We start from the raw sequence: 118,820 nt of genomic DNA on the forward strand, positions 1-118,820 counted from the left end.
GCTTTCAAGAGCAAGATAGCAAGTTTTAACAGAACTTGCAAACTGCAAAGTTCGCTGAAAACAAGTTAGACTGAAAAACAAGAAGCACCAGGCATGCGGTGATGATGCCTGGAAAGGCTGACCTGGAACAGAGACTAGACAGAGCAAAAGGAATAAAATAGGAATTTATTGAAAGGATTCACCTTGGGCAGTGCAAGACCCCGGCCGGGGCTACACCCAGACCAAATCCATGATGGATCCTGGTCACAAGTCTTTACACTTTTATAAGTTTTGGTTCATCTGCATATTTGGGTTAATCATCCAACCACAGCCCCAGGCCATGTACTCTCAACCCCCTGGCTTGCCCCCTTTCCCTCACTGTTGTTTATGATTTTTGGGTACCAGTCGTCCTTGATTCTCCAGCTAGAAAGGAATTGTTTTGTCCAACTCCCCTGTGAAGGGAACTCACTAACACCTAACATGATGTTTCAGAGTTACACACTAAGCAGCAGAGATTCTGAAAAATATAAAAGCCAAAACCCAAGGCATCAGTGAAGATAGAGGTAAAAAGATCAAAGGAGGACTACAGGGGTCTTCTTCAAAGTACCACCAGAAGACTGACAGCCACCACAGAAGGAACTGATGTGTGCGTGAGAGCAACAAACTGTCGTAAAATCATGACACAGCTTTATGCAAATATGAAGGTGCTAACAATATGCTGTAATTGTGACATTGAGTGGAAGTGACGTTTTGAAATGAAACTGTAGGCTGAAGAAGGTTGAGTGAGTTTTTGGCGGAGAGATCCCCCTCACTCCCAGTGCTAAATAAACCAATACCTGCTCTGTAGCTGTTTGACTATAGAGTTTTATTTTCTTGAAGTTTTGGGCTTCATGAACAATGAGAGAAAATCCATGTACCCATTTTCTCCAGGATCTTAAAGTGCCCATTAACTGCAGTAATTATTTCCGAGCTAATCATGATTCCACATGCACGATTCCACCATTCAGACGGAATGAATTCTTAATTCTTCAATTTTGAATTCTTCAGACTGAAGACATTGGTGTGGAGGAGCATCAGGGCTAGACTGGGAGGGCTGTGGAGAGCAGGGAAACCTGGTGCCATAGACGGGGAGCAGCTGCTGCTTTCCCAGCTGTGCTGTGAGGTGGACACGCTCCTCCTCACCCTGGAAGAGCTCCGGGAACAACGGAGCCCCAGGAACTCTCCTCATCTCCTCCCTCTCTGCAATAAACACCAGAGAGCCCCGACTCGGGAGTCCCTGCCCAGCTGCCCCCCTGGCCCAGGGTGTCCTAGGGTAACTTGTATCCCCAGCCGCTTGTTCTGTTTAGGCTAAATATTAACTTCTACAACTTTAATTCTGAGAGTGAAGAGGGAGAGAAGAAATGCAAAATCTGTTACCGGAGACTACACTTACTCCCTCAAATCCTTCTCACAGACAATACTGTTGTCTGCAGTAGACAACAAGAGAGAGCTCTCAGCTTTTCAGTTTGTTTTTTAGGTAGCTGAGGCAAGAAAGTTCCCTAGACCATAGTTTTTTGTTGGAATGTGAAACAGAGGCCTCTCTGAATTCTTCAGAGAGACATCAGAGTGCAGGAATTTAATTAAAACCTTTGGAGGGATTGAAGCACATTAAGCCAATCATATATGAAATAGAGGAGTAAGTTTAAGTTCTAGGTAGGTAAGTAAGTAAGTTTAAGTAAGAATATGCTTTAAGTGGCTTAAAAAGTAAAAGCCCTTGACATCAGTGTAGAAAACAAGACTTGGAAACAAGTCTCAGTGAGAGCTCAAAAACATAGTCCTAGATATCAGTGTAGAAAACAAGTCTCAAAAAGAAGTCTCAGTGTGAGCTCCGAAACATAATTTTAGACAGAATAAAAATATAGCAAGAATATTGCTTATATTTTTCAGATAGAACAGGCAGGCCATGTGTGTAGGTTATATGTATACTTTTGTATTAAAAAAACTAGAAATCTAATAGGTTTAGGAGAAATGCTTCAGATTAATTGGGTAATTTGCAAATAAGAATCCATGTATTGGAGTGAGAGCTCGCTCTCTCTCTCCCCCCCTCCTCCATCATCATCATCATCATCATCATCATCATCATCATCATCATCATCATCATCATCATCATCATTACCACCACATGAGGAGAAGGAGAAGAAGGAGAAGGAGGAGGAGAAGAAGAAGAAGAAGGAGAAGAAGAAAATTCAGAAGAGTACCAAGAGCTCCCACCTATGGCCCACCAAGGCCTGGCCTAGGCCACGACAGTTTCCATGCCAAAAAGACTGATAACAGACTGAGTGAGGCAAGCTGCAACCCAGAGAAGGGACTTTCCTGGATTTGTCATCTCTTCAGAGCAGAGAAAGCTTTTGTGGTTTTGTATTGTTCACTTTTTGTGCTAAAGGGTGCTTTGCCTGTTAAATAAACAATTTTTTTCCACTTCTCTCCAAAAAAAAAATTTTCCCAAACCAGCTGGGGGAGGGACTGCTTCAGTCTACTTTTCTGAAAGTACCCCTTTAGAAGTTTTCTCCCAAATTTACCCCAAACCAAGGCAAAGGTCAAAGGGAGAGGCAGCACAAATTCTGAGAGGACGTGCCCAGGAAGCAGCAGGACAGCAGAGAAGGACAAAAGGGCTGGAAAAGTGGGCAGTGCCGAGGGGGTTCCCCACTGTATTGGGTTTTACGTGGCCTGGTTTTTGGTAGCAGGAGAGACACAGCGGTAGTTTCTGTGAGAAGCTGCTGGAAGCTCCCACCACATCCGGCAGAGCCAGTCTCTGGTGGCTCTGAAGATGGACACACTGCTGGCCCAGTTAGAGAGGTCGGTAATGACTCTGTGATATTTAATGACATATTTAAGAAGAAAATCAAAGTAGCGCAAGTGCAGTTTTCTCCAGGAGTGACGAGCCACCGCCGCTGGGGTCATCCCGGCGCAGCGCTGAGCGATGCATCACTTCTGCTGCCAAAATTTTGGCCTGGACTGCAGCGAGCTTTGTAGTCCTGGCCACTCCTGGCCAGCCACACTGTGGGCAGAAGGGCCGGGGCAGCGCCAGCAGCCGCCACTTCCCATGCAGTGACGGCAGGGAGCACATGGCCAAGTAGAAATACGGTGAGTGATTCCCTGACTCAGAATCTAAATAAAATCAAACCTCTTGGCGCTGTGGGATGCTGTGAGAATCTTTGAATTAGTGGAGCTTGTTGGCAGTGGTACCTATGGGCAGCAGTTTTTCTTTTAGATGGAGAAGAGGAAGAAGTGAGGATGTGTAAGAGAAAACACCACAGTGCCACCAAGGCCAGGGGAGAAGGAGGAGGAGGTGCTCTAAAAGTCAGAGATTAAATTCTTCTGCAAGTTGTAGTAAGGACCGCAGTGAAAAAAACTGTGCCCCCGTAATCCATGAAGCCCACGGGGGATGCAGAGATCCACTTGCAGCCTATAAATAAATGCTCACGTTGGATATCAAAGGAAGCTGTAATCCAGTGGGAGACCCAAAGGGAGAGGGGTCTTGCTTCCAGATGAGAGCAGCCCATCCTTAAAAGACTGCACCCTTGGACTAGTGACCCACGCCGTAGCAGTTCTGGGAAAACTGTGGGAAGTGTCACAGCACAAGCTGGCTTATAGCTAGGCAATTAATACTGCCATGGGTAAGAAATTCACTTTGATTAGCCTGGTTCAATAAAGAGGCCCCTGGGTGAACAGTGGTAGGATATATTCAAACTCAAACAGAGATTTCACCCAGTGATGTTCCATCCTAAGCTGCAGACACCTCACTGGTCAGAGAGCTGAGCAGCCGGAACTCCCAACCAATCATCTGTCATGAGCTGGGAAATTTAAACCCTCTGTTTAAGAAGGGTTCAGAAGAATGAAGAGGCTTTTGTCACACAGATCACAGAGGTTCGTGTCTTTGTCTCCAACCGTGATCCCAGTTAACACCATAGGAAGGACCCCACGGCATGGCAGAGACAAACCTCCTCTCCCTGAGCCAACTGAACAAGGTCTCGAGTAACCACCTGACCGAAAACCCGCCACACCCTGTCTCCCTGTGCTGTCTGTGGGAAAGTGCAGAGGGAGAAGATGGAATTGGGCTACAGGCGGTGGAATGCACCTACGGAACGCCACGGCAGCACAGATCAGCTTGTCTCCACCTGACTGTGAGGGGAAGAAACGTGACCTGGCAGACGCCATGCACATGACGCCTTGTCGTATAAAAAAAATAAACAACAGTGGATTGAGGAGAGCACTCTGGGAGGACGGGGCTTCATAATCCAGAGCTGTAATTAGACAATTAACCCCAATATGGAAATGGATCAAAACTTTTAAAAGTGTGAAAACTCATGACCTGTTGTCCATCTGGGGTGTAGCCATGCCTGGGCTCTTCCCAAGGTGAATCCTTTGAAGACCTTTTAATAAATCCCTGCTTTATGTGATTTAATTTTATGGGAGCCTCTCAAGGACATCAAAGTGTGTTGCTGATGTGGCAATGCGTGATGGGTTGCTTAGTGAAGAAATACCTTATAAAGAATTACGGTGCCTTGAAGAAGTGTACAAAACCAGCTTGCTTCTCGCAATAAACATCTCAGTATCCCCACTGATCTGAGTCCGTGCATGAGTTGTTCACAGGAAAGAGGGAGGGGCTGAGGGGGGAGAAAATGTTTTAAAAACTTCTTTTATTTCTCATTATCCTGCTCTGACTCTATTAATAATGAATTTACTTTATCCCTTCAAATTTGAACTGGTTTTGCCCTTAGACTGTCTTCTCCCAATCCTCATCTCAGCTCATGAACCCTTTGTTATTTTTTTTCCTGAAGGATCAGCTTTTGTAGGCGCCTGGCATTTGGTCAGAGTCAAACCACGACACCCACTACCATGAGAACCCGGATGTGAAAGCTGGTTTTTATTGACGGATTGGAACAGTAATATCCTCATTAAAACATCTCTGAGATGTCCTCAGTTCTTCAGTGGGGGCCTTTGCACACCGGGAGCTGAGAAAGGCAGCTCTGCAGCAGCTGGATGTCGCGGAGAGACGAGGAAAAGAGCCCTTCCCACGTGGCCAGAAGGACTCCAGCCACAGGAATTACCAAGCCAAACAAAATACACGGAGAATCCAGAAGGACACCGGGAGCTCACACTGTGCCAGAGGAGCTGTGAGCCCTGGGGGTGTCCAGCCACAGCCACCTCTGGGTGGGGTGATCTTGGGAAGATGTTTCAGCTGTAGGACACGTCTGGAGCCGTGGGAGGAAAGGGCAGGGTCTGCCCCTGGCCCAGCCCAGGGCTCTCTGTGGGACCTGCTGGGGCACCGTGTTCAGCATTCCTGAGGCTGGACAGATCCCTGTGCCAGGGAATGTGACCTCTGAGTGCAGCAGGGGTGGTGCTGGCAGTGGGGACGGGCACTGGGGATGCTCGGTGCCCTCACTCTGGTGGGGCTGGCACGTCCCCAGCTGCTCCATCCCAGCTCCCGGCTCCATCCTGGGTCCTGAACATCCATCTAAGGAATGCTCCTTTCTGGAGCACTCCCACATCACTCCAGTGATGCAGCCCCCGCTCTCCTCTCCTTCCCCTGATTCCCAGGAAGGCACCAGTCACGACCCCAATGGGCAGAGGCCTCGGAGACTCCCACAGGAGCCATCTGGGCATCTCTCCCAGCCCTCGGTGTGGGATGCAGAGTCTGGGGATCTGTGCCGTGCTCCCGCCCCATTTCCCTGGGACTAGAGCCTGAATGGGACCCACAGAGAAGGAATGCAAAGAAGACACCCAGCAACAGGGAGGGAGATGCCCCCAGGGCTGCCCAGAGGTCACAGGGAGGAGATGGACATGGGGCTGGGAGGGCTGGGAGCTGGGGACACAGGACAGGCTCCCGCCCTTCATGCTCCCAGCAGCTTCTTGACCATGTATCCCGGCATGCTGTAGAGGAACAGGGCCACCATGATGAGGAGCAGCAGGGCCAGCACGATCTTGATGATGAGCCACTTGTAGCGGGTGCAGATGAGGTATTTGATGGACTTGAGTGGGTTCAGGAACCAGATGAACGACGTGTCCGGGCGGCTGCAGGGGAACCAAGCACCCGTTGTTAATCCATGATCATGGAAAAAGGATTCATGGACCTTAAAAGTTCATCTTGTTACACCCCGTGCCATGTCAGGGACACCTCCCACTGTCCCAGGCTGCTCCAAGCCCCATCCAACCTGGTCTGGGACACTGCCAGGGATCCAACGTGCAACCACAGCTTCTCTGGGAATTCCAGTCCAGCCCCTCCCCACCCTCCCAGACAGGAATTCCTAATTCCCAGTATCCCATCCAGCCCTGCCCTGTGGCAGTGGGAGCCATTCCCTGTGTCCTGTCCCTCCATGCCTTGTCCCCAGTCCCTCTCCAGCTCTCCTGGAGCCCCTTCAGGCCCTGCCAGGGGCTCGGAGCTCTCCCTGGATCCTTCTCCTCTCCAGGTGAGCACCCCCAGCTCTCCCAGCCTGGCTCCAGAGCAGAGGAGATCCAGATTTGGAACATCTCCGTGGCCTCCTCTAGCTCCTTTCCAACAGGTCTGTGTCTTTCCTGCTGTGGGGCTCGGAGCTGGATGCAGTGCTCCAGGTGGGAATAGAAACCCATAATCCCATGTCCCTGCTGCAGAGAGGCTTCTCCTACTCACTTGGGTTTCTCCAGGGGATCAGGCTCATTTCGAGCCAGCCCAGCAGGGGATTTCTCAGCCTCCTCCGCTGTCAGAAGGTGCAGCTCCGCCTCGACTTTGCCCTGCAGGGAGCAGAGAGCTGTGCCGAGGCCTGGGACGTGCCCCCAACTCCACCCCCCAGGCCAGAAGGACCCGAGGGGACAAAGCCATGTGGGGGGATGGAAGGTGGCCACAAAAAGTGCAGTTCCCAAGAGGTAAACCCTCCCTTTTCCCCATCCTTACAGTGATCTCCAGCTCATCGTTCTCATCTCTGGCCACAAAGGGCCACCAGCCTTTGACCCTCTTCTGCTTGAAGATGGAGATCATGGGCAGCTCAGCCTCACTGGTCACCATCTCCAGGCTGCACTGCTTGGATGTCTTGGCTCCCCGGGGGAAACGGTTCAGATCCAGCTCAATGGCCCCTGGCAGGACAAAGGGGAGAACAGAGGTTGGCATGCCAAAAAGGTCAAATCCTTGGATGGAGATGGGCTGGATCAGCATCTCCTGTCCTGGGGAGCAGCTTTGAGCCAGCTCTGGGTAGGAGAATGGGGTGTCTTGGCTACACGGGCAGTAGAAAAAGGGATTTCAGAATCATGGAAACATGAACTTTGGAAAATCCCTCCCAGCCCATCCAGTCCCAGCTGTGGCTGATCCCCTCCTTGTCCCCAGCCCAGAGCACTCAGTGCCACATCCAGGAATTCCTTGCACACCTCCAGGGATGGGCACTGCAAAGCTCCCTGGGCAGCCCCTGCCAAGGCCTGAGCACCCTTTCCATGGAGAAATTCCTGCTGCTGTCCAAGCTGAGCCTGCCCTGGCCCAGCCTGAGGCCATTTCCCCTTGTCCTGTCCCTGTTCCCTGGAGCAGAGCCCGACCCCCCCTGGCTGTCCCCTCCTGTCAGGGAGTTGTGCAGAGCCACAAGGTCCCCCCTGAGCCTCCTTTTCCCCAGGCTCAGCCCCTTTCCCAGCTCCCTCAGCCTCTCCTGGGGCTCCAGCCCCTTCCCCAGCTCCGTTCCCTTCCCTGGACACGCTCCAGCCCCTCCAGGGCTCTCCTGTCAGGAGGGGCCCAGAGCTGCCCCCAGCACTGGAGGTGTCCCAGCAGTGCCAGCACAGGGGACAGGCACTGCCCTGGCCCTGCTGCCACCCCAGAGCTGGCACAGCCCAGGGGCCACTGGCCTCTTGCCCACCTGGGCACACCTGGGCTCAAGTCCAGCCACTGGCACAGCACCCTCAGGGCCTTTCCCAGCCCCTTTTTCCCAGCTGGGAGTGCTCTGTGGGGTTGGTGTAATCCCAGTTCAGGACCTGGCACTTGACCTTGCCCCGTGGATCCACCTTGTCCAGAACCCTCTGCAGACCTTTCCTGCCCTCTCATCCCACCTGCTCCCATCCCGCAGCAGCCTGAGGGGTTTGTGGGATGCTCTGGACACTCCACGTACCCAGGAAATCATCGGCCGAGAAGTGGTCAGCGTCCCAGACCTGCAGGGTGAGGCGGGCTGGGATCTTGTACTCGGTCTCATCCCAGGAGAACATGGACTCCTTCTTGGAGATGACGATCTTCTCCTCGGCCATCAGGTAGTCAAAGGGGAAGATGTAGCGCCAGTTGAAGTTGCCCTCACCAGTGAGGGAGTGGTAATGGACATCTGTGTCTTGCTTGTCCTCCTGCTGCCCCTTCAGCCACCTGCAGCGCCCGGGGGGTGAGGGTGGGAAGCACAGGTTTATGGGGGGCAGGAGAGGGGACAGGACCACCCTGTGCAGGCAGCCAGGGTGTCTCCAGGACTGGAAGGACCTGAAAGTTATCAGCAAGGAGCTGGGGCTGCTCCAGACACTGCGGCAGCAAATCCAAGGGGCAGGAGGATCTCAGAGGGAACAGAGAACTTCAGGAGAAAAAGATTCAAGAGGGTTGTCTGATGGCTTCCCCAGGGTGAGATGTTGAGGAATTGAGCTGGGAGCACTGTTGGATAGGCTGAAGCAGAGGAGGATGGAAAGGGATCAGAACAGAGTTGGAGAGGGACTTTGGCCAAGGGCCTGGAGGGACAGGACAATGGAAATGGCTTCCCACTGGGAAAGGGGGGATTTGGGTGGGATATTGGGAAGGATTCTTTCCCTGTGAGGGTGAGGAGGGTCTGGCACAGAGTGCCCAGAGAAGCTGTGGCTGCCCCTGTGATGCCTTAAGTTTTAGCTTCCGTATTTTCCAGACTCTGTGCTGCATTAATAAAAATTAAACTCTGAATTTCATATCAAGTGTTACAAGCTCTCCTCACAGCTCAGTCACACAAGACAATCCTTTTCCAGCCCCATAACCAAGGACACCACTGAAGCTGCAGCCCCAAAAAGTGCAAAGAGCAGAGAACTGAGGAGAGAATCTGGGAGGATGGGACTGCAGAACCTGGAGCTGGAATTGGACAATTAACCCCAATATGGAAATGGACCAAAACTTATGAAAGTGTGAAAATTCATGGCTCAGGGTCCATCTTGGGTCTAGCCTCAGCCAGGCTCTTACACTACCCAAAGTGAAGCCTTTGAAGGCCTTTTAATAAATCCCCACTTTATTCCTTTAACTCTATCTAGCCTCTGTTCCAGGGAGCTTCTCCAGGCATCAGTGGGAGAGATAAACTCAAGGCAAGGACACAAGTGAAGACATCATGTCCGGTCACTCTGACCACTCCGACAAGAGATGTAACGAGGACATTGCTGGCACAAGAGGATGTAACAGGGACTTGATAACTGAAAAGATTGTGTTGCTATGGGAATGGGGCAAGGGGGTCTGAGTGGAAAATTTTGTGTGGAAGTCAGGGAGCTGTAAATACGGGTGATTACAGAATTCACAGAATTCACAGAATCACCAGGTTGGAAGAGACCTCCAAGATCATCGAGTCCAAGCCATGCCCTAAGACTTCAACTCACCCATGGCACCAAGTGCCACATCCAATTTTTTTTAAACACATCCAGGGATGGTGACTCCACCACCTCCCCAGGCAATGCATTCCAGTACTTTATCACTCTTCCAGTAAAAATCTTCTTCCTAATATCCAAACTAAATTCCCTTTGGCACACCTTGAGGCTGTGTCCTCTTGTTCTGTCAGTTCTACCTGGAGAAATAAACCAGCCCCACCTGACACAGCCACCTTTCAGGAAGTTGTAGAGAGTGATAAGGTCACCCCTGAGTCTCCTTTTCTCCAGGATGAACAACCCCAGCTCCCTCAGCCGTTCCTCACAGGGCTCGTGTTCCAAGACCCTCACCAGCCTCGTTGCCCTCCTCTAGATGTGCTCAAACATCTCAAAGTCCTTCCTAAAGGAGGAGGAATGGAATTCCAGGCTGTACTTACCCCCTGACAAAAATGTCACTGGATTTCTCGCCGGTGAAGTAGTCGTCGTCCTCCAGGATGACCTCATCCGTGTTCCACACTATCACCCTGAGCTCGTACCTGCCCCAGGGAGGGAAAGGGAGGTGAGGTACTGGAATGAGGAATGGGATGGGATGAGATGGGGTGGTGGGTGCTGCCTGGGAAGCTTCCCATCTGCTTGGCTGGGAATTCTGGTGACAGAGGAAATGGTTCCCACAGTGGGAGTAGGTGGAGGAAGAACAGAATCCTGGCTCCTGCAGCGAGGGGAGGCTGGAGGGAGGCTCAGGACATGTGGCCACAGCCATGGCACCTCCAGGGAGTCTCCAGGTGAGGGAAGCGGATTTGCAGCTTCCTTAACCCCCCTCTTTTGGGATCTCCCTCTGGCAATGCCCTGGTCGAGCCCATCTCTGGGATTCCTTCACCTTTTCCAGCCCCTCCTGCCTCTCTCAGCTGGCATCCAAGGATGTTCTCTCCCCCCCAAGGCATCGGCTGCCTGGGATGCACAAGAGGCTTCCATCAGGATTCCCAGTGCCATCCCTGTATCCCAGTGCCAGGGGATAGGGAAAGGGGCCCAAGGACCAAGGCCAGCAGGGTGAGAAAGGACTAGAAGGAAGAAATGTCCTCCTTCCCCCTCCAAGCACTGTCTTTGCCTGCTCTTTCCTGCTTGGAATGATCGGCTGTTCCACCCAGCAGCCTCCACCACCCATCCTGCTATCCATCGCCTCCTGGAAAAGTCCCGTCCAAACTGGGATAACCCTGCCCATTCCCAGCAACAGCTCAGGGCTGGGCACTCTGCTCCACCCTGGCTTCACACCAAGGTTTGGGAACGATGGAATTTCCTGGTTCACACAGGCAGGAATGATTTAGAGCTGCAGGGGGTGGAAGACGTGGGATACCACCCTCAGGAGCAGCTCTGGAGCTGTCTCCAGTGTTGGGATCTCTGGGAATGCCAGCCTGGTCGAGGAACTCAAGCAGAGGGTTGGGCTGGCCATGGAGCTCCATCCCCAAACCTCTGGTTTTCCTTGGGATTGGTTGGCTGGGCTGCTCCTTACTTCTTTGGTTTCCTGGGAGAAATATCGATGGCAGGGCCAGGCGCTGGCATATCCATGGGGAACATGTCCACCCACATCTCCAGGCGGCCCTGCGGGATGGGAGAGGCACGGTCAGCTCCCCTTGTCCCTCCTGTCCCCTCCCCACTGGTGTCTCCCTCTTCCCACACTCCGGCCATGTCAGATCTGTAGTGGGACAAGCTTCTCCCATGCCATGAATCCTTCTCCACCCCTGCAGAAGGGTCTCATGGAGGGGGTGAAACTGGATGGGTTTGAAGAACCCCTCCTGCCCAAACAATTCCATGATTCCACGATCTCCATGTCAGCTCGGATCAGCCTCAACAGGGTGAGCCAAGCACCAAGGGGAGATTTCCCTCCTCTGCTCCCAGCCTCTGCAAGGAGCTTACCAAAGGCTTAACAGGACAGCCCAGGCTTGGATTTTGGGAGATTTCTGACCAAAATTTGGTCTGCAAAACAACCACAGCCCAACTGTGTTCCTGCTCTCCCCCCTTTACTCAACAGGGCTGTGATTCCTCCCAAAACAGGCTCCAAGTCCTCCTCAGGACTCCAGGAGGTTCGGGGTCTCCAGGGAATTCCCAGCACTGTACAGCAGCCTGGGAGTTCCCAGTTTCTTTTGCTTGGGATTCTGTTGGGAATTTTGCCCCCAGGCGCCCAGATGTGGGAAATCAGGTGGGGACTGTGGGATGTGAAACAGATGAGGATGGATCTGGAGTTTTTGTCTGCTGGCATCCCGGGTAACCTTCCCACCCTGAGGTGCGTTAGGGCTGCTTTAGCCCCCTTGGGCTGCCCCCCATCCCCTTTGGAATGTGAGACCTGCTCGATGCCCGGCTTGTCGGGGTTGAGCAGCGGCCGCGTCTCCACGTGCTCAGGGACGAGGCGGCAGCCGGCCCGCGGGATGTCCTCCCAGTGCCGCAGCACCGCCAGCGCCAGGTGCTCGTCCGTTGGCTTCTTCTGGCCTGGAGGACAAAGGAGAGCCTGGACACAGGGACACAGGGACAGCAAAGCACCCAGGGCCTCCACCCGTGCTCCAAGGTGCAGAACTGCCTCATCCTCTGCATCCCTCGGGAACACTTTGTCCCTCAGCTGGCACTTGCTAACTCCTCTTCCCTCTCTCCTGTTCCTGTAAGAGGTTCAGATCCCCACTCAGTCTTCCCTGTCCAAACCAGTCCCATGTCCGGTAATCATGTTTTCCTTTCCTCCTTCACCTCTCATGGCCTGCTTCCCTCTTTCTTGGGCACACATGAGTGTGTTGGGACACAAACCCTCATCTCCCATCGTTTGGGAATGCATTCCCATGGATAACTATTTCCTAAAAGCTGGAAAAGCCATGAGGTGTTCTCCACGGCTCTTTGGACATCCACTGCTAGGAGAGCATTTCCAGAGGCAGCTTTGAGTGTCCAAGAATATCCTGGAGTGATTCCAAGAGGAACCCGCTGGCCTGGAGGCTCTGTAGGGCTCTGTAACTGGTTCCATACTGGGTATGGGACATTTCTCTGGGGATTTGGACTAGATGACCTTCGAAAGCCCACTTCAAACCACTCCATGGTTCAAACTACTCTGAGATTCCAACCCTGGATGATGAGGAGAGTCCCCAGACCCCCGCTGTCCTCCAGAGCCTCCATCCCAAGGGATGATCCCATGGGGCCATACCATTTTCATCCTCGATTTCCGTGGGGCCTGTGAAGACCCTGTTGGCAACTTTCACTCTTCCCCCTGGCCCGAAGTGCGGCCCATCCACTTTTCCCTCTTTGCACAGCTTGGACAGGATTTGGGCAGGCTTCATGGGGTCACGCCAGGTGTTGTACCCGTGGCTGGGAACAGGAGGGCAAGATCAGCCAAAAAAGCTTGGGGGGACCAAGAATTTCTTTTTCCCTTTTGCCAGAAAAAGCCCCACTGCACCATGCAGCACCCAGAATTCCCAGGGAAAGAATTTGAGGCAACAAAAACCCCTCTTCCCAGTTCCATCAGTCCCCCCAGACCCTCCCTCCTGCCCTGGGTTCCTGACGATCCATTCCACTGTGATGGCCACAAAACCAGGGATAACACATTCTCCTCCATTTATCTGAGTAGGATTGAGTTTTTTTTCCCCAAAACAAATCATTCCAGGATCAGCAGGCAGTGAAGGGGGAAGATTCCTGTGATGGGAAGTGGGGCAGGAAAGGCTTTCCCCGTACATAGAGTAGGTCTGGGACACCCCGCAGGTCGCCCGGTGCTTGCTGTAGAAGCGATTCTCCAGGTCGATCTTGGTCTCTCCGATGAGGTCGTCAGTGCCCACCAGGTCCCAGTCGTACACAGCCACGGTCAGCATGGACTCCATGGGGAAGGTGGCCTCGATGTCGAAGGATCTGGGGTTGGGGCGAGCAGAGAAAAGCTGCTGCAGGGTCTGGCTGCCCCTCAGGACAGACCCCTGGGGGAGGTGTGCCTGCTCCAATCCATGGATGGTGTTCAATTTGCATCCATCACTGCAGGATGGCAGAGGTGGGGTTTAACTCAACCCCCAGCTCTGCCAGCCCTTGACAGGAGGGTTAAATCCTTGACCTGGATGTCCCAACAGCCCTGAAATTGAGTTTGTGTCTAATTCCCACTCAAATTTAGATCTAATAGTTCCCAAGTGGGTGTTTCAGGTTCATCTCCTAAACTCCTGGTGCTACACTGACCACACGCTGGCAAAGGACATCCTGGAAGGACATCCGTGCTGCGGGATAAATCCCATCATTCCAGCTCAAGGAGCAGTCATGGGACACCTCAGTTGCAGGTCTGGGGGCTGGCAAGCTCAGCTCGGCAGCTCCAGGCGCAGACTCACTTCCCAAAGACGGGATTCAGCTGCTTGGAGATGTAGTTCTCCTTATCCTTGATGTCTGTCTTGCCCAGCTTGATGGCGATGTAGGGATCGGCTTTCCCGTTGATGTCAGCTGGGTGGAGGTCGGTGGCCTGGAGGGAACAGATGGCATTGGTCAGTGCTGTCCACGGCAGCCAAGGGTTCAGGGATGGGCCCTGAGAATGCCCAGCCACTTCAGTCCCTAAAGCAGAGTGTCTTGGATGAAATGGGGATGAAATGGTGTCTTGGATTAAAATGGGAATATTCCTGCCTCATGTGAATCCCTGTCCTAGTTTAGGGAGAGGTTGGAACTGGCTTTGTCCTGAGATGTCACCACAGTGACCTTTGGAATCTCATCAGAGGCAAGAAAGAGATTCTAAGGAAACGCCCCCCGCAAGAACCTGGCCAAGATGCCGAGACATCCATCCCCTTCCCCTTGTGTCCTCTCCATGCTGGACTCTCCCCAGAGAGAGGGTGAGGATCCCCAAACTCTCCCATCCCGCCTCCAACCACAGCACAACAGCAGAAGCCCACGTGAGAACACATCGACCCAGTCCTGGCTGTTTTTGGGGCTGACTGACCTGGTGTCTGCTATTCCAGCTTGGTGAGGGATGGGAGACTCCGTATCCCAGTGGGAACAGGGATGGAGAACCAGACTGGTGGGGAACACAGCCAGAAGGAGGTTCCATATGTAAAACACCAGGACAAGGTGGTGGCACAGGGCATCCCAGGTACTTCCAGCAGGGTGGAGATCTCTCCCAAGAGCCTGGCTGCGGAACCCCACGCTTGGGGACAGGGGGGATTGCTGGGAGTTTTGAACTTTTTGTGCTTTTTGACACTGACTCCTAAAAGAACACTGCTTTTGACTTGAAGCCTCAGAGAAGGGTTTTAAAATGGAGTGATGGAGTTAGAATCACAGGTGTGTAGTTGAATAAAAGTTTGCAATTTCACATGGTGAAGGGTTTGGACTTTGGGGTTTTAGAATATAGTAATAGGTATGGGACAAGATGGAGGTTCTTGGGCAGTGGCTCTTTTTTTTTTTTTCTCCTCGGTTTTAGGTAGTAGTTTTTGGTTGGATGGAAGGAATTGCACTGGGGGTCACAGGTGTTTGGTTATTGGGTCAAAAGTATAAATAATATCAATGTCAATTTTTTAATTGGATAGTTAGGCTTCAAAAGACCTTGCAACTAGCAAATTTATCAACATTTTCTTGCTTTTAGCTTGTGGGCTAGAAGTGCTGTAGGACTCACTGTAATATAGATAAGAACTGATAAACAACTGAGTCTGAACACGGAAATTCTGCCTCTTGTGCTTCAGTCTTGATTCTGACCGAAGGCAGGGGAAACAAGAAGATGAGCCACTAATATTTGGTGATCCCGTGAGAGGAAAAACGTGGATGATCATTTCAGAGGTCAGGAAGTGACTTTTCCCAGAGCGCATTCCATATATAAAGGAAAAATGTGCATGGATCACATCAATGATCACGGAAAGCATGTTCAAGGAGGTTCCAGGAGGCTCAAGGATCTCCTCAATCCTGCCAGTTCCCATTCCACTCTTTTTCTCCCACTCTCTCCCATCCTGAACCATCCCTGGGGGGGGGGGAGGGGCAGTGTGGAATGAACCAACACCTCACAGTACAGGCTGATCCAAAGTATCCATGGGAACTGAGCACTGGGACACGCTGGTCCAGCCCACCTGCAGGAGGGAGGTCTCTGGATCTGGCAGGAGCTTGGATCTGTCCTGTTCCCGGTGCTGGAAGCAAACAGCCCTGGAGACACTGTACAGGGTCTGGATATCCTGGGATATCCCCAAAAAAACTTGGGATAGGGGGAAGTGTCCCTCCCCACAGCAGGGGGTGGAGCAGGATGGGCTTTAAGGTCCTTTCCAACCCAAACCATTCCATGACCAAGGAGCTGCTTTGCTGGAGTGTATAAAATAGAAACCTCTCTGAGTCCCTTAGAGAGAGAAAAGAATTCAGGGATTGAATAAAAATCTTTAGAGAAATTAAAATATATTACACCACACAGATATGAAGTAGAAATTTAAGTTTTAGTATTAAGTAAGAAAACACTTTAAGTGCTTTAAGAGAGTAAAAAGCCCTAAAGCCTAGCTTAAAGTTCAGTAGCCCTAAAGCCTAGTTTAAAGCTCAGTAACTTAGCTCCAGACATAACAAAAAAAAAAAAAAATAGAAGAACTTTGCTTGCATTTCTAGATAGAACAGATAGAACCATTTAGGTGAAAAATTAGAACTATATGTGTAAATTATGTCTAAGAACTGGCACTACTTTAGAGTTAAGATCCTAATAGGTGTAGGAAGAATGTTTTAAATTCATGTCTTTGGCTCACTGGATGATTTATGAATAAAAAGCCCCTGTATTGGGGTGAGACAATACACATAGGAGGAGGGGAAGAAGAGAAAGGAGAAGCAGAAGTAGGAGAAGGAGGAGGAGAAGGAAGAAAAAGAAAAAGAAAAAGAAGAAGAAAAAGAAAAAGAAGAAGAAGAAGAAGAAGAAAAAGAAGAAGAAGAAGAAAAAGAAAAAGAAGAAGAAAAAGAAGAAGAAAAAGAAAAAGAAAAAGTAAAAGAAAAAGAAAAAGAAAAAGAAAAAGAAAAAGAAAAAGAAAAAGAAAAAGAAAAAGAAGAAAAAGAAGAAGAAAAAGAAAAAGAAAAAGAAAAAGAAAAAGAAAAAGAAAAAGAAGAAAAAGAAGAAAAAGAAGAAGAAGAAGAAAAAGAAGAAGAAGAAGAAAAAGAAGAAAAAGAAGAAAAAGAAGAAAAAGAAGAAAAAGAAGAAATGCCAGGGAGCTGCTACTGCTTCTACTTGGGGCTCTGTGCCAGAAAGCTTTAGCATGGACTTTAATATTCTGAACTCTTTACCTTTGAGACCGATGTATTCCTCCAATAAAAAACTTCACAGCAACCAACAACTGCTCCTGTCTCTCTGAAGACCCAGAGCCATGAAAAACTCGACACTTCTTCAGTGCCCAAGCTGCATCCTGGGTCCAGGTGCTCTGGAGCAGAACCCCACCATCCCTATGGCACCGGGACCAGCTCCGGGTGGGAGACGACGCCAGGTCCCGCCTGTCACACCCCGAATTCCCATCGCACTCACCCGCACGATGTAGACTCGGACCAGCACATTGATGGGGTCATTGCTGGGGATCCCCTGGAACATCCCGAAGGTGGGGTCGTATCCCGCCTCCTTGGCGATGTCATCGGGGAGCGGCACTTTGTAGACGCACATGGAGCCCTGGTTTGAGGGAGGGCACGGCCCGACTGAGTCCTACTGCCCGGGGCCTCCAGGGAAGTGAACCCGTCCCAAAACACCCTCCCCAAAGTCCCGGCCAGCATTCCAACCGCTCACTTTGAACCTCCCCACTATCCGCTCCTCCTCCGAGGCGTTGTCGTCGTTGTCCCCAATCTTCCCCCGGAGCAGGTTGAAGGTGTGCAGCCAGTCCTCAAAGCTGTCAAACTCTGCTTCCAGCTCTTTGTTGTAGACCTGAAGTTAAAAGGAGGGAATTTAGGATAAATACACAGGTGAGAAAAAGATGTGGTGAGTACCCAATCAGCTCAGAAGGAACAGGGACAGGACAAGGGGAAATGGCCTCAGCCTGGTTGTGCCAGGGCAGGCTCAGCTTGGACAGCAGCAGGAATTTCTCCATGGAAAGGGTGCTCAGGCCTTGGCAGGGACTGCCCAGGGAGCTTTGCAGTGCCCATCCCTGGAGGTGTCCCAGGAATTCCTGGATGTGGCACTGAGTGCTCTGGGCTGGGGACAAGGAGGGGATCAGCCACAGCCGGGACTGGATGGGCTGGGAGGGCTTTTCCAACTTCAGTAATACTGGGATTTTTGTGAACATGGACACCTCAGCTCCCAGTGCCTAATTTGTCTAGGAAAGAGAAGGATCTCCAGCATTACTGGTTTGGAAAAAGGGAATCTTGGAACAATGGGTGGGGCCATTGTTTCCCCTCTGTGCAAGACCCAGGTCTAAACCCCACCTGAACTCCAGAACCACAGGCAACATGAATCCTGAGAAATCCTTGGGATCACTGAACCAGAGCCACCCCTGTCCTGTATCCTGTCTGGGCCAGCCATATTCAGGCAGGAAAACTCTCCCTTGGACCTGGGACACCTCCAGGAATGAGCCTATGCCAGGACAAACCCTTTTCTCATCACCTCAGACTCCTTCCAGCTATGGAGAGAGGCTGGGAAGCCTTGTCCCAGGATACATCCCCAGCAGAGATTTCCCAAGGCACATCATCCTTGGAAGCAGCCCCTGGTACCTTGAGTTCATCGATCTTCTGCTTGCTCTTCTTCTCGGGGAGCTCAGGGGCAGGCTGCTGCTTCTTTTTCTTGTCATCTTTGGGTGCCTTGGACTTGTCCTTGTCCTTGTTCTTCACCTGAGCCTTGGAGCCTTTTGTGGGAGAGTCACCAAGTTTGGCATCACTCTGAGTCCAGGGGTGGGGGAACAGAGGGAGGAGAGGGAAAGGAGGGAGGGACGGAAGGAGGGAATGGAAATGAGAGTGAGGAGGGGTGGGGGAGATGTGGCAGGGCTTGGACAAGGTCCTTCAAAGAAGAGGAGTATGAAAGCTGCCAGCTGCCACTGCCTGCAAGTCCCTCCCCAGCCCTGTCCTGCCTTTCCTTGGCTCTGGATCACAGCATCTCCATGAGGCTGGAGATCTCTGTGCAGGGAATTCCAGTGCTGGCCTGAGCAGGGATCACTTGGAGCACTACAAAACATGGACAGAGCACTTCGACAGCGGTGAGAAAACCTGGCCCTGCCCACAGCAGCTCCTTTTGTTCCTCCTACCAGAGACTTCTCCTGCTTTATGGAGCCTGGGGAGTGGAACCCCAGCCTGGGGGTTGGGGACAGTGCTTGACGCTGCTGGCCTCGGATTGTCTGGGACCAGCTGCAGCCACAGGTCACCAGAGTCTCATTTGGAGCAACCACCAGTCATGGAGAGCTGGGAAGAGGCTGCTGGAAAAGGTGGATTCAAAGGCAACTCCTCCCCACTCTGCAATCCCCTCCCCTTGGTGCCTCTCCCAGCTTTCAGGAGGGCTGGATGCTATCCATGGACGTGGGAGATGGAAAAACTTCACATGGATGAGGAGGAAAGGGGGAAGGAGTGGAAGAGCCAAGGGAAACGGATCATTCTAAAGAGACACACAGAAAACAACGGAGCACACCAGTGCAAGTCCAGAAGAACTTGCTCAGAGCTGTCTCCAAACTCAGCAAGACAAGTCTTCATTTTCCCCAGGTTATAAAGATTAACCTTCCAAAAGAAACCAGGCTCAGAATTAAACTCAGCTGAAAGATTTTGCATCACCTGGGCACAGCAGCGAACCCCTGTCATGGGGACATGGGGCATTCGGAGAGCAAGGGTGGAATTCCTCAGGGATATCCCTCCCAGCCCTGCTGGTGACATGGCCAGATGGATGAAGTCACCCTTGGCTAACTAGTCCCAGGATTCTTGGCCAGCATAATTTTTGGGACAGAATTAGTCTCCCCCAAATTTAGGCAAGATCAGAAGCCCAGCTGACATACAGACACGCCTTCCTTCAGAGAAAAAAAACATTTAGGGCATCATTCAACTCATACGTTTATAAAATGACGATAAGTAAAAAATAATATATAAAATTATATAAATTGATAAATTAGGTGAGAGAGCTTGCGTTAAATTGCTTCTTTGTCTTCACTGCCCACATTAGGACAGCAGACAAAGAGTTCAACATGCAGCGGAAAACAACCACAAAAATTGTCCCTTTTTTGGGAAAAAACAACATTCTGGGAATGCCTGGTTTGGCCGGGGAGCTGCGGCAGATTCCCAAAGGGATGTCCAAGCACCAAGAGGAATCCCGGCCCCACCTTTCCCTGCCATCTTCTCTCTCTCACTCCCACCTCACCCTCTCCAATCTCCATCTCTTCTTTCTCCTCCGCTTCTGCCGCAGCTGCTTCCTGCTGCCGGAGTTGCTGGGAGAGAAAGGAAGCCACTGGATGTTAGGAACAATGTTTTCTTGGAAAAACTGCCCAGGGCAGGGGTGGAGTTCCCATCCCTGGAGGGATTTGAAGCCCTGTGGATGTGGGACTGTCTCCCTTGGGGACAATGGGACAGTGGCAGTCTTGGCAGTGCTGGGAAATGGTCAGGCTCAACGGGCTCTGAGGGGTTTTGCAGCCTGAACAATTTTGGGATTCCCTAACAGTCATGGGATGAAGCACAGCCCCAAGGTTTTGGACGGAGCTGGAATTAGGGGAGACCTCGCAGGAAGGGAACAATCTCCCCTGGATACCGCTCACTGCTGCTCCTCACCCACCTCCTTCATCGTCTCAATGGAAGCGAAATACTTGGACCACCAGTCCAACATGCTCTCGTCCGGCTCCTCCTCATCTGGTTCCTCCCCTCCTCCTCCTCCTTTCTTCTTCTTCTTCTTTTTCTCCTTCTCTTCCTCGGTCTGAAGGGACAAGGGAAGCACAGACAGGGAAGGGGAGGGATGAGGTGAAAGGAAGGGAGTAGTTTCTGGAAGTACAAAGGTGGGGGGTGAAGCACTTGAAGAAGTGCTGGGTGAAGTCCCCCAGGCGTGGGGGACTCATGAACTTTCTCCCTTCTACAGCCACAGACACCGAGGCACAGAACAGCCAAGGATGACCAGGGCTGTGGAGACAGTGCCAGAATCACGGAATGGTTTGGGTGAGAAGGCACCTTGAAGTTCATCCAATTCCAGTCCTGACACCTTCCACTGTTCAAGGTTGTTCCAAGCCCCATCTGACCTGGCCTTGGATACTTCCAGAGCTAGGGCAGTCCCACAACACCTCCACATTTCCACCATCCTATTTATCCTTGCATTTCCCAGGCTAAATCTCTGGAATCTTCCATGACAAGAGTCAAACTGTGCACAGCAAAGCACCTTGGGTCCACTTGGTGGGGTAAGGGAGCCTTTCCCAGCGGACACCTATGGTGGGATGTGGTGGGAATACCCAGCCTCCCTCCCACATCCCTGTCCTGCTCCTCCTGGGACACCTGGGATGAGAAGTCCTGGCCCAAAAGAGCTTCCCAAACTGCAGGAATGAGGCCACTGTCACATCCCTTGAGGGGACAGTGCTGCTGTGTCCCTGTCGTGGGACAGAGGGGTGATGTCCCTGCCAGGCTTGGACTGGGGATGAGTCCTGGTCCATTGAAATTGTCCTGGAAGGGCTGGGAAGGGAGCAGAGAACTGGGAGCAGGGATGCAGAGAAGATCCATCACTTACCACATCCACCTTCACCACGGCATCGGAATTCTGCCGGCCGGGATGGAAGGGAACAGAGAGAGGGAGAGCAGGTTAAGGACACACCCTGAGCTGAGTGCAAATCCTCAGTCCCAGGATGGTTTGGCTGGGAAGGGACCTTGGAGCTCATCTCATCCCACCCCCTACCATGGGCAGGGACACCTCCCACTGTCCCAGGCTGCTCCAAGCCCCAGTGTCCAGCCTGGCCTGGGACACTGCCAGGGATGCAGGGAGTAGCCATAGCTTTTCTGGGAATTCCAGTCCAGTCCCTTCCCACCCTCCCAGGAGGGAATTCCTGCCCAGTATCCCATCCAGCCCTGCCCTGTGGCAGTGGGAGCCATTCCCTGTGTCCTGTCCCTCCATCCCTTGTCCCCAGTCCCTCTCCAGCTCTCCTGGAGCCCCTTCAGACCCTGCCAGGGGCTCGGAGCTCTCCCTGGATCCTTCTCCTCTCCAGTTTTACATTCCCGGCCTGGCTCCAGAACACAGGGGCTCCAGCCCTCAGAGCACCTTGGCAGAAATCTGCTTTTGTGGAGGAAGCTCTGGAGCAGAAGGGTGGGAGGAGGAGTTGAAATTCCCGTCCTGGGCACAAAAATGGTCACAGGCACATTCAGAGTGACACAGGCCAACACCCCTGGGACAGCTGCCTACCCAATTCAGGCTGAAATCCCTCAGAAATCGGCAATTCCATGAGGAAAGAGGTGCTGCCACACGGATACTCACAGCTTCCAGCTTCACCATCGTTTCCATCTTCTTGATGGGAACCTCGGGTTCCATGTTGACAACGATCTCCCCTGTGGGGCGAGAGCGATGGGCCCTGCTGGTCACGGCCAGGTAGCCATTGAGGTGTTTGGCTGGAGAGAGGACAGAAAAGGAGAAAGAAAAAGGGAGAGAGAGAGTGGAGAGGAGAAATCGATAGTTCAGGAGAGATCCTACAGGATTCAGGCCAGAAACTGAGCTCAGGTGAGATCCTAGAGGATTCAGGACAGGAACTGAGAGTTCAGGTGAGATTTCACAGGACTCGGGCCAGAAGCTGAGAGTTCAGGTGAGATCCTAGAGGATTCAGTCCAGGAACTGAGCTCAAGTGAGATCTTTCTGGATTCAGGTCAGAGTTCAGGTGAGGTCCTACAGGATTTAGGCCAGAGCATGGTGGGACCACCTTGTTTGGATCAGTGGAAATGAGCACACAGCCTTCAGCATTTTAGGACCAAAATCCCACCTGGAGCAAAGGAAGGTGGAAGATAAGCAAGAAATGTCCAGAGGAGAAGAGGCAGAGAAGATTGCCCTGAAAGCCTCAGTTGGCTCGGACACAACCCCTGGTCCAGGTGGATGGAACCAGACACGTCCTTGGGAATTTTGTCCAGCCTACAGCCCCAAAGCTGGGAGGAGTAATTCCCACAGCTCCCAAGTCCTCGTCTGCTGGGATAAGTGGGAAGTGGGTCTGGGATGGGTTTTGCTGCAGGTGCTGATGGATTGGGGTGGTTGGGGTCGACAGGGGCCTGGACCTCTGCTCTTCACAGCCACCACGGACACTGAGTGCAGCCAAATCCTGTTCCACTCCTGAGGAAAATTTGGGGACTTGAGTCCTGAAGGTGCAGAGATGTTGGAGGTGAACCTTTCTTGTCTTACAGGAACTGGGGGAGCAGGCAAGACGTGCAGATCAAAAATATCAACAGGAAATAATGGATTTTACCCTGTGGCTCCTCATGACTGTGAGGAAACCACAGGAAAGGGCTTGAAGCCACAGTTTGGGCTGCAGGAATTCTGGGCTCCAGCTGAGGGCTTGGAGGAAAGAGGAAATTCACCACTCAGAACTATCAAAGTGCTGAAGTTGGGACTTTTCTTGGAGTTCCGGATAAGGCTGGACCCGAACCCAGAAGTTCTAAGGGTTAACCAACCATCTCATGGTCCTCACACCCTGTCCCACCTCCCTCTTCTTCCCACAGATGTCCCAGCCCGGGTCCCCACGTCCCAGCCCTGATACCTGCCATGTTCCAGTGCTGAGCTTTCTTGTCGGGCGGGCGGTAGATGAACTTGCGCAGGGAGCTGACGGTGTGGGAGCCCACCAGGGTGTAGCGACCGAAGGCCCGGCAGTCCACCACCCTGATGTTCAGGGGAGGGTGCAGCAGCTCGTTCTCCGGGAGGTCCTGGGAAGCGGAGGAGGGATGGGTATCAAGGGGCTGGGAGTGTCGGGTTTGGTGGTTGGGAAGAGTGATAGGGATTGGGAATGGGATCATGGTGGGGAGGGCAGTAGGGACTGGGAATGGGGTCATGGTGGGAAGGGCAGTAGCAATTAGAAATGGGGTCATGCTGGGAAGATCAGTTAGGACCAGAATTAGGATCATGTTAGGAAGGGTGGTGGGGGCTAGGAATGGGATCATGGTGGGAAGACCTATTAGGACCAGAATTAGGATCACGCTGAGAAGGACAGCTGGGATTAGATCTGGGATCATACTGGGAAGGACAGTAGGGCTTAGGAGTAGGATCATGCTGGGAATGTTAGTTAGGACCAGATCTGGGATCATTCTGGGGGAAGAAGACCAGAGCTGTTCCCTCAAAATGTGGCTTGGGAACCCTCAGGTAAAGGAATGGTGTCCATGTGCTCTGTTGCTTTGGGAAAACTGGAGTAAAGGGCTTGGAGCCATGGTGGGTTCCTGAAATTCCAGGTTCCACCTGAGGGATCAGAGGGAAGGGGCCACACTCACCACTTCAAACCACTTGACCAAAGTGCTGAAGTTGGGGTTTTTCTTGTAGTTCTGGATCAGGGCAGACTGGACACCCTTCCCAGCACACTCAATGTCCACACGGGGCCGGTCCACCTGGGCCAGGTTCACTCTCTTCAGGTCCCTGAGCCCCCAGAACAAGATCTAGGGCAGGAGGAGGAGGGAGCATATGAATGTGAGAGGGAGGATCCCTGGGAGCTGGTTCTCCATGGAGAGGGATCCCACTGCTGATGTCATCACAGGGCAGTGGTGGATCCCCGAGGTATCTCCTCCTGACACTCTGCAGCCCAAGGTCTGCTGCCCTCGACATCCATTTTCCTGGTTTTCTCCCTTTTTTTGGCCTTTTCCTGCCCTGGGAATCCACAGAGCAGCTCTGTTCCTCTGTGGTGGCTCTGGATCCAGCACTGCCATTGCTTTGTCCCAGAGGAATCAGTGTCACTGGGGAAACTTCCCTGTCCCTACCTGGGATAACAGACTACCACCACCCAAAATTCCCCAAAACTGAGATTTTCCCCACCTCCTCATTCCCCACAGCTGTATTAAAATTGTGAGGAACACAACTCATTTATCACAATGCAAATGTGTGGAGCACCAGGAGCCAAAGTTGCTCTGGAGACCTGGCCAGCAGCACCTCACCTGAGCAGAGACACCTTCACCCAGGGCTGAGATGTGCCCTGAACATCCCTGTGGGCATTGCCTGGATCATGGATCCCCACCAGGATCTCCAAGGGACAGGGACCCTCATGGGACACATCAACAGAACCATGGAATCCTTTGGAAAAGCCCTCCAGGATCATTGAGTCCAACCTGTCACCAGTCCCCACCTTGTCCCCAGTCCAGAGCACTGAGTGCCACATCCAGAAGCCCCCTGGCTGTCCCCTCCTGTCAGGGAGTTGTGCAGAGCCACAAGGTCCCCCCTGAGCCTCCTTTTCCCCAGGCTCAGCCCCTTTCCCAGCTCCCTCAGCCTCTCCTGGGGCTCCAGCCCCTTCCCCAGCTCCGTTCCCTTCCCTGGACACGCTCCAGCCCCTCCAGGGCTCTCCTGTCAGGAGGGGCCCAGAGCTGTCCCCAGCACTGGAGGTGTCCCAGCAGTGCCAGCACAGGGGACAGGCACTGCCCTGGGTTGTGCCCACACTATTTTGAATACAAAATCCCCCTTTAGATATCCATGTATACGTGAGAGGCATCCCATTCTCATTTCCTGAGGTTGATGGGATACTCAACACCTGAGCTATGGGATTGCTTTGAGAGATGATCCAGCTCCATGTCCATCCCTAATGTTCCCTGAGCTGCATCTCAGCCTGGGTGCTGCTCACTCGCTGTCCTGTCCAGGTTTGACAGCAAGGAATGATCTAATTCCCTGGGTTTTTTTTGGTTTTTTTTTTTTTTTTTTTTTAGGGATGCTGCAGTCTGGTTCCCAGTACAGCTACCACAGACAGATCCTTGACTCCTGGTTCCTTCCTGCCCTTCCAACATCCTTGGAGATGCTCTCCTGCCCCAGGCAAGGCCCCACGTGGACATTGGTTACCTCCACTCGGTATCTGCTCAGCACTGGCCGAATTCCCAGAGGCACCGGCAGGATGGGACCTCGGTCCACGTCCATGGGGCCATCGATTGGGGGTAAGTCTGATTTACCCCCAGGGCCGATCTGGAAGAGATGGATCATGGATTAGGATCTGCTCATCTGAGCTGCTGGGAAGCAGTTTTTGGTCCTTCTCACAGGACTGTGGAATCACAGATTGGTTTTGCTTGGAAGGAAGTCAAAGACCAACTCATTCCACCCAGAATTCCAGGGAGAGTTGGGTTGTGTCTCAGCAGGAACTGGTCCCAGTTGTTGGATCTGGGGTAGCTCAGAGGGCTGAGACCCCAGGGCAGCAGCTTTGGGAAGAGGAAGACTCAGGAGCAGAAGGTGTATGAGTCAATAAAATGAAATATTTCAGTATTGGGTTAGAAACAGAAATACTCTTGCTGGCAGTGTTTTATGGGCTAATAAACCCTTAAAAGGTCTTGTAATCAGAAGTCCCGTGAGTTCTGGGCCACTTCTGGTGGAGATCTGTGAGACGAACTCACCGTCCCTGCCTATGGAGAAGATCAGAGAAATAAACCGCGCTTCCTAAAGCAACCCAGAGGTTCCGACTCTGCTTCATCGGGAAAAATCCCCGCCAAGGAAATGTGATGTGGGAGCAACAAACCCAGTAGGAAAAGCATTTCAGTGGATGGAACACGAGGCTCAGAAGTGGAAGAATTTAACTCTGGCATTGCCCCAGACTATGAATCATGGGATGGCTGGGAGGGACTTTAAAGACCACTGAATTCCAACCCTGGAATTCACCTTACACCTTTCCAGGCTGCTCTTAGCGCCATCCATCCCAACCTTGGACACTTCCAGGTATCTTTGACGAACAACAAGTGGTTGATCCATCCAAGAGCGACTACAAGGGGTCAGCAGACCAATGACCAGGTGAAGGGGCAGTTATTCCCAGTTACCCAGTTCTCCATAAATTAAACCCCTCTCCCTTCCAACCCTGCATCCATTCTTCCCATCCCTTCATCCAGCTGGCACCTGGAGCAGCTCGAAGGCGGCCAGCAGGTCCCCGGCTGTGGCATTGCCGCGGTAGATCTGGTAATATTCCAGCTGTGGTGGGAAGCGTGGGGGGCAGTACTGTTCATCCGACATCTTCACCACCGGCTTGGCGAATGTCCGGCCCATGAAGTCGGCTTTTCCCTACAGAAAGAGGCTTTGGGGTTGGGGATCCAACATGGGAATTCCAAAATTAGCCCCATGGTTCTCCTCAGAAGCCCCTGGGGTTTGGAATCCAACAGGAGAATTCCAAAATTAGCCCCATGGCTCTCCCCAAGAACACTTGGGATTGGGGATCCAACACTAGAATTCCAAAATTAGCCCTGCAATTCTCCCCAGGAGCACTTGGGGTTAGGGATCCAACATGGGAATTCCAAGATTAGCCCTGTGGTTCTCCCCATCATGGCTGGAACAGGAATGGGATCAGCGCTCTGGTCTTTGGGTGCCAAAGCTCAGGGAAAACTTTCACTGATTACTCCTTCAAGGAGGCCAGGGATGAGCTGTTGTCCCAAATGGAAAAGCTCCTTGGCCACAGACTCTTTCTTCCCTCTCCCAAAATAAGATACATTGAATCACATCTGAGATTTAGGAGCAGCAGCAGCTCTGTGGGAGATGTGGAGTGACCATTTTCCAAGGATCAGGAAAGAAAAGAAAAAGCTCCCCAAATCCTCTGCCTCCTCTGCCACCACCCAAATCTGGTGAGATCCCAACATCCATACCATGCACAATTGCATGTGGGATTTTCTTACCACAGTGTCCTGGTCATAGATCTCGATGACGATGATGGGGGGATCATCCCGCATCTCATGAGCTTCCCCGTACAGCTCCACGTTGTCGAACACCAGGAGCTGGTCCCAGGTTGGGCAAAGGGTCTCATTGAGAACCTGGGAAATTGGGAGATTCCTACTGCTCCAGGAATGGACCAGGGTCCTGGAAAAGGGTGGCAGGTGGGGCTGCTGTGCATTTTTTGGATCAGGGAGGCATTGAGAATCTCCCAGGGATTCCGCTGAGGGAAACAATCCAGTAGCAGATGAGCAGAGATGGATTATTCCCAGTGTCCAGTGTTCCTAAAACTTGGCAGCCCTTGGACTGGGAAGACTGAAAAATCACTTTAATGTGACCTTGTTGTGCCTAAACCAGCAGGGAATCACAAGGAATCACAGAGAACTGGGGGAATCACAGCCACTGGCGTGTGGGATATATTTTGAGAATGGGCTCCTGGGGAGAGTTCTCCTGGAAAAGTCAATGCCCAGTTCCAGAGGTGCTCTCCCACTGCAGGAGCCCAGGATCAGACTAATCCTTGTTCATGGGATCTGTGCCATGGGAACCTGCGGAATCAGCCATCCCTGCATCCCTCCACCCATGCATCCCAGGAATGTTCACCTCCGTGCACTGGCTCTGGGAGATGAAGAAGACCCGTGCGAAGGGATCCGAGAGGCCGCTGCTGTCGGCTGCGAACAAACTCCTGGCTTGGTACATGTGGGCTCGCAGCTGGAACACCTGTTTCTCTGGAAGAGGGAGGGAATGGGATGGGATGGTTTGGGATGAGCTCTGGGAGCCTGTCTTGGCTCACAGAGCAGGGTGTGATCAGCAGAGTGTGTTCTACCACCTGCTGTGAAACCAGCTGGGGCAGTGATCCTTATCTCTGTGGAGATATCTCCTGTTCATGAACCAGCTGTGAAACCAGCTGGGGCAGTGATCCTTATCTCTGTGGAGATATCTCCTGTTCATGAACCAGCTGTTAAACCAGCTGGGGCAGTGATCCTTATCTCTCTGGAGATATCTCCTGTTCATGGACCAGCTGTTAGACCAGCTGGGGCAGTGATCCTTATCTCTGTGGAGATATCTCCTGTTCATGGACAGCTGTTAAACCAGCTGGGGCAGTGATCCTTATCTCTGGGGAGATATCTCCTGTTCATGGACAGCTGTGAAACCAGCTGGGGCAGTGATCCTTATCTCTGGGGAGATATCTCCTGTTCATGAACCAGCTGTTAAACCAGCTGGGGCAGTGATCCTTATCTCTGGGGAGATATCTCCTGTTCATGGACAGCTGTTAAACCAGCTGGGGCAGTGATCCTTATCTCTGGGGAGATATCTCCTGTTCATGGACAGCTGTTAAACCAGCTGGGGCAGTGATCCTTATCTCTGTGGAGATATCTCCTGTTCATGAACAGCTGTTAAACCAGCTGGGGCAGTGATCCTTATCTCTCTGGAGATATCTCCTGTTCATGGACAGCTGTTAAACCAGCTGGGGCAGTGATCCTTATCTCTCTGGAGATATCTCCTGTTCATGAACCAGCTGTTAAACCAGCTGGGGCAGTGATCCTTATCTCTGGGGAGATATCTCCTGTTCATGGACAGCTGTTAAACCAGCTGGGGCAGTGATCCTTATCTCTCTGGAGATATCTCCTGTTCATGAACAGCTGTTAAACCAGCTGGGGCACTGTTCTTTCTCTTTCCCACATCCCATCCTCCCTCCAGGAGATATCTCCTGTTAATGGGCCATTGAGTCCCACTGCATGGCTGATAAAATTCCATCATCCCATTGGGAGATGCTCCACCCAGGGGCAGGAGCCAAGCATTCCCTACCCAGATAAAATCTGAGATTTGGAACATCAGAGCAGCCTTTTCCCACTGGATTCCAGAGGAAAACCAGACCCTTCTACATCATCACTGGACCTTCAGAGGAAAACTGCACCTTCTCCAGGAGCACTGCTCCAACAGAACCACATCTGTCACTGCAGGACTGCATCCACCATTTCATGGGGCTGCTCCAACACCCAGACTGACTGACAGGGGGTCAGCTTGGATTCTGACTCTGTCAGTGTTTTGGGTTTGTTTGGGGTCTTTTTGTATTTCTGTATTTTTGTTTTAATTTTCCTAGTAAGGAACTGTTATTCCTATTCCCATATCTTTGCCTGACAGCTCCTTAATTTCAAAATTAAAATAATTTGGAGGGAGGGGGGGGGTTACATTTTCCATTTCAAGAGAAGTTCCTGACTTCCTTAGCAGACACTTGTCTTTCAAACCAAGACAGAGCCCATCCAAGGGATGTCTCAGGAGCCTGGTTTTGTTCATGGGTGAAGGATTTCAACTCCAAGCGTGAATCACAGATGGATACGCATTTCCTTGGCATATTGCTTGTTGTGTGCACAACAGAAACAACTCGGAAGAGGTTTGGGATAGTTGGGACAATTCCCAACCTCCCAGTACTCCTGGGACAACCATAACGTTTCCCCCCTTAGCTCCTGGAAGTGTCTGGACCAGGGGATGTCCAGCCAGGCTCCCTCCCGCCCTCTCTATGCCCCATCCCTTGGGAAGTCCTTACTGGTGTACAGGAGGCTGATGGGTGGGAAGGAGGGCAGGTTTTGGCCTCGGGGGACTTTCTTCTCTTCGAACCCACAGGGGAGGCCGCTCAGGAAGTCCTTGCGCTGCTTGTTGAGGCCCAGCCACAGGTAGATCTCCATCTTGGCTTGGACTGTCCAGCCAGCGGGGCCGAACCCCCTCTTCCCAGGGAGCTGAGGAATGGAAGAGTTCACACGGATATCGGGAATATGGACAGACCTCTCTTGGAGCACCCAACCTCATTGGGGCATTGTGCTGCTGTTCCTTAAACCCAAGAATCCTTTGGGATCGTGACCCTGCTCTGGCTCTTACATTGTCCTCTTCCCACTGTGGTTTCCCTTTCCTTAGTCAGAAATTCTCGGGATTTACAGCTGGATTAAACATCTCCCTCTTTCCAAACAATTCCCACTTCCTGGGCTGGGTAAAGTCAGTGCTTCACCCTCCCTAGGAACAGATTATCACCCCTACCAGCACAGTACAGATCATATTTTTCCAATATTCAAACCCCATGAAAAAATGGATACAAGACTCTCATCCTGATCTCCCAAATTCCCTCTGCTTCTCTCCTCTTGTCTGCAGCTCCCCTGGGACAGACGGATCCTCACCTTGAGGAAAACTGTCTTCACTTTGGCGCAGTCCTTCCCCATCTCCTCATCCACGATGGAGTACAGGATGTCCTTAGAAGGGATGCGGGCATAAGCGATGCGCTTGTTGTTGCTCATCATCCAGATGAAAACATCGGGAATCGTGTGCTGGGGCTGGGAATGCCACAGGAGAGCCCTGTCAGTGCCCCAGTTCTGCCCACTGAGGTGCTGGTGGGGCTGGAGACCTGCTGGAGGAAAATCCAGCAGATGGCATGGAAGATGGATGTGCCTGCTGCCACACTGGAGGCAGCAGAAAATTTTTTAAGATTTCCTGTCTGAAAAGGCTGCTCAGAGCTAAGCCCATCAGGAAAGGAAATGGGATTTATGTTGGTTACAGTTTAAAAAATATAAATTTGGGCATAGAATGTTTTCCTCCTCTGCTCCTTCAGTGGTCTTGGGGAAAGGAGGGCAGCGGCCATTCCTTCATCCATTTCTAGGGAAGATGTTCCCAGTCTGGATAGGGCCCATCACACCTCAAATTTGGGTTTGGGTCAGGGCCAGGGAAGGCCTGGCTGTAACCAAAGATGGAGCTGGGAGCATTCCATGGGGAATGAAAGCAGGAGGTGGAACAGCTGCAGCTCCAGGGCCAAGAACCCCCACTGAGCCAGTCCTAAGTTGGAAAAATGTCATGGAATCATTTTGGAGCCTAAAGGGGCTCCAGGAGAGCTGGAGAGGGACTGAAGACAAGGCATGGAGGGACAGGACACAGGGAATGGCTTCCCACTTTCCAGAGGGTGGGGATGGATGCAATATTGGGAAGGAATTCTTGGCTGGGAGGGTGGGGAGGGGCTGGGCTGGAATTCCCAGAGAAGCTGTGACTGCCCCTGGATCCCTGGAATGTTCCAGGCCAGGCTGGACACTGGGGCTTGGAGCAGGTGGAAGGGACAGTGGAAGGTGCCGTGGGATTTCAAATCCCTTCCCACCCAAACCAGTCTGGGATTTGATGCGTCACCTTCCGGTTCCTGATTTCCCAGGGATTCACAGGATCCCTCCATGTCTGGGACTGGCTGAAATATCCCCAGTTCTGCTGTAGGAGGACCCAGCCCTGTCTCTGCCAGGGAAACTCTTGAATTTATTTTCTATTGGCTCATTCCCACCCAGGAGTGCACAGGGATCATGGGGTAGCTCATGGGTTTGGAATGGCTCCTTGCAGAGGGACCTCTCCTGGCCTTGGAGGTCTCCATCCCTCCATCCCTCCATGCATGCATTCATGCATCATCCATCCATCCCTTCATCCATGGATCCCCCCATGGATCCATCCACCCATCCCTCCATGGATCTCTGGACCATCCATCCATCCATCCATCCATCCATCCATCCATCCATCCATCCATCCATCCATCCATCCATCTCTGTCCATCCATCCATCCATCCATCTCTGTCCATCCATCTCTGTCCATCCATCCCTGTCCATCCCTCCCCTCCCTATCCATCCCAGCTTTCTGTCTCCATGAGGTGCCCCAGCCAGAGTCCCCTCTGTCCCTGAGGGATCCACCTCATCCGCCAGGAACCGCAGCTTCTGCAGGAAGTTCTGCACCAGCTTCAGCTTGTCCTTCATGGTGTTCCTCTTGACCTGGGAGCGCAGGGCCGTGGCCTGCTGGGCCATGTTCTCCTGCAGAGACAGTCGGGACATCAGGACACAGCCCGGACAAAGGAAAGGCATCACAATCCCACCAGGTTTGGGTGGAACCCATCAGACACCCTTTTGTTGACCTTGGCATGGGAGAGCCCCTGAGAGGGCAGAGACAGCCCAGGAAAAGATGGCAACCACAAAGGTGTCACCTGAGCTTGGAGAAATTTGGGGTGGCCTATGGAAGGAGCCTCTCCCATTCTCACCCAGCACTTGACCCTTGGAGCTTCCATGTGGACGTGTGGAATTTGACAAATTCTGGCTCTCAAGGATGCAGCTGGCCATGGAAGTTGGTGTCTGTGGCTGTGCCAGCTGAACAAGCCACCAGCTCCTCCTCCAGCTGTCCTGCACACCCATGGCAAGGAGTGGTGCCACCACACCCAAACCTCTGTCCCTGTGGCAGCTCTGCTCTGCAGAGTTCCCAAAATCACCCCAAACCTCTGTCCTTGGGGCAGCTCTGCCCTGTAGGGTTCCCAAAATCACCCTAAACCTCTGTCCCTGTGGCAGCTCTGCTCTGCAGAGTTCCCAAAATCACCCCAAACCTCTGTCCTTGGGGCAGCTCTGCCCTGTAGGGTTCCCAAAATCACCCTAAACCTCTGTCCCTGTGGCAGCTCTGCTCTGCAGAGTTCCCAAAATCACCCCAAACCTCTGTCCTTGGGGCAGCTCTGCCCTGTAGGGTTCCCAAAATCACCCTAAACCTCTGTCCCTGTGGCAGCTCTGCCCTCCAGAGTTCCCAAAATCACTCCAAACCTCTGTCCCTGTGGCAGTTCTGCTCTGTGGCATTCCCAAAAATTCCCCTTTCCAGCTCCTGTGTGCTCCCAAGTTTCTTTCCAGAGTCTGGTGGAGGGGAAGCATCAGAGGTCCAAGTGACATCTGGGACTTGGGTGAAACCCGAGTGGGCTTTGGGCTCCTCTGCTCAGAATTGAACCCCAAACTCTCAATCCACAGGGACTGGAAACCAGTGTGTCCATGGACCAAATTCCAGCCCCTGCTCAGGAATACTCCTCCACTCTTCCCAAAGCTTCTGTGAACAACCCATGCCACAGGGAACAATTGCTTCCCAATATCCCATCTATCCCTGACCTCTGGCAGTGGGAAAGCACTCCCTGTGTCCTGTCCCTCCAGGCCTCATCCCAATTCCCTCTCCAGCCCTCCTGGAGCCCCTTTAGGGAACGGATCCCACTCACCAGCTCCCGCATGCAGGATTTGAGCCTCTCCCGGTCCAGCCTCGTGCGGGATGAGTGGTGCTGGTCCTTGTCAGCCAAGGTCAGGAAGCGCCTGCGGGAAAAGGCCGGCAGGGTGATTCCCATGGGAACATTCCCCAGGGAGGTTCCTGGAAGGAAACGCTCTCAATTCCCTCCAATCTCCAACAAAGCTGTGGGTGAGAAGCTGGTTCACACTGCGGACTCAAAGTCAGGAGGGGACAGGAGGTGTCATCAGGTACCACCAGCCTGTGGAGGCCACAGGACTGAGGTTTTCACGCCTGCTTTGGGGTGTTTGGGGTGCAGATGGCAGCACCACGCTCCAGCCCAAGGCAAAAGATCCAGGATCGTGCCAGTGTCATGGAATGTTGTCCCATTGTCCCAAGGACAAGGCCATGGTAAGCCTTGCCTGCTGGGAGCAGGGACACGCACGGTGCCACCCTGCCCACGTTTCACTCACAGGCAGCCGCTGCTCAGCTCCTCCAGGACCCCTCGGAGCCGGCGCTCCGGGTGTGGCTTCTCCGTCTTGATCATCTCCTGCACGTCATTGAGCCCCTCCTCCTGCAGCGCCAACAGGGACAGCGTGAGGAGTGAGGGGCTGGGGGAACTCCCCTAATCCAATCCCACACCGAGGAAAACCTCGGCTGCTTCCCTGGAACACGTCCAGGGACCCAGCTCTGGGCGTTGGGAATGGTTCTGGTGCCCTCAAGGAGTGAGCTGGAGTTTGGAAGATCTAAACCCTCTTGGAGGGACCTGGCAGGGGGACCTTCCCAGATCCTGCTGTGACCCTGCCAATGTGGAGCTCTCCTGAAGGCTCCTTGGGAATGAATGGTATTTAATCATAAAATCACAGAATGGTTTGGGTGGGAATAATTGAATTCCAACTCCACTGCCACAGGCAGGGACACTTCCAGTACCCCAGGTTGCTCCAAACCATATGCCTTGGAGCCTGCACACCTCCCCACCCTCACAGGGAAGAATTCCATCCCAATATCCCATCCAAATCTCCTCTTTTCTGGTTTGTACCCACTCCCTGTGTTCTGTCCCTCCATCCCTTGACCCCAGTCCCTCTCCAGCTCTCCTGGAGCTCCTTTAGGCTCTGGAAGGGGCTCTGAGCTCTCCCTGGAGCTTTCCCTTCCCTGGCTCTGCCATATGAATGTTTCATCCCTCCAGCCCAGGTGACAAAGCCTCTGCACCCATTCCCTTTTGTGGGAACATTTGGATCTGACCCGCAGAATTCTCAAGGAGCTGATGGAATTTGGTGATCCCTCACTGGGAATTTTGCCCTTTCCAGGCACTGTCTGTCCCTGCTTTGCACCTCCTGGATGTGGCTGCGCCTGGTGCCAGCCCCGTGTCCCAGCTGTGTCCCCCCATCCCTCCACCCCTCCCTGTCCGTCCCTGTCCACCCCTGACCAGCTTGTCGGCGATCTTGTCCATGATGTTGGCGTTGTAGAGTCGGCGCCGCTGGTCCTGCCACCAGCTCCGGATATAGATGCAGGGCTTCTTCTCCAGGTAAGGCAGGTGGAAATAATTCCTGCAAGAGGAGGTGGGAGAAAAATTCTGTGGGGGTGACAATCGTGGCCTGGAAGAGCTCCCATCCCATCCCATCCCATCCCATCCCATCCCATCCCATCCCATCCCATCCCATCCCATCCCATCCCATCCCATCCCATCCCATCCCTCTCCCAGGAGGCAATGCCGTGGTGGGAAGGGGGGATGCAGGAGCTCAGGAGAGGAAGGGAGGCGGCTTCAGCTGCACCCTGCAATGTTGGAATTCAAAATGCAAGGAAATCTCAAAACATTCAGCCTATAAACCAAAGCTTAGAATTTAACAGGATTTGATTTGAAACCTTGGAGGAGACATCCAAACTTAGGTGCTAGAAGCCAGAATGTGGATTTGTAGTCTAAAGTGGAGACATGATAAATTAAGTAAAGTTTAGCATTTAGAGTTTAAGATATAGAAAAAAATAAAAGTAGTTACAAAAGTAACCAGAAGTTTTAGAGTGCAGCGCTGTAGGTTTGTGTGTCATAATGTGATTGGCTAAGAAAACTCACGCTGGAGTATGAGTCAATAAAATGAAATATTTCAGTATTGGGTTAGAAACAGAAATACTCTTGCTGGCAGTGTTTTATGGGCTAATAAACCCTTAAAAGGTCTTGTAATCAGAAGTCCCGTGAGTTCTGGGCCACTTCTGGTGGAGATCTGTGAGATGAACTCACCGTCCCTGCCTATGGAGAAGATCAGAGAAATAAACCGCGCTTCCTAAAGCAACCCAGAGGTTCCGACTCTGCTTCATCGGGAAAAATCCCCGCCAGGGAAATGTGATGTGGGAGCAATAAACTCACACTGCAGAACAGAGGCTCCGTTTCTCCCAAGGCCATTCCCAATGCCAGGCCCAGGATGCATTGGTGCATCCCATTCCTGGGAGGGTCCAAGGCTGGGTTGGAAGGGGCTTGGAGCACCCTGGGATGGTGGAAGGTTGGAACTGGATTATCTTTAAGATCCCACCTGAACCATCCTGGGATTCTGAAACCTCCCAGTTGCTCCAACCCCTGTCCAACCTGTCCATGAGGCACCTGGAAAGGGGAATCCTGCTGCACCTGGAATCACCAGGAGCAAAATCCAGCTCCAGCTCTTCCTGGGTATTCCCACCAGGAGATGTCAGCAGAGCCCTGTGGCTGAGGCCACCAGCTCCCAGAAGCTGGAGATTTTTGGAAAACCAGGGTGGGAGAGGCCCCAGAACATCAGAACTTGGGATTCATCTGGACAAGGAGCTGAGGAACAGAGTAGGGAATTCCAAGGGGACTTCACTGGATATTCCTGGAAAGAGGGAGGGAATTCCAGGGGGACTTAACTGCATGGAAACAGGGAGGGAGTTCCAGGAAGACACTTATCTTCCCTGGATATTCTTTTCCCAGTTGATTTAATCAAAGTGAATTTAATCAAAGTGAATTACATTAAAGTGAATTCAATTAACACAAATCTACTGCTAAACCTTGATGAAAATCCACTTTAAAACAAATCTCGTAATCTTAAATCCAATTATCTTCCTTATCCCAGTTCTTGGTATGCAAACCCAGACCTTGCCAGGCACATCCCACCAGTCAGAGGATCTGAACCTTTTTATCCCAATCTCCTGCCTGATGCATTTCCAGATTTTTCCAGCAGTTTTCCCATCTGGGATCTCGACATTGCCGAGGCCACCACTGACCCATGACCCCAAGTGCCACAAAAGGTGGACACACTGACCTGTCCGTGACCAGGATGGACACACTGACCACAAATATCCAGGGGAACACACTGACCAGTCCATGCCCGGGTGGACACACTGACCACTCCATGCCCGGATGGACACACTGACCACACAAATCCAAGTGGACACACTGACCAGTCCATGCCCAGGTGGACACACTGACCTGTCCGTGACCAGGGGCTTCATGGGCTGGGATGAGGAAACGGAGACCAGCTCTCCATCCTCACCACCATCATCCTCACTGGAATTCTGGAGCAGCTCCGACTCCTCTTCATCCCCATCCCCTCCTTCTTTCTTCCTTCGCAGGACGGGTTTGCTGGAGCCATCCACCTGGTTGCCATAGTTACCTCAAGGACAAAAAGAGATGGAATCGATTCTCAGGGTTCTAACTCCCAGCTCTGGGGTTGAATTCACATTGGCAGAAGTTTTCTCTGCTGGAATCACAGAGAACGTTGGGGTTTGACTTCCCAGAACCACATCCAGGAGCTGGAAATTAAGGAAGGGTGTCTATGCCCTGCTCCTGTCCCTTCTCAATCCCCTGGGAATGTGTTCCCTTCTGGAGCTGGTGTCTCCAGAGCACAAAGCCAGAATGGGAGAGGGATCAGCTCCACTGGCCAAAGCCCAGCAGGCACAAAATACAGGACATGGGATCCCACATCCCTCATGCCCATGGAGGAGCCATTTCCTGCTCCCCAAAGCCGCTGTGGCAGGGGTTGGAGTGGAAAATCGAGAAAAACCCCACTCCCAGCTTTGGGTTCTGATTTTCACCACCATCACACTCCCCAGAAAACAACCAACCTATGGTGACCTCAAAGTTAATGGGTTTGTCCCCAATCTTCCTGTCGATCATGGTGGCCTCCAGGAAGGCTCCGAAGAGGAAGAATTCCTCCATCTTCCCACTGCAGTTCTGCAGGAGAAAGAGATCCCAGGACTGAGGGCCAGGGCCGGAGGGAGAGACAGGTCCATCCCTTGGGATGCTATTTCCAAAGGGACCAGGAAGGTTTTGTCTCCCATCTCTTGGCTCTTTGTAGAGAGTGTTTAATTAAAGATTTAATAATGATTTTTTAAAGTTCAGTGTAATATTTTTTAAATTTTTTAAAAAATATTTTTCAATGTTTAATGTAAATCCTTAATAAGATTTTTTAGTCTTTAAATTAAAGATTCCATATCTTTTAGTTGAAGATAACCTTGGACTGTGTTGGGATCCATCGCCCCGGATCCAAGCTCTGGAGGGGCTTTCAGGCACGTTCAGGAATAGAATGAGTTCACTGCCACTGAATTGATCAAATCACAAAAATCCAGGAGCATGGATGCTCCCATGGAATTGGAATGATTCTGTTTCCAGGTGGTTTCATTCCCCCTGGCTGAGGAATAAATGAGATCCCAGGCTTCTGATTGAAAACCATCAGGATAAGAGTGGGAAAACTGGAATTAAGGGATGAGTTGCTGTCTGTGTGCATTTCCCACATGGAGAAACATCCCTAAGATTAGGAGATGATAGAAATCATGGAATAGTTTGGGTGGGAAGGGACCTTAAATGTCATCTGGTTTCATGAGCAGGGTCACCTTCCCCTATCCCAGGGTTCTTCAAGCCTGGCCTTGGACACTTCCAGGGATGGATCAGTCACAGCTTCTCTGGGAAAGCTGTGCCAGTGACAGACAGACAATGTCACTCTGACATTCCCAGCGCTCCTAAGGGAAGTGAGCACTGGAACGACCCTAAAACCTTGAATCCTGCAAGATTTACTTCTGTAGCCCTGCGAGACGCAGAACAGCTGCGGCAACACCCCAAAACCCTCGATATATGAGACCAAAGGTAACAATCCAATATTCCTGAGACCCCAAACTGCTCCCCTGGCTGCTGTGGGGTCACAGGGACACCTGTGGGGTCACATGGGGGACTTACATCGGCCACCGCCGTGGCCTGCTCCACCTGCACCTCGGTGGAGCTGTTGATCTCGGGGTTGGTGGTGTCCAGGATCTCCACGGCCAGGCCCAGCAGGAGCCGGGCGCGGAAGGAGACGCCCTCACCCAGGCCCTCGTTGAGCTCCTGGTGCTCATCCATCAGGGTGTAGTTCCTGGTGGAGCCGTACATGTTCACCCAGGCGGGGCCGAAGGTGGGCAGGAAACCTGAGGGGATGGAATGAGGAGGTGGGAAGGGGATGGAAAGGGAAAAGGGAATGTCCTGGCCCTCGTGGCTGGTGTCACTTTCCTGGTGTCTGTGTGGTGATACAGGCTGGGATATGTTCTTGTGTGTCCCTGGAAGTGCAGTTGCTGCCATCCACAGAGAGTTTTTAGGGAATCCCAGGATTCACTGAGGCTGGAAAAGCCCTCCCAGCCCATCCAGTCCCAGATGTGCCTGATCCCCTCCTTGTCCCCAGCCCAGAGCACTCAGTGCCACATCCAGGAATTCCTGGGACACCTCCAGGGATGGGCACTGCAAAGCTCCCTGGGCAGCCCCTGCCAAGGCCTGAGCACCCTTTCCATGGAGAAATTCCTGCTGCTGTCCAAGCTGAGCCTGCCCTGGCACAACCAGGCTGAGTGGAAGGATTTAAGTCTTTTACCTCAATCTCCTGCCTAACACATTCACAGGAGATTTTCCCAGCAGTTTTTCTGTCGGATCCCCGCACTTCCAAGGCCACCACTAACCCATGTCACAAAGTGCCACATCCAAATGGCTTTAAAATCCCTCCAGGGATGGAAACTCCACCCGTGCCAGGGATGAACAGCTATTTCCAGGAAGGAATTTTCCCAATATCCAACCTGATCCCACCCTGGCACAGCCTGAGGTCATTCCCTCTCCTCCTGTCCCTGTTCCCTGGGAGCAGATCCCAACCCTCCTGCTGTCTCCTCGTCTCAGGAAGTTGTGCAGAGCACAGAGGTCCTCCCAGAGCCTCCTGGGTTTTTTTTCAGGGAAATTTACAGGGAAGGCACTGATGGGAACTGGACAGGTATTCAGCAATTCCCCATTTTGAGGATCAAGGAAGGAGAATCCCCCATTAGTCCCTTTCCAATCCCATGTCTCATTTCCCCTATGTGGGAATAGGGAGTGTGACAAATGCTCGTCCATCCGTGCAACTTTTGGATGAGCAAATTGCTCCGGGGTGCCTTTGCTTTCAGGTACTGGCTGAAGGTTTGTGACGGGTCTGGGTTTTCAGGGTGTCGGTCCAGGAACCTCTCATATTTCAGGACATCAGGGTCTCTCCAGATGAGCACCAAGGGATTCCAGGGCTGGGGAAGAGCCTGGAAAACTCTTAGGGAACTCTGCTGGAGGAATGCCCGCACTTCAACTTTACCTTTGTCCCCTTCGTTGGAGACCTTCCTCAGATCAATGAAGTGGGTCCCGATGGCCACGTCATTGACCTTGTCCGAGTCCCGGATCTGGATCTTGATCCGTCTGCACAGCGGGGGAAACATCTCTGTGAAGATGATTTGCTCGTTCCAGAGGGGCTCGTAGCAGCTCTTCTGTATGGATGTCTTTCCCTGGGAATTGAGAAGGGATGGATATCAGACAAGGGTTGGACATCCCAAACTACCCCTCACTGTTGGAGTGTGTAAGAGAAACCTCTCTGAGTCCCTCAGAGAGAGAAAAGAAGGCAGGGATTGAATAAAAACCTTTAGATAAATTAAAATATATTAAGCTGCACAGATGTGAAGCACTAGTGTAAGTTTTAGTTTTAAGTAAGTAAGAATATACTTTAAGGGCCTTAAGAGAGTAAAAACCCCTAAAGCCTAGCTTAAAGTTCAGTAGCCCTAAAGCCTAGCTCAAAGCTCAGTAACTTAGCCCCAGACATAATAAAAGCCTAGCATAACATTGCTTGCATTTCCAGATAAAACAGATAGAACCATTTAGATGAATAGATAGAACTGTATGTGTAAATTATGTCTAAGAACTGACTCTACCTCTGTACTTTAGAATTAAGCTCTGATAAGTGTAGGAAGAATGTTTTAGAATTATGTTTTTAACTGGTTGGATGATTTATGAATAAAATCCCCTCTACTGGGGTGAGAAAAGAAGGAAAAGAAGAAATGGAAGAAGAAGAAAGAATGAAGAAGAAAAGAAGAAGAAGAGGAAGAAATTCCAGGGAGCTGCTGCTACTACTTCGGATTCTATGCCAGAAACTATTAATATTCTGAACTCTTTACCTTTGAGACCGATGTATTCCTGCAATAAAAAACTTCACAGCAACCAACAACTGCTCCTGTCTCTTTGAAGACCCAGGCCCATGAAAAACTCGACACCTCACCACCTGAGCCACCCATTCTGCCCTCTCCTGAGCAAGGAACCCACTTCCTCAACTGGAGAGGGCTCAAACCCATCCTGGAGAGCAAAACCAAGGTGACACCACACCCACCTCCATGTGCCAGGTGAGACCACGCCCATCCTGACCCACAAGGATGACCGAGACCATCTATGGCCACCTGCTGGTGTCACCTCCCACGGTCACCTACCGCATTCTAGCTTCTTTTTGCCAGGGTCGGGATTAAATGCACGAGAGATGGAATTTCTTGTTCGGGCTCAGATGTTTACTAATTGTTTATTAATTAATTAATTGTCAATTGTTTATTTGTTAATTTATTAAACTTGTTCTTGTTCGGACTCAGATGTTTATTAATTCTTATCTATATTACAGTGAGTTCCAGAGCACTTCAAGCTAACAAGCTAAAACTGGAGATGTATCTCTCTACAAGGCATCTTAAGGGCAAATTGTCCAATTAAGAAAAGCCACCTAAATTAATTTTTACTTTTTATTTTTACTTTTTATTTAAAAATATTTTTATTAATTTTATTGTTAATATTAATATTTTTATTAATTTAAAATTATTTTTACTTTTAACCTGTTAACTAATCACCCGTGGCTCACAATGAGGATTTTTCTATCCAATCACACCGTACTACCCAGACCCGTGAAGAAGAAGGTGAAGAAGAAGGACAAAACCTCCTCCGTAAAATCTCCATCTTGCTTTCTATATATTACTATATACTAAGACCTTAAACTCTAAGTTTTTCACCATGTGATATTACACACCTCTATTCAAACTACACATCCATAATTCTAGTTCTATCATTGAATTTTGGAAGCTTTTTCCATGGCCTCAGTTTGTAGGAAATAGATTTGTAGAGAGTTCTCAGGGCCTGACAGAAGGATCACGCAGTGTGCATCTGTATGCGAATTTGGAAATGAAAAATGCTGACTTAAAAATGTCATGGAATAAGACAAATATTGTTAAGAGAGAAATGGAGCTAAGAAAAAAGTTTCAAGGGATGGACTTGCAAATAAGACTAAATAGAAATAATTCTATAATAGTTCTATTAGAAATAGAATAGTTCTATTTGGAAAAATAGAACTATAAAATATACATTGCAATAGAACCCACGAAGAGCAATTTTAAATGATTGACTTTAAGGCATTTTGCAGCATGATGTGACAAAAGCTGATAAGCCAAGAAACACTTACAGTGTGTTGTAATTAGGAAATAATTGGCTTCTGATTATAATGGAGCAAATTACAGCATCTGTATTGTCTCACTGATCATATAAAAATGAAAATGGAATAAAAGATTTTTAAAAACACCTCTCTGTTGCCTCCATCTCCGGGTCAAAAAAAGGCAAAATCCAACATCATGTCAAAAGCAGTGTTTTCCTGGGGGTCGGCGCCCATCAGCACAGAAAGTCCAAAATTCTCAGTGACCAGGGTTCCAGCAGTCACCGCTCACCTTCTGCCCCGCGAAGGCCACCTGCACGTAGGGGTCCACCAGGTCCTTGTTCTCCCCGATGAGAGCCTTCTTGACGTTGGCCATGATGCTGGTGTTCATCCGCGGCAACCCCTCGGCGCGGTAGATCTTGATGTAGAACCGAGCCCACTGTCGCTCCGGGGGGACTCCGTCTGGGAGCAGGAGATTCCTGGAATGTCAGAGGATGGAGCTGGGAAGAGCTGCTGGGGTGGGAAGACTGAAGGTTGGATGGGATGATCTCAGAGGTCTTCCCCAACCTTTGTCATTCCGTAAAAGACCAAAGAGGAGCTGCTCCATTTTCTGAGCACTGACTCTTTCCACTTCCACTCCATTCCATGGAAATGGAATGAATTCGGATTGTGGAAGAGTTGCTTTTTCCTTATCAAGGGGAGCTCCGAGGATTATTTTGGGAATGAAATAAACTCCATCCATTGGTTTTTTTTTTTTTTTTTTTTTTTTTTTTTAAATATGTGGCTTTCTTCCTTTGCAGGAATTGATGAGTCAATGGGAATGCTGTCAACAAAATATTTCTAGGGGAATTTTAGGAATCTAGATGTCCATGTCTGGTTGAAGGTGTCCCTGCCCATGGCAGGAGGGTTGGAACAAGGTGATCTTGAAGACCTCTTCCAAAACAAACCATTCCAGGAATTTTAGGGATAAGTAGAACATCATCACTACAGTATGGAGTGAAGCCCATAGTAGTAGCCCTCCAGAAGTACTGGAGGTGGTTTCCTCAAACCCCAGCAAGTCAGGAGAGCTGTGCTGGTGGTTTCTGACTGTTAATGGCTGGACTCAATCCCAGAGGTCTTTTCCAACCTAAACCATTCCATGATTCCATGTGGGGACAGCCTGAGAGGCAGATTTGAAATTGAAGTATTCATTTAGCTGGAAAAGTTCTGGGGTTAGAACCAAGCCTTAAAGCTTCCGATTTTTGTTCCGTGACCTTTGAGATGTTCTGGGCAGTCCAAGAGCCCTGTCCACACACACAGCCTGGGAAACCTCATCCAGACGTCCCCCCTGCTCTGCCTTGGGGTTATGAGATCGCATCCCAATCCCAATCCCAATCCCACCCAGGGCCCATCAGGAGCACCAGGTATAGTCTGGGGACATCAGGCTGGTGTTGCCGTGGAGGTCAGCCACAAGTGGATGGTCTGACCACAGACGAACAACAGCTCTGTGCCAGAGACCACCTGGAATTGCACCAGGACCTCACATTCCCTCTCAGGAAAGCACCGGATCCATCCCTCTGCCGTCACGGCTCCGTGATTTCCACCAGCCCCAAATTTGGATCCTGTTATCCCATCCAAGGTAAAGAGAGGTGGGAAGCCATTCCCAATGGAGCCAGAAAGAGGCGGATCCCAGCGGATCCCTACCCTTCAATGTCGTCCTCATCCGTCTCGTTGGCCTTGTGTGGGGTCTTGATGTTGTCCCCTTTGCCCACCACAGCGATGTCACACTTGAGGTAGCCCTTGAGGCTGGCCGTGAGGTCCTCGGGGTCGGACAGGATGGCCCATTTGTGGTAGAACTGGTGCTCTGCCACCCAGGGGACAGGAGAGACCTTTGTCACAACCAGACATGGCCAACGCCTCCAGGACACTGCCTTCCATGAAGCGGGACCTGCCCTGTGTGTGAGGGATCCCAACAAACCCCTGGAAAAATCCCATTGGGAAGGGGCGTCTGCTGTTGAAGGTGGAGGAGCAATGGGATAAGCTGGAGATGTCCTCACTCCTGGAGGGATTTAAAGGCGTGTGGATGTGGCACTTGGGGACATGGGGCGGTGTTGGTGGCCTTGGCAGGGCTGAGGATGGTTGGACTCGATGATCAGCAGCTCTAATCAACACCTCTCTCTTTTCCAGGCTTGGATGAAATGGAGGATAGGATCCAGTCCTGGACCTTCCTGTCAGGGATGTTGATGTCCTGTCTGGGAATGTCACCTGGGGCTTCTCCCTTGGTGGGGCAGGGATGGATACTGGCACATCCAGGAGGGATCTCACTGACCCCTGAGAGAGCTGGATCAGGGAAGGATCCAGGTACACCTCGGAGCCCCTTCCCGAGCCTCAAGGGGCTCCAGGAGAGCTGGGATTTGGGAAAGGGCTGGAGGGCCAGGAGCCAGGGAATGGCTTCCACTAGGAAAGAGGAGCTTGGGATTTGGGATCTTGGGAAGGAATTCCTGGCTGGGAGGGTGGGGAGGGGCTGGGCTGGAATTCCCAGAGGATCCCTGGCAGTGTCCAAGGAAAGGTTGGAGCAACCTGGGATGGCAGGGTTAGAATGGGATGGGATGGAAGGTCCATAAATACCATCCCAAACCATTCCAGGATTCTGGGATCCAGGACACTCAGGATCCATCCCAAGGGATTTTTATGGAATTCAGGGATGGAAAAGGGAAGGGAGACCCTTCCTGGAGTCCCGATTTCCCAGTGAAGTCCCTGGATCCTGAAATTCCTTCCTGGAGAGGAGTCGGGATGGGTATAGATCAAATGCTAGGTTGGGAGAACTGGGAATGTGCAGCTGGATCAGGGAAGGATCCAGGGAATCCTCGGAGCCTTTTCCTCAGCCTCAAGGGACTCCAGAAGAGCTGGAACTTGGGAAAGGGCTGGAGGGCCAGGAGCCAGGGAATGGTTTCCACTGGGAAAGGGGAGCTTGGGGTGGCATCTTGGGAAGGAATTCCCGGCTGGGAGGGTGGGGAGGGGCTGGGCTGGAATTCCCAGAGCAGCTGTGGCTGCCCCTGGATCCCTGTGAGTGTCCAAGGAAAGGTTGGATGAGGCTTGGAGCAGCCTGGGACAGTGGGAAGTGTCCCTGCCCATGGCAGGGGTGGGATTAAATTATCTTTCAAGTCCAGTCACACCCAAACCGTCCAGTGACTCCACAATTCCAGGATGGGATATAGACCCTTCTCCAGAGGTGCCAAGTGCTCTTCCCTGACCTACGAGCCAGTCCAGATGACTTGTTTATATCTTGGATATTCACACAAAATTGGAAAAGCATTTTCCAAGGAAACCAGCCCCTGCCTGACTCCTTTGCTGGGAATTTTACTCCACCGAGCCCGGGAACAGTTACAAACAACATTCACATACCAGGCTGGGTATAAACAGTCCCAACATCCATCTTGAAGGATCCCACCAACGTCCCGCTCCGCAGGAGGTTTTTGGAGTGGATCACCTGGAAATCAAGAGGGGAAAACCACTTGGGAATTTTCTCAGGACCTGGGAACAACAAGGTCAATCCAGAGGTCTCCAGTGCCAGATGGGAAAGGAGCTGAGGAGTTTTCCTTGGTCTGGGGAGGTTTCTAAGGACACCGAGAGGCTTGGTGGGGTTGGCAGCTCCTGATTAGTGGAATTGCCAGGAAGTTTAAATTTGGGATGAGCAAAACAATTCAAAGAAATAAGTCTTTTCCAGCCACTACAGCAGCAAACACTAATACATAGAAATGTAAATGTGGATGTAAATGTAAATATAAATACAAAATATTTAACTGAGGGAAGAGCCTTTAGAATGCTCAGAATTTGAGGAAAATTGGGAGAAATTGTACAGCCAGTCTGTGCACCGGGATGGATATGGATGATCCTAATTAATGTGTGCTAATTGTGCAGGGAATCTGGAATTCTTGCCCATTACCTTCCTGGTTTTGGCTAGACTGAAATCCCAGCTTTGCTCTCAGCATTCCCAGTCCTGGATTCCCACAACAGCTCTGGTGCCCCTGGTAGGGGAATTTCCCTGGTAGGCTCAGGAAGGTCTTTCTTCTCCACAAAAATAAAAGAATTCCAAGGTTTGGTTCTACCTGGCTCTGGAATACCAGAGATCACCCATGAAGGGACACAGGGAATGCAGGAGCTGTGTGGAACCAGGAATGAAGGTTGGAACAGAAAAACTGACCGGGGGTCTGCAGAGGAGAATTCCTGTTGGGAATCTCACATCAAGGACCGTAAATCCATCCCAAAAATGGTTTATTTGCTTCCAAAGCCCCCCCAAAAAGGACGAGGACCAGGCCATCGGGGTCACTTACGGAGAGCTTGATAATTTTGTCGAACATGACATCGGGGGGGACGTGGAAATCGAAGACAAAATACTGGAAGGGAAAGAGGAATCGTGAGGGGTGGGATCCATCAGGATTGAGAAACCCCCCTGGAGAAGCTGGGGCTGCCTGGGGGAGCTCCTGCAGCCCGTGGCCCAGCAGGGATGCATCCATGTTATCCCAACGCTGAGCGCAGGACCGCACGGATCGCCGATCCCCCGCTGAGGGTGGGGAGCGGAAGAGCAGATTTCTCAGATAACCTGGGAATCATTGATCGCAAAATTCCGGAGGGGAAATGCTTCCTGTGTGGTTTGAGATTTCACCTTATTCCCACAGGAACTTAACCTCTTCCCCCCCCCCCAAAAAAAAAAAAACAAAAAAACAGGGATAGGAAAGAAATCACCGGATGGAGGGCAGAAGAGCCCGGAGGAGTTGGAGCAGCACCGGGGCCAGACCCACCTCGTTGTAGTACGGACAATTGGTGGATTCCTTCATGGAGGTGTATTTCTTCTCCTCCCCCACCTCCACGCACACCACGGGGTCCATGTTGAGCCCCACGAGCTGCCGAGCCTCGATGATGGTGATGCTGACCTGGGGAGAGGAATTCCCAAACTTCCACAATCTGGGAGCAGCTCCAGGCTGCCTTCACCCATCCCTCCCAAGCTCTGACCGGGCAGAATTCCCAGTGCCGTGGGGCCTGCTGGTCCCACTGGGACACAGATGAGGAGGGGCTGGCAGGGGATCCCAGGAATCCCGGTTGTTCCAGCCCCAGGGTGTGGGCGCATCACACAACGTAAAAAATCCAATGCATTTAACCAAGGGAGATCGATCCCATTGGCTTCTGCTGGAAAGCACAACAGGATCATGGATTGGAACTGGGAAGGACCTTAAAGCTCCTTCCATTCCAGTCCCTGCCAGGGGCAGCAACACATTCTGCTATCCCAGGTTGCTCCAAGGAGAAATCCTACGGAGCCCATCTCAAGGAGATCTTAATTTGGGTTTAATTTGGGCTTAATCTGGGCTCTGTGGGTTTCACATGCTGGAGACAACAAACCCAGCCCATCACTTAATCCTGAGTCTGTGGCTCCACCAGTGAAATTCCAGCTCTTGGGATGTCCTGGTTCCAAGCCCAGTGAGGTGGGACCCAAGATTTCTCCAAGGAGAAATTCCATGGAGACAATATCAAGGAGATCTTAATTTGGGTTTAATTTGGGCTTAATCTGGGCTCAATCTGGGCTCTGTAGGTTTCGCATGCTGGAGACAGCAAACCCAGCCCATTACTTAATTCTGAGTTTATGGCTCCACCAATGAAATTCCAGCTCTTGGGATGTCCTGGTTCTAAGCCCAGCGAGTTGGGACCCACCAGGAGCTCGGTCCCTGCAAACAGTGTCCCCCGATCCCGGGTTGGTGTCACCTACCTGGTAATCCATGGGCCTCCCGGCACTCGGCTCCATCCTGATGTCAGGCTTGGACCTTGGGAGAGGCAGAAGAAACCCACAGATGGAATCCATGGAATCATGGAATGGTTTGGGTAGGAAAGAACCTTAAGGATCGTCTGGAGCCTGACACCATCCCAGGATGCTACAAGCCCTGTCCAACCTGGCCTGGGGTACTTCCAGATATGGGGCAGCCACAGCTTCTCTGGGAATTCTATCCCAGTCCCTCCCAGGGAACAATTCCTTCCCAATATCCCATCCATGCCTCTGGTAGTGGGAAGCCATTCCCCGTGTCCTGTCCTCCATGTCCTTGTCCCAAGTCCCTTTCACCACGAGAGCAGGGTCACCCTCAGCGCTCCTTCAACAATGGGAGCTGGGAGTCTCCACAGAACTCTGATGATCGCTGCTGTGGGTCAGATATTCCCAAAAAAAACCCATCCCACAGGCTCCATGGGACAACGATTTTCAACGTTCCCTGTGTCAGGGGTCATGGGTTTTTGGGATGTCTCTCCTCACCTCCCGCTGGCACAATCCCAACCCTGGATCTCACCTTTTGTTGGAGACATTGGTGGTGACAGCAGTGACAGAGGCCAGGGAGATGGTGTCTGGCTCCAGGCCTGCTCCGTATCTCATGGCCTTTCTATCCAGGTCTTCTGTTTCCAGAACAGCCGGATCATCTGCGGGAAGGGGACAAAGGAATGGCTCCGGTTTTAATTTCCATCAGTGAATAATTAAAGTCTGGGAGAAGGGAAACCAATCCATCGCCTCGGCCGGGAGCACAAAAACAATGGGAAGCAGGTCGGGTCCCGGACAACCTGCTCAGAAAAGGGGTTGTGACATTGAAAAGGGATGACACAGAATTCCATCTGGGCAGAATTCCTGCAGAGGGTTTTGGGATGGAAAAATAAGGAATAATGACAACACCCCGAATTCAGGGGGTGAGAGAGCATTTAAGGAAGAGCTGGAGATCTCAGGAGCACGAGAGATGTTGTAAGAACAACCAATTCCCTGGTTTTGAAGAGAGGGGTGAAAAAATGGGAGAAATGGGGCATTCCCAATAGGAAAAACTGCTGCAGGAGCCCAGATCTCACTGGCACATCCCCATGCCTGGGTTCCTATCAGAAGAAGTTGCTGGAATGTTCCTTTCCTGAGGGAAAGGGAGTCCTTGATTCAGCCAGGAGATTGAGAATGAGCCAGAGTCACACGAGCTGGGAATTGCTGCCTCCAGCTCTTGGATCCTCGGCTTAGGATGGACCTGGAGCTGCTGGAGAGAGCCCAGAGGAGGCCCCGGAGCTGCTGCAGGGCTGGAGCCCCTCTGCTCTGGAGCCAGGCTGGGAGAGCTGGGGGTGCTCACCTGGAGAGGAGAAGGATCCAGGGAGAGCTCCGAGCCCCTGGCAGGGCCTGAAGGGGCTCCAGGAGAGCTGGAGAGGGACTGGGGACAAGGCATGGAGGGACAGGACACAGGGAATGGCTCCCACTGCCACAGGGCAGGGCTGGATGGGATACTGGGAATTAGGAATTGTTCCCTGGCAGGGTGGACAGGCCCTGGAATTCCACAGGGTGGAATTCCCAGAGCAGCTGTGGCTGCCCTTGCATCCCTGGCAGTGCCCAAGGCCAGGTTGGTCCTGATCTAACCTGAAGAGGGAGTCTGGATGGGAGGGAAGAACCCATGGAACATTGGGAATGCTGGCTTGGCCAGCAGGCAGGGGGTGCAGGAACATCCACCCATCCCTTACCCAGTGGGACGGAATGGGTCGATGGAATACTGACCAAAGGGCTGGGATCACAATCCCAGCCCAGGGAAGGTGTGGGACAGCTGGAGGTTCCTGGGAAAGGTGGGATCAGCAGCTTCCTGCCATGCAGCACTGCCCACACCCCACAGTGACCATTCCATGACCATGGATAAACCCAGCCTGTGGAGACACTTCTGTGGGAACAATGGCTCTGCATTGTTCAGCTCCTGCCTCTGCATCCTGAATGTTTTCCCATGGTTCTGCTGGAAGCTTTAACTACCAGGAGAACACCCAGGTTCTGGGAAGAGCATCTGGATTTCCACTGCCAGCATCCCAGGCAAAATTCCCTTTTCCTATCCTCAAACCTGGCTGGAAAACAGGAATTATTCCCAGAACTACGATCCAAACCAAGACTTTCCCCCACCTGTAAACACACATTCCTGCTTTTCTTTGCTGTGGAAAACTGATCCTCGGCTCTGAATGGAAACAGCAATGAATTTTCAATCGCCGCCCTCTCCTGCCTTTCCAGAGGTATCCAATTCCAGCCCCACGCCCGTGCAGAGCCCAGGGAACAGGCAGCCCTTCCTCTCCCACTGCAGCAGTTCCAGGAATCCACCAGCATTCCATGACCGTACCTTGTTTCCGGTGCTCGTCCTTGGATGGGCGTGTCTTTCCAAGCTTCATGGCTGAGAAAACTCCTTTTCCAGCTCTGGATGAAGAGAGGGAGAACGAAAATTTCCCATTAATTGCTGTATCTTAGTGTTTTCTAGGACGTGGGAGGTGGGAACAGGAGATTGTTTTCCAAAAGGGAAAGACGGAATGTCAGCTGAAGAACAGAGCAGGAAATATTCCAGAGGCAGAGCCAGGATAGCGGTGCAATTCCCACTGCTATCCCATTTCCCATTCCAGACAAATTTTTATCTGTGAATTTTTATCCCAGGATAAAAATGTATCCTGGGAATCCCAGGATACATCCCCAGAAGTTTTTGTCTGGGAACGCGATATGGGAATATCCCGTTTCCAGATAAAAATCTGGATCCCATTTTTTATCTGGGAATACCTCATTTTGGGATTACTCTGCCTCCCCACAAGCAGAGTCCCTGCTGGGAGTCCTGGTTGTATTCCCACTCCTCATCTCTCCCGACCAGTTAATGGAATTTCTTTCCAAGACACTAGAAAATGAAACGACTAAAAAAGAAACAACCCCAAAAAATTCAGACACCCCAAAAATTCAGACACCAGTGAAAAGGGAATGTTTTTAACGGGAGAATTCCTATCACTGGAAGTGGAGGAACTTCTGCTGGAGATGTTCTTGGAAGTTACAGGGCACCTCAGCTCCAGCCAGGATCACACCTCACCTGCAGGCTGGACCTTTCCTCACCTCCAAACTGGACTCCACCTCCAAGATGAACCTCAGCTCCAAACTGGGACCTCAGTTCCAAACTGGGACCTCAGTTCCAAACTGGGACCTTTCTTCACCTCCTGCCAAGACCTCACCTCCAGCCTGGACCTCACCTCACCTCACCTCACCTCACCTCCAGCCCTAACCTCACCTCACCTGCCTGGACTTCACCTCCAGCCCGGATCTTGGCTCCAAGATGATCCTTGCCTCCAGCCTGGAACTCACCTCCAAATGAGACCTCAACTCCTGTCTCGACCCCTTCTCCAAACTGGGACATCCCCCACCTCCAAACTGGGACCCCACCTCCAAACTGGACATTTCCTCACCTCCGAACTGGACCCAGACCTCACATCCAGGCTGGAGCTTTCCTTGTCTTCAGTCTGGACTTCACCTCCAAGATGAACCTTACCTCTAGCTGGGAACTCACCTCACCTCTAGCCTTGACACCTCCTCCACGCTGGACCTCACCTCCAAACTGGGATCCACTTCCAGCCAGGACAAAAAGTCACCTCCAATCCAGGCTTTTCCTCACCTCCAATCCAAATCTAATCTCCAGCCAGGATCTAACCTGGCCATCTAACCTGGATCTAACAACCCCCAGCCTGGATCTAACAACCCCCAGCCCAGACCTCACCTGCACCTGGTTGCCAGGCCAGGGGATCCAGAACTCCTGGATTCTGCAGGGTTGGGATATGATGCCCATAAGGAACCTCTGGGATTTCCCACTCCCACCTCTGGAAGTTTTACCCTCGGGAATTTTTTCCCAAGGCCAAAGAAACCCTGGAATTGTGGCCAGCCTGGTTTGTCCTGGTTGGAAATCACCCCCAGCAGTCTGCAGGCCACAGAGAGAGCTGGAGCAAGCGGGAAGAAAATTGAGGAGAATTGGAAAATAACTTATCTGAGAGAGGGGAATCCAATCGGGATAAGATCCAGGAACTATTTAAACCTGGGACTAAAGCCACACTCTAGGAGCTGTGGTTTATTCCCAGGATGCTCCGTGATGGTGCAGTTTTTCCATGGATCGGAGGAGAAAAGGTAAAGATAAAGATTCTGTGTCTGGGATCCCACCAGGAAATACCCAGCCCTTTGGAGCTGTTTTCGAATTTATTTACTGAATGAGAAAATGTTGGAATCATAGCTCAGTCTCTGGAATTCTGCTCCCAGACTGCTCTCTGCCATGGAGATTCCTCCATGGAGTTCCATCCCATTCCTCCTCTGGTTGGTTGGATTGCATTCCTTTCTTTTCCACAAAATTCTTAAAAATTGAGAGGAAAAAAAAAAATCCCTCCAGTCCCAGAGCTGCCATTTATTTGTGGATGCTCAGGGATAAAATCTATGTCCCAGGAATTTATGAGGCACCTGAGGGGTGATGGAGGAAGAGAAAAAAAAGGAAAGGTAAAAGGGGGAAAGAAGGGAGGAAGAGGGGGAAAAAAAAGGGAAAAAGAAGAGGGGAGAAAGGGTTGAAAGAAAAAAGGTGAAAAAAAGAAAAATTGGGAAAAGCAACAAAAAAGAAAAAAAGGGGGAAAGGGGAAATAAAGAAAAGAGGGGAAAAGTAAAATTGGCAAAAAGGTGGAAGCAGTAAAGAGGAAACAGAAAAGAAAGAAAGAAAATGAAAAAATAGAAGGGGAAAAAAGGGAAGAAAAGAAACAGGGAAAATATGGGGAAGGGAATTCTGAAGGAGAAATGGGGAGAGAAGAATGGAGGGGAAAAAACGGGGGGGAAATGGGAGTAGAGGAATGAGGCGGGGAATAGAAAAGAAACAGGAAAAAAACACAGGGGAAAAAATAGGAAAAAACCCTAGGAGGAATTATCAGGGGGCAAAAAGGAAAATAAAACACTGGGAAAAAAAATGTAGAAGGAAAATAAAATGGGAGGGGGTGGGGAAACCCGAGGGAAGAACAGGGGGAAAGTAGAAAAAAAATATAAAGGAAGAATATTCAGAAAAAATTGGGAAAGAAACCCCAGGAAAAATCAATAGGGGAAAAAAAAGGGGGGGGGGGGGGGGGGGGAATAGAGGAAAGAAAAAACATGGGGAAAGAAAAATGTTGGGATAAAAAAAATGATAAAGCAGAGGGAAGAAAAACTCCAAACAGACAGGAAAAAGCACCAGGAAATCTAAGGGGAGGAAAAAAGGGAGGAAAAAAACCAGGAAAAATAGAGGGAAAAATGAATAATATAAAAAAAAGACCAAGAAATAAATTCTGAAGCAGTGGATTTTGGTGGATTTTGGCAGATTTTGGCAGCACTCAGCAGGTGGTGGGAAGAAGGGAAGGAGCAGGGTGAGGATGAAGATGGAGCCATCCCAAAAGTTCTGGAGCAGCTTCCCAGCGGCTCATCCCAATCCCCCAATCCCTTCCCAATCCCCACCTGTCCCTTTCCCAAGCTGGGCGAGCTCTGCCCAACCCCAAACACCTCCCCCTTCCCATATCCAGCTTCTACCTTCGCCCGGCCCGGCAGGAGAAGGTTCTGGAAGAGCTGAGGTGGGAATGGCGGAGCCTCTACGGTGGGACATCCATCCCAGTGCCAGAGGGGACGGAGCAGGGATGGGGGATCCCTCCAAGTCTTCTCCAGGGGCTTTGTGGGATCTTGCCGATCCCTTCCGCTGCTCCCGCTGCGCTCCCGGTGGGAAGCCGGGGCTGGCGGAGAGCTGACACCGTCTCCACATGAATATTCCATGAGGATTCTGCGGAACCTGAGCCCTCCTAGGCCAACGGCTGTCGTTCTCCCGCTTTTCCCAAAGAACCGAGGCTCCGGAGGAGCCACTGAGGCTCCATCACATCCCACCCGGGTTCCGGCAAATTTTGGGTGCAGGATGGGACATCCTGATGCCGATCCCATGTTGGGATGGACTTCCAGCAAAGTTTAAATCTGTATTAAACACCAGAGACTCCACCCAGCCTGTGGAAGTGCTCTTCCCATGGATTTCCTGGGGTTGAGCATGGATCATCTCCAGTTCCACAAACCCTCCTGCTGCTTCTCTTGGCTTTGTCCTTTAAGATTTTGCCCGTGGGGATCTCCAGAATCCACAGGGATTCTGGAGCCACAGCAGGGAGCTGGGAGCAGCCTCTCTCCTGGCCAGCTTCCAGTTAAAGATCCTGTTACTGGTGAATTATCCATGGATAAAAGGACATTTTAATCACTGCCTTTTACTGGGAGCAGAATTCCCATGGCTCATTTCCTTGCAGGAATTCTTCCAGTTCTTCCAGGGGCCAGATCCCACTGCCGGGTTCATCCTACACCCACCACCCCGGGGAAGATCCCAACCCTCAATCCCTTTGTGCCTCTTCCCAGAGGAAGGACCAGAGCTGGGAGATCTCTTCCCGCTTTTCCTGGCCCCGCCTTCTCCTTGAGGAGATTTTCCTCCTTCTCCACCTCATCCCTGCCTCCTGCTTCACCCCATTATTTGAGAGGATCCATCCATGGGATGTGCCATGAATTGATCCTTAAACCTTAAAACAAGGAATAGAAGCCAGGAGAGACCTCTCGGATGGGGAAGTCCCCGCGGGTGATTCCAGGATCATTCCCTGGAGCTGAGTTTAAATTTAAGCTGAGCTTCTCCAGCAGAGCTGAAGGATCTGGCTCTTGGGGCAGCAGCCTGGTCTGGTATCCATGAAAAGAGTTGGGAATAACAGGAAGGCAGGAAGTGAAGAAACCTGGCAGCCTAGCATGAGCACAGGAGGAGCTGTTGGATCATGGAATTCCCGAGTGGAAAGGGACCCACCAGGATCATTGATCCAACTCTTGTCCTGGATGCCCCAGCAGTCCCACCCTGTCCCTGTCCAAGTGCCCCTGGAGCTCTGGTGGCCTTGGGAATGTCACCATTCCCTGGGGACCCCAACCAGACCTGGGGGAAGAACCTTTTCCTAATATCCAAGGAAAAGCTGGATCTGAGTCGTGTCTGCACCCAGACTTCTCCTGCCTTGTCCGTGTCAAGACTGGAAACTCCCTCCATCCAATCCGTATGGATCCAGGCTTCCCTCAAGACCTCTCAGTTCCCTTCAGGTGCTTCCAGACTCCAAATATTTTTTCTGGACAAATATTCCTTGTTTTTTAGGATAAATATTTCCTACAGGCTCTAAAACCCAACACATCCAAGAGAGCCAAGTTTTTCCAGGGTGGACAGGTCTGGCTTTAGAGGAAGGGAAAGCACAGCAACCAGATCAGCTGGGAAAAGTGGGAACGAAGAAGAGGAAGTGGAGCAGGGAGAGCAAACCTACTTGTGCTCCTTGGTCTTCTCCTTGCCTTTGCTGGAGCCCGTGGTGGAATATCAAGGGAATAAAAGGCAAACCAACTTTCAGTGCACTGAGGAATCAGGGAATCATGGAATGCTTTGGGTGGGAAGGGACCTTTAAGATCCCTAATCCCACCCCTGCCACGGCAGGGACACCTCCCACTATCCCAGTGTCCAACCTGGCCTTGGGCACTGCCAGGGATCCAGGGGCAGCCGCAGCTGCTCTGGGAATTCCACCCCAGCCCTTCCCCATCCTCCCAGCCAGGAATTCCTTCCCAAGATCCTGTCCAAACCTCCTTTCTCTCAGCTTAAAATTTAGGTGGGAAGCATCCCTGCAGGGCTTAGGATACCCCAACTCCCAACACTGGAGCTGGAAGTGAGGGACATTCCCTGGATTTGTGTTTTGGGCCCGTTAGTGCAGCACCACTGTGTGGGACATGCAGGATTCCCGGATTCCATTCCCGGGTTTGGGAAGCTCCTAGGCAAGGGACGAGGCTTCTCCTTTCTGGAGAAAGGAATGGTTTTCCTTATCCCAACGCAGAGATGCATCCACATCCCCCCTCCAGAGAGGCCTGTGCTGCAGGGAATGGGCTGGATCTGGAATTCCTCAGCCCTGCCCTTACTCCGTATAGGAAACACTGATCCTTTCCTTCCCTTTTCTCTCTGAGATCCTGCTCTGCTCCCTGGCTTCTGTTTTGCTTCTCTCACACATTTCTCTCTGCAGGTCCTGCCTCCCTGTTTTCCTCCCCGGGTCCTTCTTCCCTGTTTTCCTCCCGTTTTTTCCTGTTTTCCTCCTGTTTTCCTGTGTCTTTTTCCCCCCTCCTATTCCCTGTTTTCCACTCAGATCCTGCTTCTCTCCGTTTTCCCCCATATTTTCCTCCCTGGACTTGCCTCCCTATTTTCCTCTCTCTTTTCCACCCCAGTCCTGCTTCCCTCTTTTCGTTCCTGTTTTCCTCTGTATTTTCCTCACGGGTCCTGCTTCCCTGTTTCCCTCCCTCTCCCGCATTAATCGCCCTCATTGTCCTGCAGCAATTAGGGAGGAGAAAGCAATTAAGCAACTAGGGAAGTAATTAAGGAGGCTGGAGTTAATTACAGCGGCTCCTCCGCCGGGCTGGGGACGAGGGACTGATTTCAGAGCCTGAAATTCCAGTTCCTTGTGTCCAAGCTGCTGGAAAACCACCCGGGAAAAAATTAAATACTGAAGTGTTGCTGGATGGGTTTTGGGAGAATTCCAAAGGAGCTGCAGCGCAAAATTGCACACGGGTGGGAAATTGGGAAGAGCAGCACGGGCAGGGATCAGCCTGCTCTGATCCAGGTATTCCTGCTTTCTCCTTTCTCCCGAATCCTGCTGTGGGAGCAGAGTGGGAAAAATTGGAAAAAATTTCCAAAAAACTGGAAAAAAATTCCTGCCATCTGAGCTGCTCCTAGGAGCACCAAACCCCAGCTCGGCACTGGAAAAGCTGCCAGGAGAGGAATTAAATCATTCCATGCCTCCTCCTGGAGTTCAGGGAGCTGGTCCAGGTCCTGCTGGACGCACCGGAGATGGACAGCCCGGGATTCAAAGCAGGATCCCTGTGGGATCACATCCCTCTGATCTCGCTGGGTGGGATCTTTCCCTCCCATAGCCCCGCTGGAAATCTCCTTCCCTTCCTGATCCAAACTGTACTGAGTGGGCAGAGGGGCTGGGAATGCTCCCTGGAGTCAGGATGGGATCCATCCCTGGGTGGGCAGAGGGTTGGGAATGTCCCATCCCTGGATGGGCAAATGGTGCAAATGTTCCATTTCTGGGTGGGCAGAGGGTCTGGGATACCCCATCCCTGAGTGGGAGGAGGTGCTGGGACGATCCATCCCTGGGAAGTGCAGATCCTGTGTCCTTTCCCTCTTCCAGGAGGGAAAACATGGCCTGGATGAGGGATGAAGGAATGGAGTGCATTCCAAGAGTTTTTCCTCAGTTTCCCTCCTACTACTTCAAGTGTTTCCTGCATCTCTTCCCTCTCCTGATTCCTGCATCCACTCCATTCCTGGTGCTCGGATCAGGGTGTCCAGGTGGGCAAACTGCACTTCCTGAGGGATCCAGGATCCTTTTCCAAGGGCCTGGTGGAGCAACCAATGCCAAATTCCTCTTTCTCCCTCCTTCCTTTTTCCCTGGGCCCTTCCAGTCCAACTCTCACTGCCAAAGATGACCACGGACAATCCCAGCCTGGGCTTGGAGGACCTGGAATGGGCACAGCTGGAAAAAAATTCCTGTTTTATCCCTAAAACAATTTGGTTTGGAGCACTTTCCCTGGGAAAATGGCCTCACGCTCCTGCCCTGCTGCTGTTCCCAGAGGATTCTGCTGCCAGGGGCTGGAGCCCAGAGCTGGAGGGTGACCTTGGGAATCAGGGATCAGGGAATCGGGATACCTGAATGGCAACGCCAGGTGCTTTTTCTCTTTCCCTTTGGCCTTGGCTCTGCAATCCAAAGGAGCGATTCCATGAGTTGTGATCCAGGGATGGACTCTCACCCTCCACCTTCTCCACCCCAAACTCATCCACATGCACGGAGCAATCCAACAAAGGCAATCCGGGAGTGTCCCACAGGGAGAGCTCCCTGTGCCGGGGGCTTCCCAAGGATCCCAGGGAATGGGGAACAGAGGTGGGACAGCACTGGTGGGACTGGAATGACGGAAGGATGGATCCGTGGAGGGAGGGAGGGATGGATGGATGGATGGATGGATGGATGGATGGATGGATGGATGGAGAAACAGATCCATGGATGGATGGATGGATGGATGATGGATGGATGGATGGATGGGTGGATGGATGGATCCATGAATGGATGGAGGGAGGGATGGATGGATGGACAGATGGATGGATGGATGGATCCATGGAAGGAGGGATCCATGGATGGATCCATGGAGGGATCCATGGACAGATGGATCCATGGATGGAGGAATGGAGGGATGGATAGAGGGGTGGATGGAAGTAAGGACGGATCCATGGACTGCTTGGAATACAGACAAACATGACTCTGGGATCCCCTTCTGGAAGGAGATTTGTCCTTGCTAGGACTAGGCAGGACAGAAGGAATCCCAGGGGTGGGTGTTCCCAGAAAAGGCCCTTTCCCTGAATCCAAACCCCATGCAGGGACTGCTCCCATCCATGCACACACAATTCCCAAAGGGAAGCAGGGACACCACGTCCTGTACCTGGGATCTTCCGGGTCTTCGCTGTTGGGAGGAGACGGAACCAGGAGGAGGAACACGAGGAATTAACGAACATTCCCAATGGGATACAGCAGCCCCAAGCCCACAGGGGGAGCAGGACAGAGTTTGGGGCTGATCCTCAAATCCCAGGAATGGTTTGGGTGGGAGGGACCCTAAGGATCATCCCATTCCAACCCCAGCACCTTCTGCTATCCCAGGGTGCTCCAGCCTGGCCTTGGACATTCCCGGGGATCCAGGGGCAGCCACATCTTCCCTCGGAATTCCAGCCCAGCCCCCTCCCACCCTCCCAGCCAGAAATTCCTTCGAAATATCCCATCCATCCCTGCCCTCTGGCAGTGGGAAGCCATTCCCTGTGTCCTGGCAATGCAAATCCTGTTATCACCGTGTGGGATATGGTGCAGAGGGAGCACAGGATGAGGTTGTCCTGTATCCCAAATCCTGCCTTTATGCTGGGATCAGCACCTCTCAGTAGGATGTGGGTGCCTGATATGGGCTGGGATGGGAGCAATCCCCCAAAACTCTCAAAATCCCAGATTCCTCCCCCCAAAAAATCTGGAATCCCTCCCACCAGGACATTTTTGGTACCTTGCCACTGCCTTGTATCCATCATTAAACTTAATCCTGGATGAGGAATGGGAGAGAAAGAGAGGGCAAAAAAAAAACGTTCAAATCCCGATGTCAGAATTCCTGAGGGAGCAGGGACACCCCTTCCCAGGAGGATGGGGCTGCGTCCAAGCTCGGGGTGCTCCAGGGAGTGAATTCCAGGTGTGCATCCAGCCCAGGGTGTTCCACTCCCCCTATTCCCAGGAAAAACCCAGCTGGAGGCTGGATCTGCACTTCCAGCAGCAGGAACAGGAGCTGACTCCAGCACTTCCAGCATTATCCATCACTCCTGCTCCATCTGGGAATCTCCTCTACCAGGACTGGCTGGGGGCAATTCACAATCCCACAATCCAGGAAAAATCACCAGGTTCTGGGAGCTCTGCCCTGGGACTCACAGCAGAACCTGCTCCCTTGGTTTGAGCTTTTTCCTGATTTTCAGGATCCTTGGGATGCATTTTTTTTCCCCAAGGAATTTAATGGCACATTAAATTATTAATGTAATTTAATTTAATGGAGGGGTTGGGAAAAAAAAAAAAAAAGGAAAAACTTTGGGATTTTTTTCCCAGGATGGAAAGGATCCCAAACTTCCTGTTCATCCTGGTGGTGGCACTGTGACATCCCAATGATCCGTGCCCACATGCCACATGAATTTGGGAATTTTGGACTCTTCTTATCTATTTGAACATGGATGAATTACCCACTATCCTAAATTCCAGCCATTCCCAGCACTGATCCATGTCCCCAAGTGCCCACATCCATACGGGAATGGGAATGCCCTGGGCATTGCGGGGATTTGCATCCCAAGTTCTGCCATTCCTGGCACAGATCCCAAGTTTGGAGCAGGTGCCAGAGGGATAATTAGCGACAGGCAGTCGGACAAGGCTCGGATCCGCCGGGACACGGAAGAAAAGCTTCCATCAATAATTCACCGGGAGCAGATTCCTTTCGGCTCCGAGCTCTGTCCTCGCCATGAATATTTCAGGGACAGCCCCTATCGGATGGTGCTTCCCAGGATCTTGGTTTCCAGGGGGCTGGGAGCATGGACTCAGCCAGGTTTTGACAGTTCCTGAACTGATTCTGGACTTTTCCAGGGAATATAAGGGTGAGTCTGCATCGGTGAATAAATTGTGGGATTGTAGAATCCCGGAATGGTTTGGGTGGGAAAGGGCTTTAAAGCTCATCCCATTCCATGGGCAGGGACAACTCCCACTCTCCCAGGTTGCTCCAGTCTGGCATTGGACACTCCCAGGAATCCAGGGGCAGCCACAAATTACCTGGGAATTCCATCCCAGCCCTCCCCACCCTCACAGGGAAGAATTCCTTCCCAATATCAAATTTTTCCCACTCTTTTCTGTTTTCCTCATTGGAACACAAGCCCAGCTTTTCAAAGGATCCTGTCCCGGTTCCAATGTCCTCCCATCTCCTGGGATTTTTTTTTTATCCAGGTTGGAATTTTTAGCTTTTTTTTCCCCCATTTTGGATCCTTTCCTGATTTTTTTTTTTCATGGAAGCTTCCGGTTAAAGTTCCCAATGGATGAAGGAGCCAAAGCCATTCCAGGGACCTGGCACATGGGAAGGTTCCACCTTCCATTCCTGGCTCCTTCATCCCTGGATTCTGTGTGGGATGAGCAGATTCTGAACTTGGGATCGCCAGGGAAACACAGAAATGGAATTTAACAGATCTGAGCCTTGATGTGTATTCCTGGATTCAAGGAATTTTCTTTGGAAAGCTGAACTTTGGAAGCTGGGGGGGGGGGGGGGCTGGATTTGTTGTGAGAATTTACCTGGAATGTTGATCTTCTTCTGCTTCGTCTCCAAGGCTTGGGAATTTACGGGGAGAGAGGAAAAATTCCAGCTGTGATGTGAGGATAAAGGGCTCCTCCAGTGTTTTATAAACCAGGAAAAACTTGGGAACACTCTGGCACAGCAAAGCACTCCATGCATGGCTGGAATCCCAGTATCCTCCCAGGCCACTTCCCGTTATGTCCACAGGATCCAGGTTTGTCCCAGACTGGATTTTGGGGGATATTTGGCCATATCCCACCTTTTCCAAGTGGTTCCCTCCTGCCTGACCTTCTTTTCCCATTCCTTCCTTTTCTTTGGGATGGATTTGCTCGAATCCCAAAGTAAAAGTGGGAATGGGCGGGTGCTGTGCCCTGTGCCAGGATTCCTGGAAGGAGGAAAGGGGAATTCCCAGCCCTTGGAAAGCCCCTCATACCCCTTGGAAAGCTGCAGGATTGCTTCGTGGGGGGTCCTGTTTACACAGAAATTCCCCAAATTTGGGAAATCCCCAAGCAGAGGCGTCCACATGGATCTGCAGACATGGGAGGGTCGCGCATTCCCAGAGAAATCCTGGAAAAGGAGGAAATGAAGGCGAAGTATTCCCTGTGTCAGACCAAGGGATCAGCCTGGATGCAGCAGCGACCAAGGAAGACGCCCAGAAAAAGATGGATTTGTTTCCCCTGGAATCGGCAGCTCCACAGCACAATTCCCAAAATCCTTCATGTGCGTGCTCTGCTCCATGGGAATGTGACGAGGCTGTCCTGGATCTGCCAGAGAGGGATCTTGCTCTGCTTCCAGAGCTGCCAAAGTCCGGGATCTCCAGGCTCAATCCTCTCCGGGATATCTGTGCCCGAATCCCAGGGGATTCTCCAGGTGGGAAAGGGTCTCCGAGCTGGGGGTGGGTGGGAGAAAGGCAGAACAGGGAAGGGAATGCCTGGGATTGTGGGATTAGTCATTGGAGAAAATGGAAATGAAACCGGGTCCCTTTGTCCAGGAACAGATTTTGGGTAAGGGATGGAATGCCTGGAAAAGGGAAGGCGGGGAAGGTTTAAACTGCAAAAGGCTGGATTTAGATGGGATTTTGGGATGGAATTCTTCCCTGGGAGGGTGGGGAAGGGGTGGGACAGAATTCCCAGAGCAGCTGTGGCTGCCCCTGGATCTCTGGGAGTGTCCAAGGCCAGGCTGGACATTGGGGCTGGGAGAAACCTGGGATAGTGGGAGGTGTCGGGATTGGAAAGGGATGAGCTCTAAGGTCCCCTCCCAGCCAGAACATTCCATGGTTTCACAATTCCACCTCCGGGGCTGTGGACTGGCCTGGTCCATGATCCCTGAGGCTGCTCCTGTGACATTCCAGGGACAGGGAGTTCCCTGCCTTGTTCATCCCACTTTTCTGTGTGTATCCCACTCCCTTCTTCCTTCCCATCCCTGCCCCCTGCCCACAAACCTTCCATCCATGTGGAAAACGGGGAATCCAGAGGGATCCCTGGGCTGGAGGAAGGGATGCTCGGGAGCTGAGCAGGGAATGGGATTAGGAATGAGGAAGGAAGAGACAGAGTCCAAAAGGAGCCATCCCCATCCCACCGAATTTCCAGTCAGAAATGCAGCTCTGGAAAAACCAGAATTCCTACTTCCATTTTTCCAATCCAAATTGTTCCCAGACCTGGGATCTGTAAGTGGTGGAGAAGAAAAGGTCTCCCAAAGGAGCTGGGACATTTTTGTTCCTGAAGGAATTTTAACCAAAGCCCTTCCCTGGATTCCAAAGGATGGTTCATGTCCAAGCGCCTTTGGATCCTTCCCAAAAGCTGGAATATGGAACTTCTCACCTTCCTTTTCTTTCATTCCCACTTTTTTTTTTTTTTTTTTTTTTTTTTTTTTTTTTTTTTTTTTTTTTGATTCCTGGTAAATTCCAGCCTGTGTGTGCTTACAGCCTGAGCCGGGCATTCCTTGGAGCAAAATCCTCCAGGAATTCTCAGTGAAAACAGGAATAAAACCCCATGAACAACCCCAGAGTGCTGAGACCTGGGAATTGTTTGGGATGGGGGATAAACCTTTCCCATCCCAGGGAATTTCCTGTATTTCCAGTATTCCCTGCATCATCCCCTTCCATGACTCTATTCCTGTTATCCCTAAAAACCTCATTTAAGTGGCTTTGCTTTGGGAATCTTCCTCTCTCAAATTTATCTCCACATCCTCCCTCATCCCTGACTTCCATAAGAAAGGGCTGGGGGAATTCCTGCCCCTCCCAGCCTGAAGTGATCCAGGAATCCTGACAGGGAATCCTGGGATGGATTATCCAGACCCAGGTCCTGATATCTAACAGAATCCATGGATGGGATAAACAGATGGGATCCACGGGATGGGATGGGATCCATGGGATGGGATGGGATCCACGGGATGGGATGGGATCCACGGGATGGGATGGGATCCACGGGATGGGATGGGATCCATGGGATGGGATGTTTTCCACTGGAAGGCACCTGCAGGGATCACCTGGTTCAACTCAGCCCTATCTGAGGCAGAGCCAGAGTTAAATCCTGTTGTTATGAGCCTGTCCGTGTCCTTCCTGCCATCCCTTATCCCACAGGAATTCCAGAGATTTCCCAAAATGCTCCTTCCTGTGGCTGAGTTTCTCTTGGGATGATCCTTGGGATTTTACCTGAAATTTCCTTTCTTTGGCTCCTTCCCAAACTCTTTTGTCACGCCAAGAAAAGCCACAGCAAACGAACTTTCATGCACACACAGGGAGCTCATTCCCACGGGAATGGCTGATCCCAGGATCTGGGGGCAGGACACGGAGACCGGAGGGCACCTCCAAGGCAAGGCAGTGTCCCAGCCAGTATCCCGATCTCCATCTGGGATCCCATTCCAAGGTTGCTCTTCTGGCTGGTCCATCACTTCCCCTCCCCACCAGCAGCCCGGGAATGGGAGTTCAGGGACAATTCCTGTGGGAGATCCATTGGGAAAAGGCAAGGAGCAGCACAGCACTGCGGAGCCTCTCCCTACCTGGTGTCCAGGGATCCCTGGCTCAGGGAATCCCCCTCTCCCAGGAGCTCATCCTCGCTGTGGAAATACAGCTCGTCCTCTTCCATCCTGGTGGGAATACCGCAAACATCGGCCCTGTCCTTCCTGGGATTCAGGATTCCAAAGTCATGGAATCACCGACTCCTTTGGGTTGGAAAAGTTCTCCAAGTCCGACCATTTCCAGCACTGCCAAGGCCACCCCTGATCCATGGCCCCGAGTGCCACATCCACGGGGATTTGAAATCCCTCCAGGAATGGGGGCTCCACCCCTGCCCTGGGCAGCTGTGCCAGGGATGGAAAGCCCTTTCCAGGAAGGAATTGTTCCCAGTATCCAACCTGGAGCCCCCACCCAGGACACGGCTCTGCACATCCCATGCTTGGAAAATGCCGCAACTCTTCCTAAAATGGGGCAGCTCCTCTGGGAATTCCAGCCCAGTCCGTCCCCACCCTCCCGGCCTGGAATTCCTTCCCAACACCCCGCCCCAAGCTCACCTTCCCAGTGGGAAGCTATTCCCTGGTTCCTGGCCCTCCATCCTTTTTCCCAAGTCCCGCTCCAGTTCTCCTGGAGCCCTTTTAGGCTAGGGAAGCAGCTCCAAGTTCTCCCTGAATCCTTAATTTTCTTCTTTAATCCCACAGAGATGCATCCCACATGATCCATCTGACGAGAAACCGGAAAACCCAACCTGGTGCCATCCCAGCAGCATCCTCTAATTCCCTGGAATACTCTGTAATCCTGGAATCCCAGACTGGTTTGGGTGGGAAGAGACCTTAAATCCCACCCAGTCCCACCCCTGTCATGGGCTGGACACCTTCCACTGACCCAGGGTGCTCCAAACCCCATCCAATCTTTCCTTGGACACTTCCATGAGGGATGGAGTATCCGTCATGCTCCCTGCATCCCCAGATTCCAGTGGGATATCCCATCCCAGACAGCTTCACCCCCTTTTCCAGCCGTTCCATTCCTGGCTACCTGCCCAGCATCCGCCTGTTTAATCCATCGGCACATTCCCGCTCAGCCTTGTCCCAAAACTAAGCCATGCTTCCAATTTGCTTGAAAATTCCCTGGATTCAGCCCAGTTCCCACAGTTAATGAACTGCCTTGGGGGGGATGCGAGCAATTAGTGGGATATAACCTGTCTCCACCCGTGGGGAAAAAGCTGCTTTTCCCATTTTTTGGCCACAATGGAGTGCTAATCCCAGATGGAACACGGTCCAAAATGGAATAACCCTGAGGGAGAGAAATGGGATGGAAAAAGCAGCTGATTCCAAGGGCTCTGTTCGGATTGTTTGCGATCCCATGTGGATTTAGGGATTTGGCAGTGCCAGGGGAATGTTTGCTCTCAAAGGGATTTTTCAGCCAAAATGATTCTGATATTCCACGGTTCCATGATTTGGGAAGACAGGGATTGTCCTCCTTTACCCATCACCACGGAAGCGGTTGATCCATGAGGAGCAGGCAGGGAATGTCGTGTTCCTCAGGGAGCTGTGGGTGACACCAGGACCCAGCCCTGCCTTCACTGTCCCGCTCTCCCACTTCCAGAATCTCCCTTCCACCTCCATCTCATTCCTTAGGAATTCCAGCAACCTCAGGGCTTTGATGTCTCCCCTCTTCCAGCCGTTCCCTTTTCCAATGGATTCAAGAGTTGGATCCATGGACAAAGCCACCCCGGACAACACAACTCGAAAAACTGTGGAAAGCTGCCTGGAAAAGCCACCTTAGCATTCCATGAATCCCCTTGCAGCTGCAAATCCTGGATTTACAGAATTCCAGAAGTTGGAAGATCCCTCCAGGATCATCGAACCCACCTTGTCACCAGCCCAGAGCACTGAGAGCCACATCCAAAAATTCCTTGGATGCCTCCAGGGATGGGGACTCCACCACTATCCAAGGATTGTGCCCTGGGTATCCATAGGCTCATGGAGAACAGGTCCCAGCTCAGACTCCATCCCAATGGAGTCACCTGCAGCATTCCCAGTCACTGGGCTGGGATTGCAGCTGATTCCAGCAGCTTTGTGCCAAGGAATGTCTGGATTGATCCCAGGAGCTCACAAAGACACCCAAGGAAAGCTACAGATCCCTAAATGAATGGAAAACTGGAACTTCCCTTGGAAGAACTGGAGGCGTCCCACCTGCTGCTGTGGGATTCCTCAGGAGTTCCCAGCAGGAATCACCTGGTGTGGGATTTCACTTACCCTGGGGGGAAACTTGAGATCCCAACGGCTGCCCTGGAGCCACCTAAATCCTGGGAGCACTATGTGCTCCATGGACACCTGAGATTGCACCTGGACCTAAATCCCAGCAGTGAGTCCTGGCCAGAAGCCAGACCCTCCATCCCCTCGGGATCTGCATGGAATGACGTTTTCCCTCCATGTGCTACAATCCTGGAAGTCCCTGATCTCTCCAGGTGTGGTGGAACACCAGGAGCTGCTGGAGGACACCTGGATTCTACCCTCACCTGAAGCTGCTCCATGGATCCTCACCTGGATTCCATGGATGCACCTGTGAGCCCAGACCTTCCAGACCTTCTATTGCCTCCGGATCTGCATGGAATGACACTTTCTCTCCACATGCTACAATCCTGGAAGTTCAGCTCTCTCCAGGTGTGGTGGAGCACCAGGAGCTGCTGGGGCCACCTGGATCCCACCCTCACCTGCATTCCATGGATCCACCAGTGAGGTCTGACCTCCATCCAGACGTTTTATCCCCTCAGGATCAGGATGGAATGACATTTTCCCTCCAAGTGCTCCAATCCTGGAAGTTCAGCTCTGTCCTGGATCACCAGGACCTGCTGAGGCCACCTGGATCCCACCATCACCTGGAGATGTTCCATGGATTCACCAACGAGCCCTGACCTCCATCCAGATCTTTTAACCCTTCAGAATCTTCGTGGAATAACATTTTCTCTCCATGTGCTACAGTCCTGGCAATTCAGCTCTATCCTGGAGCATCAGGAGCTGCTGGAGCCACCTGGACACCACCCTCACCTGGAACTATTCCACGGATCCTCCGAGGGCAGGAGATGCCCCTTGGAGCAGCACTGGGATGACGCTGCCCTTTCCCGACTATCTAAGCCTTCCCAATCCCCACCCCCCCCCCCCCCCCCACCACGATCCCACATCCAAGAGCTCCACATCCCGTTACCTCCGGAAGCTCCTCTCCGTGGATTGCTGGTTGGATTTCCCGGGAGAGACGTCGGAGCCGTGCCGGTGGCCGGACAGGAGGCTGTCGGTCTCCAAGGAATACCTTCCATCCCCCTCCGAGTGCACGCTGGGCGTCTCCAGGAATTCCTTGTCATTCCAGGTGCCCACTGTCCCATCCAGAGCCTGGTAGCGGATCTCTATGGAGATGCTGGTCTGCAAGACAGGGAGATGCAATCAGCACCAGCGGGATATCAAAAAAAAGCAGGAAGACCGTTGGCTGTTTGATGTTTCAGCCTTGCTGATCCCAAAGTTTCTCCGGTCCTGGGCACTTGGAGAGCAGCTTTTGGCCGGAGAGGAATCTGACTATGGTCCTGATTCACCGGGAATTCCCGGTGCATCCCAGACCTGCTGGGAGGAGGAAAAGCCCAGGAGAGCTGCAAAAACTGGGAGCAGCTGAAGGCTCCAGGAGCCATGTTCCCTGGTCCATCACTTTGCTGGGAATTTTACCCTGGGATACTGCTAATCCATGGATTTGTGGTGCTTTACTCCAGCCTGGTCCTGTCTCCAGGCAGGGCAGGGATTTTTTAGGAAGGAGAATCCCTGGAGAGTCGTGGATCGGTCCTACTTTGGATCTCCCCAGCTCGGGTGGGACTTTGGGACACGGAGGGACCCGGATCTGGCTGTGTCCAAACCTCACCTCAAGCTTCCTATGGATCATGGAATCCTGGAATGGTTTGGGTGGGAAGGGGCCCTAAAACTCATCCCATTCCCATTCCACCTCCCCCTATCCCAGGCTGCTCCAAGCCCCATCCAGCCTTTCCTTGGACACTCCCAGGGATCCAGGCACAGCCACAGCTTCTCTGGGAATTCCGTCCCAGCCCCTCCCCACCCTTCCAGCCAGGAATTCCTTCCCAATATCCCATATCCAATCTCAAATCTAGACCTCCTTGGATGAACCAACTCCTAGTAAATGCCTCTCCCTTTTCCACGTGGCCATTCCCAACTTACTCCAGGTTGCAGCAAATTCAGGTTTGGAGCTTTCAAGTCTGTTTTCTCCCTAAAATCTTTCCCTGGATTCCAAATGGAACCAAATCCCTGGGATTTCACCCCACTGCCTTTGCTCCCGTGGCCAAAGCCCTCCTAAAAGCCCAGACTTGGACAAAGCAAATCAGGGAAAAGAAAAAAAAAAAAAGCCAAAAACCAATTCCCAATTCCCTCTCCTACAAAAATGTCTCTTTTGAAAAGCTGACAGCTGCTGCTGAGATTAAAGTACAAGGAAAAAGCACTTTTCCACCTCCACTCTGCTTCCATGGAGAAATTATCTGTCATTTTGGGTTCAAAAACAACGGATTTTAGATAAAAAAAACACTGGGAAAAAGAAGTTTATAATCAGGGAAATTTCTTACAGAAATCCTCCTTTTCCCATATTTCTGTTTAAGAGGAGGTGCAGCCTCCCCACCTGTTCCAAACCAAGGGACGCTGGAAGGCTGGAAAAATCCAAGATTTGGGAAGACCACAGCAATTCCACAGGAATTATGTGAATTCCGCACATGACAGACAAAAGGTGACTCAATCCCAGCTGGGAATGGAGCTTTGGGGGAAGGTTTTGATTGATTTCTGTTCTTCTTTTTTTATTTTTTTTTTGGGCAAAACCCAAATTTAAGTCAATCACACCTAATTTCCCCCCCACATTACCAAGCTGTTGGAGAATTTTGTGAAAAAAAAACCAACAAAAAAAAAACAAACTGAAAAAAACAAAAAAAACCCCCCAAGAAATGAGGAGGAAAAACAGGGAACTAAGCTGGAATGTTTCAATTTTCACATTTTGAGATATTTGGGGTTAAAACCTCCCTTTCCATCTGGATTTAGGACTTTAAAAAAATCCTTTCAAAGCAGGAAAAATTAAAGATATAACAAAGTGAAAGATTTGTGGGATGAGTGGGATCATCCCTTGGAAGGGCAATTAGGAGGTGTGGGCTGGAATTGGGAGAAATTCCCAATTGGAAACAATGGAATGGGAAAGAAAATGAAGGAGCAGAAACTTCCCTGCAGAGCTGGGAGAGGTTGATCGTTCCCTGGGGGGTTTAAATTGATTTTTTATGGATTTTTTTCCCCCTACTGCTTGAGAAAAAATTAATTCAGAGCCATCCTGGCTTTTCTGCTGTAGGAGACTGGACACAGCCGGAATTTTGCTCCTGGCTCTGTTGTTCCTGGAGTTTTTAATCTCCTGGACAAGGCAATAAAGTCAGGAGGGAGGGCAGGAGTGGCCAGGAATGGTTCGCAGCCAGCCTGGATAAAGGAAAACAATTTCCAACCTTTCCTTCGGGTTCTGCTATGGAAAAATGAAGCTGTTCCCAGGAACTGCCTCAGGAGGGGTGGAAGGGACCTTAAATCCCATCCCATTCCTATCCTGAAACCTCCCACGATCCCAGGGTGCTCCAGCCTGGCATTGGGCACTGACAGGCATCCAGGGATTCTCTGGGAATTCCAGCCCAGCCCCTCCCCACCCTGCAGCCCTGTCCAAAATCCCAGCTCTCCTGGAGCCCCTTGAGGCTCAGGAAGCGGCTCTGAGGATTCCCTGGATCCTTCCCTGATCCAGCTGCACATTCCCAGCTCTCCCAGCTTGGCATTGGGTCCACCCCCATCCTGATTCCGGGATCCAGGGGCTTCCCTGGGAATTCGGGACTCCAGGAAGGGTCTCCCTTCCCTTTTCCATCCCCGAAATCCATAAAAATCTGTCAGGGATGGATTCTGAGTATCTTTGATGCCAGAATCCCTGACACCTCCCATGACTGCAGGTGCTCCAACCTTCCCTTGGACACTGCCAGGGATTCAGGGATTCTCTGGGAATTCCAGCCCAGCCAGGAATTCCTTCCCAAGATCCCAAATCCCAAGCTCCCCTTTCCCAGTGGAAGCCATTCCCTGGCTCCTGGCCCTCCAGCCCTTTCCCAAGTTCCAGCTCTTCTGGAGTCCCTTGAGGCTGAGGAAAAGGCTCCGAGGATTCCCTGGATCCTTCCCTGATCCAGCTGCACATTCCCAGCTCTCCACACCCTCAAAGCAGCTCCGTGGCCTCCTCTGACTCTGTTTTTTTCCCAGGCCCTTGGATCACACGGAAAATCCCTGAGGCAGACCCCCCCCAGTATGGGGTGTGCACCCCTCATCCCGAGCCCCCATCCCAAGGGAAAAGCTCCCTCTGCTCGGATCAGCCGCCGTTTCCCTCGCTGTGTTCCCATCTCCCGGGAGCTGTTTCCCATGGAAACGGAGTTTTGGAACTCGCTTGGAAACGCAGCTATTTCTGATCCTGATATCCAGCCCCGGGGGTTCCATTAAAAATCGGCCGCCTCCTTTTCCCGGGAAGCCGCTGCCTCATCCAGCACCAAGGACAGGGGCAGATGTGCGGAATTCTTGGAACCAGCAGGGAGGAGGGCAGGATTCCATGAAGTAGCTTCTCCTGGGGGGGGGATAGAGGGAATTGGACCCATGGAAACCAGGAATCCGGTCCTGAGGAGGGAGGGAAAATGCAAGGAGTGCAGATGTGCTTGGGAAAAAAAATAATCCCAGCTGCTTCTCCGGGTTATTGGGAAGTTGCCTGATAAAAATCGAGATCCGAAGGAGGAAAATCCTGAGTTTTTGGGATCTGCAGTGTCACAATGGGGCAGACAGGGAAAAAAAATCAATGGATGGAAGTTGGGCCCTCCCAAATTCCTGATGGAAAAGCAATGAGGATTTTGGAATGAAATAACCCAGGCATCAGGAGGGGTCTCCAAGCCTAGGCAGGGCTTGGGATGGAATCCTGGAATCCCAGACTGCTTTGGGTGGGAAGGGGCCGTAAATCCCATCTCATTCCAACCCTGACCCCTCCCAACGTCCCAGGCTGATCCAAGCCCCATCTAGCCTTGCCTTGGACACTGCCAGGGATCCAAGGATTCCCTGGAAATTCCAGCCTAGCCCCCCCGCCCCCCCTCCCAGCCAGGAATTCCTTCCCAACATCCCATCCATCCCTGCCCTCTGGCAGGGGGTGGAATTGGATGAGCTTTAAGGTCCCTTTCAACCCAACATATTCCATGATTCCCAGACAAAGGACACTCAGAATCCATTCAGTGGGATTTTTTAGGGAAGTTTGGGATATAAAAGGGAGGAAAAGGGGAAGGGAGACCCTTCCTGGAGTCCTGAATTCCCAGTGAACCCCCTTGTTCCCAAAATTCCTTCCTAGAGAGGAGTTGGGCTGTGGATGGATCCAATGTCAGGCTCTGGACCCAGTCTGGGAGAGCTGGGAATGTGCAGCTGGATCAGGGAAGGATCCAGGTAATCCTTGGAGTCACTCCCCAAGCCTCAAGGGGCTCCAGGAGAGCTGGGATTTGGGAAAGGGCTGGAGGGCCAGGAGCCAGGGAATGGCTTCCACTGGGAAAGGGGAGCTTGGGCTGGGATCTTGGGGAGGAATTCCTGGCTGGGAGGGTGGGGAGGGGCTGGCCTGGAAGTCCCAGAGAAACCCTGAATCCCTGGCAGTGTCCAAGGAAAGACTGGAGCCACCTGGAATGGCAGGGTTGGAATGGGATGGGATGGAAGGTCCATGAATCCCATCCCAAACCATTCCAGGATTCTTGGATCCAGGATGCTCAAGACCCATCCCGAGGGATTTTTATGGAATTTGGGAATGGAAAAGGGAAGGGAGACCATTCCTGGAGTCCCGAATTCCCAGTGAGGCCCCTGGATCCTGAAATTCCTTCCCGGAGAAGAGTTGGGATGGGGATGGATCCAATGCCAGGTTGGGAGAGCTGGGAATGTGCAGCTGGATCAGGGAAGGATCCAGGGAACCCTCGGAGCCTTTTCCAGAGGGAAAGGAGAGCTGGGATTTGCTAAAGGGATGGAGGGCCAGGAGCCAGGGAGTGGCTTCCACTGGAAAAGGATCTTGGGAAAGAATTCCTGGCTGGGAGGGTGGGGAGGGGCTGGGGTGGAATTCCCGGAGCAGCTGTGGCTGCCCCTGGATCCCTGTGAGTGTCCAAGAAAAGGTCGGAGCACCCTGGGATCGTGGGAGGTGTCAGAATGAGATGGGATTTAAAGTCCTTTCCCACCCAAACCAGTCTGGAATTCAGGGATTCCATCCCGGGCTCTGTTTCCGCCCTGTCCATGCTCGGATCAAACCGGATCCATCCCTGCTTTTTCCCCCATCCCAAACTTCCCATGCTTTTCCAATCCGGGCTCCTCTGTTCACGCTCCGGACATTCCCAGCTGCCTCATCCCTTCCGACCAGGAGTAACGGGATCAAGGTGAGGCTGGGGATTCGGGTGGGAACGCCAATATCCCCGTTCCCACAGATTCAGCGGGGACACGGACACACGGATCAAGGAATGATGGGAACGTCGGCCATTCCCTTTGGCGACGCACCTGAATGGCGGAGTTGTTGTCATCGATGAGCGTGTCCGTCACCTCCAGCTGCCCTTCCGCCACCACCTTCTGCAGGACCATCCGGAACGTCCCGATGAGCCTGTGGAGCAGAGGAACAGCCGCGAGTTTATTGTTCCCACATCACATTTCCCTGGCGGGGATTTTTCCTGATGAAGCAGAGTCGGAACCTCTGGGTTGCTTTAGGAAGCGCGGTTTATTTCTCTGATCTTCTCCATAGGCAGGGACGGTGAGTTCGTCTCACAGATCTCCACCAGAAGTGGCCCAGAACTCACGGGACTTCTGATTACAAGACCTTTTAAGGGTTTATTAGCCCATAAAACACTGCCAGCAAGAGTATTTCTGTTTCTAACCCAATACTGAAATATTTCATTTTATTGACTCATACTCCAGCGTGAGTTTTCTTAGCCAATCACATTATGACACACAAACCTACAGCGCTGCACTCTAAAACTTCTGGTTACTTTTGTAACTACTTTTATTTTTTTCTATATCTTAAACTCTAAATGCTAAACTTTTCTCTACTTAATTTACCATGTCTCTGCTTTAGACTACAAATCCACATTCTTGCTTCTAGCACCTAAGTTTGGATGTCTCTTCCAAGGTTTCAAATCATATCCTGTGTTTAATTCTAAGCTTTGGCTTCTAGGCTGAATGTTTTGAGATTTCCCTGCATTTTTAATTCCAACAGACAGGAAATCCTGGGAGTTTTCACCCACCAGGACCTGGTTTTCACGGGAAAAGGGCTGTGCTGTCCGAGGAGCTGTGTGGGGCTCGGCTTCCCGTTTTCCTCAGGAAGAGGGAGAGGTGAGATCCCAGATCAGTGGAGAGGATGGAAAAAGGAGAAGCTGAGAGAGGAGACATTCCAAGGGAATGCTGTTGGGATAACGAAAGAAGGAGGTTTGGGAGCCATCGCTCTTGAATTCCTAGGATGCAGCTGAGGGATCCCGAAGTGGCCTTTTCCATACGGAATGTCCACAGTGGTTTCTGTGCTGGTGACTCAAACAAGGAACAGGGACTGTCCCTCATCCGTCTGCACCAAGTTCAATGAATCATGGAATTTGGGTGGGGATGGACCTTGGAGCTCATCCCGTTCCACCCAATTCCTTCCACAATCCCAGGTGGTTCCAAGCTCCAATGATACGATGGAATTGCTCCCAATATCCAACCTGAACCTCCTCATGGCCATTCCATGTTCCCTGGGAGCAGATCCCAATCCCTTCTGGCTGCTCCCAGGGAGTTGTGGAGAGGGAAAAAGTCCCCCCTGAGCTTCCTTTTCTGCAGGCTCAGCCCCTTTCCCAGCTCCCTCAGCCTCTCCTGGGGCTCCAGCCCCTTCCCCAGCTCCGTTCCCTTCCCTGGACACGCTCCAGCCTCTCCGTGTCCCTGCAGGACTTCCACTTCCATCCCCCATTTTCCACATTCCAAGCACAGATCAATCCCGGCAGAGCTCCAAGGTGCTCTGCAGGACACGGAACAGGAAAACCTTTCCTTATACTCCATAATTCCCAATCCAGAAGAAAGAATGCATCCCGTGGAAACCTTCTTCTTCTTCACCAAGAGAAGGAAAAAGCTGTTGCATCCACCTGGATTTCAGGGTTTGGAAAACAACATTATTCCCTGACTGCCAGAGCAGCAGCATTTTTGTTTTGGAAAGTATTCCTTGACAAAAGCCTGTGTTTATTCCACAGAATATTTTTAGTTGGGATGGTCCCACAGGGATCATCCAGGCCAATTCCAGTTATTCCTCAGGAGTGGAGCCTGCTGGGCTCTGGATTCCTGCAGGTGTCCCTGTTTTTTAACCTGCTTGGAATCCAAAACATTCCCAGGTGAGGTGGGGGCTTCCCTGCTCCTCTTGGATCCAGGTTGATCCAGGCACTTTTGGCTCCCAGGTGCTCAGTGCCCAGACAGGGCTATGGAGGGAACAGGAAATTCCTCCTGGAATATCACCCCTGCTCCAGCTCTGGGATCCAACATCGGGATGTGGAGCTGCTGGAGAGAGTCCAGAGGAGGCCATGGAGCTGCACCAAGAGCTGGGAATGCTCCTCTGGAGAAGGGAAGGATCCAGGGAGAGCTCCGAGCCCCTGGCAGGGCCTGAAGGGGCTCCAGGAGAGCTGGGAGGGACTGGGGACAAGGCATGGAGGGACAGGACACAGGGAATGGCTTCCCACTGGAAAAAGGGAGCTTGAGGTGGGATCTTGAGAAGGAATTCCTGGCTGTGAGGGTGAGGAGAGGCTGGGATGGAATTCCCAGAGAAGCTGTGGCTGCCCCTGGATCCCTGTGAGTGTCCAAGGCCAGGTTGGACATTGGGGCTGGAGCAGCCTGGGACAGTGGGAGGTGTCAAAGTTGGAATGGGATGATCCTTAAGATCCTTAAGGTCCCTTCCCACCCAAACCATTCCATGAATCCATGACAAAGCCAGGTAACTTCGAGTTGTTCCAAAACCTGCAAGCAGAGGGCAGGGATAGATGGGATCTTGGGAAGGAATTCCTGGCTGTGAAGGTGGCGAGCCCTGGCACAAGATCCCGGAGAAGTTCCTGTCCTCTCTCGGATCCTTCCCAAGCCGTTTCTCCCCCCCCCATCCCCGGCAGGATCCGGGCAAGACAGAATTAAATATTCAGGACTTGTCTGTGCAGCCGTTCAATTCCAAGTGTTCCATAATTCATCAGAGCCCTGCTCCCTCCCTTCCCCGGCATTTCTGCTGATGGAAAAAAAGGGAAATTTTCTGGGTCATCCGTAATTTTATCAGCCCGGAGGAGCAGCTCCCGTTTCCAGCCCCAGCCAGGTTGGTTCTGTACCTGGAGCTTGTTCAAATCCCGGGATCAGGGAGACCAGGGTCCCGCAAAGCCCAGGCCCTCATGGTGCATCCCAACTTCCAGGGATGCTTCCAGCATCCCTGAGGCAATTCCAGGGGCATGGTGACTGGGGTGATGGTGAATCCCATGAATCCGGCCAGGCTTTACCAGCACTGAGGTTTTCCAAGGACAAGAATTCCAGCTGTCTGTGCCAAGAGCATCCTCCAGTCCAGGAAATCCCCTTTTCCCTCCTCTGCTCCCTCAGCCTTTGGGTAAGTTCTGCTCCTGAAGCCAGGGAGAGGCTCTTTTTTGGGAATGGTGTCTCCATCCATCCATCCATCCATCCATCCATCCATCCATCCATCCATGTATCATCCGTCCATGGATCCATGGATCCATCCATCCATCCATGGGAACTGACAAGACTCAAATCCTGGGAGCTCCATCCCAGTTTGGTCCCCACTTCCACATGCCCCTGGAAAGGTGGGATAAGGAATTCAGAGCAATTCCACATGTTCTGGCCCCTTTCCAGGGAATTACCCTGCTGAATCCTCACGGAAGTGTCCAAGGCCAGGTTGGACATTGGGGCTTGGAGCACCCCGGGATAGTGGGAGGTGTCCGTTCCCATTTGGAACCTGCAGCTTTTCCATGGATGTCCAAATCCCTGCCTGGAGCTTGCTCCGGAATGAGGAGCCTTTTCCCCTCTCCAGACAAATTGCAGCTTCACCCAGAATTGTCTCATGCCTTGGAATTAGAGCTTCCAAAAATCACTTCCCTCCTAATTATCCCCTTCCCTCCACTTGCAGGAGCCTGTAATGACTCCAGGTTCATTTTTACCTGGAATACCTGGAGAAATCTGGGACACTCCAACTGCTCCAGCTCAGCATCCTCCCAGTTATTAAAGTTGCTCCAGCCAAGTTTCTTCCCCCATTTTTCTTCAGGAAATTCTTGCAAAAATTCCCATTAAATAGAAATGGATTTTTCTTTGGAAAGCAAGTGGAGTAGGATAATGAGTGAGCCCCGGGGATGGAAATGTCCTGCTAGGAAATGCAATTTGGGATGAGATTTCCCATGAAATGTGGAAAAGTGGCAGTTTGGGTGTGCTCAGGCTCCATGTTTGTGGACCCAGAAATGAAAAATTCCAAAAAATCCAACGTGCCTGGAGCTGAAGGGGTGGTACACGAGGGATTGGGCGCCGAGGATTCCAGCATGGAATCCCAGAATGGTTTGGGCGGGAAGCACCTGAAAGCTGATCCCATTCCAACCCCAACCTTCTACAATCCCAGATTGCTCCAAGCCCTATCCAACATTTTTTTTTTTTTGCGGGGGGTGGGGGGGGGGAATCCTTCCAGGGATGGGGCAGACACAGCTTCCCTGGGAATCCCATCCCAGCCCCTCACAGCCTCACAGCCAGGAATTCTATCCCAAAATCCCATGTAACTGCCCTATGTGGGGAGGCCAGTCAGACCACAGGGAACCCTCCATCTCCGGAGTTAATTTTTTCCATTCTCCTGCTCCAGCCCCGGATAATTTTCCACGGATGAAGCACGGATCCCTCTGGAGACACAAAGGACTTGAGCTGTGCCAGGATCTCCACGGCTGGAGAAGAACAAAGGACGTGACCGAGCTCTTTCTCCACGCCGGAGACTCCAGGGATGGATTAAACCCTTTGGAATCCGGCTCTTTGTGTCCCTGTCAGGTAACGGAGCAGCTCCCACCTCTTCTCCACGGCATTGGTTTTCCACAGGAAAATTATCTGTGCCCCTTGATGAGGGTTTGGAATGTGGCTTAGGGCCTTTGGCCGGATCCCGTTGCTGCTCCAGAGGAAAACAGTGACAAGGAAAAGACAGAACCCCCTGGAGCGAAATCTCCTGTGTTTTGTGCATATTCCTTAAGGATTGGGATCTCTGCCTGGTGTTATCTCTGTTTTCTGCACAAGGAAAACCTGCTCGGAGAAGCTGAACCAGGCTGTCCCAAAATTTTGGGAATGGGACCACAGGGATGATGCTCTGCAGCCACTGGATCACTGTTGCCTCTTGGATTCATCCCTGGTTGTGCCTCTGCTTTTTTCCCTGGATCTTCTCCTTTCCTGGGTGTGATTCCCATTCCCACATCCCTCAGGAGTGGGAATGTCCCATGGCAGCTTTTCCTGCTCAAATCCACAAAAATTTGGGGTCTCAAATTTCCTCCATCCAGCCTCTGCCAGGGCCCAGAACCATGGGAAAACATTCCAGGAATTTTCTCCCCTCCTGGAAGGGTTCTGAAGTTTTCCCAGAGGACCAGGAGACCATGGAAAATTACTGAATTCCAGCAGGATCTCAGTATTCCCACCCAGGACAGCCCACCTCACACCAGGGTTTTCCAGGATGGGATCAGATGGATTATTTAGTGCCATGGGAATCTCCTAGTTTTTATTCAGGATGTGGAGACCCCACAGTTTTTGATCCTTCCCTTGTGTGGAGCTTTTCCAGAGGGAATTTCCACCTGGGAATGACCTGCGGGCAGGATGTGGCTTTGCTCCTCCTCCACCAACACCTGGATGCTTTGGATGTGTCCCAGAGAGATTCCCAGCCTGGAAATTCCTAATCCAGGAGGCGGGGACAGGATTTTTGGGATGACGTGGTCTATCTTGGTGGGGGGGGAGGTTAGGAGGCTTTTCCCTCATCCAACCCTGACTTTTTCTTGGATACTCAGCACCCTGGGAACGCTGCCGGAGACCCTCTGGAGTTGGGATGAACCCACGGGGATCCAGAGGCACCTGGATGAGGCCAAACAAGGATCATATTCCCAGGAATTGGCTGCCGGTGACAGCCACAGGGACAGGGAACAAAAGGAGCCACTCGGATGTGACTCCCTGGTCATTCCAGAGGTCCTGGATCAGGTATCCCACCTTTTTCCAGGCCTTTGATCAATGGCCTTCATCAGCCATCCATGAATTATTCACGGAGCGCCCGGATCAGCTTTCCCAACCCCCGATGCTGCCAAGCCTCTTCCTCCTCCTCTCCTCCTCCTCCTCCATCCGATTCCGAGGATAGGCCGGAGTCCCAGCACTGCCCTGGTTTGATGGGATTTCCCATTCCAGACATTCCCGGAGGGATGTTCCCAACCCTCTCCCTTCCTCTCTCTTCCTCCTCTTCCAGTTTCTGGACAAGGAGGATGGGCAGGAATTACGGACCACGGGGTTCCTTTTCCCACATGTTACTGGCATTCCTGGAGGGATGTTCCCAATATTCTCCCTCCTCTCCCCTCTCCTCCAGCTGATTCAGAGGAGGGGCCGGAGTTCCAGCACTGCCCTGTTTTAATGGAATTTCTTTTCCCACTTATTCCCAGAATTCATAGAGGGATGTTCCAACTCTCTCCCTCCTCTCCGCTCTCCTTCTCCTCCAATTTATTCCTGGAAAAGGAGGATTTGCTGGAGTTCCAGCACAGCTTTGTTTTAATGGGATATCCTATTCCATGTATTCCCAGCATTCCTGGAGTGATGTTCCCAGCTCCTCTCTTCTCCTCCCCACACTCCTAGCCAGGAATTCCTTCCCAAATCCCAAATCCCAAGCTCGCCTTTCCCAGTGGAAGCCATTCCCTGGCTCCTGGCCCTCCAGCCCTTTCCCAAATCCCAGCTCTCCTTTCCCTCGGGAAAAGGCTCCAAGGATTCCCTGGATCCTTCCCTGATCCAGCTGCACATTCCCAGCTCTCCCAGCCTGGCATTCGATCCAGCCCCATCCCGACTCTTCCTCGAGAAGGAATTTTGGGATCCAGGGGATTCCCTGGGAATTCAGGACTCCAGGAAGGGTCTCCCTTCCCTTTTCCATCCCCAAATTCCATAAAAATCCCTCAGGATGGATCTTGAGCATCCTGGATCCAAGAATCCCGGAATAGTTTAGATGGGATCCATGGACCTTCAATCCCATCCCATTGCAATCCCAGGGTGCTCCATCTTGGCTTTGGATGCTGCCAGGGATCCACGGATTCTCTGAGAATTCCAGCCCAGCCAGGAATTCCTTCCCATGATCCCAAATCCCAAGCTCCCCTTTCCCAGTGGAAGCCATTCCCTGGCTCCTGGCCCTCCAGCCCTTTCCCAAATCCCAGCTCTCCTGGCAGCCCTTGAGGCTCAGGAAGCATCTCCAAGGATTACCTGGATCCTTCCCCTTTTCCAGGTGTGCTCATGGATCCATGTGGGAAGGGATCTTAAATCCCATCCCATTCCAAGACCAACACCTCCCACTATCCCAGGTGGCTCCAGGCCTTGTCCAGCTTTTCCTTGGACACTTCCAGGGATGGGGCAGCCACAATTTCCCTGGACACAATCAATCCAACACCTTCAGGATTTGGAAAATCTGGGAAAACACATTCCAGCATCAACCTCCACCTGGATGCTCCATCAAAAAAAAAAAAAATCCTATTTCTTTTAAAGCACAGGAATTTTATGGAAACAAATGGCACAACTTGGGAATATCTCGGTGCTGAGCCCCGCAGAATACCTGGGGTGAATTCCTCACCTCCTGAGCTGTTCACACAGCACCAGAAATTCCCAGGAAACTCCAACCAATGCATTCCTCACCCTCCCACCTCCAAACCTAACCAGGGCTGCCTCTTCCCGCGGGATAAGATCCAGGTGGGCCTTGGGAAAGAAGGACTCACCTGTTGGTGAAGACTTTGCTGTAGTTGAACACTTGGATCTCCAGGATCTCATTCCCATCGATGTTGGTCGCCACCGGCCAGCGGAAAGTCTGGGAAAAGGAGGAGAGGGATCAGCCAGAAGCATTTTGGGAAAAGGAGAGGGATGAGCCAGGATCAGTTGGGAAAAGGAGGAGAGGGATGAGCCAGGAGTGTTTTAGGAAGAGAGGGATGAGCCAGAAAAGTTTTGGGAAAAGGAGAGGAATGAGTCAGGATCAGCTGGAAAAGGAGAGGGAAGAGCCAGGACTGTCTGGGAAGAGGAGGAGATGGACGAGATAGGATTCATTGGGAAAAGGAGAGGGATAAGCCAGGATCGGTTGGGAAAACGAGAGGGATGAGCCAGGATTGGTTGGGAAAAGGAAGAGAGAGATGAGTCAGGATCAGCTGGAAAATGAGGAGATGGATGATCAAGGATTAGTTGGGAAAAGGAGAGGGAAGAGCCTGGAGGGTTTTGGGAAAAGGATGAGATTGACAAGCCAGGATCAGAAAGGAAAAGGAGAGGGATGAGCCCGAAGAATTTTGGGAAAAGGAAGGGATGGATGAGCAAGGTGGGTTTTGGGAAAAGAAGGGGAGGGATGAGTCAGGATTGTTTGGGAAAAGGGAAGAGCCAGGAGTATTTTGGGATAAGGAGGACAAGGGAGTTTTAGGGGAAAAGGAGGAGAGGGATGAGCCAGGAGTGTTCCAGGAAAAAGGCAGCAGGGCTGTTTTGTAGGAATGGCACTAAGGATGTGCCCAGTGCCAGCTATTTTATGGATACACACATGGAAAATATAAATACGGACATTGGATAAGGATGGGAAGATGGAGCCAGGCTGGGAGACCTGGGAATGTGCAGCTGGATCAGGGAAGGATCCAGGGAATCCTCGGAGCCTTTTCCCGAGGGAAAGGAGAGCTGGGATTTGGGAAAGGGCTGGAGGGCCAGGAGCCAGGGAATGGCTTCCACTGGGAAAGGGGAGCTTGGAATTTGGGATCTTGGGAAGGAATTCCTGGCTGGGCTGGAATTCCCAGAGAATCCCTGGAAGTATCCAAGGGTGGATTTGGATCACCCTGGGATCGTGGGAAGGTGTCCTTGGGATGGGATTGAAGGTCCATGGATCCCATCCATAGAATTCTGGGATTCTGGGATCCAGGACGCTCAGGATAAATCCCAAGGGATTTTTATGGAATTTTTGGATGGAAAAGGGAAGGAAGACCATTCCTGGAGTCCCAAATTCCCAGTGAAGCCCCTGGATCCCAAAATTCCTTCCTGGAGAGGAGTCGGGATGGGGCTGGATCGAATGCCAGGCTGGGAGAGCTGGGAATGTGCAGCTGGATCAGGGAAGGATCCAGGGAATCCTCGGAGCCTTTTCCAGAGGGAAAGGAGAGCTGGGATTTGGGAAAGGGCTGGAGGGCCAGGAGCCAGGGAATGGCTTCCACTGGGAAAGGCGAGCTTGGGATTTGGGATCTTGGGAAGGAATTCCTGGCTGGGCTGGAATTCCCAGAGAATCCCCTGGATCCCTGGAAATCCAACCAAGGCCAGGTTGGAACACCCTGGGATAGTGGGAAGTGTTGGGGCTGGAACTGGATGACCCTTACATTCCCCCCACCACTACCCAAACCATTCCATGATTCCATAAAATCCTATTTATTTATTTATTTATTTATTTATTTATTTATTTGCTTCCCAAGGCAAATCCCTCTCTCAGCCCGAGCCCCCTGGATTCCCAGTTTTCCAAGCCCCAGGACTTCCCAGATCCCAACATCCCCCCCTTCCCAAACCACTCCTGGTGCACCCTGGGTTGGGAATATGCCAGAGGCAGTGGATCCAGGACCTCTCCCAGGATCAGCAGAGTGGAATTGAAAACCTTGGGAAGAGAATTTGCTCATCCAGCAAATTCCCAGGAAGGAACCGATGCCTCCTCAGCACTTTCCCAACGCTCGTTCCCGAGCTATTTATTCCCAGTTTTAATTTGCCTGCAGAGCCAAGGAAGCAAGGGAAAAATTGCTGGAATTTAAATGGGGAATGGCACCGATGGAAGCAGCCTTGCTCCGGATCCTGCAGCAGGATTTTTCCCAAACTCTCAGTATGGGGATGGAATTTATTCCTTCCCCTGCTTTTTCCTTGTTTTTTTTTTTCCCAAATGTTTTGATGCTCCAGGGACTGGATCTGGTGATAAAATCACCTGGCAATCCCAAGATTATGGAATCAAGGAGTTATTCAGGTTGGAAAAATCCTTGGAGATGACCAAACCCAAGAATGCCCAGTGCTGCCGAGGCCACCCTTGATCCATGTCCCCACATCCACGTGGATTGAAATCCCTCCAGGAATGGGGATTCCACCACTGGACAGCTCTTTCCAGGGAGGAATTCTGCAGGAATGCCCCTCTGGCCTGAGGAATTGTCCTATTCCCGCTTTTCAGGGCTCTGCACCATCAACCCTCCTCTCCTTTTCCCAGAGAGAAATAATGGGAATTTTTCCAGCGAAGTTCCCTCATCCCTGTCCAACCTCCATCCAAAGGGTCCTGGATGTTCTCTGGAGGCTCCAGATCTACCAAATCCAAGGAAATCCACTCCAAATCCAAGGAAAGGCAGGGAAAGTGGCAGCAATCCCGGAGAGAGATGTCCCAGGATTCACTAAAGTCTGGGATTGTGTTTGCCAAAGGAAAAGGGGGAAAATAAGTCTGGGAAGGTGATGGCTGGAGCCACAGATTGATCCAATTAGTTTTCCAATTTCTGGGGAAAAAACACGGGAAACAGGGAAGGCCCGGGCATAGAATTCCCAGAGAAGATTGGAACTGTGGAAGTGTCCAAGGCCAGGCTGAACAGGACCTGGAGCAGCCTGGAATCAGGAATTTGTCCCTGCCCATGGAATGGGATGAGTTTTAAGGTCACTTCCATGATTCCATGGTTTGTGTTTCCTGGAATTGATGGGAGCAGTTCATCCCTCAGGGCCTGCTCTGAAATTATCCCAGGAAACTTCAGCCCCAAGGAATTTGGGCTCCTGCATTCCCAGAGATTCCCTGCCCTCCCAGGCTGTGGGAGATCTCCAGGAAAAGCCTCTCTGAGATGAAATCCTTCGGGATGCAGCACAGAACACAAACATTCCTGATTAATTAGTGCAGCCTCTGGAATAACCAGCAGAGGATTTGTGGAATTCATGACAGGAACGAAGGAAAAATAATTGGGAAAGAAACGGAGCGAAACCAAACAAATGGAAACCACTGGGGTTTGAAATCCAAATCCTGCCTGGAGGCGGATCCTGATTAATGGGAAGAGGGGGCGGGAAAAGAGGGAATGAACATGGATCTTCTCAGCTTTGAGAGCGCAGAATCCAGGGATTACTGAGGTTGGAAAAGCCTGCTGCGATCATCGGATCCAAGATGTGGGAAATGGGAATAGGACAATCCCTGGAGTGCCACATCCAGGGATTCCTTGGAAACCTCCAGGGATGGGCACTGCAAAGCTCTCTGGGAGCCTCTTCCAAGGCCTGAGCACCTTTTCCATGGGGAATGGTTCCCAAATTCCAACCTCAACTTCCCTGGCCCAGCCTGAGACCATTTCCCCTTGTCCTGTCCCTGTTCCCTGGAGCAGAGCCCGACCCCCCCTGGCTGTCCCCTCCTGCTCCAGGATTTGGGATCATGGATAATCCAAGTGGTTTGGACTTCAAATATTCCCAGGAATTCCCTGTGTCAACGACAGGGCAGCAATTCCCTGGATATTCCCCCAGCAGGAAGGATTTGTTCCTCTGGGAATGTCTCCATGGAATCACAGAGCCTGTGGCTGCTCCAGGAGGGATTCACCTCCCTACAAGTGCTGGAATTCTGGACTGGACACAGCTCCTGATCCAACATGATCCCAACCATTCCCAAATACAATTTTCCAATGGCACGTGGTGAATGGGGAGGGAAAATCCCACAGGCAGCGACAGACGGGTTGGTGGGAGACGGAGTTTGATGAGGAGGGGGAGAAATTCCAAAAAAATCTGGGAAGTTCCAACCCTGGAAGTGTTCACAGGACGGTTTGGGTGGGAAGGGAACTCAAATCCCATCCCATTCCATGGGCAGGGAGCATTTCCCTATCCCAGGTTGCTCCAAGCCTTTTCCTTGGACACATCCAGGGATCCAGGGGCTCCTCTGAGAATTCTGTGCCTGAAGGAAAAAGAAGGAATTTCAAGGGAAAAAAGCTCAACTTTTTCCTCCTGAGACAAAGAAAAATGGATCCAAAATCCCAGTGGGATTTTCCCAGCTTGGATGAACAATTATCCCTGAAATTCAGTGCAGGAAACATGGAAAAATATATGGTTTTGGAAAATTGGAAAATTCCATAAGGATTTTCCCATCTGTGTCCAGACAGGAATCTTATTTGGCCCCTGCCAGGAGAAACCTTGGAGCAGACAACGAAGATGCCAATAAAAATCAGGAACAGGGATTTCACCTGGACAGGGAATCCTGAATATTCACCTGGACAGGGAATCCTGGGAAAGCAAGCGGGATTTGTGGGATTTATGGAAAACTTCTCCTACCTCGTCAAACTTGGCCTCGTCCTCGCAGTTTTCCAACACTCGGGTGTAGAAGGAAAGTCCTGGAGAGGAAAAAGAGGGAATAGGTGGATAAAGGCGTTGGGAGACCCTGGGATTTTGGGATCTGCAGGGTGGGAACAGCTGGATGGAAAACCTTCACCGGAATTCCACCTCCTGAGGGAGGCCCCTTGATCCTGCAGGGCCGACCCTTCCCAATCCAGGAGCATCCCGACTTTTCCTGAGGGCGGAATCTTTATCCGCCGGTTTTCCAGGAGGTATCCATGAGTGCTATCCCTCATTTGCTATCCCTCATTTTCCAGCCCCATTCCCAAGAGGAATCCTCTCCCGGCAGCTCTTTATGATCCATTAACTCCTGGCTCCCTAACTAGCCCAGGACACAAACGCAATTAAGCTGGAATGAAGTGGGAATTCCCATGGGAAAGGGACTCTGGAGCAGAGCTCAGATCCTGCTGGAGCTTCCCAGAAAAAATGGGCAAAAATAAAAAGGTGATAAAAATTCCCCATTTTCCTGCCTTTCCCCCAGGGCCAGGCTGAAAAGCCGGAGTTCCTGGAAAATCCCGGAATTTCCTGGAAAATCCTGGTTTGTTTCCATGTGCAGAGCAAGGAGGGGGAGAAACGGAACCGCGACAGATCCGGGAGCCCTTTGGAGCTTCCAGGATTCAATCCCATTCCCAAATCCCTGGGACGGAAAACTGGGAGAATCCCAAAGGCAAGGCCGAAGCCCCGCTCTGGATCCTCACATGGCACAGGATTCCTTGGGAATGTGGGAGTCAAATCCAAAGCTGTGGATGGAGAGGAATCCCTGACATTCCAGAATTTCGGCCACGGAATCCATCTTTTCCCTTCGCTTCCAGAGTGGGATCCACTGCCTGCCCTCCCTGGCTGCTCCCACGGATCCGGAACTCCACTTGTGCCTCAGTTCCCCCAGTCTGGAAAATGCTGCAGGTCCCAGGATTCCCAGGAGAGGAGGAGGAGGAGCAGCGTCACTCCAAGGCCTCGGGAATGCTCCATCCCGGATTTCACTCCTTCCTCTCCCCCCTGATCCCAACACCCACCCGAGGAGCTCGGCCGGATCCCTCGGGATGTGCTGCCAGAGGGAGAGGCCAGATGGGGCTGGGATTGGGAATTCCTGTTCCAGGCTCAGGGATCCAGGAAAACCAGAGGAATGAGGAATTCCAGCCAGGAGCTGGGAGAGGGCTCCTCATTCCATGGTCAAGGGTCCGATGGTTTTCCAGAGGCACTGGAAAAGGGCGAGTTTTTTTCTTATGGATTTTTGGACTGAGCTCAAACCGGCCACATTCCAGTCCTGGAATTCCTGGTCAGTGTGCCTGGAATCCATCCCCATCCCATCCCATCCCATCCCATCCCATCCCATCCCATCGCATCCCATCCCATCCCATCCCATCCCATCCCAGGACTAAGGAAGGATTAAGGAAGGATTATGGAAGGATTAAGGAAGGAATCATGGAAATGTGGAATTATTTCCATTGGAAAACCCCTCCTGGACTGAGTCCCCCATTCCCTGATCCGTGTCCACATCCACAGGGATTTCAATCCCTCCAGGAATGCAGATCCCGCTGCCCTGGGCAGCTGTACCAGGGCTGGAATTCCAGGCAGGAATTATTCCCATGGGTGCTGGGATTGGGATCAGGGCAGCCTTGGTTTAATCCAAGAGCCAGAATTCTGACAGGGATTTATGGAATTGACATGGAGCCAGCAGCAGTGAGCTGTCCAGCATTCCCGAATTTTCCTGGAGCAGAGCATTCCCAGGGAAATGGAACAAGGGAGGAGATCTCAGGGGGGTGGAATGGGATGAGCTTTAGGATCCCTTTCATCCCAAATAATTCCATGATTCCGAGATTCCCGTTTTTCTGTTCCCGCTGCTGTCGGAACCTGCGGCAGGCCAGGAAGATCCCTAAGGATCATCCCTGCTTTTTAATCCTTAGGGATTATTCCCATCCCCCCGTTCCAGGACAGCTCCTGCGTCCCATGGAACATTCCAGCCCAGATCCCAGCCCCAGAGCTCTCCCACATCCCAGAATGTTCCGGCTGCGTGTCCAGGAGGTTCCCGGCCATCATCCCTGGAATTCCCACCGAGCTGCCCCCTCGGTTTCCCTTTGGATTCCCATTGGGTATCCAATTTGGGAATTTGGGAAAGGAATTTGGGAAAGATGCTGAGAGCCTTTGGAGCCAATTTTTTTCCCCCCCTGTGGATCTGAGGTTTGCTGCAGTTCTGGGATGGGAATGAACAGGGAACGAGCCCAGATCCCTCTCCAGGCACATCCAAGGGATGGATCCATCCTGATCCGCTTCCCGGTCTGACCACACCTGGAATTGCTTCCCGGGCTGATTCCAGCCCCTTTTAACAGCTGGGTTTTCCAGGCCAGGTCCCGGGTGAGCCTGGGAAAAGGAATTCCCGCCTGGAAGTGTCAGGCACTGACTACATCCCAGCGTGACACTAAATCCCCTTTTCCACAGGAATTCACGGAAGGAAAACACCAGGAAAAAAAACCCTCAGGACCCTGATCCAACTGTGCTGGCACCAAATTAATTCCTTGGAATTCTGTCCTGGAATGGTTTGGGTGGGAAGGGACCTTCAATCCCATCCCAATCCAGGGACACCTCCCACCATCCCAGGGTGCTCCAATCTTTCCTTAGATGCTCCCAGGGATCCAGAGATTCTCTGGGAATTCCAGCCCAGCTCCTCCCCACCCTCCCAGCCAGGAATTCCTTCCCAAGCTCCCTTGTCCCAGTGGGAATCCATTCCCTGTGTCCAGTCTGGACCCAAAGCAGGGACGGATCCTGACATTCCCAGAGTCCCACCAGGAATTTGGGCCAGATTCAGGACCGGGAATGTTCAGAACTGGAAATTTGGGATCTCCCAAGGCTCCACCGTGGATTTTCCCTCCCCGACTCCCGTTCCCACTGCTGGGATTGCTCCAGGCTCCGAGTGAGCCGGGAATTCCGCCTCTTCCCAGGGATTTTCTTGGAGCTGGAAGCACCACGGGGAGCTGAGGGTTAATTGTCCCTGGTTAATGATCCCAAGGTCATTAAGAGCAGGGGAAGCTGATCCAGGCTGGCGATGGAATTCCTGGAATTCACCTGCTGAGCTGGGATCGCTGTTCCTGCCTCCATCCCCTGTGCCTCCGTGGATTCCCAGGCTCTGGAAGAGCCGGGATCCCATCCCGAGCCTTTCCCAAGCCCTGGGAAAGCTCCGCAACTTCCACAGCCCCGGGAGGATTTTCCCTGCTTCCCATGGAAATCTCTGCGGATCCCGGTGGGAATGGGAAGCTGCGGAATCCTCGGGAGAAACCCGGCCTGATCCCGGATCCCGGAACAAGGTGAGGATTCCTTTGGGATCTCCTTGGGACCCTCGATCCTACAAATCCGCGACCCCACAGCCGGATTCCAGCTGGGACGCGATCCCTGCTCCCGGCGGGAATTTCACCCTGGGAATTCTCCCCCTTTTCCCTGGATAAACCCGTGGGGAGGGGACCCCAAAAAGAGCCGGATTGGGGTCGTGCGTGGGGAAACTGAGGCAGGGATGGATGCTGGGTCTCCCTAAATCCTGATCCCCAAAATCCTGATCCCCAAAACCCTGTCCCACAAATCCTGACCCCCGAATTCCTATCCCAAAATCCTGCCCCCAAAATCCTGTCCCCAAACCCCATCCCCACAGTCCTGCTCCCCCAAAATCCTGCCCCCAAATCCCATTCCAAAATCCCAAATTCCGCCCCCCTCAAGTCCCACTCCTCACATCCTGATCTTCCAAATCCTTTTGCTCAAATCTTTCTCCCCCCAAATTCCTGGCCCCCAAATCCTGCCCCTCCAAACCCTGCCCTCTCAAAATCCTGTGCCCAATTTCTGTCCCCCAGTTCTTGGCCCCCCCCCCCCCCCCCCCCCCCCCCCAATCCCGCTGCCCAAATCCTGCTCCACCAATCCCCCTCCCCCAGTTCCCGCTCCCCCAGTTCCCGATCCCAATCCCGGTACCCCGGAACGCCGCCTTGGCGATGCGGTCGCCTTTGCCGCGGAGGCCGGAGACGGAGCGGAGCTGCAGCACCAGAGCCATGGGGGGACCCGCGGGGGGCTCGGGACGGAGCCGGGGGCACCGGGGCGGCCTCGGAGCAGAGCCCGGGGCGGTCCCGGGGCGGTTCGAGGTGCTCGGTGCAGAGCCCGGGGCGGTCCCGGAGCGGAGCCCGAGGTGGTCCCGGTGCGGGTCCGGTGCGGTCCCGGTGCTCGGTGCGGTCCCGGTACACTCCCGGTACTCTCCCGGTGAGGTCCCGGTGCTCAGTGCCGAGCCCGGTGCGGTCCCGGTGCCCGAGGTGGTCCCGGTGCGGTGTCAGAGCCGGTTCCGACGCGGTGCTGATGCAGTCCCACTCTCCGGAGCTCGGCTCGGTGCGGTCCCGGTGCCGGTGCGGAGCTTCTCCCGCTGCCGGAGCTCAATTATTCAGCACCGGGGCCGCCCCTCCCTCCCTCCCTCCCTCCGCCTCCCCTCTCCTCCCCTTCCTTCTTCCCTGTTTTTCCTTCTCCTTTCCTTCTCTTTTTCCTTTCCTTCTCTTTTTCCTTTCCTTTCCTTTCCTTTCCTTTCCTTTCCTTTCCTTTCCTTTCCTTTCCTTTCCTTTCCTTTCCTTTCCTTTCCTTTCCTTTCCTTTCCTTTCCTTTCCTTTCCTTTCCTTTCCTTTCCTTTCCTTTCCTTTCCTTTCCTTTCCTTTCCTTTCCTTTCCTTTCCTTTCCTTTCCTTTCCCTTTCCCTTTCCCTTTCCCTTTCCCTTCCCTTTCCCTTCCCTTCTCCCCCGGAAAGAAGGAAGGAGGAAAAAGGGAAAAGTTTGGAACAAAGGCAACAAAATCAGGAGAAACAAAAGAAAAAAACCAAACCAAAACAAAAACAGGAAGAAAAACTTGGGAAAAAACGTGAGAGGAGGAAAATGAAGAGAAAACCACGACGGATCTGGGAATTCTTTGGGATCTGTAAAGGGAAGATGGAATCTCAGGGCTCCGCCAGGACCACGATCTGATCCCGAAGTTCCTTTTGGGCCTCAGGGATGTTCCCACCTGGAATGGGCGATCCCAAATCCTCCTTTGGCTCTCTCGGACGTCTCCGAGCTCAAATTTCCCATTCCAAGGGAGGAATTTTTTTGGCCTTTCCACGGATTCTTCCCGCTCTCGGGATCGCTCCTGCCGATCCAGTCCTTTAGGGGGCACCAAGAGCTCGGGAATCGCATCCCCGGGAATTCCCAGGGGGAGGAATTCCTTCCCCATATCCCATCCATCCCTGCCCGCTGGCACGGGGAGCCCTTCCCGCTGTCCTGGCATTCCAGGGTTCCCCGTTTGCGTGGGATTTGCACCGGGAGATCCCTCCCGATCCCAGGAATATCGGGATGGCAGATCTGGAGCAGGGACTGGGGGGGAGGGGGGGAATCATGGAAAGGAATTGGTTCACACTGAAAAGTGGGAATTTGGGAAGGAATTCCCGGCTGGGAGGATGGGGAAGGACCGGGCTGGAATTCCCAGAGAATCCCTGGGAGCAGGATTCCTGCCCATGGAATGGGGGTGGAACTGGAAAATCCCCGAATCCTCTTCCCACAAAAACCATCCCAAAACCCAATGGATCAATCATCCCACAAGGAATGCCACCCCTCTGTGCCACGCCCATTCCCATTCCCTGGATTCCCTGGATCCTCCTGTTCCCGGGAAAGCAGCGCGAGCTGGGAGAGCCCCATTATCCGTAAAATCATGGAATGGCTGAGCCTGGAAAAGCCCTCGGAGTTCATGGATCCAACCATTCCCACGCCTGATCCCTGTTCCTCCCAAATCCTGCAGGGAAATCTCGATCCCTCCAGGAACGGGGACTCCACCCCTGCCCTGGGAAGGGCTGGAAAATCTTTCCAGGCTTGGAATTGTTCCCGATATCCAATTAAACATTCCCTTGGTGCAACGCCCAGGATCCAAATTCCATCGGAAAATTCCTGGGGATATCGGTGCCGCTTTCGAGGTTTTCCATGAAAACCCTGGCTCGGAGTCAGGAATGAGCTCGGGGAGAGATTCCTGCGGGAAAACATCACCAGGAAAGACTCGGGGAGAGAAATTCCTCCCGGAATTCCACAGCCTGGAATGGTTTGGGTGCGGAAGGACCCGAAATCCAATCCCATCCCATGGGATGATCCCAGCCTGGCCTGCGACATTCCAGGGATCGGCAGGATTTGGGGTTTGCTCCCAGGTCCGATCCACGGGGGCGCTGGGAGAGGGATCGGGATCAGACCTGGGACTCTGGGTGACTTTTCCCACCCCACATTCCCAAATAAACGACAGGACCCACGGCTGCTCCCACGTGGTTGGAATTCCTCGTCACCGAGGGCTTTTCCCACCTCAGCAATTCCATAAATCCGTGGGATGGATTTGAGCTGCACTGTCACTCCCAAATGTCACTCCCGGCTCCGCAGCAGCTTTTATTCCGTTTTAATCACTTTAAATCCCTTCTTCCCTCCCTCATTCCACTTTTCCAGAGGAGCAAGGCCGGGGAATTCCAGAACAAATCCATGGACGGAAACCGAGCAGCAGGAAAAGCAACCAAGGCTCCATCGCGCTGGAATCTCCCAAAATCCAGTAAGATATTTCCAATTTTGGCCTTTCTTGGAGAAAAGACAAATCCCTTCATCCTTCATCCCGGATTGTCATTCCCTGCTGCCACGGAGCCGAGGCCGAAGAGCTTGGAATCATCCCGGACATTCCCCAGCAGCGCTCCGTGCCTCAGTTTCCCCGCGGATGCGGCCGCTCCTCTCCCCGTTCCCGGACTTTGGGATTCTCCTGCTGGCCGGGAATTGGGAGTGGAAGGATGGAAATGCCCTGGAGCTGGGACACGGATCCGCCTCCTTCCATCCGGGCAGGAATTCCATGGGAAACTCCGCCTTTTTCCTAGGAGCGAACCTGGGGAGACGCTCCTGCTTCTCTGCCCTGGGGATATTCCAGCCCCTGCTTCCCTCGGGAATGTTCCGGCCTCGGTTCTCTCTGTCCCGGTTCCCCCGGGAATATTCCAGCCCCGATTCCTTCTCTCCCGGTTCCCCCGGGAATATTCCAGCCCCGATTCCCCCTGCCCCTGCCCTGATTTCCCGGGGGATGCTCCAGCCGCGGTTCTCCCAGGAGATTCTCCGGCCCCGGATTCCCAAGGGATGCTCCTGGCCCGGTCCCCCCTGTCCCGATTTTCCCGGGAGATGTTCCCATCCCGGTTTCCCTTTTCCCGGTACCCCCAAGACATTTTCCAGCCCCGTTTTTTCCGGAAGATTCTCCTATCCCGGTTTCCCTTTTCCTGTTTTCCCCCAGGAGATTTTCCAGCCCCGATTTTATTTTTTTCCCCCAGGGAGATGCTCCCATCCCAGTTTCCCTTATCCCGGTAAAGCCAGGGAAATTTTCCAGCCCCGTTTTTCCCTGGAGGACTCTCCATTCCCAGTTCCCTCCTGCCCTGCACTTTTCCCGGCCCGGGGCGGACTCTGGAGCGGTGGGGGCGGCCCCGGAGGGAGGGAAGGAGGGAGGGAAGGAGGGAGGGAAGGAGGGAATGAGGGAGGGAAGGGGGGAGGGAAGGGGGGAGGGAATGATGGAGAGAATGAGGGAAGGGGGGAAGGAGGGAGGGAAGGAGGGAGGGAAGGAGAGAAGGAGGGAGGGAAGGAGGGAAGGAGGGAGGGAAGGAGGGAAGGAGGGAGGGAATGAGGGAGGGAAGGAGGGAAGGGGGGAAGGAGGGAGGGAAGGAGGGAAGGAGGGAGGGAAGGAGGGAGGAAAGGAGGGAGGGAAGGAGGGAGGGAAGGAAGGAGGGAAGGAGGGAGGGAAGGAGGGAGGGAAGGAGGGAGGGAAGGAGGGAAGGGGGGAGGGAAGGAGGGAGGGAAGGAGGGAGGGAAGGAGGGAAGGAGGGAGGGAAGGAGGGAGGGAAGGAGGGAGGGAAGGAGGGAAGGAGGGAGGGAAGGAGGGAGGGAAGGAGGGAGGGAAGGGGCGTGGGGATCCCGGCCCCGCTCCCGTTCCCCGCCTACAAAAGGCTCCGGGCCGGGCGGGCCCCGCTCACAGCCCCGGGACCCCCCACCCATGGGCGGCTGCCGGGTCCCTCCGAGGCCCGGGGGGTCCCCTCGCCCTCCTCGGCCCCCGGCCCGGGCCAGCGGCGGGGCACAGCCCGGGGACTGAGGGAAATCCCGGGAAAAGGACACGGGACGTTCGGGAAATCCCGCGGGTGAGTGGGGAAAGGGAGGACGCGGAGATCCGGGAGGGGAGAGGGGCTGGGAGAGACCCCGAGAGCCGGGGGCAGGGAAGAGAAGGAGGAGCTCCGGTCCCGGTTCTCCCGGGGATGTTCCTGTCCCGAATCCCTCTGTCCCGGTTCTCCCGGGGATGTTCCTCTCCCGAATTCCTCTGTCCCGGTTCTCCCGGGAATGCTCCAGTCCCGAATCCCTCTGTCCCGGTTCTCCCGGGAATGCTCCAGTCCCGAATTCCTGTAGGGGATTTTTGCCCCGGTATTCCCAGATATTCCCGGGGGATTCTCCTGTCCTGGGAGAATCTCCGGCGGGGGTTTCTCCCTCTCCCGGTTCCCCCGGGATGCTCCTGCCCCAATTCCCGTCATTCCCGTTCCTGCGGGACATTCTCCTGCTTCGGGTCCCCCGCCAGGCGAGGTTTGAGGTCCCCTCAGGAATTCCTGGATGGGGTTTCCCCCTTGGAATTGGGACTGGAGCTGGGAGCACTGCTGGTTTAACTGGGCTGGGGGGTGACAAAACTCCAGAGGCACAAAAATCTCAGGGAAAGCAGAGTCCATGGATCTGCCCCTGCTCCAAACCCAGGGATTCTCTGGGAATTCCAGCCCAGCCGGGAATTCCTTCCCAAGATCCCAAATCCCAAGCTCCCCTTTCCCAGTGGAAGTCATTCCCTGGCTCCTGGCCCTCCAGCCCTTTCCCAAATCCCAGCTCTCCTTTCCCTCGGGAAAAGTCTCCGAGGATTCCCTGGATCCTTCCCTGATCCAGCTGCACATTCCCAGCTCTCCCAGCCCTGGGAGCAGCTCCGGGGTCTCCTCTCCAGCTCTGTGTCCTGCTGATTTTGGGATCCCGGAACTGCAGCTGGGATGTCTCCTGCTCCATCAGGAGCCGGGCAGGATTGGGATACACCGAGGCCCCAGCTCCATGTGACATTCCCATTTTTCTCCGGCAGGATGGAGAACAAGGCCGTGTATCTCCGCACCTTCTCCGAGCGGGAGAACGGATCCATCCTGGAGGAGCCCTTCGAGGGACGGAGCCTTTCCAAGCTCAACCTCTGCGAGGATGGTGAGGGCTTCCTGATCCACCTTGGGATCCACCTCAGGATCCACTTCCTGATCCACCTTGGGATCCAGCACTGGATCAGCTTCCTGATCCACCTCGGGATCTGCCTCCGGATCCACCTTGGGATCCGCTTCCTGATCCACCTCTGGTTCCATCTCTGGATCTACCTCTGGATCCACCTTGGGATCCGCCTCTGGATCCAACTCCAGATCCGCCTCTGGAGCCACTTCTGGATCCTCCTTGGGATCTGCCTCGGGATCCACCTCGGGATCCCCCTCTGGATCTTTGGCAGGAGTGGGAGCACGGAGAGCTCCCTGGAGCTGGGATTTCTCGGGAAGGAGTTCTGGATGTGGCTCCACACGGGCAGAACAGCCCGGGATGAGCTCGGTGCTCGGCTCCGGGATCCCCTGCCCTGGGAAAGGGTGTGGATTCAGTGGTGGGAGCAGCACGGGGATGTGTCCTCGGGGGGCCCTGGCACAGCTTTTCCAGGGATTCTGTAGCTCCCCCATGCCTGGAAGTGTTCAAGGAAAGGTTGGACAGGGCATGGAGCAACCTGGAATTGTGGGAAGTGTCCCTGGGATGGGATTGAAGGTCCATGGATCCCATCCCAAACCATTCCAGGATTCTGGGATCCAGGACACTCAGGATACATCCCGAGGGATTTTTATGGAATTTGGGGATGGAAAAGGGAAGGGAGACCCTTCCTGGAGTCCCGAATTCCCAGGGAATCCCCTGGATCCCAAAATTCCTTCCTGGAGAGGAGTCGGGATGGGGGCGGATCCAATGCCAGGCTGGGAGAGCTGGGAATGTGCAGCTGGATCAGAGAAGGATCCAGGGAATCCTCGGAGCCTTTTTCCGAGGGAAAGGAGAGCTGGGATTTGGGAAAGGGCTGGAGGGCCAGGAGCCAGGGAATGGCTTCCACTGGGAAAGGGGAGCTTGGGATTTGGGATTTGGGAAGGAATTCCTAGCTGGGAGGGTGGGGAGGGGCTGACTGAGCTGGGAACATCCAGCTCTGGATAAATTCTGTTTGGAAATGCTGCGAGGGGCTCACGGAGGTGATTCCAAGGGGACCTGTGGGTCTAGGGACAGCTTTGGATCCAGAGGGGGAAATTTCCCATCCATGAGATCCCTGAGTGTTGATCCCATTCCCAAAGGTTGATATCCCTGTTCCTGCCTCATCCCAGCTCCCCGCAGGGCAGAGAGTGCCCGATCCTGCTGTTTCCATCCTTTCCCACTGGAAAAAAAGCTGGGAGGGAAAAGTCGGAGCCCTCCAGGGACTGATCCCAGAATTCCCAAGAAATCTCTTGGAAAGGCTGGAGTTACGTCCCTGGATTTGGGATTTTATGGAACTCTGCCTGGAATTCTCAGGGCTCATCCACAGCTCATCCCAACGCGGGGCTGGCCCTCCAGGGAGCCCCATTCCCACGGGAGAGGTGTCTGGAGCTGGATTTTTGGGAAGGGCCAGGAGCAAAATCATCCCTGAGGATGGTGAATGGTCCCACCCAGATCCCGCCCAAATTCATGGAAAGCTCCCACCGGGGGAGGCGAGGATCCATCGGGAGAGGGATCCAAACCTTCTGCTGGCCCAGGAACAGCATTCCCGGACTTTTTCCAGGGGTTTGGGGACCCCCAAATCCCTGAATCCCGGTTGTTTTCCTCCTCCCGCATCCCGAAGAACGGGCGGGTCGCGGCCGCGCTCCCTGGAGCCTGGGCAGGGGCAGGAAATGTTCGCTTTTCCTTGGATCCCGGCCTTTTCCATGGGCAAAGCCTCCCGGCCGCGCTTCCAAGGGCCGGGAATGGGAGTGGGAGGATCGGGGCGCGCCGCCAGCTCCTCCCGGAGCCTCCCCGGGGCCGCTGGAAGTGCGAAATGTCAGGAAAACATCGGCGCTCTCCTCATCCCGCGGCTCCGGGAATTCCGGGCTGGCAGCCGGGGATGAGATCCAGGTGTTGATCCCACATCCCACCTGAGCCGGATTCCCTCGGGATCGCCGCCTCCATCCCGGGGCTCACTCCCGAGCCCCAAAGCCGGGCTGAGTTTTGGGATCCGCCCGCCGTAACCCTTTCCCGGCTGGAGGCTTTTCCAAGCATCCCTGTTTTCCCGGGATGGACACACAAGGATGCCGTGGGGAAGGGTCCCTGGAATGCTGGGATGCCCCAGTCCATGGGATCCATCGCTGGAATTCCAAGGGGCAGCTCGATCCCACTGGGATGGGGCGAGATCCCACCTGGACATTGCTCAGCTGGAGTTGGGAATTGCCATGGGATGAGATCGCAAATCCCAGCAGGGATGGACCAGGCTGGAAGTGGGAGTTGCCGTGGGATGAGATTCCCAAATCCCAGCAGGGACGGTCCAGGCCGGATCCAGCCATGGATCGGTGTTGTCTCCCTCCAGGAGGTTGGGATTTGAGGTTGCCCCTCTCCTGTGGGATGAGGGGCTCTGGATCGGAGCCTTGGAGCTCCAAGGAGCACAAAACACCAGGATGGAGGCACCCATGGCTCCAGGTGGGAATTCTGGGCTTTTCCTTCATCTTCTCTTGGTGTCTCCTCGAGGAAACTTGGATCCGGGAAAGGACGGATCTGAACTGGAGTGAAAGTCTGGAAAAGCTGCTCCCAGAAATCCAGTGTTCCTGCCAGGATCCAATGAGGAATGGTCCTTGTGGGAACAGACCTTCAGACTCATCCCATTCCATGGGCAGGGACAACTTTCCCTATCCCAGGGTGCTCCAATTTTTCCTTGGGATCCAGGGATTCTCTGGGAATTCCAGCCCAGCCGGGAATTCCTTCCCAAGATCCCAAATCCCAAGCTCCCCCTTCCCAGTGGAAGCCATTCCCTGGCTCCTGGCCCTCCAGCCCTTTCCCAAATCCCGGCTCTCCTGGAGCTCCTTGAGGCTCGGGAAGCAGCTCCAAGGATTCCCTGGATCTCAGGGTTTTCCTTGGAGCTGCATTCCACGGGATTTGTCTGCCGGGAATCCCAGCCTGGAGCCATCCCAGCTTCTCCGGAAGATCCCGGAATGGTTTGCATGGGATTCATGGACCTTCAATCCCATCCCATTCCAGCCCCGACACTTCCTCTATCCCTGGGTGCTCCAATCCCATCCAACCTTTCCTTGGACACTTCCAGGGATGGATCCCCCCTCCTCACCCCCAACATCAGGGATGATCCCAACCATTCCCGCAGCATTCCAAGGCCTCCCTCAACCTGTATCCCGCTCGATCCCACAGATCCCAGCCAGAGGATGAAGACCTCGGGATGTTGCGGCCGGATGGGCTCCGTGGCGGCGCTGAAATATTCCGTGGTGGGACTTTACCTCCTGGTCCTCCTCATCCTGATCGGAATCTTCATCCTGGCAGGTGAGGCTGGCCCGGCTCCTCCCGCGATGTTCCCAGAACCATGGAGCTTCCATGGCCTTGGAACGGTTTCCCAGGTCCTCCAGGAGAGGGGAAGTTGGGATCCAGCAGAACTCCAAGGAGAGCTTGAGCCCATTCCAGCTCCTCATGGAACGTCGGGAGCAGCTTGGGTTCAATCTTTGGAAGTCTGGGACCACTGCAGGGTTTGAGGATCAAGTGTTGGGAATGCTGGGGCTCAGGAGACTTTTGGGAAGTGGCTACTCGGACCTGGAGTTGTTCCCATCACTCATGCCCAGATGGGTTTTCCCAGGATAAGGACAATGGGATGCAGGCAGGGCATTATCCTGGCATATTCCAGGGCTCCTGCCTTCCCTTTCCCAAATTTTGGTGAGTGAAGGGATGGTGAAGCCCCCTGGGAGTGACTGGAATTCCCACCAAGCCCCTTGGGAGTTCCATGCTGCCTCAGGCTTGTTTCCCCCTTGTCCTCCTGGAAGAAATTTGGGAAATTCCTGGTTTCATCCCCAATCCCAGCATCTCCCTTGATAGGCAGGAAACACCAAATCCATGGATCAGCTCCTCATTCCCACCCCTCCCTCCCCGAGTTGATCCCATTATCCATGGCAGGAAGGGATGTGACCCCTCCCCTCCCTTTTCCATCCCCAAATCCCCCCAGCTGCTCTCCAAGGGCTGGGAAAGGCCGGAGAAGATTTTGCTGGAACTTTGAGGCCTCTCCCACTGATCCCTCGCTGTGCATTGTTTGGATGTTGTTGTTGGCCGGAGCGAGGGATGCCATGGATTCGGGACAAGCTCCGGTCCCGGGCTGGGCTGCGGCTCCAGGAATAACAACAACATCCTCTGGCACCGGGAATCTTTCAATTCCCACCTCCCGGGACTGGCGGAATTCCAGGAAAACCCCAGGAAAACCGCTTTGTCCCCTGGGTTGCCACCCAGAATCTTAGAAAAGGGAAGAGGGAAATCAGGGAAAGCATCTCTGTGGTTGTGGCCTCCTGGAGGTTTGGAATTTTAAGGCGAGCCTCTGGATTTGGATGCGGCCAAGGCCTGGAATTCTGAGCTGGGGATTTTGGTCCCAGAGGGTTTATCCCAGCTGGAAAACCACGGGATGGTGTGGGACAAAGGGACCACATCCAGCTGGAGTCCACAGGGACACAGCCTCAGCTTCAGGGGTTGGAGCTGGTGGTCCTTGGAAAACTGGGAATGTTCATGGACACCTTTCATGCAGGAGGGCTCGGATTTCCCATGGGAAATTCCTTTCTGGGCTCCTGGAGAGCTGGGAATGCTATTCCTGGGCCAGCAGAAGGTTTGGATCCCTCTCCCGATGGATCCTCGCCCTCCCTGGTGGGAGTTTTCCATGAATTTGGGCGGGATCTGGGTGGTCCCATCCTCAGGGATGACTTTGCTCCTGCCCCTTCCCAGAAATTCCCACAGGTCTGGGAATTTCTCTCCCACCTGAGGGCAAGGGGCATGGAAAGATGCTTGGAATCCTGGAAGGGTTCAGTTGGGAAGGGACACGGAAGGATCTCTAATTGCACACGGATGCTTCCTGCCATCCCAGGGGTTTGCTCCAAACCCCATCCAACCTGTCCTGGAATGTTTTGGGGTGGGTTTGGCCAGGAATTGTTTGGGATCCAGCTGGAGCGTGTGACCTTCCTTGGAAAAGAGGTTGGGAAAAGGGCCAGTGCCAAAAATCCAAGGAAGCCCCAGGAGCAGCGGGAACGGGATATTTTCCTTGCTGGAGCTGGAATTTTCCACGTGGGACTCAGGCAGTTTGTTGGCACCTGGGAATTCACATTCCCTGTATCGCTACCCCTGGTCCCCCCAGTCTGCTCAAAAGCCTCCGAGCCTGCGGCTGGGAACTCGGATCTCCAACTTTTTCATGGAATCATGGAATTGTCAGGGTTGGAAAACTCCTTGGACCCTCTCGAGTCGAACCATTCCCCTGATCCCTGTCCCCAAGGGCCACACCCACATGGATTCCAATCCCTACAGGAATCGGGATTCCATCCCTGGACAACCTTTTCCCTGAGGGAATTGTTCCAAATTCCAGCCTGAAAACTTTCCCTGGCAAAACTTGAGGCTGTTCCCTCCTGTTATTCATAAATAACCATAAAATCCCAAATATCCCAACAATTTTCCTCAAGGAATGTTTTCCCCCTGTAGTTTTCCATCTTCCCCGTGGGATCTGTTCTGCCATCTCCATCACTGCTCTGTCCCTGGAAGTGTCCAAGGAAAGGTTGGATGGGATTGGAGCACCCTGGGATAGGGGAAGTGTTGGGGCTGGAATGGGATGGGATTGAAGATCCATTAATCCCATCCAAAACATTCCGGGATCCTTCAGGCTTGGGTTCTGTTTCCTGGCAGATAAATCCCGTGGGATGTAGCTCCAAGGGATTTGAAGAAATCTCCGGGGAATCCTTGGAGTTGCTTCCCGAGCCTCAAGGGGGCTCCAGGAGAGCTGGGATTTGGGAAAGGGCTGGAGGGCCAGGAGCCAGGGAATGGCTTCCATTGGGAAAGGGGAGCTTGGGATTTGGGAAGGAATTCCTGGCTGGGCTGGAATTCCCAGAGAATCCCTGGATCCCTGTGAGTGTCCAGGGAAAGGCTGAACACTGGGGCCTGGAGCACCCTGGGATCATGGAATGTGTCCCTGTCCTGGTGGAACGGGATGAGCTTCAGGGTCCCTTCCCACCCAAAGCATTCCAGGATTCTCCTTCCCTTCTCCAGCACCCAACCTCCTTCTCCAGCCTCGGATTCCGGGAAGGTCCGATGGCGGGGGGCGGGGGGGAGGAGGGAACCTTCTGGGGTGGGAATTTCACCTCCAGGCACCAAGGAGCTGGGAATGCCCTTGGGAGGATCCCACATCCTAAGGATTCTTCCTGACCTCGCTCTGCTCTCCTCCATCCCAGTATCCCGGCCCCAGACGTCTCCCGAGGACCTGAAGGTGCTGCTGGGGAATGTCCAGCGGCTCAACGAGACTTTCCGGGACCTGCAGCTCCAGCTGCTGCACCCCCTTCCCAAGGGAGACCTCCTGGAGCACGTCTGGCGGCTCCAGGACCTCTTGCAGAACCACTCGGACTCGCTGCTCCTGCTGACGGGCTCGCTCCAGCGCCTGGAGGGGCTCCTGTGGAACCTGCAGAGCCAGGCTGGCCAAACAGAGCGATCCGTAGCCCGGCTCCGGGACTCGCTGAGCCAGCAGAGCGATGCGGCCCAGCTGGAGTTATCCCGGCTCTCCGTGGATGGGAACAGCAGCCGGCTGCTCCTGGAGCACCACCAGCACCTGCTGGGACACCTGGGCGGGCGGCTGGAGGCCCTGGGCGAGCAGGTGACGGCCCTGGGCGGGGCCGTGGATTCCATGAACCGCAGCTTCTCCTACGATGTCCGCGTGCAGCATTCCCGGCTGCGGGATCTGCAGGGGATCCTGGGGAACGCCAGCGCGGACGCCCGGAGGATGAGGATGACTCAGGCGGCCATGGAGCGGCAGCTGAGGCTGGAGCTGGCCGTGCTCAACAACGTCACCGAGGAGCTGCGCTTGAAGGACTGGGAGCATTCCGTGGCGCTCCGGAACATCTCCGTGATCCGGGGTGAGCCGGGAGAGGGGTGGGATTGGGAACGGTCCCCATGGTCCTTGGGATGTGTCTGGGGTGGGTCGTTGGAGAATCGTGGAGTTGTTGGGGTTGGGAAAGCTCTCCAAGGTCATGGGCTACAGCTGTTCGCCACCACTGATCCGTGTCCACCCCAAATCCACCCGGATTGGAATCCCGTCAGGACTGGGGACTCCGAACCTCCCTGGGCCTGTTCCAATCCTTCACAGCTCTCTCCACGAAGGAATTGTTCCCAGTGTCCAGCTGAGCCTGCCCTGGCACAGCCTGAGGCTGTCTTCTCATCCTGGTTCTTGTCTCCTGGGAGCAGATCCCAATTCCCACCCGGCTCCATCTTTTCATGGAGTTGTGCAGAGCCACAAGGTCCCCCCTGAGCCTCCTTTTCCCCAGGCTCAGCCCCTTTCCCAGCTCCCTCAGCCTCTCCTGGGGCTCCAGCCCCTTCCCCAGCTCCGTTCCCTTCCCTGGACACGCTCCAGCCCCTCCAGGTCTTGGAGCTACCCCCATCCATCCCTGCTCAGGTGTCTCCATCCCCTTGGACTCTCCAAATATTCCTCATCCATGATTCGGAAGAAAGCTCCCAAGATTCCAGGAAATCCACCTTTCCCATCCCATCTTCTCCTCTTTTTCCACCCTCACTACTTCCCAAATCCTGGAATAGTTTGGGTGGGAAGGGCCCTTAAATCCCATCCTGTTCCAGCTCCAGCCCTTCCACTATCCCAGGGTGCCCCAAGCCCCATCCAGCCTGGCCTTGGACACTTCCAGGGATCCAGGGGCAGCCAAAACTTCTCTGGGAATGCTGCGCCAGGGAGGGAGACACCCAGGAGATTCCAGCGGAAGCTCCAGGGTGGAGCAGGAGGTTGGGAGCAGCTCCTGTCCTGTTTTCCACCTGTTGCACCTGCAGAGACCCTGCGGGCTGCTGCTCATTCCCGGTGCTTCCAGCTGGAATTCCAGCTGGAAATGCTGGGGCTGGTGCCAAGGCACTTGTTCCCCTTTTCCAGCTGCTGAGCCAGAGGGGACGGATGTGGTTGATCCCCAGCAGCTCTGGGAGATCCATCCCCCTGGAGTCCCAACAGCTCCTGGGGTCCTTTCCCTCATGCCTGGGGGATGTTGGCTCCCGATCCCTGTTTTTGGGATGCTGGGATCACTCTGCCGCAATTGCTTTGATATTTCCCTATTTCCCCACTCCTCGGATCCTGCTTTTACCTCCCCATCCATGGGAATGACGTCACCTGCTCTGGGATGAAGCCACCAAGGGTGGGACCCATCACGGAGCCCGACAGCCCTGGAATCACGTTATCCCAAAACAAATCCCTTCCCAAGGGCCGGCATTGGATTTATCAGCCCTGACACATTCCTGGCATCCCAAACTTCCCTCTCCTCCCATCCCATGGGTAATTCCTGGGGCCTTGTGCCCAGCTGGATCCATCCCAGCTCCAGATGTCCTTGGGTGAGTCTGTCCTGTTCCCGCCTGGATTTGGACGAGCCGTTCCCTGCCTGCCTGGATTTTCCTTCTCCCCAAACCCTCGGCTATCCCGGCCTCCGGATCCTGGATCCTGGATTTGGGTGATGACATTTTGGGAATGTCCCCAGGCTCCTCTCCAGCATCCAAGGATTGCTCCGAGCACATCCCGTGGCTCGGGAAGGACAACACGGAGCAGTTTTGGGTCTCGGGAGTCACCGTGAGGGAGAATTCCCGGGATCTGCCGCCCACCCGGATCCGTTGGCACAGCCCCCGGGTGGGATGTGCCGGATCCCATCAGGTCCCAAAGGTGACAGGATGGTCCTATCCGTCAGGAAACGCCTCATCCCGCTGGGATTGGAGGCTGGGAGGCCGGGATGCCGCAGGAATGGGTGTGGGCATCAGGAGCTGCGGGGTGGGAGCAGCTGGGAATGGTCGGGAGGCTCTCCCAGTCACCCTTCCCAGTTTTCCTCCAGCCCAGCTGCTCCCTGTGTCCTGCCCCAAGAGCTGCTCCTGGGATGGGACCATCCCTGGGAGGATCCCGGAAAATCTGTGGCTGCCCCATCCCTGGAAATGTCCAATCCCAGGATCCAGGATCCATCCCTGGGGTCTGGGGCCCATCCTTTGGATCTAGAGTTCATCCTTAGGGTCTGGAGTCTGTTCCCAGGGTCTGCAATCCATTTCAGGGGTCTGGAGTTCATCCCCAGGATCTAGGATCCATTCCCAGGATGTGGAGTCCAGCCCTGAGATCCAGAGTCCATTCCCAGGATCTGAAGTCCATTCCCAGAATCTGGGATCCATCCCTGGGATCTGGGATCCATTCCCAGGATCTGGGGTCCATCCCTACATCCCCTCAGCCCCCAGAGCTGTTCATTCCCTGGGGAAGAGACAGCCAGGGCCAGTAATTCCATATTTCCCATCATCCTTTCCTGTCCCCAACCAGCTCCAGCCCGGGATGTTTCCCACCCTTGATGTGGGTCAGGATCCTACTCCGGATCCCACAGACTCCTACAGAACATTCCAAGATCCCAATTCCTGATCCATTAAAACCACTGCACATCCTGAATCTTTTCCATCGCCCGGAGCCCTGGCTGGATCTCAGCTTCCCGAGTTCCCAGCTTTTAGGATTTCTAGGAAAACAGTTCCGAATCGTCGCCGGGATGGGTGGAAATGACCCTTCCTGGCCTCTTCCTGCCCTGTTTTCTTTTATCCCAGGAATATTTTTTTCCCCTCTGTTCTTTCTTTCTTCAAATTTCTTCTTTCCGTTGTTTTGGCTCCCGATTATTTTCAGCTTTTGGGATTTGACCCTTTGGAGGATGAACGATAAAACCTGGGATTGGGATTGTCATGCTTGTTCCTGGGATTTTACCAAAACCCTGTTGTCAATCTTCTCCTAAAGGATCATCTCCAGAATTCCCCCAGGATCTTCCCAGCTGGACAAATGGAAAGTGTCCCCGCCTGTGGGTGATCCTTAAAATCCTTTCTAACCCCAAAATTTCCAGGATTCTTTGAGCATTCCCAAAATGTGTATTTTCCCTGATTTCTTGTGATGACTTAATTGGGAATGTCCCAGGTTTTGGTTTGGAGGGAAATTCCTGGAGTTGCACTCAAGGTGAATTTTCCCAGCACTTGGAGCAGGTCGGTGGAGTCCAGTTTGGAATTCAACATCCAGAAATCCTGGAAGTTTAAAATCACGGAAAACTGCTCTGGCAGCTCCTTTGTCCCCGCACTGTTCTTGGAGATCCCCGGATCTCCCGCTGCACATTCCTGAACCCGGGATGTGATTCCCGCCCTCCCGTTGTGTTCCAGGGCCACCCGGACCCAAAGGAGACCGAGGCACGGAAGGGATGGAGGGAGAGCCTGGCCTTCCTGGCCTTCCCGGCCTCCGAGGTAAGGAAAACATTCCCATTGTCCCCCAAAAACAATCCCCCAAAATCCCATCCTGGAATAATCCAAAGCCAACAGGAAACTCCCGGTGACTTCTTGGCCCATCCCTTGGGATGTCGCGACTCCTGAGGGACGCAAGGATGGATCTGCTCTCCTGGATCCTGGAATACCCATCCTGGAGGGAAAAATGTCATTGCCCGCCCAGCTCCAGGAAATCCATGTGGATATTCCCAGATTCCAGGGTGTCCCAGCCAGTTTGGAGCAGGAATTAACCACCCCATTCCCAAAATGAGCCTTCCAAGGGCTGGAATTGCTGCTGGACCCCTCCGGCAGATCCCAGCAGGGGGGCCTTGGCTCCGAGACTTTTCCAGAATGATTTTTCCAATGCCAGCCATTTTCCCAACCCCTTGTAATTCCTTTTTTTTTTTTTTTTTTTGGGAGGGGGGGAGGAATTCCATTGGAAGCCACCAGAGGACATTCCCACCCTGAGGTACACTTGGCTCCAGCTGATTCTTGTTTTAAGGGAAACCCGGGAATGCTGGCTCTGCTTCCAAGGGCTGGGAATGACATGGAAGTGGTGCAGGATCCCCCTGGGGACACTTTTGATCCAGTGGAGCTGATGGGATCCATCCCGCCGGGAACAGTGATCCGCTCAGACCCCGGAGGAAGCAGCTCCAGGGCCAGATCCAGGCCTGGCTCAGATCCAGGCCAAGGTCCAGGAGCAGGTCCAGGATCAGGTCCAGGCCGAGGTCCAGATCCAGGTCCAGACCCAGATCCATGTTTAGACTCAGATCCAGGTCTACATCTGGATCTAAGTCCAGGTGAAGGTCCAAGTCCAGATCTCAATCCAGATCCATCTCCAGTTCAATGTCCAAGACCAGGACCAGCTCCAGGACCAGATTCATATCTGGATCCACTTCCAGGTTCAAGACCAGGGCCGGGACCAGTTCAAGGACCAGGTCTGGATTCACGTCCAGATCTAGTCCCTGATCCAAGTCCAGATTCAGATTTGGATCCGAACCCAGGTCCAGGACCAGGTCCAGACCAATCCCTGTTATCCCCTGCTCTAAACCCACCCCACAGGACTCTGGATGTCGGATCCAGATCCGGATCCATCCCTGGAATCCCCTGCTCCAAGGATTCCGAGGCACCGCGACCTTGCTGGGATTGCTTTGGGTCCAAACCCTGGGATTTTGGGATCGCTCCTTCCCAGTCCCAGCCAAGCAAGGCAGAGCCAGGCTGGAAATGTGATCTCCCTCGGACAGCCCCTCCAGCTGCCCGTGTTCCTTCTCTCTCCAGCTGGAATTTCTGGCGCTGACGGATTCACTGCTGTTTTTCTTGGGTGTAACAACCCTCGGAATTATATTGGCTCTTTTCCTCGGTTTTCCTTTTTTTTTTTTTCCTCCCCCATTTTTTTTCTTGTTCAAACAGAAAAACAAAGCAATCCCAGGAGGGTTCACCTTAAGGAGGATTTTTAGGTCTTTTCCTGGAATTTTTCAGGATGAGGGTATGACCCTTTGTATCTGAGAAGTTCGGGTTCAGGTGTATCCCTGGAAAAATTCCCTTTTCCATGGAAAATCCACCCTCCTGCCCCTGCTCCAGAGATATTCAGGTCCTGATCCCTCCTTGGGATGACACAGCTGGAGATGGGGCTGGAATTCCTGCTGGTGGATTTTTTCCTGGCAAACCAGAGGAGGATGGTGACTGAGTTTGGAAAATCCCGGGCTCCCTCCAGATGGGTGGATCCAGGCTTGGATCCTGGTGGAGCTTCGGATCCAGCCCCAGCTCAGGCTCGGGATGATCCCGGCTGGATGGTTCCAGTGGAATCAGCCCCAGGTCCCACCAGATCCCTTCTCTAGCACAGCGTCCTTCCCTCCAGCCCTGATCCAGATCTGGACCCAGGTTGGGGTCCAGGACCAGATGCAGATCAGACCCAGATCCAAGTCCAGACCCAGATCTAGGTCCAGGTCCAGGTCCAGGTCCAGTTTCAGGACCAGGACCAAGTCCAGGACCAAATCCCCAAATCCTTGTCCTGGATCCATTTCCAGGTCAAGGTCCAGGATCAGGACCAGATATAGTTCCAGGACCAGGACCAGGACTAGGACCAGGTCCAGGACCAGATCCACAATTGGGGTCTGGCTTCAGGTCAAAGTCCAGGATCAGGACCAGATCCAATACCAGGATCAGGTCCATGACCAGATCCAGATCCAGGTTAAGATCCAGGATCAGGACCAGATCCAGGTCAAACTCCAGTTCCAGAGCCAAGTCCAGGATCAGATCCAGGACCAGATCCAGTTCCAGGTCCAGATCCAGATCCGGGTCCAGATCCAGGTCCCACGTTGGTGGAGGTCCCCTCCAAGGTTTGGGTGTGTCCCCAAACTCCAGCCCAAATTCCCACCTCCTGGATGCTGGGAATGCTCACACCAGAGGGTTTCATCCACCTCCTTCTCCAGGAGAAATCCGACCCCTCGGACAACATGGATTCAGGAGATGTGGGGCTCATGGGGTACACCTCCCAATTCCTTGGGATGGATCCTGATTTTCCTTCCTTGATCTCCAGCTTTGGAGCCCAATTTACCTCCGTCCCAGCCTAAGGATGCTCTGAAATTCCTTAGCACCCGGATAAATCCATCCTAGATCCCAGGAAAAGGATGGGCCGGACTCTCTGGGGTCTCCTGGTGTTGTTCCCAGGCTCCCAGCACACCGGGATTTCGGAATTCTGCTGGAACTGGCTCATTTTGTGTCCTCATCCTCATTCCAGGGCTTCCCGGGGAGAGGGGACCCCCCGGCCCGCGCGGATTGAAGGGGGACCAGGGAGAGCTCGGACCCCGCGGTCCCATGGGAATGCGCGGATTCAAAGGTACGGACACGGATTCCGGCCGAGATCCAGGTGGGCTCTGGAGATCCCCAGAAGCACCTGGATCTCCTGGAGGAACGGGAATCCCAACAATTCCTACACCAGCAGTGCAGAGAGCATGGATGGATGGATTTGGGATGTCCTCCCATTCCATGGGGCTCCGTGGGGACCTCCTGGGCTCCGGGGTGGATTCGGGAATCATCTCCCAGGTGTTTTCTGGGGCATTCCTGGCTCGCTGCCGCTTCCCCTTTTCCCACACCCAGGGGAACCCACGGGAGTAGGAAGTCGGGATTTCATGGGACGTGGCTGTCCCTGGACAACCAAGATGGGAAATTCCAGGATTGACAATCCCAAAAAATGCCCTTTGTGCCTCAGAATTCCTGCCGGGGAGGCAGGGAGGGAAAACAGCCTGGGAAGAGCTGGGATAAGAACCTGGAGCACTTTGGGTTTAGGATTGGGTGGGAATGGACCCTAAAGATCCTTGAATTCCATGCCCTTCCACATCTCCCACTGTCCCAGGTTGATCCAGGAGGTTGGAAAACCCCTGGATACACTCCCGGAGCACCAGGAACATTGGGATTTTCCCACTGGCACATGCTGAGAGCTCCTTAAATCCAGAAAATTATCCCAAAAATCCCCGGTGGGTTGGGTTGGACTGGGATTTGCTGCCCTGATGCCGGATTTGTTCTGAAAGGAATCCTTGGATTGTTGAGGCTGGAAAAGTTCTCCGAGTCCAACCATTCCCACCCCTGATCCATTCCCACATCCCCCTGGATTTCGATCCCTGGGAATGGGGGCTCCACCACTGGACTCGATGCTCTCTGAGGCATTTTCCAACATCAACAATTCCATGAAAAACCTCAAAGCCACTCCCAGATCCCATCCCAGGGATCCCTCATGTCCCACAGGGATGGGGCTCATTCCCAGGGCTCCGATTTGTCCCCCTCAAAATTCCATCCCCACCTCATTCCCTCCCGGAGATCGGGAATGTTGGATACAGGGGTTCATCCAACCCCTTTTCCAAGGAAAATCCAACCCCTCTGGCAGCACTCGGGCAGTTCATGGGATTCTCTGGAATTTATGGGAAACAGACCTGGATCCGGGCACAGATCCAAAGCCAGGCCTTGCCTTAAATCCCAGATTTCTGCAGGACTTGTCCTACCCTTCTCCAAGGAGTTCCTTCCAAGCCCTCCTCGTTTCCCTGGGAATTGCATCCCAGGAATCCTGGGATGGGGGTTTTAGGTGTGGAGGAGCCTCCTTATGGAAAATTCCAGGAAAAAATTCAGGGAAAATGAAACTTCTCCCGGAGTTGCTCCAACGCATCAGATTCCCGAGTTCTTTTCCTCGTTGGTATTTCCCCATTTTCAGTGGATCTTCCCTCAAAACAACCCCAGCGCAGGAATTTTTTTCCTCATTTCCAAATGAGAAAAATGATCCTGGGAAGCGAGGGCAGGCCAGCCCTCCCCGCTTTTCCTTGGGAAAGGTTGTGCAGGGAACACACTCAGGAGGAAACAGCGGGAAAAATGCAAGGTGGGATCGGTAATTCAGGGATAAATTTGGGGGGAATAAGAGAAGATTCCTTCCGGAGCATCCCCAGGGTGGAGTTTTTGGGAATGTTCCTGGAGGCAGAACGTGATTCCAGCTGGGAAAATGGGGATCCCAAATGGGGATTCTCCTGGGGCTTTTCCCAAGATTTTGGGATCCATCAATCCCTGTGGATCCATGGGATGAGCTGAAGGTTTCTGCCGCTGTGTCTGTGCCTAAATTTTGTGCACAATCCCCCCCCCACCCCAAAAAAAAAAAAAAAAAAAAGTTGGGAAAATGGCCGGGAGAGGCTTCTCCCAAATTCCCAGGGCTGTTCCAACCCTGAGGCTCCCTCCAGGCTCTCAGGGAATTGGATCCCATTTTTGGGATGTTCTCCAGCCCTGACACCTCAGGAGCTGAATTCACCAAGTTATTCCCGCCAGAAAATTCCCAGGAAGAGAGGAGGGATGGGAACTTGGGGAGAGGAGGAGAGAGAGAAGCCCAGGGAAGCTGTGGCTGCCCCTGGATTTCTGGAAGTGTCCAGGGAAAGGTCGGAGCTGACTGGGATTGTGGGAAGTGCTGGGATTGGACCGGGATGGGATTTGAGGTCCCTTCCCATCCAAACCATTCCAGGATTCCTGGAATTCCTGCTGCAGGGATAGGAATCCTCTTCCCCATCCCACCATCTTAGGTGGCTCCAACCTTTCCTCGGACACTGCCAGGGATCCAGGGATTCTCTGGGAATTCCAGCCCAGCCAGGAATTCCTTCCCAAGGTCCCAAATCCCAAGCTCCCCTTTCCCAGTGGAAGCCATTCCCTGGCTCCTGGCCCTCCAGCCCTTTCCCAAATCCCAGCTCTCCTTTCCCTCGGGAAAAGGCTCCGAGGATTCCCTGGATCCTTCCCTGATCCAGCTGCACATTCCCAGCTCTCCCAGCTCCTGGGAGCAGCTCTGGGGCTCCTCTGGAATTTCCCTTTCCAGAGTCAGGATCCCGGAGCTGGAGCAGCTCTGCAGGTGGGGCCTCCCCCTTTTCCCACTGCCCCGACTTTGGGATCATCCCAAGACAATCCTTTTACCAGATCATCCCAACCTCCCACCCACCCCATTTTGGGGACAGACTCATCGAACCCGGAATTCTCGCTTCCCAATCCCGTTTTTTCCCCATGCTGGATGTGAGGAGCAGGGGCTGCTCCAGCATCCCAACCCCATCCTGAGCCGGGAGCAGCATCCCTGGCCCCATTCCCGGGAATTTCCATCTGGATCCCATCAGCTCCAGGCTGCTTTCCCTCATCCCACACAGCTGCGCCCGCCCATGGGGCCAATCCCGCTCTCCCGGAGCCTCCCAGGGAAAGGGCAGGAATTTCCTGCCCAGCTCTGTTTTTTTGGGATTGCTTTATATCCCACACTTAAAAAAAAATCCTTTATCCCAGATTTCAGATTTCTTGTTGTTCCTGGAGCATCCCTGAACCCTTCCCCTGGGATCGGGCCAGGCTCAGCAAAGCTGGGATCAGCAAATCTGAGCCCCCTGGAAAAGCTGGGAATGAGGGAGGAGGAGGCTCCAGGAGAGCCAAGGAATGACAGAGCTCGTTAGTGAGGTCATTAACGGGATATTTATCCGTTATTGGGATATTAAATCATTCCCGGGATATCGAATGGGTGGGAATGTTTATCCAGCTGCTCCCAACCGCCTGGCACCGCTCTTTTCCATGGATACGAGGCTGGTGCTTCCTCAGGGATTGGGAAAGCCCCATCCCTGACCCCCAAATGAGGCATTTTTAGCCCCCAAATGGGATTTTTCCATGCCCAGATCAGGAATTCCATCCCCAAATCCAGATTTCTGATGCCTTTTATGGGATCTGCAATCAGGAAATTCCAGAACCACCAGGCCTTCGTCTTCCCTATGCCACAGGACACATTCCTAGAGGATTTCTGGGGATTTCCCAGAAATTTTGGGGATTTCCCATCCTGCCATCCCATCCCTCCGGAGCAGGGATGGGAAATCCCAAAAATTCCGGTTCTTTTCTCTTCCCAGGTGAGCGCGGCCCCAAGGGGGACAAGGGGGACCGAGGAGCTGCCGGTGGCACAGGTGAGTTCCCGGTGCTGTCCATGGTGACTCCGGCATGGATTTGGGGGAGTTTTTTGGGAATTGGGAGCCGTGGGGGTGGAAATTCCTGATGTAAAGAGGCTGCTGGGAAAATCATCCAGGGGTTTTCTGGCCATTCCCCATGGAACTCCAGGGACATCCCAGTTTGGGGACGTTCCCATGGAACTCCAGGGACATCCCAGCTTGGGGACATTCCAGTTTGGGGCTATTCCCATGGAACTCCACAGACATCCCAGTATGGGGACATTCCTATGGAACTCCAGGGACATCCCAGCCTGGGGACACTCCTCTTTAGGGACATTCCCTCTTTCCCGCAGTCCCCTGGAGAAGCTGCAGGAGGTGCTCCAAAGAGGGCCAGGAGCGTTCCTTGGGAATGGCACCAGGGATGGGATTGTCCCTTGGGAATGCCAGTATTGGTGATGTCACCATTCCTTGGGAATGGCACCAGAGCTGATGTCACAACAGACGATGATGATGTCACTATGGGTGACATCACAACGGATGACATCACCATGGATGATGAGTTCCCCATGGAGGATGTCACCATGGATCATGATGATGTCACCAAGGTGATGAATTAATCATGATTGATGATGATGATGTCACCATGGATCACGATGATGTCACCAAGGTGATGATGTCACCATGGATGATGTATCCATCCCTTTGAGAAGTCACCCTGCCTGGGGATGTCACCATGGATGATGTCACCACTGATGATGTCATCATGGATGATGATTATGGTGAAGTCACCATGTATATTGATGATGTCACCATTGATGATGTCACATTCCCTTTGTGGTGTTCACCATCCCTGGGAATGTCTCAGTGGCTGATGTCACCACGGATGATGTCATCATGGATGATGATGATGATGTCACCACGGATGATGTCACCATGGATGATGATGATGATGTCATCATGGATAATGACGTCACCATCCCTTTGAGATATCACCATCCGTGGGGATGTCACCGTGGACGATGCCACCATTGATGATGTCACCATGGATGATGGTGACATCACCCTGGATGATGTCACCATGGGGATGATGTCACAACAGACGATGATGTCACCATGGAGCATGATGATGTCACCAAGCATGATGTCACCATCCCTGGGGACGTCATCATGGGTGATGACGTCACTGTGGGTGATGATGATGGCACCATGGATGATGATGTCACCGTGGATGATGATGAAGTCACAATGGATGACGTCACCATGCGTGATGTAACCACCTCGGCGATGTCACCATGGATGATGTCACCATCCCTTTGAGATGTCACCATCCCTAGGGATGTCACCATGGACGATGCCACCATTGATGATGATGTCACCGCGGATGATGGTGACGTCACCATGGGTGACGTCACCACGGAGCACAATGATGTCACCATGGATGATGTCACCATGGGGATGATGTCACAACAGACGATGATGATGTCACCATGGAGCATGATGATGTCACCAAGCATGATGTCACCATCCCTGGGGATGTCACTATGGATGATGATGTCACTGTGGGTGATGATGATGTCACCATGGATGATGGTTATGATGTCACCGCTTATGATGTCATCATGGATGATGATTATGGTGAAGTCACCATGTATATTGATGATGTCACCATTGATGATGTCACATTCCCTTTGAGGTGTTCACCATCCCTGGGAAAGTCTCAGTGGATGATGTCACCGCTGATGATGTCATCATGGATGATGATGATGATGTCACCATGGATGATGATGTCACCATCCCTTTGAGATGTCACCATCCCTAGGGATGTCACCGTGGACAATGCCACCATTGATGATGTCACCACAGATGATGGTGACGTCACCATGGATGATGTCACCATGGAGCAACACGATGTCACCATGGATGATGTCACCATGGGGATGATGTCACAACAGACGATGATGATGTCACCATGGAGCATGATGATGTCACCATGCTAGATGTCACCATCCCTGGGGACGTCATCATGGGTGATGACGTCACTGTGGGTGATGATGATGGCACCATGGATGATGATATCACCATGGAGCATGATGATGTCAGCATGCGTGATGTCACCATCCCTGGTGATGTCACCATGGACGATGATGATGTCACTGTGGGTGATGATGATGTCGCCATGGATGATGTCACCACTGATGATGTCATCATGGATGATGATGATGATGATGATGATGATGACGTCATCATGTGTGATGATGACGTCACCATGAATGATGATGTCACCATGACTGACATCACAATGGGTGATGATGATGTCACATGGATGATGATGTCACCATCCCTTTGAGATGTCACCATCCCTGGAGATGTCACCGTGGACGATGCCACCACTGATGATGTTGTCACCAGGGATGATGGTGACATCACCATGGATGATGTCACCATGGAGCACAATGATGTCACCATGGATGATGTCACCATGGGGATGATGTCACAACAGACGATGATGATGTCACCATGGATGATGATGATGTCACCATGGGTGATGCCACCATCCCTCTGAGATCTCACCATCCCTGGGGATGTCACCATGGATGCCGTCACCACTGATGATGATGACGATGTCACCACGGATGAAGATTATGTCACCATGGATGATGATGACATCACGATGGATGATGTCACCATGGAGCATGATGATGTCACCATGTGTGACGTCACCATCCCTGGGGACGTCACCATGGATGATGATGATGTCACCATGGGTGATGATGACGGCACTGTGGGTGATGATGATGTCACCACGGATGATGACATCACCGTGGATGACGTCACCAAGGATGACAATCACAATGTCGCCACGGATGATGACGACGATGACGATGACATCATCACGGACCACAACAACATCCCCACGTGCTCCGTCCCCATTCCCGGGTCATTCCCCGCCCGTCCCTCCCCGCAGCTCCGGCCGAGGGCTCCGTCCGGCTGGTGAACGGCTCCGGCTCGCACGAGGGACGCCTGGAGATTTTCCACGAGCGCCGCTGGGGCTCCGTCTGCGACGACGGCTGGGACGGCAAGGACGGCGACGTGGCCTGCCGCATGCTGGGATACCCCGGAGCCGCCGACGTCTTCCGCATGGCGCGCTTCGGACAAGGTGGGACGGCCCGCCCCGTGTTGGACGCACCCGGGAAACGCGCGGGACTGATTCATCCAGAATTTATCAGGAATTAATTAATCCCGAATCAATCCGGAATTCACCCGGAATTGATTGATCCGGAATTCACCCGGAATTGAGTAATCCAGAATTCGCCCGGAATTCATCCGGAATTAATGAATCCAGTATTCAATAGGAAGTAATCCGGAATTTACCTGGGATTCATCCAGAATTAATTAATCCAGAATTAATCCGGAATTCACTCGGAATTGAGTAATCCGGAATTCACCCGGAATTCATCCGGAATTAATGAATCCAGTATTCAATAGGAAGTAATCCAGAATTTATCTGGGATTCATCCAGAATTAATTAATCCGGAATCAATCCGGAATTCACCCGGAATTCATCCGGAATTAATGAAATCCAGTATTCATTAGGAAGTAATTCGGAATTTACCTGGGATTCATCCAGAATTAATTAATCCGGAATCAATCTGGAATTTACCCGGAATTAATTAATCCAGAATTCACCCGGAATTCATCCGGAATTAATGAATCCAGTATTCATTATGAATTAATCCGGAATTCATCTGGATTTCACCTGGAATTCATCCAAGATTCATCTGGAATGAATCCAGAATTCATCCGGGATTTATCCAGAGTTTTTCTGGAATTAATTAATCCAGAATTCATCTGGAATTAATTAATTAAGAATTCACCTGGAATTCATTAATTCAGAGTTCACCTGGAATTCATCTGGAATTAATTAATCTGGAATTAATCCGGAATTAATTCATCTGGAATTCATCTGGAATTCATCTGGAATTAATTAATCCATTATTCACCCAGAATTCATCCAGAATTAATCAATTAATTCAGTATTCATTAGGAATTCATCTGGAATTAATGAATCCAGAATTATCTGGAATTAATCCGGGATTAATCCGGGATTAATCCGGGATTAATCTCTGATTTATCCGGAATTTATCTGAAATTAGTTAGTCCAAAATTCATCTGGAATTCACCCGGAATTCATCCGGGATTCATTCAGAACTCACCCAGGATTCTTTCAGAATTCACCTGGAATTAATTAATTAATTAATCCATTATTTATCCAGGATTCATCCGGAACTCATCCAGAATTAATTAATGCAGAATTTATCCGGAATTCCCCCAGAATTCATCCGGAATTAATCCAGAATACATCCGGGATTTCTCCTGAATTCATCCCGAATTCACCTGGAATTTATCCGGAATTAATTAATCCAGAATTAATCTGGAATTCACCCGGAATTAATCTGGAACTAATTAATCCAGAATTTATCCAGAATTAATTAATCCAGAATTTACCCGGAATTCACCCAGAATTCATCCAGAATTCCGTGTGTTTCTGTCTGTGTGTCCGCGTGTCCGTCTGTCCCCGTGTGTCCCCCTGTGTCCATCTGTCCCCCTGTGTCCGTCTGTCCCCGTGTGTCCGTCTGTCCCCTTGTGTGTCCCTGTGTCCGTCTGTCCGTGTGTGTCCGTGCGTGTCCGTGTGTCCATCTCTCCGTGTGTCCACCTGTCCGTGTGTCCATCTGTACATGCGCGTCCGTGTGTCCCTGTGTCCGTCTGTCCATCTGTCTCTGTGTGTCCCTGTGTCCGTGTGTCTGTCTGTCCGTGTGTGTCCCTGTGTTTCCATCTGTCCCTGTGTCTGTCCATCCGTGTCTGTCTGTCAATGTGTGTCCCTGTGTCCGTCTGTCCGTGTGTGTCTCCGTGTCCGTCTGTCCCTGTCTGCCCGTGCGTGTCCGTGTGTCCATCTCTCCATGCGTCCACCTGTCCGTGTGTCCATCTGTCCGTGTGCGTCCACGTGTCCCTGTGTCCCCGTTTCCATCTGTCCGTGTGCGTTCGTGTGTCCATCCGTCCCTGTGTGTGTCCGTCTGTCCGTGTGCCCGTCTGTCCCCCATGTGTCCCCATGTGTCCGTGTGTCCCTGTGTGTGTCCGTCTGTCCCCGTGTGTCCCTGTGTCCCCCTGTGTCCCTGTGTCCCCCTGTGTCCGTCTGTCCCCGTGTGTCCCTGTGTCCCCCTGTGTCCCTGTGTCCCCCTGTGTCCGTCTGTCCCCGTGTGTCCCTGTGTCCCCCTGTGTCCCCCTGTGTCCCTGTGTCCCCCTGTGTCCGTCTGTCCCCGTGTGTCCGTGTGTCCCGGCAGGCTCTGGGAAGATCTGGATGGACGATGTTTCCTGCACGGGCACTGAGGATTCCCTGGATCTCTGCAGTTTCTCGGGATGGGGCCGAACCAACTGCGGCCACGCCGAGGACGCCGGGGTGCGCTGCCGGACAGACTGACCCCAAATCCACCCCAAAGGGACTGACCCCAAATCCGCCCCAAAGGGACTGACCCCAAATCCGCCCCAAAGGGACTGACCCCAAATCCATCCCAAAGGGACTGACCCCAAATCTGCCCCAAAGGGACTGACCCCAAATCCGCCCCAAAGGGACTGACCCCAAATCCATCCCAAAGGGACTGACCCCAAATCCACCCCAAAGGGACTGACCCCAAATCCATCCCAAAGGGACTGACCCCAAATCTGCCCCAAAGGAACTGACCCCAAATCCGCCCCAAAGGGACTGACCCCAAATCCATCCCAAAGGAACTGACCCCAAATCCGCCCCAAAGGGACTGACCCCAAATCAACCCCAAAGGGACTGACCCCAAATCCACCCCAAAGGGACTGACCCCAAATCCATCCCAAAGGGACTGACCCCAAATCAACCCCAAAGGGACTGACCCCAAATCCGCCCCAAAGGGACTGACCCCAAATCCATCCCAAAGGGACTGACCCCAAATCAACCCCAAAGGGACTGACCCCAAATCCATCCCAAAGGGACTGACCCCAAATCAACCCCAAAGGGACTGACCCCAAATCCACCCCAAAGGGACTGACCCCAAATCCGCCCCAAAGGGACTGACCCCAAATCCATCCCAAAGGGACTGACCCCAAATCAACCCCAAAGGGACTGACCCCAAATCCATCCCAAAGGGACTGACCCCAAATCAACCCCAAAGGGACTGACCCCAAATCAACCCCAAAGGGACTGACCCCAAATCCATCCCAAAGGGACTGACCCCAAATCCACCCCAAAGGGACTGACCCCAAATCCAAACCAAAGGGGACAATCCCAAATCCATCCCAATAGGGAAACCCCAAATCCATCCCAAAGGGGAAACCCCAAATCTGCCCCAAAGGGAAAACCTCACATCCACCTCAAAAGGGGAAAATCCCAAATCCATCCCAAAGGGGAAAAACCCCAAACCCACCCCAATGGAGCCTGGGGGAAAATCCCAAATCCACCCCAATGGGGAAAATCCCAAACTCATCCCAAAGGGAAAAATCCCAAATCCATCTCACAGGGGCCAGGGATGACCCCAAATTCATCCCAAAGGACTGATCCCAAATCCACCCCAACGGGGAAATCCCAAATCCATCCCATCCCAAATCCCAGACGGGCACAGGGAATGGGATCATTCCCAAAGAAATAAAAGGATTTTATTCTTCTCGGGGTGGGGCAGAGACCGACAGGATTTGTGGGGTTTTCTGGGGTTTGGGGGCATTTTGGGATTCATGGGGTTTTATGGGAATTACGAGGGTCTATGGGGTTTGTGGGGTTTATGGGGTTTTATAAAGTCTGGGATTTATGGGAATTATGGGGTCTGTGGGGTCTGTGGGGTTTGTGGGGTTTATGGGATTTGTGGGGTTTTATGGGAATTATGGGGCTTGGAGAGTGGTTGGGATTCACGGGGTTTATGGGAATTACGAGTGTTTATGTGGATTATGAGGATTTATGGGGTTTAGTGGGGTTTAGTGGGGTTGTTTATGGGATTGTTTATGGGAATTACGAGTGTTTATGTGGATTATGAGGATTTATGGGGTTTAGTGGGGTTTAGTGGGGTTTATGGGGTTGTTTATGGGATTGTTTATGGGAGTTATGAGGGTTTATGGGGTTTATGCCATTTCTGAGGTTTATGGGATTTATGTGGTTTGTGGGGGTTTATGGGGTTTGTGTTGTTTTCGGGTTTATGGGATTTATGAGGTTTAATGGAGTTTATGTTTTTTATGGGGTTTGTGGGGCTTATGGGGTTTGGGGTGATTTATGGGATTTATGGGAATTATGAGGGTTTATGGGGTTTGGTGAGGATTTATTGTGTTTGTGCTATTTCTGGGGTTTATGGGGTTTGGTGAGGTTTATGGGAATTATGGGGTTTGTGGGGTTTATGGGATTTGTGAGGGTTTATGGGGTTTTTTTAGGGTTTGATGTGGTTTATGTGGTTTAATAGGGTTTGTGGGGTTTACGGGATTTACGGCATTTATTAGGGTTTTATGGGGTTTGGGATTTATGGGGTTTATGGGAATTATGGGGTTTATGGGCGTTTATCTGGTTTGTTGGGTTTATGGGATTTGGGATTTATGGGGTTTATGAGACTTATGGGGATTTATGGGATTTATGGGGTTTATGGGATTTATGGGGTTTATGAGGGTTTATGGGGTTTATTAGGATTTGTGGGGTTTGTGGCATTTATGAGATTTATGGGGATTTATGGGATTTATGGGGTTTATGGGGGTTTATGGGGTTTATGAGGGTTTATGGGGTTTATGGGATTTATGGAGTTTATGAGGGTTTATGGGGTTTATTAGGATTTGTGGGGTTTGTGGCATTTATGAGATATATGGGGATTTATGGGATTTATGGGGTTTATGGGGGTTTATGGAGTTTATGGAGGTTTATGGGATTTATGGGGTTTTATGGGGGTTTATGGGATTTATGTGGTTTATGGGGGTTTGGGGGGGGGTTGGGATTTATGGGGTTTTATGGGGGTTTGGGGGGGTTTATGAGATTTATGGGGTTTTATGGGGGTTTGGGATTTATGGGGTTTATGGGAATTATGAGGGGTTTTGGGCATTTATGGGGGGGTTAATGGGGAATTACGGGGATCCAGGGATCTCAAAAAGAGTGATGCGGCTTATGGGGTCTGAGCTGGGGTTTATGGGGTCGGGGGTATCGCGGAACACTCGGTGTTTATGGGGTCGCAGGGATTTGGGGGGGGGGGGGGAGTTTATTTATGGGGCTCCAGGGACCTTACAGCCCACCCCTCCCCTCCCCTCCAGCCGAAATTCTCGGGGACGTCCCCGCCATCCTCCTGAATCCCTGAACGGCCCCACAGAGCCCCCACAGCCCCCCGGGTCCGCCCCCATTGGTTTTGGGGCCACCCCAAAACTCCTCGGGCTCCCCGGGACCGCCCCAAGCCACGCCCACCCCCCCTCCGGCGATGGCCACACCCCCCACGCTAGGCGCGCCGCTGACGTCACCGCGTCAGCGTCTGGCCGCGACCCGGCTTTGACCACACCCTCTCCATACCATATATGGGCATGGTCACACCCACCGGAAGGGGCGGGGCTTCAGCG

General features: G+C 52.7%; 2 protein-coding genes across 4 annotated transcripts; one reads left to right on the forward strand and one right to left on the reverse strand.

Moving 5' to 3' along the window:
- Window positions 1-5,852: 5,852 nt before the first annotated feature.
- Window positions 5,853-88,263, reverse strand: OTOF (otoferlin). 3 transcript variants are annotated; one of them, XM_062488361.1, is made up of 47 exons: window positions 88,185-88,263; window positions 84,177-84,235; window positions 79,640-79,728; window positions 72,192-72,291; window positions 66,808-67,019; window positions 55,040-55,069; window positions 50,056-50,129; window positions 48,238-48,364; window positions 47,670-47,724; window positions 46,711-46,842; window positions 46,243-46,305; window positions 45,314-45,398; window positions 43,613-43,772; window positions 42,222-42,408; window positions 39,800-39,986; window positions 38,410-38,633; window positions 37,302-37,410; window positions 36,667-36,850; window positions 34,663-34,783; window positions 33,710-33,810; window positions 33,235-33,325; window positions 31,913-32,029; window positions 30,379-30,531; window positions 29,757-29,946; window positions 27,812-27,936; window positions 27,178-27,312; window positions 26,411-26,572; window positions 25,376-25,495; window positions 23,833-23,994; window positions 23,112-23,274; window positions 21,851-21,921; window positions 21,113-21,142; window positions 20,180-20,317; window positions 19,772-19,838; window positions 18,151-18,281; window positions 17,234-17,368; window positions 16,982-17,119; window positions 13,860-13,987; window positions 13,231-13,401; window positions 12,707-12,867; window positions 11,870-12,012; window positions 11,039-11,127; window positions 9,969-10,067; window positions 8,079-8,320; window positions 6,890-7,068; window positions 6,629-6,729; window positions 5,853-6,033 (listed from the first exon to the last, which is right to left on the reverse strand). In XM_062488361.1, exons 1-47 carry the CDS (start codon window positions 88,261-88,263, stop codon window positions 5,853-5,855), a joined length of 6,000 nt encoding a protein of 1,999 aa, XP_062344345.1. The 3 variants fall into 3 exon arrangements, with proteins under 3 accessions (XP_062344345.1, XP_062344346.1, XP_062344344.1); XM_062488362.1 differs by lacking the exon at window positions 55,040-55,069; XM_062488360.1 differs by lacking the exon at window positions 55,040-55,069 and having other exon boundaries at window positions 21,851-21,981.
- A 5,102-nt stretch (window positions 88,264-93,365) lies between these two features.
- SCARA5 (scavenger receptor class A member 5) lies at window positions 93,366-115,704 on the forward strand. The gene is made up of 9 exons (XM_062490763.1): window positions 93,366-93,477; window positions 96,697-96,825; window positions 99,744-100,418; window positions 103,705-103,785; window positions 106,544-106,642; window positions 110,193-110,246; window positions 110,595-110,603; window positions 113,194-113,385; window positions 115,568-115,704. The coding sequence occupies exons 1-9, from the start codon at window positions 93,366-93,368 to the stop codon at window positions 115,702-115,704; spliced, it is 1,488 nt and encodes a 495-aa protein (XP_062346747.1).
- Window positions 115,705-118,820: the final 3,116 nt, after the last annotated feature.

Source organism: Cinclus cinclus, chromosome 3 (assembly GCF_963662255.1).
Source record: "Cinclus cinclus chromosome 3, bCinCin1.1, whole genome shotgun sequence".
NCBI classification, from domain to species: Eukaryota; Metazoa; Chordata; class Aves; order Passeriformes; family Cinclidae; genus Cinclus; species Cinclus cinclus.

Bases quoted from the DNA above. Each gene is read 5' to 3' on its own strand.
- SCARA5 (XM_062490763.1), top strand. From the start codon at position 93,366: ATGGAGAACAAGGCCGTGTATCTCCGCACCTTCTCCGAGCGGGAGAAC. The intron at 106,643-110,192 runs GTACGGACACGG...TTCTCTTCCCAG, and splicing joins GGGAATGCGCGGATTCAAAG to GTGAGCGCGGCCCCAAGGGG. The intron at 113,386-115,567 runs GTGGGACGGCCC...GTGTCCCGGCAG, and splicing joins CATGGCGCGCTTCGGACAAG to GCTCTGGGAAGATCTGGATG.
- OTOF (XM_062488360.1), bottom strand. From the start codon at position 88,263: ATGGCTCTGGTGCTGCAGCTCCGCTCCGTCTCCGGCCTCCGCGGCAAA. The intron at 48,365-50,055 runs GTACGGTCATGG...CCCTTCCCGCAG, and splicing joins GGACGAGCACCGGAAACAAG to ATGATCCGGCTGTTCTGGAA. The intron at 39,987-42,221 runs GTGAGCGGTGAC...CTCAATTCCCAG, and splicing joins TGGCCTTCGCGGGGCAGAAG to GGAAAGACATCCATACAGAA.